This window comes from Vigna unguiculata, chromosome 4 (assembly GCF_037176805.1).
Source record: "Vigna unguiculata cultivar grain cowpea cultivar isolate G323 ecotype 2 chromosome 4, ASM3717680v1, whole genome shotgun sequence".
In the NCBI taxonomy this organism is placed as follows: Eukaryota; Viridiplantae; Streptophyta; class Magnoliopsida; order Fabales; family Fabaceae; genus Vigna; species Vigna unguiculata.
This window is the reverse complement of record NC_140795.1, coordinates 42,080,358-42,224,536: the sequence shown is the minus strand read 5'-3', so window position 1 is coordinate 42,224,536 and position 144,179 is coordinate 42,080,358. Positions and strand designations below refer to the sequence as shown.

The 144,179-nt window shown below is 30.0% G+C and overlaps 7 protein-coding genes, 1 long non-coding RNA gene and 3 pseudogenes across 13 annotated transcripts in view; 7 read left to right on the top strand and 4 right to left on the bottom strand.

Moving 5' to 3' along the window:
- Positions 1 to 6,799: 6,799 nt before the first annotated feature.
- On the top strand, positions 6,800 to 10,506 carry LOC114181766 (receptor-like protein EIX2). The gene is made up of 2 exons (XM_028068311.2): positions 6,800 to 10,183; positions 10,313 to 10,506. Exon 1 carries the CDS (start codon positions 6,888 to 6,890, stop codon positions 9,882 to 9,884), a length of 2,997 nt encoding a protein of 998 aa, XP_027924112.2. The 5' UTR covers positions 6,800 to 6,887; the 3' UTR covers positions 9,885 to 10,183; positions 10,313 to 10,506.
- Positions 10,507 to 17,337: 6,831 nt separating this feature from the next.
- LOC146887227 (receptor-like protein EIX2) lies at positions 17,338 to 20,078 on the bottom strand (annotated as a pseudogene).
- A 5,597-nt stretch (positions 20,079 to 25,675) lies between these two features.
- Positions 25,676 to 29,934, bottom strand: LOC146887226 (uncharacterized). Its single transcript, XM_085672323.1, has 2 exons — positions 28,941 to 29,934; positions 25,676 to 25,743 (listed from the first exon to the last, which is right to left on the bottom strand). The coding sequence occupies exons 1-2, from the start codon at positions 29,875 to 29,877 to the stop codon at positions 25,676 to 25,678; spliced, it is 1,005 nt and encodes a 334-aa protein (XP_085528449.1). The 5' UTR covers positions 29,878 to 29,934.
- Positions 29,935 to 39,925: 9,991 nt separating this feature from the next.
- Positions 39,926 to 45,410, top strand: LOC146887225 (receptor-like protein EIX2; annotated as a pseudogene). Its single transcript, XR_014994290.1, has 2 exons — positions 39,926 to 43,448; positions 45,271 to 45,410. The product of XR_014994290.1 is annotated as a receptor-like protein EIX2 (transcript).
- A 5,531-nt stretch (positions 45,411 to 50,941) lies between these two features.
- LOC146887224 (uncharacterized) lies at positions 50,942 to 54,436 on the top strand. The gene is made up of 4 exons (XM_085672382.1): positions 50,942 to 51,162; positions 51,953 to 52,020; positions 52,182 to 52,343; positions 53,730 to 54,436. Exons 2-4 carry the CDS (start codon positions 51,991 to 51,993, stop codon positions 53,922 to 53,924), a joined length of 387 nt encoding a protein of 128 aa, XP_085528508.1. The 5' UTR covers positions 50,942 to 51,162; positions 51,953 to 51,990; the 3' UTR covers positions 53,925 to 54,436.
- Positions 54,437 to 67,020: 12,584 nt separating this feature from the next.
- LOC114181086 (receptor-like protein EIX2) lies at positions 67,021 to 72,143 on the top strand. The gene is made up of 3 exons (XM_085672300.1): positions 67,021 to 67,500; positions 67,576 to 70,468; positions 71,824 to 72,143. Exons 1-2 carry the CDS (start codon positions 67,022 to 67,024, stop codon positions 70,463 to 70,465), a joined length of 3,369 nt encoding a protein of 1,122 aa, XP_085528426.1. The 5' UTR covers position 67,021; the 3' UTR covers positions 70,466 to 70,468; positions 71,824 to 72,143.
- Positions 72,144 to 80,519: 8,376 nt separating this feature from the next.
- Positions 80,520 to 84,802, bottom strand: LOC146887223 (receptor-like protein EIX2). Its single transcript, XM_085672310.1, has 2 exons — positions 84,578 to 84,802; positions 80,520 to 84,311 (listed from the first exon to the last, which is right to left on the bottom strand). The coding sequence occupies exons 1-2, from the start codon at positions 84,771 to 84,773 to the stop codon at positions 81,199 to 81,201; spliced, it is 3,309 nt and encodes a 1,102-aa protein (XP_085528436.1). The 5' UTR covers positions 84,774 to 84,802; the 3' UTR covers positions 80,520 to 81,198.
- A 12,584-nt stretch (positions 84,803 to 97,386) lies between these two features.
- Positions 97,387 to 101,720, top strand: LOC114181845 (uncharacterized). Of its 3 annotated transcripts, none has more exons than XR_014994406.1 (3): positions 97,387 to 97,511; positions 97,663 to 98,041; positions 101,345 to 101,720. It is a non-coding gene; the product is annotated as an uncharacterized LOC114181845 (long non-coding RNA). The 3 variants fall into 3 exon arrangements; XR_014994407.1 differs by having other exon boundaries at positions 97,409 to 97,526; XR_014994405.1 differs by lacking the exon at positions 97,387 to 97,511 and having other exon boundaries at positions 97,536 to 98,041.
- On the top strand, positions 98,048 to 101,336 carry LOC146887222 (receptor-like protein EIX2; annotated as a pseudogene).
- Positions 101,721 to 102,784: 1,064 nt separating the features above from the next.
- Positions 102,785 to 110,023, bottom strand: LOC114181850 (uncharacterized). 2 transcript variants are annotated; one of them, XM_028068457.2, is made up of 15 exons: positions 109,466 to 110,023; positions 107,708 to 107,829; positions 107,525 to 107,613; positions 107,405 to 107,440; positions 107,180 to 107,273; positions 106,764 to 106,883; positions 106,251 to 106,315; positions 105,600 to 106,093; positions 105,450 to 105,522; positions 105,217 to 105,312; positions 104,325 to 104,890; positions 104,009 to 104,144; positions 103,854 to 103,922; positions 103,631 to 103,759; positions 102,785 to 103,305 (listed from the first exon to the last, which is right to left on the bottom strand). In XM_028068457.2, the coding sequence occupies exons 1-15, from the start codon at positions 109,672 to 109,674 to the stop codon at positions 103,192 to 103,194; spliced, it is 2,412 nt and encodes an 803-aa protein (XP_027924258.2). In that variant the 5' UTR covers positions 109,675 to 110,023; the 3' UTR covers positions 102,785 to 103,191. The 2 variants fall into 2 exon arrangements, with proteins under 2 accessions (XP_027924258.2, XP_027924257.2); XM_028068456.2 differs by having other exon boundaries at positions 105,175 to 105,312; positions 109,466 to 110,017.
- Positions 110,024 to 141,770: 31,747 nt separating this feature from the next.
- LOC114181247 (S-type anion channel SLAH3) overlaps positions 141,771 to 144,179 on the top strand; it is a 3,765-nt gene continuing 1,356 nt past the window's right edge. The window contains exons 1-4 of one of the 2 annotated variants that reach the window (XM_028067650.2): positions 141,771 to 142,013; positions 142,889 to 143,030; positions 143,120 to 143,596; positions 143,729 to 144,179. The exon at positions 143,729 to 144,179 is cut by the window's right edge and continues 320 nt beyond it. In XM_028067650.2, the coding sequence (XP_027923451.2) occupies positions 142,896 to 143,030; positions 143,120 to 143,596; positions 143,729 to 144,179 (1,063 nt within the window). In that variant the 5' untranslated portion in view covers positions 141,771 to 142,013; positions 142,889 to 142,895. Of the gene's footprint in view, positions 142,014 to 142,540; positions 142,779 to 142,888; positions 143,031 to 143,119; positions 143,597 to 143,728 lie in introns of those variants that run through there. The other variant, XM_085672149.1, reaches the window with a different exon arrangement.

The window sequence follows — 144,179 nt, the reverse complement described above, 5'->3', positions numbered from 1 at the left end:
TGATAAATTCCATAAATGTAAGACCCACAAAATTTAAATAATTAAATAAATAATTATTAATAAATGCGGATTAGTATGACATGGAGAGGTATTAGCTTAAGTGGTTGAGAGTACTTAATTCATGAGAGGACTTGGGTTCAAGTCCTAGGTATGCCATTTGTGTAGTATTTAATTTTTATTGTTTTAATAATATGAATGTGCGTGTTAATTAAGAATATAATATTTGAATTATATTAGTTGGCATGAAATATGAATTGGAATGATGGTTTGGTATTGACTTGGCAATTGCATGGTTGTGGGTTCAAGCCTTGGGGAAACCTAACTTATACTTTATTTTTTGCTATGGTTAGATTTGGATGGAATGGGAAGGGTTAAAGGAAACCCTAACTGATCTAGCAGCCAAGGGTGGTTGTAAAACAGCCATAAAGGGACAATGAATGGCAATTAACCACCAATTAAGTTGTATTTTCGTTTTGCATTATTGACCTAATTTTAAAGCACCGTTTAAAAGGAAAAATTTGAGTATTAGGAAAGGTTTTGGCAAGGCTGAAATTATACCAGAAACAGAGCACGAAAGTGAGAGTTTTGGTGAGTGTTAGGTGAGGTTTTGGGTCTGAGTTGGTAGAAGAGCAAGAAGGATATTGGCGAACAAGGAGGAAATAACAAATTTATCAAATTGAGCAAGGAATCTAGGTTAGAGAAGTTCCCATTGGTTATTTTAATTTTTATTGCATGAATCGTGATGTATCAAGGGGTTGGGACTGTATTTGTCGTTGTATATCAAAGCTGAAATCGGGTTTCTGGAATTTTTCCAGAAACCGCCTGGCGGTCACACACGACCCGCCGGGCGACACAAGATACAAACCCAGTTTCTGGGTTTCTCACATGAACCGCCTGACGGCAGAGGATGACCCGCTAGGCGGCACAAACTCAGTTACTCTGCCTTTGGCTGTTTTGGATATTTTGGGGTTCTTGTGATGTGGTCATGATGTTTCTATGCTTTAATATGAATTTTTACGAATACGATAAACTGTGTATATTATGATTGTGTTGGGATGCATGAGCGGCACAATTTTGTTGAAAATGACGCTATTACGTGCAAAATGCATATGTGTTGCCATGTATGACCTTGTTGAAATATTGTGTATATGCTTACATAGAAAGATTATGCAAAATAAGTAAACCTAGACTTGTGTGAAGGAACCATTCGTAATTTTGGACTACAAAGGTGTGCTGGAATTGTTAAATGGATGCTTGTGGATCATATAAGAATTGCTAATACATGTGTAGGTTCTGTGTTGTGATGAGCATGATGTTTTAACGAAAGAAGGTTAAAACGGAGAAAATTATGGACTATGGGTGATGTGTGTAAGAGAACTATGGCATGTAATTATTTGGGTTGACTGTAAATAAAGTGTGGTATGTGAAAATAGGGATTTAGTATGGGCGATAATTTGAAAGGATTATGGGATCAATTGGTGTGAGATGGATGGTTTTGGAGTGCTGTCGTGTGTGTGTGTGTGTGTATATATATATATATATATATATATATATATATATATATATATATATATATATATATATATATATATATAATGGTTGTTGCAGTGAGATATTTGTTTCTTTAGAGTATTTAATATTAGTATGTGTGGTGGTATGAGATATCTTAGTATTCATCCGCTGAATTCTGTGACTTGTATCATTGAGCATGATAAAGCATATTTTAATTAGCACTTGAAAAAGAATGTGGTTGTGTCATGAAAGTATTGACTCATTGACTTGACAAAGATGTGTACATAATGATAAAGGATTTGATGGGATACTTAATTGGGTGTGATGTCATCTAATTATAGATTATGACTGGAAAACCATGTTGTGTTATAATTGTAGTCATTCCGTCTAACATCCCCAATGTATTCAAAGTATTTTTCATCAATATACCGAGTGTGGATAATCACCCGCTTGATAAGAGAAGCATACTAAACTTTTTGTTCTTCATTTTGGAAGACAATACCATGGTCATTGTCCGTAGAGGAAGAAGAATGCCTCCAATTTCTAGTGCCGGCAGACCTCCCCAACGTTTGAGAATACGCGGAAGTCGCACAACTTGGTGCAAGAGATGGTCAAGGTTCTGGAGAAGCTCAAGATTCTGGAGATACTCAAGGTTTCAGAGAGGCTCGAGATTCTGGGGTGGCCGATGGACGGGACGAAGGCGAATATGGTGGCTGGTGGACGGGACGAAGGCGAAGACGTGAGAGAGCATAGTGAAAATGTGGCCAGAGCAGGGGAAGACGATTTGGACGAGAAAAGTGGGGGCCCTTAGGGTTTTGGTGGGTAAAAAATAATTATCCTTCTTGCGCTGCTGTAATACCCTTCTTGGTCTCAACATTGCAGTCATTTCGTCTAACATCCCCAATGTATTCAAATTATTTTCATCAATATATCGAGTAGGGATAATCACCTGCTTGATAAGAGAAGCATACCTCAGTTTCTGTTCTTCATTTTGGAAGACAATACCAGTCATTGTCCGTAGAGGAAGAAGAATGTCTTTGTTTTCTTATGTCGATACACCTCCTTACCATCTGAGAATACACAGAAGTCGCACGACTTGGTGCAAGAGAGGGTCGAGGTTCGGGAGAGGCTTGAGAGTCTAGAGATACTCAAAGTTCTAGAGAGGCTCAAGATTCTAGAGAGGCACGAGATTCTTCTAGAGTGGGTCGAGGTGGCGAAGACTGAGATGAGCTCACGGTGACAGGCGCGAAGGCTTTAGTGGACTGGGGCGATTTCCTGGTCTAAAGAAGGCCGCTAGAACGACGCATTGTTGGAGACAGATACGGTGGACGGTGGACGGGACGAAGACGTTAGTGAGCAGGGTAAAAATGTGAGCACTGATGGGCAGCAGAGTGAGGGCCCTTAAGGTTTTGGAGGGTGAAAAATAATTATTTTTCTTGCACGGTGTAATCCCCTTCTTTTCCCCTTTTTTTCTCATTTTTTTTTTGTTTTTATTTTAAACAGATGTCGCAACCGGCATCGCGACGGGACGGCAAATCGAAAAAGAAAACGGGTTTTAAAAAGAGATTTGGAGTCGCCACCATAGTTATTCTGGAAAACTATGGAAAACTATAAAGATAAGACAAGTCTGCAAAAAAAACCAGTTTTTGGATCCAGGAGTCGGTTACGTGTAGGGAAGGTGTTACCACCCTACAGCTCCCGCCTGAGGGCGGTACCTTTAATTAAAAATGCAAAGTCGATGTAGTTTTCAAAAATGTTAATTTTCTCCAAAAATAACAAGACAAAAGCATTAAAAAGAAAAAAAAATATTTTTTTGTATTTTTTTTTGGGTCCGACAAAGATTGAACTTGGTCCTACATATTCTCATGAAAATGAGAAATCAGGATTACGTAGTTCTTTAAAAGGACTTTGTTTGAAAAAGTTTATATTTTTATATTTTTTTAAAATTTTATAACTTTTATATTTTTTTGAATTACTTGAAAATATGTGTCACACGACGCGGTCGGTCGGACAGACACTAAAAGAGAAAGAAAACCTTTTTTGGTATTTTTGAAAATGAGTGTCACACGGTGCAGACGACCGGACAGACACAATGAAAGAGAACTTTTTTTGATTTGTGTGATTGTGTCGTGTGAGCTGGCGATCTTGTGGTTAACACCATATTACCCCAAAAGTGTTGCAAATTTCTTGTTATGGAAATGTGAACATCCACCACTAATGATTGCTCTAGGCACCCTAAATCTAAAAAATATGTGTTTCTTAATGAAAGAAATTATCACTTTAGCATCATTCGATGGCAATGCCCTAGCCTCCACCCACTTTGACACATAATCCACTGCAACTAAAATGTATTGGTTTGAAAAAGAGGACGGAAATGGCCCCATAAAATCAATATCCCACACATCAAAAATTTCCACTTCCAGAATGTTGTTTAGAGACATCTCATTTCTCTTTGAAATATTTCCTACCTTTGACATCTGTCACATTTCTCAATAAAGCCACAAACATCTTTCTAATGGGCCTTGTAGAAATGGGCCTAGTATCAAGCACCCTTTCATTTCTTCTGATCCAGTATTTGTCACCTCAGGTATTTCAAAATAATTGTAAGTGAAAAAAAGAAAGTTCACCTCAGTTGCTACCATGTAAGGAGGTAAAAAATGGTTTAAAAATACAAGGTTAAAGTATCGTTACTCTTGAGACTAGTCACTTTTTGCTAACTGTTTCCTTTTGTGACCCTATAGCAGGCTAGGCAATAACTTGTTGTGAGAGGTCTTATCCCTATAAAATCAAATCAATTTCGTTCTAATTTTTTGTTCAATTTAAGTTGAAGATCATTAGAACACCAATCCTTAAACTACTTTTAAAAGTGATAAAGTTTAGTGATTTGTGTGCAGGCCAAGTCTAAAAGTGGGACAAATGAATCAATTTTAGTACAAGTCCTAGAATAATTTTCAACTTTTAGCATCTGTTAAAGGATATCTGTAATTGGAGTAGACTAATGAATAATAGTTGAAAACGGCATGCAATGTGGACTAAAGTTTAGTGGACCATGTCTTTGAGTTGTACATAATTGGTCTTTTTATTGGTGCTTCTATTTGCTTTTCTTAGTATAGTTAGATTATGGTTGGTGATATCACTAACCACTATCTCTGATTAATTATTTCATAGGTATCTTATATTGTGCAGAGGTTAAACTTTAGGGTATAAGAATTATACTTTTTAATTTACTTTTGAATCACTTCCTCTATTGTTTTGTTGATATTTTGAATTTGATTTATATTAGACATATGCACCGCGACAACCTTGGCAACCGCAAGAGACTTTTGGACTAAAGAAATACAACATTGGAAGATGGAAGCCTGTGGTACCGAAATGAGAATAAGATTCGAATATGTTGTGGAAGATATTTGAACCATTTTGTGCTTTGAGAGATTTGTAGCATTTCATATAGTGTACTTGAATTTGAATTTTTATGTGTATACTTGTTATATTTTGGTGTAAATTTAAATTTAGTTATCAATTTGATGAGTTTTTTTTTATCTATTTATATATAATTTCATTGAATATTGATAAACAAATAGAATAAATATAAAGAATTGTGGTTGAAAAAGCATAAACTAATACATAAATGATAAATAAGTAAAATAAGATAATATTAATATTTTAAAATTTATGGTATTTAGAGATGTTTTGCAACTAATCATGGTAGTTTAGGAAAGTTTTAAAAGTAATTATTTAACATATGATTTGAAATCCATGGAGGTTTTGAAACTTATGGTGTTTTACTGAGGTTTTGAAATTCATTGTATTTTATAGAGGTTTTGAAACTCATGGTATTTTACAAAGATTCTGAAATCCGTGACATTTTACGAAGGTTTTGAAATCCATGGTATTCTGAAAGTTTTGAAACTTCCTGTGATTCGAAACAACCTTGGTTAACACATTCCCTAGAAACGATTTGGCAAGGAAACTTATAACCTTGAGTAAATGATTTAACAAAGTTTTAATCTTTGACTAATGTAAGACTTCTAACCATAAATATCTTTATTCTAGATATTGGATAAAACAAAAATTTAATAATAAATATAAAAATAAAGACGAGAATGAAAATAAATGGGATGAGATATCGAAACCGCCTCCACCCCACTGAAACTAATTTAGACATGTGTTAAAAGACTTTAAACCGATAAGAAAAGATGCGATCAACTTAACATCTTTTAATCTTTTTGCAGTATTTGTATGATAGACGGATACCTAATAATGACTACATTCATTCAAGTTTCTTCTTTTATTTTTTATTTGCAATGTTTTTTTATAATTTTTTTAATTTACACCAAAATAATTTACAAAAAATTAACCATCTTGGCACTCACACATACTGCAAATAGTACAAACAAATCAATAATTGTGGAATTCATTTTCAGAGCACTTTCTTAACGTTTTATCTTTGAAATATTAACTTTCAATTCTTTAATTATTTGTAAGGATGAATTTGATTGTTTATTTTTTTTTCACATAACATTGTCGTTTAAAATGAAAATTCAGAAGTCTTCCAAGTCAATGAATATTGCAATAGAATTAGTGCCCTAAAAAGAGGTCCGATGATTCATTTATCCCACAACTATCAAATTTGTTTTCATACTATAAAAGCAACAACATTTCTTTTGGTAGCAACTTCATCTACGGATGCTATGCAATTTATAGTATATTATATTCATCAGATAAATTAAGTTATATTACTTTATGTAAATTGAATAAAATAATGTGATTAACAAATTTAATCTATGGAAATGTATAGTTATTAGAAAATTGAATTGAAATGTCATTATTATTTTTTATTATTTGAAAAGAAAAAAAAAATTCAAAAGTAATCGTGTAGTACATTTCATGTGTGCGTTTAACTTTATATTTATTGTCTTTTGTTTAGAAAACTTTATGTATGGATAATGTTATTTTGATATTTCTTTTTATATCACATTATCTTTCGTCACTTTTTCATTTATTTCTTTTTAAAATAAAAAATATATATAAAAGTTAACTTTTCATAACTTAAAACTATTTTACTTTTATAAAAAATAATTAAAAGTCAAATTATCTTAAATAATTTTTTTTTCTTTATGTATTGTATCAATCATTCTTGTAATAAGTAGAAAAATGACCAAAATAACTTCCTTTAGTGCATTATTTATATGGACCACAACTTTAGTTTATACAATGAAAAAAACGATGGGAAATGCAAACACGACGACCGAGAAGACTTAGAATGAAAGTAAGAATAGAGAAGGAGTTGGTGTGTGTATATATATAGGTGGGTATTGAGTGTGCTAAATTCATCAGCTAGCCTATCACTGTATTCTAATATTCACTGTGTGTGTATGATGATAATGAAGAATCTGAAAGTGACGATGTTTATGTTGTGTGTGGTGTTGCAGGTTGTTCATGGTGAACAAGAAATGAGATGCAATCCTAAGGAGAGGGAAGCACTCCTTCAATTCAAGGCTGCCATTGTTGATGACTACGCCATGCTCTCCTCTTGGACCACCTCCGACTGCTGCCGGTGGGAGGGGATTCGCTGCAGCAACCTCACCGCCCATATTCTAAGCATCGACCTTCACGGAGAGCTTCATTTTCAATATGATCATGAAGAATTCTCTGGACGTTATATAGGCGGAGAGATCCACAAGTCGTTGATGGAATTGCGACATTTGATGTATTTGAATCTCAGTTCCAATTTTCTGCGTGGATACATTCCAGAGTTTCTTGGTTCTCTCAGAAACTTGAGATACCTTGATCTCTCTTCATGTGATTTTACCGGAAGAATCCCAAGTCAGCTAGGTTCTCTCTCTCACTTGATAGTTTTAGATCTTTCTTGGAATTCTTTGGAGGATTCAATCCCCAGTGAGCTTGGAAATCTCTCCCAATTGCAGCATCTTGATCTTAGCTGCAATTCTTTTGAAGGAAATATACCGCCCCAACTTGGAAATCTCTCTGAGTTGCATGAGCTCTATCTCGGAGGATATGATATCAACTTTGCCCATGGAGGTCAGTGGCTCTTAAATCTTCGTTCTTTAACCCATCTTTACTTGGAGTCTGTACCAAATCTTAATCATTCTCATAGTTGGTTGCAAGTGATTGTGAACCTACCAAAACTAAGGGAACTAAGTTTAGTTGATTGTGGCCTTTCCGATCATTTCATTCTGTCATCCATGCCTTTTAACTTCAATTTTTCTACCACCCTCTCTGCCCTTCATCTTACGTTGAACCTCTTGACGTCACCGGTGGTATTTCAATGGGTCTCAAACATCACTTCCAACCTTGTTGAGCTTAAGGTTGATGGTAACCTCTTGGAGGGTTCCACATCGAGTCATTTTGGTACGGTCATGACTTCGCTTAAACACCTTGACCTCTCCTATAATTATTTCAAGGCCAGGGATTTGAATCCCTTCGTGAATATATGCACCTTGCATTCTTTATCTGTGGCTGGAAACAATTTGACCGAAGACCTTCCATCCATTTTCAGTGATTTGTCCAGTGGTTGCGTTAGACACTCGTTACAAACATTGGATCTTGCATATAACTTCATTATTGGCACTTTTCCTGATGTTTCAATATTCTCTTCTTTGAAAACATTGCTTCTTGGTACAAATCTTTTAAGTGGAATGATACATGAAGGTGTCAAGTTACCATCTACTTTGGAAGGTTTATCAATTGCCTCAAATTTCTTAGAAGGTGGAATTCCAAAATCATTTGGAAATGCATGTTTGCTTTCACTGGACATGTCTGATAATAGCTTGAGTGATGAGCTTCCAGTGGTAATCTCTCACTTGTCAGGATGTGCTACACATTCATTGGAAGAATTAAGTCTAAGCATGAATCAAATCAATGGCACACTACCTGACTTATCAACATTCACATCTTTAAAAAGATTAAATCTTTTTAAAAATAAGCTAAATGGAGAGGTTCCTACATATTTTCGATTTCCACCTCACTTGGAGGAACTCTACATGCAGTCAAATTCTTTAAAAGGTGTGCTCACTAACTACCATTTCACCAATATGTCTAAGTTACATGAATTGGATTTATCTGACAACTCATTGACTTTGGCATTTACCCAAAATTGGGTCCCACCTTTTCAATTGTCCATGATAGAATTGAGATCTTGCAAGCTAGGTCCAACATTTCCCCAATGGTTGCGGACACAAAATAAATTTGTTGGTATTGACATTTCAAATGCTGGAATATCAGATATTGTTCCTGAATGGTTTTGGGCTAAATTGCCATTACAAGAAGTAATGACAATGAATGTTTCATTCAACTATCTACAAGGCATAATTCCAAATTTTCCACCAACATATATTTCTAATTCCATGTCCCTTGGATCAAATCAATTTGAAGGTTCCATTCCTCTATTTCTACGAAATTCTAGATTTCTTGATTTATCAAAAAATAAGTTCTCAGATTTTCTTTCATTTTTATGTGGGAATGATACAATTCAAATTTTATTTCATTTAGAACTTTCATATAATCAGTTATCCGGACATATCCCAAATTGTTGGAGACAATTGAATTCACTGGTTTATTTAGATTTGAGTCACAATAATTTTTTAGGAAAAATTCCTACTTCAATGGGATTGTTTCTTGATCTTCAAGTAATGTTGTTGAGAAATAACAATTTAGTAGAAGGAATCCCTTCATCCTTGAGGAATTGTCAAAAGTTGGTAATGCTAGATATATCAGAAAACAAATTATCAGGATATATCCCTCATTGGATTGGAACGAAAAAAGATTTGCAAATTTTAAGTTTGAAAAGTAATAAATTTTTTGGAAGTTTACCATTAGAAATTTGTTGTCTAAGAAAGATTCAACTTTTGGATCTCTCACTGAACAACTTATCTGGAAAAATTCCTAAATGCATACAAAACTTTACTTCAATGGCTCAAACATCTTCAATGGATTATGAAGGTCAATTGTATTCTTTCAATGACAATTTGAATGCACTATTAATGTGGAAATATCTTGAACAATCATTCCATTTGAAAGCATCCTTGATGTGGAAAGGTTTGGAACAAATGTTTATGAATAAAGGTTTGTCACTTTTAAAAAGCATCGATCTCTCAAGCAATCATTTCATAGGAGAAATTCCTATAGAAATAGAGAAATTATTTGGATTGGTTTCATTGAACTTATCAAGAAACAGTTTGTTTGGAGAAATTCCTTCAAACATTGGAAAATTGGCTTCACTTGATTATCTTGATTTGTCAAGAAATCAACTTGTTGGTTCAATTCCTCTTAGTCTTTCTCAAATTTATGGGCTAGGTGTATTGGATTTGTCTCATAACCATCTAAGTGGAGGAATTCCTACTGGTACATAATTGCAAAGTTTCACTACATCTACTTATGAAGATAATCTTGATCTTTGTGGACCACCACTTAAGAAACTATGTGATGGGGAAACAACACAAGAATCAAATGTTAAAGTTCATGAAGACGAATATTCATTTTTCAATGTTGATTTTTTCATAAGTATGACATTTGGATTTGTTTTAAGCTTTTGGATGATATTTGGGTTTTTGACAACATGCCTATTTCATCCTATTGAATAATTTAATAGATAATATTCTTCCGAAAGTAGTCATCTTCCCCTAAACTACAAGTGAACAAATTTTAATAGGTAAATATTTTGTTCTGTATTTAGTTTCATTTTTCTCCTTATTTTATATCAACATTATTATAAGAATTTTATTTATTTTAATGTACACATAGAACTAACATTTTTTGTATTTTATATTTCAATTTTCAGGCACTTGAAGACCCATCTTCTTGCATAATTCCCACATTTGAGTTCGTTAATGCTTTGACAAGGCAACGATTTCTTCAAATTTCGTTATTGTGAATAAAATATACACATCTCCATTATCAATTGCGAAATTAGTGTGCATGTTTTGGTTTTATTAAGTTTTACTTTTTATAAGTTATAAATATCATTAAACGTTGTATTTGTAATGAAATATAAATTATCATGCACTCACAATTCACTTATATTTTTTGTATAATCCAAACGTCGGTCTGCCATATCGTTTAGTTAAACATATTTATGTCAAGAAAGTTTCATTATGTGACGAGTGCCTTATCAAGTGTCTTATAATCATATGACAAAGTCACCAAAAGTCACCAACAATTAACACTTCCTGAAGCGTATGTATTTAATATTCTTAAAGACTTATTCTTAGTGTGTCACGCAATTCTCCAGAATATAATAGGGACTTTTCAAATTTTTTGAGAATCTCAAACCTAAAAAGATAACTCTTAAAAAGAGTCAATAACTAAACTCATGACAATCAAATAAAGAAAGGAGAATAGGAGGATGAAAGAACAAGAGAGAGAAGAGAGGAAGCGTGAGTTGTTGTGTGTTTAGGAGGTGAGCATGGCACCTATTTGAAGGAGAAGAAAATGAGTAGAAAAATGAAAAAACTTTCTCCTTAAGCTGAAATTAGCTTATGCAAGTTAAAAAGAAGATTTTGGAGAAGCTTATACAAGAGATGTTCTACAAATTAGCTTTTGGAGAAACTTATTTGATTTATTTTTCTTATTTTCTTTTCCTATGAAGTCTTTAAGACAAAATTTGTCAAGTGAATCACTAATTTATTGGGTTCACACTTATTTAATTAAGAAAAATAAAATAGTTATTTTTCTTTATGAACTCTTAGTCTATTATACAATTTAAATATGGAACCCTTGCATCAGTTTTGTTAAGAGAGAGGATAGAGTGAGAGACAGAGAGACAAAAGTTGTGAGTGTCTCTCATGGAAAAAGAAAGAAGTCATAGAGGGAGTGAATAAGAAGAAAAGAATAACCAATTTATCTTATGCAAGTTTGTGTAGAGAAACTACCTTGGAGAAATGTTTTATTTCTCAAAGTTGCTTATGTTGTTTATTTAAAGTACACATGGGATTTGTTATCCACCTTGTTGGTGGAGAGAATATTGCTCTGTTGATCCTTGAAATCTCTAAGAAAACTTGTGATTTACACATTAATTATTAGTGGAAAATTTTACTAGACTAGCTCCTCGTGAATTTTTTCTCCATGTTGAGATTTTCTCACGTTAAAAGTTGTGATGTATGTTGGTTCCTCTCTTATCTGTTTGGACAATGATATTTTTACTACTAAATTTTGACAACTTTCTCTCACAACATAATGTGTCATCTTCTAAGTGGTTTTGAAATATTGAGAATGAGAAAATGGAGAAATGGAGAACCATTTAGAACATGCCACCAAAGATTATAAAAGAAAATTGTCAAAATTTAGTAATCAAAAAATCATTTTCTTATCTGTTTTATGCATTTTATTATTTTACATATTATTTATTTAGAACATATTTTATCTGAGTTTTGTTTTCATTTATTTATCTATTTATCTGTAAATTTTGAGATCTTCCCAACAAAATTATTCAGCAAAGGACTTTAGTCGTAGTGTTGGCTGATAAAAAAAATTCATATGTAGTGTTCATTGGGACAACTGCAAAAATTATATTATTTTAGTAATCAATTATATGTATTATTGTGTTGGTTCTCAAGTGGGTATTCACCAAAGTCCCACATCGAGTAATATGAAGAAGAGAGTAGCAGAAAAATACTATAAAAGTAAAGAGTTGGTTTTAGAGTTGTTACCACAACTCAATAGGTCTCTTGGGCGTATGAGGGGCTTGGGTAGTTGTGTGTCATTAGAAAGTTTGCAGTTTTTGCCAGAAAAATTGCACTATGAAGGGTTTGCAATTTTGGTCCACAAAAAATTGCACTTGAGTGATAATGTTTTTGTTGAGTGTTTGTGGATGTAGGCCTTGAGGTGCCGAACCACGTTAAATTTTTTGTGTATTTTTATTTATATTTTTCTGCTCTTATTTGTGGGTGTGCTTCCGCTTGAAGAGATTATTTTTAGTACGTGATGTCCCAACAGTGGTATTTGCATGACTCATGCGATGCTTCGTCAACAGTGTTGCGTCGTTGTGTTGTGGTCGTGTCGTGGCTTGACCAAGGTGGCGTTATGATGGATTTCCTTTGAGTATCAGTGAATTGTTAGTGACAATGATGTAAAAGTTGCCGACAATGAGTCTGATGTGCAAAGCAGTGAGGGCCGTTGATGGGAAAGATTGTCATCGTCAGTGAGTCCGTGCAGATCACCAGTGACAAGAGTGGTTCAAGCATATCTGTTGGATCACTAGTAGCAAGAGTGGTTCAAGCATATCTGTTGGTGGTGTGTCAAATGTTTGTTCCATAGCATATGAGACTTTTGGTGAAGGGAGGATATGTTGGTTCTCAAGTGGGTATTCACCAAAGTCCCACATCGAGTAATATGAAGAAGAGAGTAGCAGAAAAATACTATAAAAGTAAAGAGTTGGTTTTAGAGTTGTTACCACAACTCAATAGGTCTCTTGGGTGTATGAGGGGCTTGGGTAGTTGTGTGTCATTAGAAGGTTTGCAGTTTTTGCCAGAAAAATTGCACTATGAAGGGTTTGCAATTTTGGTCCACAAAAAATTGCACTTTGAGTGATAATGTTTTAGTTGAGTGTTTGTGGATGTAGGCCTTGAGGTGCCGAACCACGTTAAATTTTTTGTGTACTTTTATTTATATTTTTCTGCTCTTATTTGTGGGTGTGCTTCCGCTTGAAGAGATTATTTTTAGTACGTGATTTCCCAACATATTAATTATAATCAGAAATGTTCTATGGATAAGTTTGTGGAGAAGTGATCGTAAGATAAATAAGTTTGTTTGGATTAGAAAAAATTGACATATAAAAAAGAGTGTATGATGCTGGAAAAATGAACTGTCCAAAAATGATCCTAAGTTTCAGATTTTCAAGTTAAAAGAACAACTTATTTCTGCAGATTTTATTTCAAATTTAAGTTATTTTCCTAAATACAGCTTATTTCACAGACATTTCATTTTTCTTTCCATATAGCCATGCATGACCTTTTCATGGAAAATCAACTAATATTTAGAACACTCTAATTTCTCTATGATAGAAGCCTAATATTTTATTAGAAATAGGGCTCGGCAAAAATATCTTAATTATAGTAAATTATAGTTAACTAAATTATATCAAACTAAAAATAATTGAACTATTAATAATAAAATTGAATTATACTAATAGTTTTAAAAAACTGTACTTGAAATGGTTAACTATTATACTGATAGTTAACTATTGTACACTATTCATGATTAAGTTTATTTTTCCTTAGTTAACAATAGAGATTTCTCAAGGGATTGAAGGATAAAGAATGGGGTGGTGTGAGATTTGCCTAGGTGAAATAAGATAAACTGGATGGCATCGATGACGGAGCGCAACCATTTGCAACCACAACATTGATTTCACTGTTTGGTAGACCAGAATTTTAAATAAATTTTTTGTTTTCTTAGTTTAATATAATTAAATTTTAATATTTCGAAAGAATGATACATTTATTTAAAAAATTGGTATTTGGAAATAATAATATTCTTTTACATGATTTTGGTTAATACATGGTTTAGCATATATTTAATTTACAAATAAAAATAATTGATGTTGTGAATAATTAATTAAGTTGTCAAAGAATGACATATAAAGTAATTATAGAAAAATATAAATATGAGTATACTCTAACTAAAAATAAATAAATGCAGCAATAATAATAATAAATAAGTAATATAGTACTATATTTTTAAAAGGCTTCTTATAAAAGAATTACAACGATTAATGAGAATTTAAATTTATTTACAAAATAAGTATAATAAAATCAGTTTTTATTTATACAATTAGTAATATACTTATAAATATTTAAAATCAAAGCAATTCGGTTAAAAAATGATTCAAAAATATTGTAGTTAAGTTAAAAAATAGTGTAGTTCAGAGTTCAAGAATAATGCACTTCGTAAAACAAATCTATTTATAATAGTTCAGTTCGGTTTATATTATAGTACACTGTAGTTCAGTGCAGTTCAGTTCAGTTTGTTAAAAATAAAAACAGTTCAGTTTGTTTGAACTGGTTTTTAGTTCGGTGCAGTTCAAGCAAACTATTTTTTAGTACAGTACAATTTTTAATGGTTCAGTGTAGTTCAGTACATTTTGTTCAACCCTAATTAGAAAGGCTAAGGGATTTTCTCTATGCATGTAAACCCCAATGCTTGTGGTTCCCCAGTTGAACACAAATCAACTCAAATGGATTTCACCGGTGCTTTTGAGGTATATAATTAATATTAGCTTTTACTTGCCTTTTGAAAATTATTTTAGCCACCGAAACTAAATGTAGCAAATTCAAAAATTGCTAAAAATAAATATATCTTACTTGACCAACTCAAACTTTTGGTGCTTCTATTTGCTTCTCTTAGTATAGCTAGATTATGGTTGGTGATATCATTAACCACTATCTCTAACACTACCCTATAATTATCAATAGACAACATTTTTTTTATTCATAGACAACACTTTTTAGACGTTCTCTACTGAAGCGATGTTTATTAATAGAGAGCACTTGCAGAAAAGCTAGGTTCAAAACTAAAGAAAAAACCTAGAAAAAATGGAGAAAAACTAGAAAAAGGTGACTTACTTGTTTAAAACAAATTAAAATAAAAATGATTAAAAAAATTTAAAAGTCATGGCATTTCATCGAGGTTTTGAAACTCATAACATTTTACAAAAATTTTGAAATCTATGATATTTTATGGAAGTTTTGAAACTCATGATATTTTATTCTGGTTTTGAAGTCCACACTAGTTAACCAGAGTTTTTAAACCCGGGTAACGTCTCCTGAGATTCAAAAAAAACTTTGACTAATACATTATCCAAGAACAATTTAGCAAGGAAAAATTGTAACCTCAGTTAAATGACTTAATGAATATTTTAAACTGGTAAAAAAATTAAACCTTCGTTGAAACCATTTTTTCTTATAATATACCAAATATGTCATTTCCAGTGTTAGGAAGATTCATCAAATCATTAAGTAACAACTTCACACGAAACAATAAGCTTAGATTTAAATTTAAAGGCTAAGTTATGAACACAGTATTAGAAAAATGAAAATCAACACCATAATCACAAGCCCAAAAGGAGTTCAACAACTCATTACAAAATAAAAATAGACAAGAAAAAATAGTTTTAAAGAAAATAAATATGTTGAAACCTTCCTGAATTCTCTTTCTCCAAATCCAAGTCACTCTTTGCTCTGTTCTTTGATGTTCTTTCAGCGTGCTACTCTCACAACCCTTTCAATCGTCAACAACAATTCCATTTTCCAACATACACTACTCCAAAACTAATCCATCCAGATTTTCACTGCAAAAAAATTAAACTAATCCTTAATTTGAAAAAAAAAAATAGAAATAGTAAGAATAATGAAAAAAAAAATCCAAATGAAACTGCGAAGTTTCACAGCAAGATGAGCCAAAAATGAGATAAAAAAATATACCTCAAACTATATTTAACAATTAATAACTTACAAGAGAGAAAATATATATCAAATAAGGAGATAAAAAAACAGTCAATTACCTTGTTATTAGTGTGCCATCTGAGAAGAGGTAAAACATGTTTTATTTATTTAATTGAATATAAAATTTAGTTTATGAACTTAAATTGTTATAATTATAATTGATTTCATTTATTCTAACTAGCAGAATACGACATAATGATAAATTGGTATGTTAACATTAATGGATCTCAATGTTATTCAAGTGAATACTAATTAATTTCTTTCGATTTATTACATAATTTTTTTAAACAATTATTGACCCAACAATAATTATCTTATATGATTAGCAATACTAACAAAATTATTTGTAGAAAACAAACAATTAACAGTAGAATTTATCAAGATTTATATCGGAAATCTTTCCTTGAATTTATATGTACAACTCATTTACTATAAAAATATATCTTTGTAACCATCACACAAATATTACAAGTTTAAGCATAAAAAAGGGAAAAAAAAAAACTTACTATGGGAAGAGCAATTCTGAAAACACGAGCGGAAACGAGAGACAATAAAAAAGAGAGAGATTAAAAAGATGTTTTATAGAAAGATGATAATAAATAATGAATAAGATTTTAAAAATTGATATTATTTATTTATTTAGTTTAATTAAATAATATATTTGTAATCAGTGACTATCATTGTAATATATTAATATTAAACATTATTTGCATGTGCAATATTTACGTTCACTCGAATTTTGACTTCAATTGTTTTTTTCTTTTTTTCTTTTTTATCTTAAATGTGTTCTGATTTTTATTTGGTCTACTCTAAAAAATTACTTTTCTTTTATAATTTTTTTATTTAAATTTTTGTAAAATATTTTTTCGTTCTCTTCAGTTCTTTCTGAAATATTTATGAATTTTTTCTTAAAATATTTTAAAAAATTATTTTTATTTATGAAATTTTTGAATCACATATATAGAACATGTTTCCACTTAGATGTTGACATGCAAAAGTCAATAAAGCAAATCAAACACCAAGGTGAACTACAAAATAAAAAACAAAAGTAGAAATATAATTAAAGAAAATTTATTAAGTATTAAAAGAAAAGTCTGAATATACTTTGAGAAAAAAAAAACAAATTAAATCTAAAATCTTTTAGTTACTCCAATATTTTGAAATTTTTATTTACGATGATAATTTGATTGATAAATTTGACTACATTATAATAGTTTAAAAAATAAAAAATTATCATAACGATGTTTGTAACATTTATTTTACTAGAAATTATTTATTATCATTATTATTATTTCTTATTATTATTATTATTATTATTATTATTATTATTATTATTTGAACAAAAATTAGCTATACACCAAAAGACTTACAATATGATTACCTCTTGTGTTGTGGGCCACCACTTGAAAGCTTGCACTCCTATTATGACAAAAAGAGTGTTTGATAAATTACTCAAGAACTTGAAATATGCATGTCGCCAAGAACGTATTATTATGATTGAGTCGAACACTCCCCAAAAGCTTATAAAAAATCCAATTGTCATACTTAAATAAAAGTCACGATCGAAAATCAAATTGTTATCTTCATGAAGTTTAACGAGTGGTTCTTGTCTTGACACTCTATCAAAACACAATTTCTTTAATGGTGGTCCACAAAGATCAAAATTATCTTCATATTTTGATGCATCAAAACTATGTAATTGTGTGCTAGTTGGAATCTTTCAAGACAAATAATTATGTGACAAATCTAACATAGTAAGTCGATCAATTTGAACAAGACTTGAAGGAATTGAATCAACAAGTTGATTTCTCAACAAATCAAGAAATTCAAGTGATGTTAACTTTCCAATATTAAAAGGAATTTCCCCTGTCAAATGATTTCTTGATAAATTTAGTGAAATCAAATCAAATAAATCCTCCACTTCTTTTGGAATTTCTCCTAAGAATTGATTGCTCGAGATATCAATGCTTTTTAAAAGTGATAATCCATCATTTGTGAACATTTGTTTTAAACCTTTCCACATCAAAAATGCATTCAAATTGTATGAGGTGGTACCTATGGAATAACTTGTGTTAACAAAGTACCAATGACCTTGATCTCTCATAGAAGCTTTCTGAGCCATTGAAGAGAAGTTTTTTATGCATTTAGGAATTTGTCCAGATAGATTGTTTAGTGAGAGAACCAATATATGAATACTTTTTAGATAACAAATTTGCAATGGTAAACATCCATAGAAGTAATTGTTTCCCATGCTTAAAACTTGCAATTGTGGCCATTTACTCCCAATCCAATTTGGAATAGAACCTGATAATCTATTTTCTGCTATATCTAACATCACTAACTTTGTGCAATTTCTCAAGGAGGAAGAGATCTCACCTGTTAATTTATTGTTTCTCAACAACAATACTTGAAGTTCAAGGAGTGATCCCATTGAAGTAGGAATTTATCCTGAAAATTTGTTTTGACTCATATTTAAAAAAATCAATGATTTGAAATGGGTCCAACAATCTGAAATTTTTCCAAAAAACTTATTATTTGAAAGGTCTAATTGGTATAAAGTTTCAGCTACACCATCAGAACATAAAAACCAACGAGAATCTGTAAATTTATTGTTTGATAGATCAAGATACTCGTAAAAATGGTGGAAGAGGACCTTCAAATTGATTTGATGCAAGACTAAGGGAATAATAATGATTCTTTAGTGGTAAATTTGGAATAATACCTTGTAAATTGTTGCATGACATATTGATCCGAATCCATTCATGCAATGTTAATTTAGTCTAAAACCATTTTGGAACAATATATCATATTTCACTGTTTGAAATGTCAATGTTGTTAAATAGGTTTTGTGTTTGTAACCATTTGGGAAACAATGGACCTAGCTTGCAAGAGCTCAGTTCAATATTTTCCAATTGAAAAGTCGGAGCCCAATTTTGACTAAATTCTAAAGTAAGTGAGTTACCTGATAACACCAATATCTTTAACATTGACATATTATGAAAATGAGAGTCATCTATCACACCTTTCAAAGAATTTGACATCAAATATAGCTCTTCAAGCTCAGTTGGAAATTGAAGATATTTAGAAATTGTCCCATTTAACTTGTTACCGTAAAGGTATAATCCTTTTAATGATGGGAACATTGAAAGGGTATTGGGCAAAGTGCCACTAATTTGATTTATGCTGAGATCTAAATGTTGTAATGAGTATCTAGAACAAATAGACAAATGATTAAATATGACCGTCAGATCTTCACTTAACTTGTTGTCGGACAAATCCAATGACTTCAATGTACATATGCTCCCAATTGATTTTGGAACACCACCTTCTATAGAGTTAGATCCAATTGATTTGAATCCATTCTTGCAATCCTAATTTAGTCGAAAACCATTTTGGAACAATATCTTATATTCCAATGTTTGAAATGTCAAGGTTGTTAAATAGGTTTTGTTTTTGTAACCATTTGGGAAACAATTGACCTAACTTGGAAGAGCTCAATTCAATATTTTCCAATTGAAAAGCCGGAGCCCAATTTTGACTAAATTCTAAAGTAAGTGAGTTACCTGATAACACTAATATCTTTAACATTGTCATATTATGAAAATGAGAGTCATCTATCACACCTTTTAAAGAATTTGACATCAGATATAGCTCCTCAAACTTAGTTGGAAATTCAAGATCTTTAGACAAATGATTAAATATGACCGTCAAATCTTCACTTAACTTGTTGTCGGACAAATCCAATGACTTCAACGTACATATGCTCCCAATTGATTTTGGAACACCACCTTCTATAGAGTTAGATCCAATTGATAATTGCTCCAACTGAGATGACAATATGATGCCTTCGGGTATCTTTCCACTCAATTGATTACTAGAAAGATCCAATGATTTTAAAAATGGGAATACTGAAAGGTCAGTTATGGAACCCATGATTTGATTGGATGACAAGCGCAACTCTTGTAGTGAGTATCTAGCACAACCACTGGACAAATTATGAATAATTGACGGAAGGTCTTCAACTTACATAATATTTTATTCAACTTACATAAAGTGATATAACTTAGTTTATATGATGAATAAAATAAGATAGAAATTACACAGCATCCACAATGAAATTGAATTGCCATCAAATGAAATATGAAATGTTGTTGCTTTTATGGTATGAACACGAATTTGGTAGTTGTGGAATAGATCTATTATCGGACCATAATTCTTTTCCAATATCAATTGACTAAGAAGACTCGTGAATTTTCGGAATGTTATATGAAAAAATAAACTATCAAATTCGTCCGTACAGATAATATTTGACGGATAAAAAATTAAGAAAATGTTCTGAAAATGCAATTCAAATTGCAAGTGTCTTGAACAAATTGTACTATTTGCAATATCTTAATTTGTCACTACCAAGATGAAAGAGTACAAATTATTAAAATCAATAGTTTACATGAATAATAATAAAAAAATTAAATGATTTTTTAAAATTTTGTAAGTCCCACAAAATACTAAGAAAATATCCATAATGTATTTTAGTAGTGAAAGCTCTGTCACCACTTCTATCTGGTTTCTTATGATATTGTCATTTCATATTATTAGCAGATGACTTTGTTACAGTAAATTATTTTGGTGTACATGTACAAAATAGAATAGATATTGCCAAATAAAAAAGGAAACTTAATGAATCTAGTTATTATTAGAAAATTAGACATCGGTCTTTCATACATATGTTACAAAGGATTAAATAGATGTTAATAGATAAAAAAAGTTGTAGATAGGGTGATCATGATTGGATTTTTAAAGATCCAATTCAAATCTATTTTAAATCTAAATAATTGTAGTAGATTTTCAATTCAAAACTTTTTCCTTTTAAATTAGTTTGAATTTTTTTTAAATCCACATACAAATATTTGAATTAAAATTTAAATTTATATTCAAATATCTGGATCAAGTTCAAAATTCATAATCTATATTTTATAAAAGAAATTTAAATTGAAATTTCTAAAATTTGTATCATTAATACCAACACGATCGAATGTAGCATAATTTTAGCTAGAGCTCGGTCGAATTTCGACCTAAGTTGACTTGGCTGAATTTCGGCTGAGGTTGTCTCGAATGTATTTAGAACAAGATCATCTCGACTGAAGTCCAATTAAGATTGATCGGTTCGACCTTTAGTCTGAATCAACCTATCTCGATCTTTAGTTTAGTCTAGTCCATATGAACCTTCGGCTCAATCCAACTAAAAGTTTAGATTAAAAATTTGGATTGGATTTTTCATATTTGAATATTGAGATTCAAAGAATGGATATCCAATCTAAAATATATATATAAAATGTAGATAAAATTGAAATCAAAATTCAATAAAATTGATGTTAAATTGATTGAAATGAGGCCAAAGTGAATCGGATAAAAAAAAAGTGGATTTTTTTTCCATCACTAATTGTTGGAACTAATTTATTCTTTAAAAATTGTTTAGAAAGTTTGAAAATGTTTTTATAATTCTTTCAAAAAAGGTGTTTGTTTATAATATTCTAGCAAATGTAAAGTTTGAATTAGAATTTACAAACGTATCATATGAAGTGTTAATCGATTACTAGGGAGTATTAATTAAATTTGTGGGTAACTAAATTTTATGGAAAAACTAAACTTTAATGAGACTTTTCTCTTTTTATCATATTTTTCATTCACGTTATTGGAACTTCGAATAGTATTACTATTTTTTCTATACATGGAAAGATATAATTTGTCATGTGTACTGTATTCAGGGTTGACAAATGACCTATTCTTTTCACCCTGCTGCACTGCTTTCCCTTACTATATTCTCAGTCATCGGTCGTCGTGTTTCGCTTTTCCATTTTTTTGTATTTTTTTGGTCCGTAATTACTGCACCAAAAGCAAGCGTTTTGGTCCTTTTTTGTTTTTTGCTTATTAATTATAAAGTTGTCAATAAAGTAAATAGAAGCCAACAAATATAAAGGAAAAAACGAACGCGTAAAATGCACTACATGCTTACTTTTGAAATTCAGTTTAATTATTTTTCTCTTAAATGATAAAAAAAATCTAAATGACATCTCATTTCAATTTTATATTTATTACACTTTTCAATAATGCATGCATTATTTGTAGATTAATTTTTTTAATCATAATATTTTATTCAACTTACCGGGAAACGAATATTTTAATCATAATATACTATTTAAATTAAAGTTATTTTTAATCATATATGACATTGTATTTTAATTTAATTATACCTGTTAACTTATTTTATTAAAAAATTAATCATCCAAATTCTTTTTTAAATTAAATTCAACTAATAAAATTTTATTTTATAATAATTAAGAGTATAGGGACAAAATTGTAACTTCATATTTTAATCTTTTAAAATATTTTTTTATATTTATCATATTCATCAAATCATTTACAAACTTTCATCATACTTTATTTTCAAATCTTTTCATCTCTCTATTAAAACAAACAACACCGTAATCCCTCCTCCCATCTCCTCAAATTCATCCACTCACTCTCTCTTAAATTTTCTCCTCAATCCAAACACACCCTTACCTTGAGTTTGGATAAAACATTTCAACAATTTTAAGAAACTGAAATACATTGCATTTGAATTTCTTGGAATTGAATTCTTTTCATTTTCTAAATAATTTGTTTGGATGGAGTAATTCAAATATCTCACATTTCAATTTCTTGTTTGGATAAAATAATTGAAGTTTTCTTGTGAGATAAAGTTTCATTGTAACATTTTTTTAATATATAAAAGTTTGAAATTAAATTTAAAAGATATATTAGTCAACTGAAAATATTTAAATTCGATCAATTTTGAATCATATTGACTCAACCGAATTCATCCACATTTATGTTGGCATAAATTTAGTCAAATTTGGCCAAATGTAGGTCGGGATCGACTTGGTTGAATTTGGCTGGGGTTGACTCGGCCAAATGCAATCCAATTTGGACAAGGCTGACTCGACTGAATTTCGTTCGGGGTCAACTTGGCCAAATGTGACGGAATTCGATAGAGCCAACTCAATTGAATTTCGGCTAAGTCGACCCCAACCAAAATTTGGCAGTACTCGACCAAGACAACACTGACTAAATTTTGCCGAGTCAGTCCCAATCAAATTTTGATCAAGTTAGCTCCCATCAAATTCGATCGAGTTGGCTCTAGATAAAGATTTGGTTGAAGTCGACAAAGTTGGTCCTAACCGAAATTTGGCTGAATTCGGCAGAGTCAATTCGGATCGAATTTCGGCCAAGTCTTCATCGACCGAAATTTGACCAAACTCGACCGAGTTAGTCCTGGTCGATTGTCGGTTGAGTCAGCCCCGACCATCTTTTATATCTTAACCAACGAGGAATTTAACAACTTGTGAAATTTCAAATTTCTTTTCTTTTTTAGGAAATTTGAAATTATATTATTTTAGTTATTTGAAATACCTTCTTAAAATTTCTTAATTTCAATTTTCTTTTAATATCCTCATCCAAAACACATGTTATCTATTGTTTTTTATGACGAAAAAAATAATAATTCTATTTACTTATTTATTACAGTATACTTATAAATATTTAGAGGCAAAAATTTATACACTAATATATAATTATATTTAAAATATTCACATTTATATATATATATATATATATTTACAATACTATATACTTCCTATATCCACATTTTTTAGTACATTTTATATTTCCTATACTGGAAGAGGAAGAAGGGTTATTTATTTACAGTTTCCCCCTCATATGCGGTTTATCAAACAGGTGGAGGGAAAAGGTTATGGATAGGATTCACTTGGACTGTTGGGGGTAAATAAAAGGTAACTCCGATTTGTCCTTCGATGACAATCGGTGCATTCGGAGCAGAGAGAAAAGTAATGGTAGAGTTTCACGTTCCCTGAAATGTTACAGAATTATTCACTACATTGGTTTGCCATGCATTTCCCGGAAAAACAGCCACAATGTCAGCGAAGAAGGGATCAGGCGTGTTCGGAGCAGCCATCTATGATAATGTTATAAAATTTTGTTTTTCGCACACAATCAAAAGAAATAGGGAAGTGAGACAAATATCACAAAAAAAAACATATCACAATAAAATAAAATGAAATGAAAATTCTTCCAATTCCATAAAACGGAATCTTTATTATACTTTTATAAAGATATTGATTAATTTTGTAGTGACTAGTCAGGATAAATGAGTTCATGGCCAACAAAGTAACTCAAGAACATCTCATCTTGAGTGATACTAACTCGTTTAAATCCCCAAGGTCATACCTCCAACTACATTAATCAAATCTTTATTTATCATAATTTTTATTTCAATATTAAGCCATATAATTATATAAATAAATAAATAGATAGGATCAATGAATAATTAAAATAGATATAAATGAATAAAAAGGGTCAATATGTAACTAGAGATAAATATAAATAAGTAAATGAGAATAAATATAAATTAAATAAATAGGACCAGTGCATAACTGGAAATAAATAAATAAGATTGGGAACTAAATATAAATTAGAATGAGGTTAGGGACACCTCACTTAGGGTAGATATCGAGATAAAAATTACTAATAGATAAAAACAAATAATCGAAGTAAAAAGATAAAGTGATGGATGTCTCCTTCCCTTACCTTAATTACTATGAAAAACACACCAAGGTTGTACGAAGACTGTGATAAAAATTCTTTCTTCGTTGTCGTAACTTCTCTCTCTTTCACACAAAGTTTTTCTCTTATTTCTTTTGTCCAGCTTCTCTTTTGCTTTCTATTTCTCTTACCCCACCCCTATTTATACTATATTAAGTAATCATTACTTCTAGTTTGATTTTAATTAACTTGGTTCCTATACTATTCTAGTTCCATTAGTTCTTAACATTCCATCCGAGATATTTTTTTTTTCACAATGAACGGATAAAGGATAGAAACATATCTGTTAACATTAAATGCTTCTGATTACTTCCATATATATACTCTTTTCTTTTAATATGATATTAACGTTCTCATCCATTTGTTTATTCAGTATACTGTCACTTTGCTTTCCAAGGTTTCATATATATACTCTTTTCTTTTAATCTTTTATTAAATATGATATTAATGTTCTCATCCATTTGTTATTCAGTATACTGCCACTTTGCTTTCCACTTATTCAAACTTTTGCATATAATTCATATATATATATATATATATATATATATATATATATATATATATATATATATATATATATATATATATATATATATATATATATATATATATACGTATATTCATAATTTATTTTATTATTAGTTTCAATAATATATATATATATATATATATAATTTATAGAATATTGGACTATCGTATAATTTGTTGGTAATGAATTATTACCCATCAGTACAATTTATTTTGTAAATTTACAGCTAGCATATATTATAAGTACTATTGACATTTTTTATATATATATATATATATATATATATCATATGTTCAAAATTTATTATACTAGTCACAATACCTAAAAAATAATGTATCATAAAATTTTAGGTATTGATATACTGAAAACACCGGGGTACAAATTTTGAGATGTTACAATTCTCCCCTACTAAAAGAAATTTCGTCCTCGAAATTATTTATTTATTTATTTTTGAAATAAATAAGGGTAAAGGTTTGTTATTTTTTCTTCTAATTCCCATGTAATATCTCCATTAGCTTCATTCCACATGACCTTCACTAGAGGGATTTGTCTGCCTCTCAATTCTTTGACCTTCTTGTCCATAATCTGTACGGGTATTGCGTCAAATGTAAGGTTATTCTTTAATTGTACTGTATCAGGTCTTATCACATGAGTTGGATCAGAAATATATTTTCTTAATTGAGACACATGAAAGACATTATGAAGGTTGGAAAGGAACGTAGGTAAGCAAATTTGATAAGCAACAGGACCTATTTTTCTAAGAATTTGGTAAGGGCCAATAAACCGGGGAGTGAGTTTCTTTGATTTCATCACTCTACCAATTCCAGTGGTTGGTGTTACTTTCAAGAATACATGATCACCTTCTTGAAATTCAAGAGGTCGTCTTTTCTTGTCAGCATAACTTTTCTGTCTACTTTGAGTTGCTCTCAATTTGTCCCTGATCATTATGATTTTCTCCGTTGTCTGTTGAATCATGTCAGGACCTAATACTAAATTCTCACTAGTCTCAAACCAACACAAAGGTGTTCTACATTTCCTCCCATATAATGCTTCATAAGGTGCCATACCTATGCTGGAATGGAAACTGTTGTTATAGGTAAACTCAATCAAAGGCAGGTATCGATCCCAACTATCAAAATTTTCTAACACACAAGCTCTCAGCAAATCTTCCAAAGATTGAATGGTTCGTTCAGATTGTCCATCAGTTTGGGGATGATAAGCTGAGCTAAGGTGAAGCTTAGTACCTAAGGCTTGATGTAAACTTCCCCAAAATTTTGAAGTGAATCTAGGGTCCCTATCAGATATAATACTTATTGGAACTCCATGTAACCTGACAATTTCTTTTATGTACAATTCAGTCAATTTTTCCAATGAATATCTAATGTTAATGGGTAAGAAATGAGCAGACTTTGTTAATCTATCCACGATAACCCATATGGAATCAAATTTTTGAATGGTTCGTGGGAGACCAACTACAAAATTCATTGCTATACTATCCCATTTCCATTCAGGTATATCTAAGGATTGTAGCATTCCTGCTGGCTTTTGGTGTTCTATTTTAGCTTTTTGACAAACTAGACATTTTGCTACATATTGTGCCGCTTCCTTTTTCATTTTGGGCCACCAAAACATTTTCTTGAGATCTTGATACATTTTTGTTGTGCCCGGGTGTATGCTTAATGTGCTTTTATGTGCTTCTTCTAGAATCATTTCCTTAATTTCCTCATTATTGGGTACACACATCCTGTCCTTAAATCTCAAAGTTTCGGTTTTATCTATGCCAAAATTCTCCTCATCCTTTTGTCCCATCAATTTCTTTTTCTTTTGAATGAATTCATCACTTTCCTGTGCCTCATGGATTTGTTTTTGTAAATTGTTAGTGATCTGAATGGAGTTTAATTGCATTGTATCATGGCTTAGGATGACTGACAAATTCATGTCTCTAAATTTTTCTAACAAATTTATTTCATGAATCATTAGTGAGGAGATATGTAAAGATTTTCTACTTAACGCATCTGCCACTACATTTGCCTTACCTGGGTGGTACTGTAATTCAAAATCATAATCTTTCAGAAATTCCATCCATCTTCTTTGTCTCATATTTAATTCCTTTTGATCAAACAAGTATTTGAGACTCTTATGATCACTAAAAACTTCAAACTTTCCACCATAAACATAATGTCTCCATATCTTAAGTGCAAAAACAATGGCAGCTAGTTCTAGATCATGGGTTGGGTAATTTTTCTCGTGTGTTCTTAATTGCCTAAAAGCATATGCCACTACCCTTCTATCTTGCATGAGAACACAACCTAATCCCATTTTGGAAGCATCACAAAATATAACAAAGTGTCCATTAGGATTGGGTAATGCTAAAACAGGAGAAGTGGTTAATCTTTTCTTAAGTTCTTGAAAACTATTTTCACATTTTTCTGTCCACACAAAAGCTTGGCCCTTTTTGGTGAGTTGGGTTAAAGGTAAAGCTATTTTAGAAAATCCCTCAATGAATCTCCTATAATATCCTGCCAAACCGAGAAAACTGCGAATCTCAGTCACTGTTTTTGGTGGTTCCCATTGTAAAACTGCTTCTACTTTGGTCGGATCCACTGACACTCCGTTATTGGAAATCACATGTCCTAAGAATTTTACTTCCTCTAACCAAAATTCACACTTAGACAATTTAGCATACAATTTCTTTTCTTTCAAGATTTGCAAGACAATCCGAAGGTGTTCCTCATGTTCCTCAAGAGTCTTAGAGTAAATAAGAATGTCATCTATAAAAACAACCACAAATTGATCTAAAAATGTATGAAAGATCCTATTCATGTAATCCATGAATATTGCAGGAGCATTGGTCACACCAAAAGGCATCACTTGATATTCATAATGACCATACCTAGTTCTGAAAGCATTTTTTTGTATGTCTTCTGCTTTTACTCTAATCTGATGATATCCGGACCTTAAATCTATCTTAGAAAATACAGAGGCTCCTCTCAATTGGTCCATCAAGTCATCTATTCTAGGAAGAGGGTATTTATTCTTTATGGTGAATTTATTTAATTGACGGTAATCTACGCACAACCTAAAACTTCCATCTTTCTTTTTAACTAACAAAACAGGGGCTCCCCAAGGTGACACACTAGGACGAATGAACTGTTTTTCAAGTAAATCTTCTAATTGTTTCTTCAATTCTGCTAATTCAGAGGGTGACATCCTATATGGTGCCATAGAGATTGGTCCAACTCCAGGCATCAGATCTATGGAAAATTCAATTTCTCTGTTAGGTGGTAAACCAGGAATATCATTGGGAAAGACTTCAGGAAAATTTTGAACAACTGCTATATTTTTCAACTCAACTTCCTCTTTTATTTCCATAGAAGATAATAACAAGTACCCTTGAATTTCATTCCTTAAAGGCTCACTTTTTGAATTGGTAGATGATTTTAGAAGATTCTCAGAGTTTGGAAATATCACTGATTTCTTAGCACAATCCAAAAGGACTTGATTGGAAGATAACCAGTCCATACCTAAGATTACATCTAATTGAGATAAAGGTAGACATATTAAATTTACAAGGAATTTTGTATTCTCAATGAACAGTGAACAATCTAAACAAACTCTATTGGTTATTACTGAGTCATTTGTGGGAGTTGAAACAACCAAACTAGTTTTTAGAAAAGAGGTCGACATATTAAGATGTTGAACACAATGATTGGAAATGAATGAGTGAGTTGCACCTGAGTCATACAGTACATTTAAAGTTTTTCCTTTAATAAAACACATACCTTGAATTAGATCATGGTTTTTAGCAGCTTCAGCTCCAGTCATGGTGTACACTCTTCCTGTTGTGGTAGGTCTTGTCTTGGTTGCAATTGGATTGAAATGTGGCTTCTGTTGTCCACACTTAGAGAATATATGACCAGGTTTCCCACACTTGAAACAGACTGGTCCTTTAAGGTGACAATCTTTAGCATGATGACCTTGTCCGCATTTAAAGCATCTGATATGATCATATACAGGTCTACTAGAATTTCCTGATGAAGATTGGTTGGATTGGGTCCTCCATTGTGGGCGATTGTAAGGTTTTCCCTCATTGCGTTTATTTTTATTTGTTTGGGGTCCAAAATACTTTGGTTTGATATTTTGGTTGTTCTCAAAATCTTCCAAAAATCTACACTTGTGAATAAGCATAGGAAAATCAGCAATTTCTAGTATCCCTACTGCTTTTCTCAATTCATCTCTAAGTCCATTTTCAAATTTTATACATTTCATCCTTTCCTCTGGGTGATAAAAGAAAGTAGAGTATTTTCCTAATTCTTCAAATTTGGAAGCATATTCCCCTACAGTCATACTTCCTTGTTTCAACTGCATGAACTCTATTTCTTTTGCTCTCCTCACATCATTAGGGAAATATTTTTCTAAAAACCTTGTTCTAAATACATCCCAGGTAATAATTATTCTTCCTCCTTCAAGTAATCTCCCGGTACCATCCCACCAATATTCGGCTTCTCCTAATAACATAAATACAGCATAATTCACCTTTTGGTTGTCAGCACAGTTCATAACTCGAAATATTTTCTCCATTTCTTTAATCCATAATTCAGCCTTTTCTGGATCATATCCTCCAGAAAATTGTGGGGGTTTGTTTCTCCTAAATTCAGCTAAACCTTGTGATTCAGGGTTTCCTTCAGGTCTTTGATTCCTCATTAGAGCAGCAGCCATGTCTCAGATAGCTTGCATTGCTTCAGTTAATTCATTGTTCCTCCTAATGTTTGCCATCTGGATTTATATGAGTTAGAAAAAAAAATAATAATGAGCACATTTCACAGATCTCGCATGAAACGTCGCTCTGATACCATCTAATGTGACAAAAAAATAATAATTCTATTTACTTATTTATTACAGTATACTTATAAATATTTAGAGGCAAAAATTTATACACTAATATATAATTATTTAAAATATTCACATTTATATATATATTTACAATACTATATACTTCCTATATCCACATTGTTTAGTACATTTTATATTTCCTATACTGGAAGAGGAAGAAGGGTTATTTATTTACAGTTTCCCCCTCATATGCGGTTTATCAAACAGGTGGAGGGAAAATGTTATGGATAGGATTCACTTGGACTATTGGGGGTAAATAAAAGGTAACTCCGATTTGTCCTTCGATGACAATCGGTGCATTCGGAGCAGAGAGAAAAGTAATGGTAGAGTTTCACGTTCCCTGAAATGTTACAGAATTATTCACTACATTGGTTTGCCATGCATTTCCCGGAAAAACAGCCACAATGTCAGCGAAGAAGGAATCAGGCGTGTTCGGAGCAGCCATCTATGATAATGTTATAAAATTTTGTTTTTCGCACACAATCAAAAGAAATAGGGAAGTGAGACAAATATCACAAAAAAAACATATCATAATAAAATAAAATGAAATGAAAATTCTTCCAATTCCATAAAACGGAATCTTTATTATACTTTTATAAAGATATTGATTAATTTTGTAGTGACTAGTCAGGATAAATGAGTTCATGGCCAACAAAGTAACTCAAGAACATCTCATCTTGAGTGATACTAACTCGTTTAAATCCCCAAGGTCATACCTCCAACTACATTAATCAAATCTTTATTTATCATAATTTTTATTTCAATATTAAGCCATATAATTATATAAATAAATAAATAGATAGGATCAATGAATAATTAAAATAGATATAAATGAATAAAAAGGGTCAATATGTAACTAGAGATAAATATAAATAAGTAAATGAGAATAAATATAAATTAAATAAATAGGACCAGTGCATAACTAGAAATAAATAAATAAGATTGGGAACTAAATATAAATTAGAATGAGGTTAGGGACACCTCACTTAGGGTAGATATCGAGATAAAAATTACTAATAGATAAAAACAAATAATCGAAGTAAAAAGATAAAGTGATGGATGTCTCCTTCCCTTACCTTAATTACTATGAAAAACACACCAAGGTTGTACGAAGACTGTGATAAAAATTCTTTCTTCGTTGTCGTAACTTCTCTCTCTTTCACACAAAGCTTTTCTCTTATTTCTTTTGTCCAGCTTCTCTTTTGCTTTCTATTTCTCTTACCCCACCCCTATTTATACTATATTAAGTAATCATTACTTCTAGTTTGATTTTAATTAACTTGGTTCCTATACTATTCTAGTTCCATTAGTTCTTAACATTCCATCCGAGATATTTTTTTTTTCACAATGAACAGATAAAGGATAGAAACATATCTGTTAACATTAAATGCTTCTGATTACTTCCATATATATACTCTTTTCTTTTAATATGATATTAACGTTCTCATCCATTTGTTTATTCAGTATACTGTCACTTTGCTTTCCAAGGTTTCATATATATACTCTTTTCTTTTAATCTTTTATTAAATATGATATTAATGTTCTCATCCATTTATTATTCAGTATACTGCCACTTTGCTTTCCACTTATTCAAACTTTTACATATAATTCATATATATATACGTATATTCGTAATTTATTTTATTATTAGTTTCAATAATATATATATATATATATATATATATATATATATATATATATAATTTATAGAATATTGGACTATCGTATAATTTGTTGGTAATGAATTATTACCCATCAGTACAATTTATTTTGTAAATTTACAGCTAGCATATATTATAAGTACTATCGACATTTTTTTTTTATATATATATATCATATGTTCAAAATTTATTATACTAGTCACAATACCTAAAAAATAATGTATCATAAAATTTTAGGTATTGATATACTGAAAACACCGGGGTACAAATTTTGAGATGTTACATTTTTTATGAAAGAAAAATAAGTTACATACAAACTTATCATTGTCACTCTTATTTTTCACTTACTATTTCATTTAGAAAAAAAAAAACTCTTTTTTGTCGCACTTGATTATAAAATATTAGTTTCATATATATTTTTTATCTTTTTAACGTTTTGTATAGTGATTTTTTTATGAACATAAAAGAAAATTTTAATTATGTATTTTTTCATAATTGATTAAGTTTTAATTGTGTCTGTCAATATTTAGTTAGATTATCATAATTTATTTTTTAGTCTTGAATTCTTTCATTTATATGGATAAAAAATATATAATTAAATACGATAAGATTAAAAATATCTTAAACATCTAAAAAGAGTTGAGTCATTGAGATAAAGTTGTTTTAGCAAAAATAAGTTTTTCAAAATAATGGGGTTATGGATTGTAAATGTACATGGAAGGTTTTTTTTTTTTTTTTTTGTAGATTTTGTGGTTCTATTTCATTTTTATGGTTTATGCATACATTTGTTGTTTTTAGGTTTTAAGTTATATGTCAAGTTTGAATTTTTATTTTATGGTTATGGTGTTGGAAATAGTTGTTGTTTGTTTGCATGATATTGACTTACCATCGTCTTCTTTTGTTACTTCTTTTTATTTATGGCTTTACCAATTTCGTCTGTTTTTAACTCTTGAAACATGTTTCCAATTTCATAATTGAAACCAGGCTAGAAAAGTGTAAACAAGTCAGATATGCCGCAAAGGTGGAACTTTTTTTTTCTTTTCATTTTATGCTTTGAATGCTTTTTCTATTTTCCTTTTCTGATTATTGAATGTACATTTTGGATAAGTGTTATTTCTTTTTGTAACAGACAAAAAAATGGGAAATATTGTTATTAAGTTAGTTCTAAATTGTCCTGTGTACTGTATGTCCCATCGGTCTATCGACCAAGGCCAATCCTCAGGTCCATCGGATGAGACTAGGAAAGCTCGCGTATAAAACATAACCATCGGTCGAACGGTCAGACGAATGAACTATATAAGACCATCGGCCAGTTGGTGTATATATTATAAATCGCATCGTAAGAAACCATCGGTCGAACGGTCTAACGAATGAACTGCATAGGACCATCGGACAATCGGCATATACAAATAAGTCATTGCGTCGTCAGAAACAATCGGTCGACCGGTCTCACAATCAAACCATGTTCAGGGCCATCGGTCAAACGGTAACACAAACAAGTGACATTCTGATCCGCAATGGAACATCGGTCGATCGGCCCCGTACGAACAGCACCTTAACATAATAAAGGATAATCATTTGACCATATCATCAGGTCGATCGGTCGGTCAGTCTTAAGATTCGCGCAGCGCTTTATATGCGTCCATCAGTCGATCAGCCACACATTATTCACTTGTTAAAATCAGGATATAACAGGCCTGGTCAAGCGACCATCGGTCGCACAGTCAAACAACACAAGCCAATCAGATTAATTAATGTTAAACGAGATCATAATCTTGATTAGAGGGTCATTGGGTCGTGATTAAGGAACCCTAACCACAGGCCCACACCGAAAACTATAAATAGGGCCCAAAGGTAGGTTGGTGAGCATCTTTAATTCGCATTTATTACAGCAGATACACTGATACCCCGATCGGTCTCTTACTGACTTAAGCATCGGAGCCTTTTAGATAGGTATCCCGATCGTCATCCCAACCGATCGAGCGAAGGAGTGAATTTCTTGGAGAAGAAGTTATCGCAGTAGTGAGGAGAAGAGATTTGGAAAAGAGGAGTAAGATCGAAGAGGTTCTTTTAGTAGGCTCTTGGTCCCTGCACCCGAAACATCCTGCATATTAGATAAATGAATTTTACTTTTTATTTTCTTTCATTTATGTTTGTATTTGTTTTTTCGATTATCTATCAACAAATATAAGAGGTGAGATTTATGTCAAAACTTTAGGAGTAGGAAATATTTAAATGTTTTTGTACTTGTTTGGATTCTTTAAGATTTTAATTATTTTATCAGAACATTTGTTTTATTAGGACAAATTGGTATGATCCAAAATGTATTCACGCATTCCTCTCATTGTTAAGGATTTTCATGAATCTCCTGTTAGGAAGTGGATACTTTGGAACTTTCAAGCACGTGGTGTTTTGGGAAGGCATGAGAAAGGGCATTAAAAGCTTTGTCATGCAATGTGAGATATGTCAAAGGAATAAGGCAGAAACCTTGGCTCCTTTTACTTCAGCCACTACCAATTCCTACTCAAGTCTGGTCAGATATTTCCATGGACTTCATTGGGGGTTACCAAATGCCTAGGGGAAAGACATTATTTTTGTAGTAGTCGATAGATTAATGAAGTATGCTCATTTCTTTCCCTTAGCTCATTCTTACACAACAACATAGGTGGCTTAATTATTTCTTAAGGAGGTGGTCAAACTTCATGGTTTCCCTCTACCATTGTATCATACCGCTGGCTATCACCTTTTTTTGAGCAATTTCTAGTGGTTTCGTCAAGTAAGAACAAAGATGAAATTTAGTATCACTTACCATTCTCAAACGGATGACCAGACAGAGATAGTAAACCATTGCCTTGAAACTAATTACCTTAGTTGCATTATGCGTACAGAGTCTAAAAGATGGCCCCATTGGCTACCTTGGTTTAACACCAATTATAAAGCTTCATCAACTATGACTCCTTTCAAAGTTGTTAATGGTCGGAGACCTTCTTCTCCTTATTAAGGGAACTACTATTCCTTCTAAAGTGGATAGTGTCAATCAGTTACAATAAGAAAGGATGATATCCTTAAAGAGTTGAAGGTTAGTTTATCTAAAACTCGAGACCAGAATAGGCTACAAGAAAATAAGCATCTCATAAAGGTGGAATATCATGTGGGAGATTGGGAATATCTTAAGCTGCAACCATATAGGCTTAAATCCTTATCAAAACGCCCCAATGAGAAACAATGAGAAACCCTTCCTAAGTCTTAGTCTGTTTCTTGTCTTCCATATTTGAATGTCTGAGAGTAATTAATTTCTTGGTTCTCTTTATCTTTGTTGTTGAAGCATCTTCAGAGTTTTGGCCTTCAACCTCTCTTTTCTTTTCCTAAAATATGATGCAACTCATATTTAGCTAGATATCTTTATCTTGAATTGGATAGCTAGAGATTTGAATCTTAAAATAGAAGAAGTTGTTTAATAACTACAGTTTGATGTTCTCAGCATATCGAAGACCAATCACAATGGCAACGATAATTGAATTATTGGACGTTCTTTTCATCTTCTGAAAACCATTTTGATGAAAGATGGACAATGCGACCTTGATGATGTAACTTAGAGTGAAAAGAAGAATTCAGAATTAGTTAATGAAATTCAAACTATAACTTTGGATCCAAATCAACAGTGCGCCATATAAGAATTGGACAATAAAAAGGTAAAAGGTTGAACAATTAATAAGACCGACGGAATTTGTAATGAAATGTTGATTAGCAAGAGGTATAATAATAATAATAATAATAATAATAATAATAATAATAATAATAATAATAATAATAATAATAATAATAATAATAAATGGAGATGTGGACAAATTGACCTATACTAATATGACACCACATGTTTTAGAAGTCTCTGATACCTTCACACTTTACATACTTCTATACAACCATTTGTATTTACTTTTTATTTAATTATTAATTTATATGTGAAATAAATGGCAATATTACAGTTAGTTGTTAAATAGTTGTTTCCTTATAATTACATATCTCTTTTTTATCATTTTTGCTAGTGTTTTACTTTATTTCCTAAAATAAGGAAGCAATTCCCAATGGCATATTTGTTCTTGCTTAAGTTAATTAATGAGCTAACATAAACACTCAATTTGATCTCTATTTGTATTTATCGGTATATATAGAATAAGTAATGTCTCGACTCATATTAGACATGGGTCAGACTAAATCGACTCAACTCAAACTAACTCATATTGACTTAGGTTATTTGGTTTATGTTGCTCAGCTTGGGTTTGAGGCACCTCGCTTTAGTATTAGCCGAAACTAATTTGGGTAAACATGGTCAAACTCACTTCATTTTACATGGGCCCTTGTCGACTCAACTCTATTAGATTATGGAATGACTCGGTTCGACCTTCCGTGTGGATCAACTTCATTCGACCTAAACGTTCAACTCAGGTCAACTTGTCTTGATCTTCGACCTTTTAATTTTATTACCTTTCAAATATTGACTTATATTTGTCACTATTTTTTAAGAAAATATTTGATGGATTATTTTTTATACAAAATTATCGTTTAATCTAAAAATAGTTCATGTAAGTTACCTTTTTTTTCGCAAGTCTTCCAATAAGTCCATTGATTGGAATAAAATTATTGCCCTAAAACTTTTCTCACGATTTGATTTATTCTACAAATACCAAATTTGTGTTCATACTATAAAACTGATAACATTTCATTTGATAGTAATTTCATTGTGGATGCCATGTAATTTGTAGTTTATTTTATATATGCATCACATAAATTAAGTTATTAATTTATGTAAATTGACTAGATATTGTGATTTAAAAAAAGAACATTAATCCACAATAAATTTTATCCGAATTTTGCTGTTTACCAGTTTTAATTATAATAGATAAACATATTTATTTAACTAATTAAATATTATTTAGGAGTTGGGGTGACATTTACGGTTAGGACTTGGAAAATTGTAAAGTAAACCCATCGCATAAGTATGATATGACAAACAATGAAAAGTATTAGTGCATAATGACCCTCAAATTTAGATGACCACAAAAAATAAAAACACTGTGATTTGAACGGGAAATGCTTATAAACTAAAATAATTCAAATATAATGTTAAAATATTAAAATTAAAAATATACATCCCGTGTTTAATTAGTAATTTTCATGCAAGACAAAATGGTGAAAATAAAATAGAAAATGTCTAGAAAGGATCCAACTGATATATCTTCATATAACATAAAATATCACTTTTAAATCATTGTTACAGTACAAATTTAAGTTTTACAAATTTTCATATTTGAAAAAGTAACAAAGAATTTTTGTTGTTGTTTTCTTAAATATTAATTAATTTATATTTTGTTGTCTTCAGAAAAAAAAGGAAGTTTACTTTTTTATTTGTGTATATTTCTTTATAATTTGTAACTAAGACAATTTACTATAACGAACTTATTACCTATCTGGATTTTTATCATTAAAATATATATTTTTTGGTATAACTTAAAAGATTTATATAAAAAATAATTAAAAAATCACAAATTTTTATAAAAAATCACATAAAATATAAAATTTTCTAATGGTATTTATTTAATACAACTTATTATTTCTACATAGAAATAAATAAGGTTATTTTGTTACTCATATGTAAACTGTTACACTGTGTTTTAATTTGAGCTCTTTCTGGTAAAATTAACCATCTTTTATTCATAAAAGAAGCCATTGCAAATATTACAACTTGTTCAAAAACAATTGCCTTGCGAAATGCATTTTCAGAGTATTTTTTAAATTTTATTATCTTTCACTATTTTTTAAGGAAACATTTGATCGATTATTTGTTATATAAAATTGTTGTTTAATCTAAAAAATCGAAGTTGTGTTAGATACCTTTCTTTTCACAAGTCTTCGGATAAGTCAATTGATTAGAATAAATTATTGCCCCAAAACATTTCTCACCATTGATAATGAGGAAAGTGACAATGGTGGAAAAGTGGAGGGACTTATCGTAAGAATGCCTCCATTGACTTAGACTTTGACAAGCATGATCTTTTATTATTTGTGATTATTTATATTATATTTAATTATTGATGATTTAAACTTTATTGTGATGAATATGTTTATTGTGACTTAGCAAAAGATTACTCAATTAGTGATACTCACCAGTGCAGTAAGGGCTTTTTGCCCCGGTTATTTTCCGCATTTTGCCTCGGGTCTGGAACCGAGGCATATTGGGGCGAGGCCAAAAGGTAAACCTTTTGGCCTCGGTTATCACCCGAAGTCATAGACCCAGTTTTATGCCTCGGTTGTTTTGAAACCGGTGCCATATACACAGCTTTCTGCCTCGGGTCAGTTAGGACCGAGGCCATAAGTAATAAATATTTTTTTTTTTTTCGCAGGCCACCATGCCAGACTGAACTTCACCCTTTTGCTCGCTCATGGCTGCAGATAACCAAAGAAGCAAAAACCTTAAGCATTCTACAACATCAAGCTTCCCCTGTCCATTGGCCACCTGGTACTCTGCAAACCCACCTGGTTGGAAATCCCCTTCGATCCTCACAGTTCCGCACCGCGTCCACGATCCCCCGCACGCGCGCCATGCCAGCCCCACCCACTAGCCTGTTAGGGTTTTTCTCCCACACGCGAAATGCGAATTCCAACGACTTTGAGTCCACCTCGACGTCGTCATCGCAGATCAAAACGGCGTCGGTGGAGATGTGGCTACGACGGGGGAGAAAGCGGTTGTTGAGGCTGGCGGAGGGTTGGGGGAGAAGCGAGATGGGCGTGGAGGAAGGGGAGAGGGAGAGGTTGCGGGCAAGTTGGTTGAGAACAGTTGACGCTGTGGAGGGATTTCCCCAGAGGACAAGCACGGAGGAGACAATGGGGGAGAGGGAGTATGCCACAGCCAGGGAACAGAGGAGGGGGATGCGCGACTCCGAGAATTTGTGGAAGATTTTGGGGAAGATTTTGAGAGAGAGGCACTGGTGGTGCGGGGCGGAAGAATTTTGAACCCTAAATAAAGAGTATGGCTTCGGTTGTTAGAGGACCGAGGCCTATACCCCTGACTTCCAGCAACTTTTTGGCTTCGGGTCCTATTGGACCGAGGCCTATACCCCTCTTTGGCACCGGTTTTGAGCGAACCGGGGCCTATACCCCTCTTTGGCTTCGGTTTCAGGTCAACCGAGGCATATAAGGCGAGGTAAAATGGGAATTCTGCACTAGTGACTTGATATTCTGATGCTTTATCATAATACATGATTGACTTTACAGTACTTTTAGAATCAAATTATATATTAATTATATTGTAATTGAGCGTTTTGATTACTGTTTGCAAAGATGAAACTTTATTTACATTTATTTCTTCATGTGCAACTCGATTAATTGAAGTACAATTGATATTGACCTTATTTAGTTTACAATTGAACCTGGTTTGGTTGGAGTAATAGAGTTTGATTCAATTTTATTTGTTTTCCTTGTCATTTTATTTACATGAAAGACCAATGTCTAATTTTCCAATAATGACTAGATTCATTGAAGTTTCCTTTTTTATTTGGCAATATTTGTTACATTTTGTCCAATTACACCAAACTATATTTTATTGGACTCTTTCTATGTGGTTAGGAAAAACTAACCATCTTGGTAGCCACAAATAAAGATATCGCAAAGAGTACAATTTGTTGGACACAATTGCATTTTCAGAGCACTTTCTTAATTTTTTTTTTCAAATATTAAATTCCAATTCTTTAATTATTAGTAAGGAGGAGTCTGATGGTTTGTTTTTTTCATATAATATTGTGGTTTAAAATGAAAATTCACAAGTCTTCTCGGAAGTCAATTGATAATGCTGAAATTATTGAAATCTTGCATGCATTAATGAAATGCATAATAAATATTAAGTTGAAATGAAATGCCATTAGTTTCTTTTATTATTTGAAACATAAAACCATTTAGTGCGTTTTATGTTTTATATTTGTTGGCTTTTACTAAGTTATTGTACGAGTGATATATAATTGTAAATAAAAAAGGGTTGTTTTAGTACATTATTTATGATCACAAAAATTAATTGATATGATGAATAAAAAAAAGTGACTTAGAATAAAGTAAGGAAGCAGTGCAGCAGAGAGAGAGAAGAATATGTAATTTAGGAGTTGGTGTGTCTATAAAATGTGGATATTAGGAGTGGTAAATTCAGAAACCATATATCAGTCTCTTCTAATATTCATCTGTTTGAAAGTGATAATGAAGAATATGAAAGCGATGATGTTTGTGGTGTGTGTGGTGTTGCAGGTTGCGTACGGAGAACACCTTGTGAGATGCCTTCCGAAGGAGAGGGAAGCACTCCTCCAATTCAAGGCTGCCATTGTTGATCCTTACGGCATGCTCTCCTCTTGGACCTCTCCCGACTGCTGTCGGTGGGAAGGGATTCGCTGCAGCAACCTCACCGCCCATATTGTAAGCCTCGACCTTCACGGAGAAGTTCATTATACATCTCTTTCTCTTCGCTATTATGATGAAGTCTCTCGGCGTTACATCAGCGGACAGATCCACAAGTCATTAACGGAGTTGCGACAATTACAGTATTTGAACCTCAGTCTCAATTATTTTCCAGACATTAATATTCCAGGGTTTATTGGCTCCCTTACCAGCTTGAGATATCTTGATCTCTCTTCATCTCAGTTTAGAGGAAATATTCCAAGTGAGTTAGGCTCTCTTTCTCATTTAAAATACTTAAATCTTGCTCATAATTATTATTTGGAGGGTTCAATCCCTCATGAACTTGGAAATCTCTCTCGGTTGCAGCATCTTGATCTCAGATGGAATTCTTTTGAAGGATACATTCCTTCCCAACTAGGAAACCTTTCCAACTTGCATACACTCTATCTTGGAGGATCTCCTTCTGCTCTCAAAATTGTCACTACTCATCAATGGTTATCAAATCTTACTTCTTTAACCCATCTTTACTTGGCTTCCATATCTAATTTTAACACTTCTCTTAGCCGGCTTCAAACGATTGCCAAGCTACCAAAACTAAGAGAACTCAGTTTAATTGAATGTGGCCTTTCCGATCATTTCCTCCTTTCATTCAACCCTTCCAACTTCAATTTTTCTTCTTCCCTTTCTGTCCTTAGACTTTCTGAAAACTCCTTCATGCAACCGATGATATTCCCATGGCTGTCAAACACCACTTCCAACCTTGTTGAGCTTGACCTTAATGGTAACCTCTTGAAGGGTTCCACATCCAATCATTTTGGCTTGGCCATGAATTCACTTGAACGCCTTGACCTTTCCAATAATTTGTTCAAGGGTGAGGATTTGAAATCATTCATGAATATATGCACCCTACGTTCATTATACATGTCTGAAAACAATATCACCGAAGACCTTTGATCAATTCTTCGTTATTTCTCCGGTGGTTGTGTTAGATACTCACTACAAATGTTGAGTTTGGCACACAATCAAATCAGAGGTTCTGTACCTGACCTTTCAGCATTTTCAAATTTAAAGACGTTGGATCTTTCTCACAATCAATTGACTGAGAAGATACCTGAAGGCACTAGATTGCCATCTCATTTGGAGCAGTTGTCAATTAGATTTAACTCTTTAGAAGGTGGTGTTCCAAAATCATTTGGGACCACATGTACTTTGGAGTTATTGGATTTTTCTTTCAATAAGTTGAGTGAAGATCTGACAATGATATTTAATCATTTGTCCGGATGCTCTAGATACTCATTGCAAGAACTATATCTCGATCACAATAAATTCAACGGAATACTGCCTGATTTCTCTATATTTTCAAAGTTAGAAGCGTTGGATCTATCAGGAAATCAAATAAAGGACGGAGTTCCAAAATTACTTCACAATGATAGTGTTTTGCGTTCATTGAACCTATTCAATAACAGTCTGAGTGAAAACCTTTCAACAATAATACATCACTTATCCCCATCATTGCAACATTTAGATCTAGGCATAAATCAAATTAGTGGTACTTTGCCTAGCAACCTCGCAACAATGTTCCCATCATTAAAAGAATTGTACCTTGATGGTAACAAATTAAATGGGACAATTTCTGAAGATCTTCGATTTCCAACAGAACTTGAGGTATTATTCTTGATGTCAAACTCTTTGAAAGGTGTGCTAACTGACTCTCATTTTAATAATATGACAAAGTTAAAGACATTGATGTTGTCAGATAACTCACTAACTTTAGAAGTTAGTCAAAATTGGGCTCCGCCTTTTCAATTGGATGATATTGAATTGAGGTCTTGCAAGCTAGGCCCATTATTTCCCAAGTGGCTAGAGAAACAAAACAAATTTCGATACCTTGACATTTCAAATGGTGGAATATCAGGTACTGTTCCAAAATGGTTTTGGACCAAATTTGGATTGACAAATTGGATGAGTATTAATAGTTCATGCAATAATTTACAAGGTATGATTCCAAATTTGTCAATAGAAAATCATTATTATTCTCTTAGTCTGTCATCAAATCAATTTGAAGGTCATGTTCCATCATTTTTACGAGGCTCAATATTTCTTGATCTATCAAACAATAAATTCACAAATTCTTTTTCGTTTTTATGCTCTGGTGGTGTAGTTGAAACTTTGTACCAATTAGACCTTTCAAATAATAAGTTTTCTGGACAAATTCCGGACTGTTGGACCCATTTCAAGGCATTGACTTATTTAACTATGAGTCAAAACAAATTTTCTGGAAATATTCCTACTTCAATCGGATCACTCTTGCAACTTCAAGTATTATTATTGAGAAGTAATAACTTATCAGGCAATATCCCTTCCATCTTGAAGAATTGCACACAGTTAGTGATGGTAGACATAGCAGAAAATAGATTATCAGGATCTATCCCAAATTGGATTGGGAATGAATTATCACAGTTGCAATTTTTAAGCTTAAGAAGCAATTATTTCTATGGGAGCTTACCATTGCAAATTTGTTATCTAAAAAGAATTCAACTCTTAGATCTCTCTCTAAACAACTTATCTGGACATATTCCTACATGCATACAAAACTTTTCCTCAATGGCTCAAATGACTTCTTTGAGATATTATCAAAGTCATCATTATTTGATCAACACGAGTTATATGAAAGGTAACTACTCGTACAATTTGAATGCATTCTTGATGTGGAAAGGTTCTGAACAAATGTTCACAAACATAGGATTATCACTTTTAAAAAGCATTGATCTCTCAAACAATCAACTATCAGGAGAAATTCCAAAAGAAATAGAGGGTTTATTTGGATTGGTTTCATTGAATTTATCAAGAAACCAATTGACAGGGAAAATTCCTTCAAATGTTGGACAGTTAACATCACTTGAATTTCTTGATTTGTCACAAAACCAACTTGTTGGTTCTATTCCTTCAAGTCTTGCTCAAATTGACCGACTTACTGTGTTAGATTTGTCACATAATTATTTATCGGGAGAAATTCCAATTGGCACACAATTACAAAGTTTTGATGCATCAAAATATGAAGATAATGTTGATCTTTGTGGACCACCGTTAAAGAAATTGTATACTAATGGAGAGTCATGGCAAAAACAAATTACTAAATTTCAAGAGGATGCAATTTTCAATCATGAATATTATATAAGTATGACAATTGGATTTGCTATAAGTTTTGGAGGAGTGTTTGGCTCGACCTTAATAGTACATTCTTGGCGTGATGCATATTTCAAGATCTTAAATAATTTAGGAGACACTCTTTGGCAGCAGGTAACATTATTTTAAGCTTGTGTTAAAAAATTGATTGTTTTTTTTATATTTTATTATTATTATTATTTTAAATAAATAATTTTTATATTCGTTAGTTTTCTTTTTCAAAAGTTGTTGAACATATATTTTAGAATAGGAATTACTTTTTCTGTGATATTAAGATCAATATTGAACATTCTTAGGGTAAATTTTAATATTCGTTTACATTTTTCAATATAGAAATAATTCTTGTCAATGGAATCTCAAAAATAAAATAAAAAACTAAAGATTAGATTTAAAAATATTTTTTCTCTCCAAGTGTATTCATCCATATTGTTTTTTCCTTATCCTTTATTTTTCTTATTCTGTATTTCATGCTGGCTTAGTGATTTTCAAATTCAACGTATCACCATTTAATAGAGAAGACATGACAAAGAAAACAAAATTTTAGGAGCGTAAAGAAAAAAATTTAAATATTTTGCGAAAAAAAATTCATAAATATTTCAAAAACAACTTAACATACAAAGAAAATATGTTAAAAGATTTTGGAAACAAAATATATATTTTTTACTAGAGACCAAATAAAAATCAGAATATATTTCAAATTTAAATACACATTTAAAGCCAAAATTTGTATAAACATAAATGATTGTATATGCATATATTTTTGTATATTAATACATCGTAATTATCATTACATATTATCAAGATATTATTTAGTTAAAAAAATAACATCACATTTTAATTCGACATTCACTATTTATAATTTATCTTTGTAAAATTATTACAAGAAATCATTAAATAACTAATTTTAGAAACGAGTAATAATTAGTTATTATATTAACTAATTTAAATACTATTTTATAAACTAAAAATATTATTAGTATTAAAAAGAATTAAAGTGTAAATTGGTCTCTAGGTTTTAACCACTAAATTAATTTTTAATTTGAAATTAAAGATTAATTTAAAATCAATAATATTAAATATTTAAAACTTTTGTAGTTATAAGGACATATACTTAAAGTTTAATTCTCAAATCAGTTATAATTTTTTTTATTTATAAAAAAAAAATTATTTTAAATACTAATAATTTTTAGTTTATAAATTTGTATTTACTCAATTAATTAATATAGTGATTAATTATTTTGATTTTTAAATTTGATTTATATTTAATAATTTTCTTGTTATAAATGGTTCACATTTCCATATTTCCATCTAATAACAATTACAAAAATATTATGGTAAAATCGTTTTTTATTAGACAAAAAGAAACTTATTGAAAGATTAACGATGTAATTATAAATAAAAATATTGCTTAAAGATAATAACTAATGTATATAGAAACAATAAAATAAGTAAAAATCGTTGGCATAAGACATATTCTCAGTCTCTTTATTTCTATCTCTTTCAATCATGTCTCAAAATTGTTGTGTCATTCCCATAATAAGTTATTTTATTTTGTATGTTTAAACATTGCAATATTAGTTTCATGGATGATAGATATAAGTATTTCTGTAAATACATTTTTGTAGTAAATGATAAGCTCTAATTCAAGTAAAGATCTCCAATTTGAATTTGATGATTTCTATTCTTAATTTGGCTTGTACAAATACTTTTTTTTTATTTGCTTTGCTAATCATATAAGATAATTTGACACGTGATTTTTTTTTACAAAGTATAAAATAAATTGAAAGAATTTAATTAGTAGTCACTTCAATTATTGGAGTTTTCTATTCCTTTGCCCTTTAACATGAAATTCCTTTGGATTCGTCTCTTTTTTTTTCATTATCTTTTTATTGTTTCTATTTTTGGCCAAATTAATTATTTGTTTAACTTTTGGCAGAAGAAATGTGGATTGTAGGTATGAAGCAGTGCATGTGGAAAAATGGAATTGTTGTTGAAGATTATAAGAGTTGTGAGGGTACCATGCCGAAAAGACAAAAAAATAAAAATGAAAAAACAGAGGAAAAGGCACTTGGATTTGGAGATCGATAATTGAGGAAGGTTTCTACACATTTATTTTCTTTAAAACTTTTTTTCTTGTCCATTTTTATTGTGATTGTGATTGTGATGTTCATTTTCTTTTTTCTAAATACTTTGTTCATAGATTAGCCTTTCCTGTGAAGTTGTTAGTCATACAATAATTTGATGAATCTTCAAAACTTTGGAAATGACATGTTTGGTAATTACTTATGATTTTTGAGTCATGTTCTTTGATTGTGTAAAACTAATAGATGATGTTTTTTTGTTCCTTTCTGCCTTTATCTCTTGCATGTGATTAAGAGGGTTAATGTTTTAATTAGTTTTACGTGAATTACTTTACTAAAATTTTACCTTAAACTTAAGCAGAAGATGGTATGAATTACATGAAATTGAAATTAGATTGTAAGTTGAAGAATTTATAAAAGCACGACATGAATTTCTTTGGTCATTTGTGAAATAATCTAAATTAATTATTAAATTTATCGATAATTCATTTTAGTGTTAGAAAGTTAAATATAATTTTTAATTTCATAAGTCATCTTATAATTTAATTAGCATTTTATTAAGGTGTCAAATTTACTCTTTTTAAATAATATATTGTATACATTAAATTTATCTATTTCGTTCTGATTTTTCTACCATTGATAAACGAGACAAATTTTAATATATACAAATGAAGACCTAATAACAATCAACAGGTTTTTAATATAATAATATATTTGAAAAATTATCATTTAGAATTTTTTAATCACAAATAGCAAAAACAAGCAAAAACACATGTGTCATTTATTCTCAATTTCTTGAGCTACAATGAAATAATTCAATAATCAAAATTAAAAACATAATAACCTAAACTTAGTGTCATCATTCACTCACAAATTTAAATTCTTCTTACTCTCTTCCTCTCACTCGGCTGTCAACCACAAACCCAACATACCTTTCTCTTAGCTATAGAAGTTCTTAACTCGAACATCTTCTTCTTCATTCTAACGGTCCTTTTCCAGCGAAGTTTATTCTATACAGGTTTTTGTATTGTTTTTTTCTTTGATGAATGAAGATTTTTTTCGAAGTGCATGAACTCTGATGACTGAAGGTGTTCAGGCCCACAAACAACTACGGTATGTATTTTTCCATTTTTTTTTTAGATTTGTTGACAAAGTTTCGATTTTTAAATAACTTTCTTCTTTTTAACCTGTGTTTAAGACGTCTTCAACAATTACAATGGTATGTATTTTTTCATTTTTTTGTTTTCTTGACAAAATTACCATTTTTAAAGAACTTTCTTCTTTCTGACCGAACAAATTCACTTTTTTTAACAATCATTTTGTTTACATGAATGAACGATTGGACAAGATAAAAGATTTCAGACCTATTGAAGGCCATAAGCAAGCCCCTCCAACCACAAAACATGCAACATAAATTTGTCTTCAATATTGGTATGTATTCTTAAATGTTTATGGTTTTTTTGACAAAGTTTTAATTTTTAAAGAACTCTCTTCTTTTTGATAGAGATGGCAAATAAACCCGTCCCCGTGGGTATTGCCCGAACCCGTTCCCGTTTTGACGGGGAATCCCCGCATTGACTGGGTATGGGTATGGGTATGGGGAATCTCCGACTTTTTCAGTTGGGTATGGGGATGTACATATACCCGCCATAATACCCGTCCCCGCCATATCTCCATTATCGTTTAAATTATTAAAATATTCACAATTAATCAAGTAACCCCTATATATATATATATATATATATATACATATATATATATATATATATATATATATATATATATATATATATATATATATATTTTTCTATTTTTTTTTCTTTTAATTATTTTATTTGTCATGAAACTCATTCTCATCTCTAATATATTTTTTATCTTATCATAACCTTTATGTAATTATGTTAAAATGATGTATGTTAATTAAAAAAAAATTATGCCTCACATTTGAATATTTATATTATTTTTTAATATTTTTATTTATTATAAATTTTCCTTTCATATGAGAATGTTTATACTCTCAATTTAAGATAATATAAAAAAAAATCTTTACTTATTATTATTATTAATTTTTGTTTAATTTGAAGAACTCTTTTGTTTCATTAAAATAATTTTCGTTATTTTTCAACCATTAAGTATATATGTTGATATTTGAAAAGTTTTCTTAATTCTCTAAGATATTTTTCGTCTTATCATACCTTAGTTATACATTTGATTTTCTTTGTGTGATTTTTTTTTATAGTCTCTCAAATTATTTCCAAAACACACATTTGTTAGTTTTTTAATATTTTTATTTATTGTTTTTATTTTCATCATGTAGAATAATATTTCGATATATTCTATCTAATTATTTTTTATTTTATAACTCATTATTAATCATAATGTAATTTTTTCACTTTAAATTATGTTTGAAGTGGTTAAAATTTTATATATATATATATATATATATATATATATATATATATATATATATATATAATGATATTTAAGAATAGTATATGATAATTCACTACAAGAAAAACATGAAATGAAATGGTGACTGATTTAGTCAGTAACCCATATCAGTCACTATTTTTCGTCATTGGTGGTAGTAGTTGATTTATTGTCTGAATCAATGACTAAATTAGTGACCGATTGAATGATCGAATTTGTACTTGATTTAGTGACCAATTTAATTACTAATTTATTTGTAATTTAATGACAAATTTTTTGGTCACTAATGATATTTCTATTTAATTTTAACCACTTCAAACATAATTTAATAATTAGTTCTGTAAGGTATTTTTCATTTTATCATACCTTAATTATACATTTGATTTCCTTTGTGCGATTTCTTTCGATAGTCTCTCAAATTATTTCTAAAACACACATTTGTTAGTCTTTTAATATTTTTATTTATTGTTTATTTTCATCATGTAGAATAATATTTCGATATATTCTATCTAATTATTTGTTATTTTATAACTCACTATTAATCATACTGTAATTTTTTTCACTTTAATTGTATAAATAACTTTTATTTACTACAATATAAAAATTTAATGTAATTGCTATGAATATTTTTTTGTCACTATCCAAAATATATTGAAGTTCAAAAGATACAAAATCTATGTCAAAATTTTATTATTATGTTTATTATTTGTTCTTTGTGTCATTTTGATCAAGTGATGTATTATAACTTTTATTAGTGTATAAAAAAGAGATTCATTATAATTTAAAAAATTGAAGTAAACAAGCATTTAAAATATATTTTAATTTGAATATTTGTTTTCCTTTTATTATTATGTTTATTATTTATTCTTTGTGTCATTTTGATCAAGTGATATATTATAACTTTTATTAGTGGATAAAAAAGAGATTCATTAGAATTTAAAAAATTGAAGTAAACAAACATTTAAAATATATTCTAATTTGAATATTTGTTTTCCTTTTATATTTTTTTGAAATATTTTTTAATTTTATCAACTAAGTTCATCAATGTTGTAGTTTGCAAATTTAATAAATGTTTTGGTTCACATGAAATTTTATTTGGTATTCTAATATAAAATGTAAACAATTATAATTTATTTTAAGGTATTTGGCATTGAAGAAAATCCTCCTAATATTGAATATTTCATAATATTATGTTTTCTTTACCGTAATTTTTTTTCTTTTATAAAAATTAATATTGAAGTAGTTAGAACACGGGTACGGATATAGGTACAAGATTATACCCGTTACCCGGTGGGGATGGGGATGGGAAAAAAGTTTGATACCCGTTGGGTTTGGGTATGGGGATGGGGATGAATTTTTTATGCGGGGATGGGTATGGGATAGCGAAACCCGTCCCCGCCCCGCCCCGTTGCCATCCCTACTTTTTGAAAGATCAAACACATGTTCTTCTCCTTTTTGTGTTGAACTTTTGTTTTCTACAATCGAAGTTTTTTTTCTTCTAGAAGAGGTGTGTGTTTTTCTATGGTTTTTTCTCTAATGAAAGTTTTGATTTTTAATAAATGAACACACCCATTTCTTCTTCTTTTTTTTTTTTGCTTTTATCTGGGTAAAGTTTGTTTCGATTAACTTTCTCTAATATCAACGAACTCTTGGACAAGATAAAAGATTTAAGAGCTCTTTAAGGCCACAAACAAGTCTCTCAAACACAAAATTTTTTGTCCAAGAATTACGATGGTAGGTATTTCTCGATTTTTTTGTTTAGTGATAAAAGTTTCGATTTTTATTAAATTATTAGTTGTTTCCTTCTTTCTCACTAAACATGTTCATGTTCTCTGTTTTTTTTTTAACTTTGATTTTGTTTAGATGAATGAAATGGTGGACAAGATCAAAGACTTAAGAGCTCTTGAAGGCTACATACAAGTCTCTCAAGAACAAAACTTGCAACATGATCTCGTCTTCTCTGTTCAAGAATCACAATTATATGTATTTTTTCACTTTTTTTTTTATCAAAGTTTTGATTTTTACACAACTCTCAGGTGTTTTCTTCTTTTCGATTGAACAAATTCATGTTAATTTTTTTAACTTTGGTTTTGTTTATATGAATGAAATGGTGGACAAAAAAAAAGCTCTTGAAGGTTAGAGGTAAGTCTCTCAAGCGGTATGTATTTTTTTTTTGTTTTGTGATCAAAGTTTCGATTTTTACGCAATTATAAGTTGTTTAGTTCCTTCCTACCAACCAGTTTCATGTTTTTTTTTTCTTAAACTTTGGTTTTGTTTATATGAAAGAAATGGTGGACAAAATCGAAGATTTAAGAGCACTTGAAGGTCACAAGCAAGTTTCTTAAGCACAAAACTTGAACATAATTCCGTCTTTTCTAATCAAGAATCACAATGGTATTTATTTTACCAATTTTTTTTTGTTTTCTTATCAAAGTTTCATTTTTTAACCAACTCTCAGTTGTTTTCTTCTTTTTGACCGAACAGATTCATATCTCTCAAGCACAAAACTTGTAATTAAGGTTTCGTTTTATTTGTTCAACAATCTCAATGGTATGTATTTTTTTTTTGTTTACCTTACTCAATTCACGGTTCTTTTCTTCTTTCTGGTTGAACATTTTTTTTGTCATTCTTCAATGATCGTTCTTCTTTGTTTTTGTGTAACAAAGCTCAACTTTTTTTTACATTATATTTTTTTTATACCAAGTTGTGTTTTAAAAATTTTTATACTCTACATCTTTATTCATTACTAAAAAATTTAATTTTACTGGAGGTTATTTAACAGAGGTTATAATAACCTCAAGAAAATAAGATAGGTGCTTAAGGTTTTCTAAACCCCAAGTAAGTGTCGTGGGTTTTTTCTCAAACCCCAGTTAAGTTAAAATAAGTAGATACTATTTTTATTTTTTCCCTATTCTTTTAACCTTCCCTCTTTCTTTTTTTCTGAATTTTTTTACCCTTATTCATAGTTTTTCTTCTCTTCCTTTGTCCTACACAATTCTTCTTCCATTTTCACTTTTCATCTGTCGCTTATAGACGCCGACAAGCTTCATCCATCGACTGCGGGAACGATTAGGGTTCAACAACTAATTCATGAGCTCCTTCGTCGCCACTAACCTTGCCCCTGTCTAGATTCGCTATTTGCCTCCGTTACTGGCCATTCCTCCTCTGCACAAACCTTTGCGAGCACCTCCTTGTTGTGCCTCACCACAAGTTCCCTATTGTGTGCGTGCCCTTGTTTGGGTCGTCTTCCGCCACCGGACGCTCACGCACTTCAGGCCTTCAATCTCGCTCTCTCACCGCTACCAGCAACGATGAAGGTATGTTTTTCGTTTTATCCTTCTACAGAGGTTAGAGAATTTGATTCATGGTGGTTCGAATTCAATAGTATTGTACAAATATTCTAATTCGTTCCTATCATTTCATGGTGTCTATGATTTTATTGATGCATTTTTTGATTGGATTTAGCTTTGTGATTTTTTTTTTACTGAACATTTTGCTTGTATTTAGGAAATAACAATTTGGATTTTTTCCGAAAGTATGCTTTAATATTTTTAGACTATTCATCTAGTTGATAATTCTACTTTAGATAAGATAAAATTTGATGCTTATTTAAATCTGAATCTGAATATAAAGTTTACATGTTACCTTAACAGTTAATCTTAAGTTAAAATTGCAATAGTAGTGTTTTAACTAAATCAATCAAGAAAAGGACCCCCTTTGGTGGTGACAGATTAAGTTGACATGATTATTTCATCTCTATCTTGAATGTGTGATATTATGTACCGTGATGTGAAAATAGATTGAATATTGCCATTAAAACTACAACTGCATTAGTATTTCTTCATGACTCAAGTATCATTCACCATGATGTGAAATGGAGTAACATTTTGTTGCATGAAAATTTTACTGTTAAAGTTGCTGATTTTGGATTCTCACAGTCTCTTCCAATTCATGTTACTCATGTTACAACTTTTCCAGTAGGAACTCGTGCTTACATAGATCCTGACTACTATATATCTAGAAGGGTGAGTAACAAAAGTGATGTGTATAATTTTAGAGTGGTCTTGTTTGAACTCATATCCTCTATCCACCCAAGTTTGGTTGCAGGCACAGATAATGAGACTCTTGCACAGTTTGCAAAGATTATGATTATGATGCTCCAATTGATGAGTATGGTATGAAGTCTTTCAACCTTTATATCTCATATTAATTATCGATTCTACAGAATTATATAAACAAAATTGTAACTTGAAATCACACTCTAATTTTATATGTAATGACAAAACTCAAAATTTGATGTATATTCTTTTAAAAATATTTGAACTGCATGATGTAGGAACTGTTAGATAGACCAAGTGGGGCCACCTTAAAGATTTGCATAAGGCTATTAAACTTTGTGAAGAAGCACCGACAACTACTGATCCAAATATTGCATCTCTTGAACCTGGGAATCCCTGTTAGCGTGATAAAATTGTTTAGGGTTGTCACTGAAAAAACAGTAAGTTTCTCTTATTCCAATTTCTTCTTGTTTTTGTTTCATTTTATCTGATATGCATCTGATCACAAGCAAACTTGGACAATCTTTTAGAATGAATTGTTCAAGACTTGGTAGTCCTAAAAAGTTAGGTGTTTCTCTCAAGTACTTGCACTACTACATATTTATTCTTTAGTAACATTTAAAAAATGTTACTGTATTATAAAAAATGTTACAAATATAATTTAGTAACATTATACCACATGTTACCTATACTCTATGTTACTAATAAATATTAGTGACATTTTTACATATTAATTGAGACATTTATAAAAATGTTACTAGATACCTATAGTAACATTTATTTAATAAAAATGTAACATTATAAAAAATGTTACTAAATTCTTTTAGTTATAATTTTTTTATAAATGAGTGACATTATAAAAATGTTACTAAAAATCATTAGTAACATTTTTTTTTGAAATAAAGAGACATTTTAAAATTGTTACAAAAAAGATTTAGTGATATTTTGTAAGGTAACATTATAAAAATGTCACTAATATAAATAGTAACACCAACATTTCTTTTGACCAAGTGATCTCTTGTAGTCATAAAAAAATTTGATTTTAATTTTTGTAGATAAATTCTTTTTATAGTCACACCTATCTTTCAAACATTTATAACAAGGTCTTTCTATCGGTAAGATTAATTACGTTTTTAATTTGTAAAATTAAAATTTGTCCTTTTTCTAAATTAATTCCTATATGTATAAAAGGCAAATATCATGTTCTATAACGGAAAACATCTTTTACTATATTTCAACATAATAGATAAATAAGAATTAAGAGCAAGTGAAAGAAGTGTTCAAATTTTGTCCGAGTTTTAAGATTTCCAACATCATCATGTTCTGCATTAAAAATAAAAGTAAATACATCAAAGAATATACCAATTGAATTGAATTAAATTTTCTTTAACATCACACAAAAAGAGTACCAATTTTTGTTCACTTGGAGTTCCTATCATTCTTACTATTTACTAAAATGAAGGTGAAATATGTTTGTCACTATTAAGGCATGGCATGCAGAGAAAAAGAGAACACTAGATATATTCTAATATTAACTTAAATAACAATAAAATTCAAAGTTATAAAACCAAACTACTTCCATTAATTCCAAAATTTCCACACACAACCTGATATAAAAAATAAAAAAAAATTGAGAAACGAGTTTGGTTAACTAAAAGTACAACAAATTAAGTAGTAATGCTTATCCAAGATGAACAAGTAATTAAGAATTGACGAGAGTGCAATATGAGAAGCAGTGGCACAAATGGCCAAATAAAACCTGAAAAAGAATAATTATTGAGTTATCTCTCTTAAACTGAATAGAATTATATATGTGTATTCTATAGTGCACCAACATGGGAGAAGAACAGCTCACACCTGATGGAAGATGGCTATATATGGAGAAAGTATGGACAGAAAATCAACCCCATCTTGCTTCAACTGGATGCAGATATTCATGGGAAGAAGGCACATGTCAACAAAATCAGATAGTCGCAGTCAAATCTCATAGTTTCATAATCAATGTACATCAAAACCATTAACCTTAATTTTCCAAATTCAGACAGAAATACAAAAAAAATAAAAAATAAAAAATACTACACTCAAGTGATATCCCAGAATTTTTTGAAAACTAAAGAGGTGGTGTCAAGTGTTAATTTATTCGCCAAATCTATCAAGCAAATAGAATAGCATAATTCGGTGCGAGCTAAGATGCACAGTCTGTTAAACACAAATACCAAAGAAAGTTTTGAAAATAAAACGATTTGATTTCTTCGTTGAGCATAAGGCAGGAAATGCGAAAGCTAAGATCTCCGCAATTGAGAAATACCTAACTGATTTTCTAATTGAAAATGAGAAACTGTTTTACTTGCAATAGATCCAGAACTTGAACAAAAGGTAATCAGATCTAGAGCAAGCGAGAGGCAAAAACGAATCGGTCACAGTCCAAAAGAGAAGAATCTTACAGAGAGGACTTAGGAGTTGTAGAAGAAACAGACGGTGGTGGTGAGGGTAGATCCAAGAAGAAGCTCCTCAAAATCGAATCCAGTGGTGGTGAAGGGGAATGATGCTTCTTGCATTTAATATTATTGAGTTATTTTAGTACCTAAAATTATTATTTAATATAATAATAAAAGAGAAATGTTATTCTATTTTATATACTCTTTAATACACTAGTTAATTATACATGGTCGTATACCGAACAATTACATTATAATTATAATACATTTTAATTAAATTTATTTCTTGTAAATATAAATCTTAAAAATCATTCATCATATGTCAACAAAATATTTATACAATAAAGATAAAAAAATCAATTTTTTAATAATACAATAATTAAAAATTAAAAGTTAGTTTCTATTTTGATTATTTTTATTGATTAAAATTTAGTTTCTAAAATAAATTTAAAATGACTAGAAAATAATTTTTAATTACTTCTTAACTATGCATCCGATATTATTATTTTATATTTAATTAATTTCTGATAATACTTATATTTATTTATTTACAGTAACACTTTTAAAACATGTTGCAATATTAGGATGTATATAGTAACATTTTTAGTAAATGTGATTATGCAAATGTTAGTAAAAATAGAAAAAAGTGTAATATGTACAGTGACATCTTTAAAAAGTGTTACAATATTAGTATTAATATTCTTTATAGTAACAATTTTAAGAAAATGTAACTATACTATATCAATAGTAACATTTTTAATAAATGTATGCAGTAGCTACTAAATGCTGTAGTGTTGGAGTGACTAAGATTAAGGAATTTTAACCGCTCTAAAACTTATAAACGTAGTTTTTGACAAAATTTTAGAAAAGAAAATAGAAGAGGCACTAATTATATAACGTGTAATAGGAACAAAGTATTTTAGTTATCCTGTGAGTTTTATGAAGTACAAGTAGAACCAAAGTAGAGGGTTTGGTGGGGGAGTTCTCTGTGTTGTTTTGGTAGGAAGAGCATGGTCATATCAAAGCCAAAAAAGTCATCCAGAGAGGAAGTTCTCTCAATGTGTAAAAATATTTTAACTCTATTTTAGCTGCATAAAAAACTAATCACATTTACAAAATGCACAAACAGGTTCTATCAAGTTTTTCATTATTAATATTATCATTAATCTTATGCACATTATAGTTTGTAAATAAGACTTTGAGGGTTGCAAACATTATTGGTGGAATATTTAGAAGAGCAATGACAGATATAAACAATAAAGGTATCAACTACTACCTAATAATTACCAATTATATTTATAGGCAAATTAGATATTGTATCACAATTTAATTCTTCCCTTGTAATAAAAATAGGTTACACTATTCCAAAGGAATGGAGGGTCTTTGCTTCATTTCGTGTTGGACATCTAAACCCTAATCATTACAAAGATACTTGTCATTCAAGTATTGGATTTTTTGGTGGGTTAAAATGTGTAGTAGATTATAAAATAAAAAATCATTTCAAGTCATGGTCAACTGTCAAGTACACATTCATGGCGAAAATTCTTTACGAAATTTATGTGATAAGGAAATCTTGTACGAAGATAAATAATATAAGTGTTGGAAAGATATTGAAAGTAGAAACATGTAATTGTCTTTCGTTAATAAAGTTCTTTTAAACTTCTTTCGTAAATAAAACATGTTACTCGAGATTACTCATTCATGACAATTGTTGACTACAATTACTTATATTAAATGATATGAAACTACAATTACTCAAATTCCTGGTAATTGCTGACGACCATCATTACTGATTTTTTTGAATCCTTTAAGGCAGGACATATCCCTTCCTGTTTTGTAGTTTATTTGTCTATTTTTAACTAATAATTAAGGACCTGTTTAGAAGAAATTTCTTAATAAGCACTTTCGGGAGAGAGAATAAAGTTTAGCATCTTCAAAGATAAAATTATCTTATATATGAGTTATAAGTCAGATTTTGGAAAAGCTTATCTGAAATCACTTCTACAGATTAACTCATTATAAACTAATTTTAGTTTATGGAGAAACTAATCAGACTTTTCCTTTTTACTTTTCTCCCTAGAAGGGCTTATGGTGAAGTTTCTCCAAACAAGCCTTTAAAAGAAGTACCATGCTGCCTAACATGGAAAATTGAGCAGAAGTCCTTCATAACACTACGCCAAAATAGACAATAGATAGCGCTAGTTAGATAGCGTTTATTTAATTAAACGCTATAAATTAAAATAGGGATCAAAAGATAGCGCTTTATAAAATAAACGCTTTAAAAGTTCATATGCATAGATAGTACTTTATCCAAAAGACGCTATCTATATGTGATTTATATTTAAAAAATAAATAAAAATTATATGAGAGACCAATATAAAGTGCTTCTTATTTTTTAGTGCTATTTATTATTTATTAAAACAATTCTAGAACATTTGTTCGCGGTAGTTAACCTAATTTAGGAGGGTTAGAATAGAATGTATAAAGACTCTTGGGGTTTTAATATTTTTTTTAAGAGGTTTTAATTTTATTCTTTATTTTTTCGCCCTTCTCCTTCTTAACTGTTGATTTTTTCAGTCTCAAAATACAAAATCAAACCTATAAACCCTAAGTTCCTAAGGTGCATCCTCGTTCACGGCAAAGAACCCGTATGGGCATTTGACGTTCACCAATCACCACCATCAATGTCTTACTTGAAACTGCCATAGCCGCTGTCAACGACGTCGTTAACCATCAAAGAATTCACCCGTCGTGTGTGGTTGTCCATTTCATATCGGTATGGTTGTAGGTTGAAATTCAAATTTTAGAACAAGGAAGATTTTTCAAAAAAAAAATTATGAACCTTAGTGTTGTGCTCTGTGTAGGGAAAGAAGGCAAGAATGAAGAGGAAAAATCGTATTTGAGTGCGTCACGAAAGGTTCTGAAAGCTGACTGCGAAAAAACTCTGAAGGAATCAACCCGACGTGAACTTCAAGAGTTGGGAAACACGTTAGGTTTTGGTTCATTATTCAACATTTCCTTTCTTTTTTTTTACAATTTCATTTTTTTAGTTTTGCTTCTCTTTTTTTTTTTTTTTAATTTTATTTGTCGTTGTTCTATATGTGGTGAGGTATTGGATGCCAATTTTAGGACTAATTTTATTTTCGAAGAACTTTAATCGATTGTTTTTGGATCTGTTTGAAAAAATTCTTAGTTCTTCAAAGTTTCGAAATTTTTTAAATTAGTCTCGGTTTAAGGTGATTTTTGTTTTAAACGTATTTTTTTAACTTAAAATATATTAATTTGAAATTTTCAATTGTATTAAAATTAGTTTAAAGGAATGTTGATTGATAGTGATGGTGTGGACAAAAGGATACTGTTTGTCGTGGTAATGGTAACATGATAACATATCTAGTTTTATCTATTTTTATACAGATATATTTAGTATATATATATATATATATATATATATATATATATATATATATATATATATATATATATATATATATATATATATATATATATATATATATATATATATATCAGGTTTTTATGCCAATTTCAACATATATTACTATTTTGATGTAGCATTTATAACATAACATTATTGAGATATTTATGCTTGTTTGAACTCAATACAGATCTTGATAGACTCAAGAATGACAAGGTAACTATCCTTACTGAAACCGTCCATGTGCTAAAGAACTTAAATGCTGAAGTTAATGGCTTAAAACTGAACATAAAGCACTTTTTGAAGAGTCACACAAAGTAAGATTATTATTGGTTTAAATTTTTATCACAAGTTTATAACTTCAATCTTCAACTTATTTTCTCTATCAATTTTGTAATTTGCAGCTAATGCAAGAAAAAAATGAACTCAGAAGAGAAAACTGACTATAGTTGGAAACATATTGTAGAACCTGTGATGAAACTTTATACTGAAACAACTGATGTATCCAGCATTGAAGACAAGGAGATTGCACTTGTTTGCTGCTATAAGGATGCAGGTTCATACTTTGGATCATGCCAAGCTAAGGAACTTATTAATCACCTTGAGAGTGTGCTAGCAAATGAATCAGTAATAGTCAAGAGTGGCCAGAATACGTAGATGTTAAACCACAGGTGTGTACACCAATATTCTCTAGGAATGAGTTGTTTTTGTATATTCATTTTATTTATGGGATATTGATATCACTCGCAGGCAGCTTCATCACTTATATTTTTGCATAAATTAATTCCACATGAAAACCTGTTCTGCAAGTTAGCTAAACTTATCTTTCATCAAGGCATTTGAAAACCATTATTGTAGTTGAAGTGTCTAGTAAAGGCACCACGGTAGGATTGATGAGCAAATTCGCTTTGTGGTTCTTCTTTTGAGAAATTCCAAGTGTTTTGTATCATTTTACTATTTTACTTGTAGCCTCTAACAAGTACATATGGTGATGCATGTAGGGTGTGAGCAAGGGACCAATGGCCAAACGAATACTTTCTGCCATGCAAATTTAAAAGGGAATGTACCTTGATTTTATTCTGTGCATAGGAGATGATAGGTATAATGAAGACATGTTTGAGATGATCACCAGGTCATTGGGTTGGCCGATGATTTTGTTTTGTGCATGATAGGTTTGATGAAGACATGTTTAGGATCATTTAAGGAGTGTGCAGAACAATAATTATAGTTATATATTTTCAACATTATGTATTTTTTTTATTTACATTGTAATTTCTAATTGATGTACTTTATCTTAAATCATCAATAAAATTAATTATGGCTAATTTTTGTGTACTAATTTATATATTTTATTTATTTTATATTATAATTGTTTTTAATTAAATTAAGAAATTATATATGCATATGGGTAATTATAAAAAATTGTAAATAAAGGAGGTTTCAAACCTCCATAAAATAGGCAAGAATAAACGAAAAAATAAATAAATTATAAGAAATACATAAACAACGCTTGTTGAATCAAATGCTATCTATAAGAGCAATGATAGACAACACCTTCTTGAGGATACATAGACAACGCTTGTTGAGCCAAGTGCTGTCTATAAACTGTCATTAGATAGCGCTTTTTTATAAGCGCTGTCTATTAATAGACATCGCTCCAATAGACAGCGCCTGAAAAGCGCTATCTATTAGCAAAAAAAACGCTATCTATTGACAATTTTGGCGTAGTGTAATAAAGTTAACTCCATTGTAATTTGTGCTACCTGTTATCTGTTACTAATAGACTCTTACTCTTACCAAGCATGTTCTAGATTTTCCATCATGGTTTAATTCAATTTCTAGGAAAGGAGAAGTCACCACAGCTTGACGATGGAGGAATGGATTTCCACCTCGTGACGATGGAGGTAGCGGAGGTGGAGGCAACTGGTCTGTTGGATTCTTCTTTTTTGTGTTTCTTGTTGTTCTTGGTTTCTTAAAGGATAAGGAAACTGAAGACACAAACGGGTATGACCGAAGAAGGTGAAGAAGAATATGTCCACCACAAATGCATGCTTTCATCTGTCACATATGCATACCATAGATTGCATCGGTCAATTGAGGTTCGACGCTTGCATGAGATTATGTAATGCACAAAATTTTGTAATTGCACTTGAAACTTTAGTACGAGGAAATGTACTATAAGTAGTATCAAATTACATCAGTATCCGATTAGCCTTGACATTACTATAGTAGCTCCAGTTTTTAACCTAAATGGAGTTTTTCATCTCTTATCTTACACAACAATGGAATCATGGAACACAATAATATAAGTTATTGGACCCTTGGTAAGCATTTCATTGTATTAAATAGGTAGTACCATTTCAGAATATGCACGTATCACAATAAGCAACTATCACAATAGGCAGTATTGGGTAATACCAGGAGTTTTATTTAAAAAATCTCAAGTAGTAATATGTGTTTTCAAAAACTCCAAGCAGTAGCGGATGTCTTCAAAAACTCAGGTAGTCGAATGATTTCAAAAATCTCAAGCAGTAGCAAAAGTTTCAAAATCCTCTGCTAAATTGCTTTTTTCCAGAGATTATTAAAAACTCTCGTTAATTTGTTGGCTACGCTGACTCTTCTGAAAAAGTAAAAAATTGCGGAAAATGTCCTTACTAGGGGTTAAAACCTCCGAAAACATCAAATATAACCTTCATTAAAAATAATTATTTTTGTAATGATTCACCGTATATAAAGTTTGGTTTTACAAATATTGTTGTTTGAGTATACTTTTTTTTTTCTCTATCAAAACACTTTAATATTTTTTTTTATATTTTTGGTCTCTCTTCAATACCATTTATGGCTTTTTTTGTTTTAGTTTGAGTACACTTTTTTTTTTCTCTGTCAAAACATTTTAACCACTTTTTTATATATTTTTTTGTCTCTCTTCGCTACCATTTTTTTTTCCATTTCTTTGATTGTTTGTTTATTTCTTCTTCTTTGATTGCATTGATTGCATGTAAAATCATTTGTTTAGTAGACAAAAAAAGAAATATTGAAAGAGTAAGAATGTAATAGTAAATTACTTATCATATTCAATTGAGATGCCAATAAATAAGAATATTGCTTAAAGATAAATCATTAATGCATAAAGACACAACAAAATAAAATAAAATAAAAAATTTAGTTTAAAACACTATAAAAAATTACTGAATAGTAATCGATGTGCAGACTAGTATAAAAAAAATTAGAATAAAACACTATACAAGAATATTATTAGAAAAGGGAAAAAAACTAGGAAAAACTGTTTACGTGCAGTTGAATCAATGTTTTCTAGTCTTTTCCTCTCTTTTTTTCATGGTCTCCCATTTTAGCTCATGATCAAAATTATTGTGTCATTCTAATGATAATTTTTTGTTTATATTTGAAATTGCAATACTTGAACCATTGTTTTATAAATACATATTTTTGTAGTTAATGAGTTGTACAAAGATTCAAATATGCCCAATTTAAATCTTGATATTTTCTAATCTCAATTTGTCTTTTAAAAATAATTTTTATTTGTTTTGTTCATCATAATAGATTTTTTTTTGACAAATGATTTTTTTAAAGTGTATTATAAATTAAAAGAATTTAATTAGCATACTTGATGGGAATTTTCTATAATTAAGTTGTAACGTCCCATTTAATTTATAAACGCAATTAAAGGAAACGCCACACATAAGATAGTATAACAACGCAGTCCTGGGGTTCTCAACATCACCCCTACAACACTAGGCACACCACGATGCCAACAAAAGCAGAATAACTGTTTAACTAAAAGTTTACAATCTAATAACCACGAATACAAGGGCCATAGCCCTAAAGAAAACATGAAGGAAAAGTGTGAGATCCAGCCCAGATGGCTAATTAGCGGAATCGTCATTCCCTTGTTGACCATGAGAACCTCGCCCATCTGCTCCCATCAACCAGGTTGATGATCATCGCAAAGAAGAACGGCCACATACAACACAACCATGCACGAAACGGGTAAGCTAGAGCCAACAACATATTCATCATACAGTCAAACATATTTTCATCATCTCATATCCATATAACAATCAAACATGTTATGACTCTTCATTCAATACACTACGACTCGACTCGACTTATCCGGATACGTATAACTTGGTCGGATTCAGCGGATGCTTGCACTTGTGGTGGATACCTCTGCTCGAACCTGAGCTGCTCATCCCCGAGCTATGTGTTACAAGTGTCACGATGAATCAAATCTCCCTCACCACAAGGTTAGCCCTTAATGAATTTCAGGCCTCCTATTACTCTCACCACAGGAGTCAGTCCGCTCTAAGTGAGACTAACTGGCTCTTTAGAGTGTCAGGATGCAGTTCTTACCTTGAATCCTTACCTAGTTATACCGATGGGGCACCACCATGGACACCCACTAACAGGGGCCATGGAATTACGTCCCGACCACTGAAGCGCAGCCCTAGAGGTCTCACCTAGAGACCCCAAGGAATTTACACGCTGACACAGACCAACATTCATAACTCAGCAATAAGAGAACATTAATTCATATTTCCATTCCCATACCAACCCTTGAGGTAAATTCCTCATACGCCTCATATTTTGAATCCATACCTCTGATCATCACCACCCCATGAGTCTGGGGCCTCATCTCATATTAATACCATGTTCCTTTAGTTCCACACCACTCATTCATTTCACATGCCAATTTCATATCCAACCTGTCATACACAATTCATAACTCATGCCAAGTACACATAACATTCCATTATATACATGTTTCTCATCATACAATTCACACTGAAGCCAATATCAATCATCCAAGAATAAACAAGCACCCAAACAGCGTACTGTCTCGCTCAACCCCTCGCTCAGGCTGAAGGGTTTCGCTAAGGCGAGACGTGCTCGCTCAGGCGAGTCCCCCCCTTCGCCTAGGCGAGGGTTCGATGGGGCACTCAGGGAACATCACGGGATCTCGCTTAGGCGAGACCCCTCTCGCCTGGGCGAGGTGTTCACTCGCTCAAAGTTCAAGCAGGTCGCCTGGGCGACCTTTCGCGCAAAGGGGTTTAGGCGAGCCTTCGTCAGACTCGCCTAGGCGAATCCGACTCGCCTGGGCGAGATTATTAGTTCTCGCCCTGGTTTCACCTGCAACAGATTCATCATCTCGCCCAACCAAACACACAAAACAACCCACACATCCAGAACAATGATTTAATCCATGCAAACAGTTCGCAAACTCAAGGAACGACAGGAAACAAACAACCTAGCTCAAACCCTAACTTCCCGTACCTGGAAGAAGGCTAACGGAGCTTCGACACGGGCCCTCGGGGTGCACCAACTCAAGGATGGCTCGCAGAACTGGCAGGACAGCGAAAAAGAACTAGGGAAACTGAGTCAACGGAGCTTTTAACTGAAAATACGAAACAAGATAGCGAAAAGGGAATCAGTACGGCTGGGAGAGACACTTACATGGAGTAGAAGTCCCTTTAGCTTACGTGACAGTCGAACGAAACCCTAGCGGAGGGAGTGACGGCCGCAGCTCAAGGCAAGGGCAAAGTTTTTCTGAAAATGGTAAGGAACTTTAGGTTTAGGGCAGACCTAAGAACTTATATGTTGGGCCGGCCTCAGGCCCATTTACAAGGGCATCCCACTAACTTTAGGGCAGAAAATAAAAATGGGGGTCTTACATAAGTTATGCTTTTATTATTTGAGTTTTTTTTTTGAATTTCTGTTTTTTTCATTATTTTTTATTGTTTCTATTTTTTCTTTACCAAATTAAGGATTTGTTTAATTTTTGGCAGATGAAATCTGGATAATATAGGTGTGAAGTAGTGGATGTGAGAAAATGGAATTGATGTTGAAAATTGAAAGAGTGAAAGGACATCAAAGAACAAAGCAAAGAGTTGCCTATATTTGGAAAAAGAAAATCGAGAAAGGTTTCCATAGATTTATTTTCTTTAAAAGTTTCTTTCTTGTCTTTTTATTTTGTAATTAGTGGTTGAACTCCTTTGGGCTTTGAGAGCCAATTGTGAACAATATGTTGTTCATTTTCCTTTTTCTAAGCATTTTGTTCATAGCTTAGCGTTTAAATCTAAGTTTACTATGTTTCCTTGTGAAGTTGTTAGTCATACAGTGATTTGATGAATTTTCATAATGTTTCAAATGACATGTTTGGTAATTACTTATTGATTTTTGAGTCATGTTATTTCTTTTACCTTGATTGCGTGTAAGAGGGTTCATATTTTAATTAATTCAATGTCAATTACTTTAATAAAACTTTACCTTCACCATAGTAAAGTGGTTTGAATTACAAGAAAGTGAAAGTTAGATGGCAAGTTGAAAAGTTTCTGAAAACGTAACTTGAATTTCTTATATTATTTGTAAAGGAAAATTATACTGAATTTCATAGAGTCATCCTTTACTCTCTTGACGTGGTATAATATGGATTATTAATTTTTTTAAAGAAAAATATAAAAATATATTAATTAATGACTTACATTAAGTAACATGAAGAAGTAAATGACCAAAGTCAAAAAATTTGGAGTTACAGTGTTATTATCCATTTGTAAAATAAAGTGTTGAATTTCTTGATAATTCATTTAGTGTTTAACGAGGTGGTGTGATTGTTAATTAGAAGGTGTGACTATTAACAATTTGATGTGGCTTTATCTTACTTCATCAACTTAATTTTCACTATAATTTTATAATTTTTTAATGCACAGGCTTCTAATGCATGGAGGGAGACAAGATCAATAATTTTAAAATCTTGGAAGCAGGATTATGGTATAGTACTTCCTTTAGAACTATGGATGGTTGGCTTAGTGATAAGAACTTTAAAAAGGATGTCAGAGACTTAGAATTCATTTAGGGTGGAAAGTAGAAAGGGATAACATGGAGTCACATCCACACGTGAATGTTTTTATTTCAACATTCATGAATCCATGAATCACGTTTGCCCTAACATTGAGACAATTGTCATCTACGTTCATGAATCATGTTATACCCAACATTCACTCAATTACCCTCATCATTCATGAGTCATGTTAAACATTAATTGACTCAATTACCATATCATTCACGAATCATTGTACACTTGACATTAACTCAATTATCATGTAATAACAAAAATATATGTAGAAAAAATAACATTTTATAATTCTATCGAGTTTATGTGAATTTGTGGCAATCAAGGGAAGGGAAGCAAATTCAATGGAAATGATTGTCTTCCATTGTGCTTGCCTGTGTGTTATAGGAAACTTTGTTTATTAGTTCTTTTATATCCATGTTGAGAGCATTGCGAAATAGGAAGAAATTATTTGAAATATATCGAGAATTTATGTGGAGTTGAAAGTTAGTAGAGAGATATGTCTCGCACAATCAATCGATGAAAAGTCAAGTCTTATGAAAAGAATAAGAAACAAAAGGTCAAATCGCATAATATTTTACAAGGTTGGTGTCAATGAAGGATGCCATAAAACAGGCTTGTAATTTAGTAGAAGCTCATTGTTTATCCTCTGTTAGGTGACTAAAACGAATTATATACCCATGTTAGAAATGTCGACCGAAGAAAAGAAAAAATAATACAACTAACCATAATGAGACATAATGGATATTAATTGCTTAATATGCATCGACTCCAAAACCGTTAAGGGTAGTTTTTTGGACAATTATAGGAAGATTTAGCATGTAACATGTTTAAATTTCAAAATTCAAAATCTTGTAACTATTTAGGGAATGTTAGAAAATACAAATAGGTTTATTTTTTATTTTACATTGGTGATAAATTATGGAACAATACATAAATTCTGAAGGACATCACAAACAAAAAAAGATAATCTAGTGTTAGTTACAATTTGGGTCACCGCTCTCATTGATTTATGTTAAAAATTTCTTTACTTTCCTTAGTAGTTTATTTGCAATTTACTTTTGTCCTCTTTAGATTTCATTGCAATTTGTGTAATCATTGTATCACCACACATATTTTGGATTTTACCATCTTTAAATTACACTTCATCCATTGTCATAGTATTCCCATTTTCATTATAATTGAAAACCCAAAAAGATAGACTGTGTTAATGGGACATGCATAAAATTCTAATTGAAATTCAAATAAAAAAGAGAATGAGTTCGTTTGAGAATACTTCACCAAATAAGTTATTTTTCCATTAAAGTAATCTTCAATGTAAAAACTTAAAAGCAAAACATCCTAATTGGATTGGAAAACAAAGTTTTGTTAATCTTGTGAAAAAAGAAATATCAAATCGGTTTAATTTTACATGATAACAAGACAATGATTGATTGAAACTAAATTATTGAACTCTATTTGGTTGAAATAATAGAGTTTCATTCGATTTTATTACTATCCCTTGCCTTTTTATTGTCAAAAAATTGATATGACCGACTAAAAATAAATCTAGGTCCAAAACTAAAGAAAAAACCTAGAAAAAATGGAGAAAAACTAAAAAGGTGACTTACTTATTTAAAACATTAATTAAAATAAAATTGACTTAGAAAAAATTAAATTATCCTATTTTACCGTGTTTAAAACATAAACAATGTGGATCATGACTTGGTTTACAAAGTACACTTTTTTTATAACTTTTTCTTATAAATTACCGATTCGAACGTGAAACTTGCCTTTGTATTCCAAATTGAATTATACGAAAGATTTCTCTTGGAACTAGTAAAAAAGCAATATAAGTTTACCTAGTAAAAAAAGGAAAAAGACTCATTAAAAGTAGTAAACTAAGTATCTGTATGAAATTAGTTATCCACAATTTTAATTAATACTTCATAACAAAGGTCGGTAATGAATTAATCTATTCTACAATATAGTTGCTATATACTATATTAAGGACTGTGATGTTGTGATTTCTAATTCAAAAATTAAATTTCTTAGAAAAATATTATAAAATCCTCTTTAAATTATATTGGAATAGAATTATTATTGCCGTAAAAGAACGTCAGATGATTTATTATTCGACAACTACGTAAATTATGTTCATACTATAAAAGCAACCACATTTCATCTGGTAGCAGTTTCACTGTGGATGCCATGTAATGTATAGTTTAATTCACGCACAAGATAAATGAAAAAGCAAGACCCACGACTGAGAATAAAGTAAGGGAAAGCAGAGTGAAAAGAATAGGTAATATAGGAGTTGGTGTTCATATAAATGTGGGTATTGGGAGTGCTAGATTCACAACCCATCTCAATCTAGTTCTATAATATTCAGTGTGTGTGATGATAATGAAGAATTTGAAAGTGATGATGTTTGTGGTGAGTGTGGTGTTGCAGGTTTCTCATGGAGAACACCACATCAGATGCCTTCCAAAGGAGAGGGAAGCACTCCTTCAATTCAAGGCTGCCATTATCGATAACTACGGCATGCTCTCCTCTTGGACCACTCCCGACTGTTGCCGCTGGGAGGGGATTCGCTGCAGCAACCTCACCGCTCACGTTCTACGCCTCCACCTTCCTGGACAGTTTAATGATACCTATCATCGTTATCATATAAGCGGAGAGATCCACTCGTCGTTGATGGAGTTGCCACAGTTGCAGTATTTGAACCTCAGTTCCAACTCTTTTCGAGACACTCACATCCCCAACTTCCTTGCTTCTCTCAAACGCTTGAAATATCTTGATCTCTTTTCATCTGGTTTTGCCGGAGAAATTCCAAGTGAGTTTGGCTCTCTTTCTCATTTGAAATATTTAAATCTTGCAAGAAATTATGCCATGGAGGGTTCAATCCCTCCTCAACTTGGAAATCTCTCTCGCTTGCACCATCTTGATCTTAGTAGCAATTCTTTTGGTGGAAGTGTGCCTTCTCAGATTGAAAATCTCTCTCGCTTGCAGTATCTTGATCTCAGTGGGAATTCTTTTGAAGGAAGTTTCCCATCTCAGATTGGAAATCTCTCTCGGTTGCAGTATCTTGATCTCACTGGGAATTCTTTTGAAGGATACATTCCTTCCCAACTAGGAAACCTTTCCAATTTGCATACACTCTATCTTGGAGGATCTCATTCTGCTCTCAAAATTGTCACTACTCATCAATGGTTATCTAATCTTACTTCTTTAACCCATCTTTACTTGGATTCCATATCTAATTTTAACACTTCTCCTAGTTGGCTTCAAATGATTGCCAAGCTACCAAAACTAAGAGAACTCGGTTTAATTGATTGTGACCTTTCCGATCATTTTCTCCTTTCATTCAACCCTTCCAAATTCAATTTTACTACTTCCCTTTCTGTCCTTTTTCTTTTTGGAAACTCCTTCACACAACCAATGCTATTCCCATGGCTGTCAAACACCACTTCCAACCTTGTTGAGCTTTACCTTAATTGGAACCTCTTGGAGGGTTCCACATCAAATGGTTTTGGCTTGTTCATGAATTCACTTGAGCACCTTGACCTCTGCTATAATGTGCTCAAGGGTGAGGATTTAAAATCATTCACTAATATATGCACTCTACGTTCTTTAGACATCAGTGGAAACAATATGACGGAAGATCTTGTGTCAATTCTTCATAATTTATCTAGTGGTTGTGTTAAATACTCACTACAAGAGTTGAGTTTGACTTCTAATCAAATCACAGGCTCCCTACCTGACCTTTCAATGTTCTCCTCTTTAAAAACATTGGATCTTTCTAGAAATAAGTTGAGTGGAAAGATCCCAGAAGGTGTCATGTTGCCATTTCAAATGGAGCAGTTGTCACTTGTGTCTAACTCTTTAGAAGGTGGTGTTCCAAAATCATTTGGGAGTATATGTACTTTGCGCTCATTGGATTTGTCCTTTAATAAGTTGAGCGAAGATCTGACAATCATATTTAATCATTTGTCTGGATGTTCTAAATACTCATTACAACTTTTAGATTTGAGGAATAATCAAATTAGTGGCACTTTGCCCAATATCCTCCCAGAGTACCCATCATTAAAAGGATTATACCTTGGTAGTAACAAGTTAAATGGGACACTTTCGGAAGATATTCAATTTCCATCTGATCTTGAAGTTCTCTCTTTGATGTCAAATTCTTTAAAAGGTGTGATAACTCACTCTCATTTTTCTAATATGTTCAACTTAAAGGCATTGGACTTATCAGATAACTTTTTGGTGGTGGAATTTAGTCAAAATTGGGCTCCATATTTTCAATTGGTTGATATTGGATTGAGATCTTGCAAGTTAGGTCCATCATTTCCAAAATGGTTAGAGACACAAAAGGAATTTCAATTCCTTGACATTTCAAATAATGGAATATCGGATATGGTTCCAGAATGGTTTTGGACTAAATTTGCATTGCAAGAGTGGTTCATTATCAATATTTCATGCAATAACCTACAAGGTACGATTCCAAATTTGCCGCTACAAAATCGTTATTATTCTCTAAGTCTTGGATCAAATCAATTTGAAGGTAATGTTCCACCTTTTTTACGAGACTCAACACATCTTGATTTATCTAACAACAAATTTTCAGATTGTTTGTTGTTTTTATGTTCAAGTGGTGTAGCTAGAGCTTTATACCAATTAGACCTTTCAAACAATCAATTTTCTGGACAAATTCCAGATTGTTGGACCCATTTTAAGTCATTAACATTTTTAAATATTAGTCAGAACAAATTTTTTGGAAAGATTCCTACTTCAATAGGATCACTCCTTGATCTTCAAGTATTGTTATTGAGAAATAATACCTTAAGAGGAGAGATCCCTTTCTCCTTAAGGAATTGTACAAAGTTACTGATGCTAGATATGGCAGAAAATAGATTATCAGGATCTATCCCAGATTGGATCGGGAGCAAATTGCTTGAGTTGCAATTTTTAAGTTTGGGGAGCAATTTCTTATGTGGAAGTTTACCATTACAAATTTGCTATCTAAAAAACATTCATATATTGGATCTCTCTCTAAACAATCTATCTGGACAAATTCCTAAATGCATTAAAAATTACTCCTCAATGACTCAAATAACTTCTTTGATAGATCATCAAGATTATTGGTATTTGATCAACACCACCTTTGGGGTAGCTCATAATTCATATGATTTGAATACATTCTTGATGTGGAAAGGTTCAAAACAGATGTTCACAAATAATGGATTATCACTTTTAAAAAGCATTGATCTCTCAAGCAATCAACTCTCAGGAGAAATTCCAGAAGAAGTGGTGGATTTATTTGATTTGATTTCACTGAATTTATCAAGAAATAATTTGATGGGAAAAATTCCATCAAATATTGGAAAGTTAACATCACTTGAATTTCTTGATTTGTCAAGAAACCAATTTGTTGGTTCAATTCCTTTGAGTCTTGCTCAAATTGATCGACTCGCTTCATTAGATTTGTCACATAATTATTTATCTGGAAAAATTCCAACTGGCACACAGTTACAGAGTTTTGATGCATCAAGATATGAAGATAATGTGGATCTTTGTGGACTACCATTAGAGAAATTGTGTATTGATAGAGTGCCAAGACAAAAATCGATTGTTGAATTTCAAGAAGATGACAATTTGATTTTCAATCGTGGGTTTTACATAAGTATGACAATTGGATTTGTTATTAGCTTTTGGGGAGTATTTGGCTCAATCTTACTGATACGTTCTTGGCGTCATGCATATTTCAAGTTCTTAAGTAATTTAGCAAATACTCTTTATGTCATGGCAGTAGTAAAAGTATTCAAGAAGTTTTCTAGAGCATAGCAGGTAATATTATTTTAGCTTTGTTATTTTTCTTATATTATTTTTATTTTTATTATTATTATTTTAAACAAATAGTTTTCACAAACCTTAGTTTTTCTTTTTCAAAAGTTATATATTGAACATATATATATATATATATATATATATATATATATATATATATATATATATATTATATATATATATATATATATATATATATATTATATATACTAGAATAGGAATTTATTTTCCTGTGATGTTACAACCAACATTGAAGACTTGATATGGTAATTTTTATTTTTATTTTTTTACTTTTTCCAAATTATCAACCGAATATATTATTGCAAATAGAATGTCAAACATCACACAAGTAGCTAAGAGATTTTAGATTTAAACATGTTTTTCTCTCCGCTTGTATCCATAATATTGTTTTTTCTTCATCCTTTGTTTTTCTTATTTTGTATTTCATGATGGTTGCTAGTGAGTTTGCTAATTTGACGTATCACCTTTTAGTAGAAAATATAAGACAAAAAAAAACTTTCTTGAACGTAGAGAAACAAATATTTTGAGAGGAAAAATGCATAAATATTTCAGAAACAACTTATAACAGAACAAAATATATAAAAAGATTTAGGAAACAAAAGTATTTTTTTTTATTAAAGATCAAATAAAAATCAGAACTTTCAAATCGAAAATACCACATTTAAAGCCAAAATTTGTACAGACATAAACGATTGTACATACAACAATGTTTTTATATTAATACATCATAATTAATTATTGTTACTGATTATCAAGATATTATTTAGTTAAAAAAATTAATAACATCACATTTTATTTGTCATTCACTATTTATTCTTTATCTTTACGAAATCGATCTCATTTTTTCAGATAATAACAATCAAAGCTATTATGGTAAAACCATTTTTTCATTAGACAAAAAGAAACTGTTGAAAGATTAAGGATGTAATAATAAATACGAATATTGCTTAAAGATAATAATTAATGTCTATGGATTCAATAAAATAATAAAATATCCTAAGTATAAAACATATTTTAAGTCTCTTTATTTCTCCTCTTTCGATCATGTCCCAAAATTGTTGTGTCAATCTCATAAGAAGTTGTTTCTTCTTTTGTATGTTTAAAGATTGCAATATTTGTGCCATGGGTGATAGATATAATTATTTTTCGACAAATGATTTTTAAGAAGTATATAATAAATCGAAAAATTTAAAAAGTATTCACTTCAATTATTGGAGTTTTCTATTCATTTTCCTTTTAATATCTGAGTTTTCTTTGTTTTTCTCTTTTTCTTTTCATTATTTTTTGTTATTTTTATTTTTGGCCAAATTAATGATTTGTTTATTTTTTGGCAGAGGAAATCTGGATTATTATAGGTGTGAAGTAGTGTGAGTGAAGAAATGGAATTATTGTTGAAGATCGAAAGGACAAAAAAAAAAACAGAGAAAAGAGCTACTTCACTTGAATTTGAAGAAAGATAACTGAGGAAGGTTTTATTAGATTTATTTTCTTTAAAACTTTCTTTCTTGTCTATTTTTATTTTGTAATAAGTTTTTGAAAACAATTGGGCTTGGGGGAGCCATTGCAGTTGGGCTTAGCCTTTCAATCTGAGTTTATTACATGTGAAGTTGTTTATAATAAAATGACTTGATGAATGTTCAAAACGTTGGAAATGACATGTCATTGATTTTTGAATCATGTTCATTGATTATGTAAAACTAATAGATGATGTGTATTTGTTGCATATGATTAATTAATTTTACGGGAATTACTTTAGTAAAATTTTACCTTACACAGATTAAAATGGCATGATAACATGAAATTCAAAGTTAGATTGTAAGTTGAAGAATTTATAAAAGCACAACTTGAATTTCTTTTATCATTTATTAATTAATCTGTCTCAATTATTAAGTATCTTAATTTGTCTTTCACTTTTTATTATATATCTTTATAAATTATTTTAAACTTTTTAAGAGAATAACAATTACAAAAATATTATGGTAAAATAATTTTTTCATTCGACAAAAAAAATTATCGAAATATTAAATAAGAATATTACTTAAAGATAATAATTAATATCTTTGGATACAATAAAATAATAAAAGATCCTAAGTATAAACATATTTTCAATCTCTTTATTTATCCTCTTTCGATCATGTCTGAAAATTATTGTCTCATCATCATAAGAAGTTGTTTTTTTTTTCTTTCGTATGTTAAAAATTGCAATAATTGTGCCATGGATGATAGATATAATTATTTCTTTAAATACATTTATTTTACATGAGCCGTAATTAGAGGAATGATCTCCAATATAAATCTTCATATTTTGTAATCTTTGGATCTGGAACGTCCATCTAATAATTAAATTTAATTAAATGAAACATCACATAGAAAAATAATATAAATGCATTATCATGGAGTAGGAATGTCACTCCTTATAGTTATCCAAACAATTTGGAAAGAAAATTAAGGTACACCACGATGCCATTAATAAAACAGAGTACAAGTTTAACAGTACCCAAAATACATGCTTATAGAGCAAAATAGTACATAGGTCAGAGTGCCTTAAAAGTGTACTCAAAGTAAGAGGATCCAACCCAAGATTAACTATGAAGCGGAGTTTTCATTACCCTAATGACCATGAGGGGTTCCCATATCTGCTCACATCGCAAAAGGAGAAAATGACATACAAAACACATAAGCAAATAGAAAGGGTAAGTTAGAGTAAAATGTTTTATCATACAATTGAGCATGCAATTTAAAAGTCAATAATACATGAATCAACCAAGCATGTGATAGCAAACAAGCAAGATTCTAAGACTCAATTATCCAGATACATATAATCAATCGGATTCACTAGATGTTTGCACTTGTGGTGGCCTCTACTACTCTGTAGAGTCATTGCCAATGAGTTTCACTCTACCACGCACAAGGTTAGCCTTCAAACGTCTAAGGTCATTATCCTGCGAAAGACTAGGGCCTCCTACTACTCTCACCACTTGAGTCGGTACGCTCTACGTGAGACTAACTAACACTTTAGAGCTTCAGGATGCAATCCTTACTTGAATCCTTACTTAATTATATACTAAGGCACCACCACGAAACCTTACTAAGAGGTTCATGGAATTACTTCCATTACTTGAGGCACCACCATGAACTCTCACTAAGAGGGTCATGAAATTACGTCCATTTCATGAGGCACCACCATGAACTCTCACCAAGAGGTTCATGGAATTACGTCCTACCCATACCATAGTCATGTCTCACCAACCAATTATAGATTTATCATGCATACCAATTCTCATGTCAATATTCAACCAACCACCCAATCATGTTTCATACGTATATTCATACCAAACTCATCGATTCAGATCCCAATGTATCATATAGGGCATACATGGCATCATACTTGAGATTGTTTAAAGCACAAATCATCCAATTATGTGAACGTCCATGAATATAATCAACTCTGTTAGTCTCGCTCAGGCTAAAGAGCTCACGCTCAGGTGAGAGGAACCCCTCGCTCAAGCCACCAACTTTTTCCTGGGCGAGATTGCACACAGGGGGCACGTTGAGGTCTCGCTCAAGCTACCCATCTCGCTCAGGTGAGACTACTCTCGCTCAGGTAAGTGGCCTTCGCTTAGGCGAGCCCTCAAAACAGAGAGAAATATGGGTTGCAACTATTCTAGCTCAAGCAAGAGCTCCTCGCTTAAGCGAGAGCTTTACGTTTGAGCGACCACCCAGCTCGCCTGGGCGAGTTTAGCAGAACCCACCAACTCTCCCTTGTGCGAATGCTAGATTCGAATCACACCCACAACACAGGCAATGCATTCACATGACAAACAACATGAATCAAGCATCCATAATGTAAAACAAACCAAGCATGCAAAGATAACTTAAAAATAGCGAAACCCTAGCTTCCCTTACTTGAACAGAGGCTAGTAGACAACGACAAACACCAAACAGTGAGCACCACAACTCCGGGAACAACTTTGTGAGCTGAAAATACTAACACCACCAAAACAGGGTTACTACGATGAACCTAGTTGGAAACACAAACGTAAAGCTAGAGAAGAGAATATATGGGTTGAAGAATAACTTACATGGAATAGAAGTGGAGTTCAATTAGCTTGATGAGGAACAGGGTCAAACCCTAGCAGAGCTTTGAAAAGAGAGAAGAGTGAGTGAGGAAAAGGGGTTGTCTTGTGGAATGAGAGTAGAATGAGAAGGATTAGGGCTGGAAAAGAACTTTGGGATACCCTATGGGCTGGCCTTAAGCCTAATAGATAAGGCCAAACCCTTAAATATTAAGAGCAGAAAAAGTGGATCTTATGAGATTTCTCTCTCTTTTTCCTCATTATTTTCTGTTGTTTCTATTTTCGGCCAAATTAATTATTTGTTTAATTTTTTTGTAGAGGAAATCTGGATTATAGGTGTGAAGTAGTGTAAGTGAAGAAATGAAATTATTATTGAAGATGAAAGGGTTGTGAGGGTTGCATGCTGAAAGCACACGAAAAAACAGAGAAAAGAGCTACTTCACTTGGATTTGGAGAAAGATAATTGTGAAAGTTTTCTACACATTTATTTTCATTAAAACATTTTTATTTTGTAATACCATGATTTGATCAATCTTCAAAATATTGGAAATGACATGTTCTGCTATCTCATTTTCTCATCTCTCATTGTTACTCAATTACTAAATTAGTTCTTTTCCATTATTATTTCCACTATAACTTTTATGAGTTTTATATGTGTACCTTCAAATCTTTAAGAAGAAGGATAAATACTTCTTATTTAGTATGCGAAGCTTAACATTCACTAAGACAGTTAACATAAATAATTGAACCAAACTGTATGATCAATAGAATTACACAATCAATTTACAAACTCTAATGTTTGAAATTGTTTACTATATATAATAAACATACGTAAGATGTTTTGAGTAAAACATTCCTATTCATTAAAGCCATTTCATTTTCCAAAACTGTGCAAGACAAAATATAAATTCCCTAAAACAAGTGTTCCTTTGTTTTTAGAAAAACCCAAACAATAACCCAGAACCCTCTATATTAACATTACTAATTTAAAGGCCAATTATTTTGTTGGACAAAATATTAGTCACTAATGTTAGTAATTAATTTAGAGAACAAATCACCTTAATGATAAATTTAGAGACAAATTTAAAAATTATTTTAATTACCAAAGGAAAGTGTTGACTGGAAAAAGGAAAAGAAGTCCAAGGAAATACATGCTTATATAGCTTGGAAAGATAATGATGATTAAGTAGCTTATCACAAGATGAAAGTGAAGAAGCAAACTTATGTCTCATGGCTGGATATGAGTTATCATCATCAAGTCAAGTAAGTTCTCTGCCATCAAAAGACAAGAATGATTATACCTGAAGGCATCATATTTCCATCTCAAATGGAGCAATTGTCAAATGGATTTAGTTATTTGGAAGGTGGTATTCCAAAATTATTTGGGAGCACATGTACTTTGCAGTCATTGGATTTGTTTGACAATATGTTGAATGAAGATCTGAGGTCATATTTAATCATTTGTTTGGATGTTCTATATATTCATTGCGAGAATTATATCTCAATCAAAATAAATTCAGTGCAACACTAGCTGATTTCTCAATATTTTTGAAGTTGGAATGTTGATCTATCGAGAAATGAATTAAAGGATGTGGTTCCAAAATCAATTCACAATGCTATTGTTTTGCGTTCATTGGACCTATGGAATAATCATTTGAGTGAAAATCTTACAATAATAATACATCACTTATCCCAATATGCCAGATACTCATTGCAACATTTAGATCTGAGCATGAATCAAATTAGCGACATTTTGCCCAACACCCTCTCAATGCTCTCGTCATCAAAAAAGTTATACCTTGAGAATAATAAGCTAAATTGGATAATGTCTAAAGATTTTCAATTTCCAATTGAACTTGAGGAACCGCATTTGATGTCAAACTCTTTAAAAGATGTGATAACTGACTCTCACTTATATAATATGTTAAAGTTAAAAACATTGATGAGTTACTTTAGAATTTAGTCAAAATTGGACTCCATCTTTTTAGTTGAATAATATTCAATTGAGGTCATTAGTTGAATAATATTCAATTGAGGTCATGCAAGCTAGGACCGTTGTTTCCCATATGGCTAGAGAAACAAAATGAATTTAAAAACCTTGACATTTCAAATAATGGAATATCAGGTATTGTTCCAAAATGATTTTGGAATAAATTTGAATTGACAAATTGGATCAATATTAATATTTCATGCAACAATCTACAAGGTATGATTCCAAATTTGTTACTAAAAAATCATTATTATTCCATTATTCTTGCATCAAATCAATTTACATGAATTATACATTAGTAAAATTTTACCTTAACCAGATTAAAAATGCTATGATTACATGTAATTGAAAGCTTGTTAGCCGAAGAATTTGTAAAAGCACAACTTGAATTTCTTTATAATTTGTGAAATAATCTATATTAATTGTTAAATTTCTTGATAATTCATTTTAGTGTTAAAAAATTAAATACCATATTTAATTTCCTAAAGTCATCTTATAATTTAAGTAACATTTAACTAATAAGATGTGGAATTTACTCATTATTAAATAACATTTTACATTATTTCACTAAAACAAAGTATTTTTTTACTAGCAATTATTTTATGGTGGTAGTTTAATACATTATTTTTTCTTTCTGTTAATTTTATATAACCACTATAATAAAAATTGATTTTAGCAGGAATTTTAATCACGTTTCCGAAAATTTTAACCTAGTTAAATATGTTATCCGCGATTTAACTTTTTTCGGGTAAAATCAATGTCACTAACATATTATCAACGATTTTGAGTAACTCATGCTAAAACGAAACTTTCTTACCATTTCATAACTCCTTAAATTATTAGGGGTTTCAAACTTCTGTAAATTATGAGGAGTTTTACAACCCCGGTATTTTTCCAGGGGTTTCAAACCCTCAGCTCAAGGGTTTTAAACCTCCAATACTTCCTAGAGATTCCAAAGCCCTATTACGTGAGTCATCATTTGAATTAATTTCATCAGTTAATTGTTTTAATTACATAAATTGATTTTTTTAATGCACATAAATATTCGAGACAATTGAAAAGACAAAATACAAATATTTTAAAATGATAATATTATCTTGAATATAACGTTCATTAAAAGAAAGAAGTACATAACTTACAACTTGAAGGTAAAATTAGAAAACATTACAATATTTTTTTCACAATCATAAAATTAAATAACATTCTTTAATATGGATTTTTATGTTGATATTCTATGTATTAAAAATAATTCTTTGACCAAATAATTAACGTATAAAAAATAATCATAACTGATAACATTTAAATATTAATATAAAAAAGTAATTACATATTAAAATTTAAATATTACGGCGATGGGTGTCCATTGCTCTGTTGTTGTAAAGTAGAGCACAAAATTTTGTTTATAGCACTTAGGATTATCCATGCCATTGCAATTAGAGAGCAAACAATTCATAAGATGGATTTGGTTGAGTGTGGAAAAATAGATTTGTGTAGACTTGAGTGGATGAATATGTATGTTTTTTTTAATAGATTTAGAGGATAAAGTGAATAGATTTTGAGATAAATTTTATGAAAGTTAGTAAGTGATTTGAGTGAATTGATATATTAAAAAAAAATTTAATAGATATAATTTGAAGATTACCAAAATACCTTGATGATAAAAATAAAATAAAATAATTATTAAATGAGTTAAAAACATTAAAATTTTACAATATTTTAATTATTATACATATTTATATATTATTATTATTATTAATTATTATATAAATTAATAATTATTACATATATATATATATGCATATATTATTTTTTAACAATATTTCAGTTATTATATATTAATTATATAAACATATTAATTATTAATAATATTTATTTTACATGCATCGTTAATTATTATAATTTAATATATTATTTTTTATATTTTTAATAATATTTTAATTATTACAAATAGTTATACATATTTTAATTTTTATATATTATTAATATTATTATATATAAATAATAAATTATAATATTAAATTATATATATATATATATATATATATATATATATATATATAATCTATATATGAATATGTGCAACAAAATTTAAGGATAAAATGGTAAAAAGTGAATGAATCAACGCAAATATTTTTAGTTGAGGTGAGATCGAATTATCTGATTGTTTTGTAATCCGTCTGTGCTTTTCATCGTTAATCTTTTAAAACAAACATGATTTCATATAACTATCCGTGCCTTCAAATCTGTTTGAATAGTTGTATGAGCATAAACGAACACAGCATAAATCTCTTACAGTTGCAACTGCTGCACTTGACACGACAGCCAAAGCCAAATGCATCATTCCAATGACATGATTAGTGCATTAGAAACAAGGAAAGGCGGTGACATAGTCCTTTTTCATACGTGTTAAATGCTTTACAAAATTTGTATTTTATCTTTTACCATAATTTGTGTTATAATTTAAAGTATTATTAAAATAAAACAAGTAATTGAAGAGTGACAAATCAAGAGTACTAAAAAAAAGTTGATACTCTATGTTTTTAATCCATAAGAATAATAAATGTTAGTTCGAACGGTACATGATGGGTTGGACATGATGACGACCGATTCTCATTCCTGTCGAGTATCATAAAAACATCAAGTAGTTAAAACTATGGGGACTTAGGAACCCTCAGACAATTCAATCTCTCATCGATCTGGTGAAACTTGAAGATTTCGACATTATTTTCCTTATATAGACTCGAATTTGATCCCAAAAGGTAGATGACATTAGAAGAATAATGAAGTTTAAGAATAGTTTATGTGTTGACCCTTGTGGCAAGAAGGAGGACTATTTAGTAAGATGTTGAGAGGCTCCTGATATTTATTGTAAAGGATATATAACTGATATTCTATTAACCAGTTTTTAGAAAGATCAAGTGTCATTCTTTCATCTACATTATTTCTATAGGTTAATCTGCTTTCGCACTTCAACTTACTCTCATATTATCCGATCACATGTCAACCATGCAATTAAATTCTATTCACGTTAATTAATTGATTTCTCAACACACGATATTAAAGAGAAAAAAGAAAAATATTCATAAGATGCAACGAAAAACATTAACATTAACGCGACAAGGTTTTTTTTAATTACTTTTTTATGATAAATTGTGAGTTGACCACACGATTTCATGATGGTCAAAAGAGAAGTTGTGTGTATAGATATTTCCAATTTGTATCTTCAGAAATTAGAAATCGTATTCTAGGAAGAAAGTGAAGAAAGTGAATATAAAATATTTATCCAGAGAGATAAATATATGTTAAACTAAAAAATAATTAGTTTTCAGAAAAAAGAAGAAAGTGAAGTAAAAGAAAAAATAAAGAGAAGAATAATGACTCATGGAACCATGTATATTCTTTTCCACCCATTTTTTAAAGGGTGTTTGAATGCCATTTTTAAGTGTGTTGGAATGCAACAAAGTGTTTTTATTTTATTTTTCTTGTCATAGGCTGATTAGCTAACCTGACTTATCTATAAAAAAACAACTTTGGATTTAAAAACTAAAAGTAAAAACAAAGTTTATTAATATATAGCTGAATAGTGGGGGAGGAAAAAATGTTGCCTCTTCAAACCCAAGAACGTTTCTTGCAAAATTTTCTACACGTGGATTCAAAATAAGAACTCATATGTGAGTGATTTAAAATTAAAATATATTATATACTTTTTTCAAATATCACACTTTATCTCCTTTCTCAGGTCTCTCCCACGCATAATAGCATGCTCTTTGTCTTCTTTCTCTATTTTCTGTTTTCTCCCTTTTTCCGCGATGTCCTTTTGTATGATTGGATTTCTTTATGATACCTATCTTTGCATGTTTTAAATTTGATTTCCCATTTTTGCATTTCGCTTTTTGGATTTTTCGCTTTGGATTGCAGGCTTGCATTGGAGGTTGCATTCATTCAACACATTTTGCATCAGGAATTACAGATAAACTTTCTTTCCCTATTTCTTTCTCAGTTTTGGTAATCTCTGCTTTGTAATGCTCTGTGGATTTCTGTCAATCGTTTGTACCTGTGGTGTAATATTTATTTATTTTCGATTTTCGATTTCCTATTTCCTATTGCCATGCCATATGTGATTTTGAATTAGGGTTTTTGAATTTTTGCAACTCTAAATTAGGGATTTTGAATTTCAAATTTCGATTTTCTTGCATCTTTTGGCTTTTTGGCGCCTTATATCTTTACATGGTTATAGAGGTTTCTCGAATACCAATTTATTGTGTTTCCATTTTACGTTTTCAGTTATATGTTGTTTGTCTATTTTTATTTATTATTTATTTCTAATTGTCCTTCAATTCCATTCGTGTGTTTTAAGTCATTTTTTTATGTATATCTAAATTTTCTTTTCATTCCTTTTCAAATATGTTGCAGTTGTTCTTCACAGTGGCTTTGTCCACGGTTCCTCTAACCCTTTAATGGAATACACATTTGGTTCTAACTAATGCAATGAAATTAAATTCATTTTTAAGTGAATATATAGAAAATATACAAAATTAATACAACCCGTAATTATACATTATATATAAAGTCTATATATATTATAACTGCTATTGAAAGGAAAAAAACAAGTAAATATGGAATGACTAAGATAATATTACCAACTAGCCTTTAATCCACCTCTTGTATTTGGCGACTTTTATTATTATCATGCGACAGATATTGTCGATTAAGTTATTCAACAACCTAAAATATACTTGCTGCCAAGGACAACTGACCAGAATGGAGCCAAAGGTTCCACACAAGCCTGTAATGAATCCAAGTGTCATACTCACATAAAATGCACGATTGACAAGGAAATTCCCATCTTCATCCGATTCAACATTTTGTTCATGTGGTGGTTCCTCTGCAGCACACAACTTGTCAAGTGGTTTCCCACAAAGATTGGAATTATATTCATAACTTGAAGCGTCAAAACTTTGTAGCTGAGTGCCAATTGGGATTTGCCCTGATAAATTATTATGAGATAAATCCAACATGGTAAGTCGATCAATTTGGGTAAGGCTGGTAGGAATTGAACCGAATATTTGATTTCTTGACAAATCAAGAAATTCAAGTGAGGTTAGCCTTCCAATATTAGAGGGAATTTCTCCTGTCAAATTGTTTCTCGATAAATTTAATGAGATAAGCTCAAACAAATCCTCTATCTCCATTGGAATTTCTTCTGATAATTGGTTGCTTGAAAGATCAATACTTTTCAGAAGCAATAGCTCATTATTTAAGAATATATGATCTGCACCTTTCCATGTCAACAATGAATACAAATCATAGTAGTTCATGTACTGTCCAATCGATCTAAGGCTGACAAAATACCCCTGGTGTGTATAATCTATCAATGAAGTCTTTTGAGTCATTGAAGTAAAATTTTTGAAGCATTTGGGAATTCTTCCAGATAGACTGTTCAGTGAGAGATCCAAGAGCTGAATGCCTTGTAGATAACAGAGTTGAACTGGTAAACTTCCAGAGAAGTTATTCTTTCTCAAGCTTAATATTTGCAAATCTTGATATATTTCCCCAATCCAAGAAGGGATAGGTCCTGATAATCTATTTTCTCCCAAGTCAAGCATTACTATCTTTATGCAATTCCTTAGGGAGAAGGGGATCTCCTTGGTTAAGCTATTGTTTCTTAGTAATAATGCTTGAAGTTCAACAAGTGATCCCATTGAAGTAGGAATCATTCCTGAAAAATTGTTGTGACTCAAATCTAAATACGCCAATGATTTGAAATGGTTCCAACAATCTGGAATTTGTCCAGATAATTGGTTGTTTGAAAGGTCAAGTTGGCCTAAAGCTTCAACGGTCCCATTCGCACAAATAAATGAGGAAAAGTCTGAAAATTTATTTTGAGATAGATCAAGAAATGCTGATCCCCTAAGAAATGATGGAATAGGGCCTTCAAACTGATTGGATGCGAGAACTACAAAATGAGGAGTAACATCCAAGGGAAAATTTGGAATTGTACCTTTGAGGTTATTGAATGAAATATTCATTTTTGTCATTCCTTGTATTGCAACCTTAGCCCAAAACCATTCCGGAACAAAATCTGATATTCCACAGTTAGAAATGTCAAGAATTTCAATGTCATTTTGTGTGTGGAACCATTTAGGAAAAGTTGGACCTAACTTGCAAGATCTCAACCCTATGTAACCCAATTGAAATGTTGGGGTCCAGTTTTGGCTAAATTCCAAAGCCAATGAGTTGTCTGATAGATCCAACAACTTCAACTTTGACATGTTTGCAAAATGAGAGTCACTCATCACACCTCCCAAAGAGTTCAAGTTTATTTTGAGAGTCTCCAGCTGAGTAGGAAATTGAATATCTTTGGGAATCTTTCCATTTAGCTTGTTTTCATCTAGAGATAAAGTTTTTAAAGAAAAGAATGTTGAGAAATCAGGTAGTGTACCCTTGATTTGATTCATTCTCAGTTCTAACTCTTGCAGCGAGGATCTAGCACATCCTGACAAGTTTTGGATTATCAGTGGAAGCTCTTCATTGAAACTGTTATTGGATAGGTGTAACAAACGCAAAGTACATGTGCTCCCCAATGCTTTTGGAACACCACCTTCCAATGAGTTTGATTCAATTGATAAAGACTCCAACTGAGGTGGAAATTTGCTACTATCAGGTATCTTTCCACTCAACCGGTTCACAGAAATATCCAATATTTTCAAATTGGAGAATATTGAAAAGTCAGGTAAGGAGCCAGTTATTTGATTGTAACTTAGGTACAACTCTCGTAATGAGTGCCTCACACAACCACTAGATAAGTTATGAACAATTGATGAAAGATCTCTAGTCATATTGTTTCCGTATATGTTTAAATATTGTAAGGTGCACATATCCATGAAGGATTCTAACGCCTCACCCTTGAGTCTATTAGAGGAGAGATCGAGCCGTTCAAGAGAATGCATCATCAAACCAAAATGATTTGATGCAGGAGCCTCCAAGAGGTTATTACCATAAAGGTCAAGCTCAAAAAGATTGTAACTGATATTTGACACCAATTGGAATATCATGGATGATGTAAACTTGTTCCAGGAGAGGTCAAAGACAGAAAGGGAAGTAGAAGAATTGAGCTTTGAAGGGCTCCATGAATGGATGAAATTATCAGAAAGGCTACAATCAGACAAGCTTAATTCTCTGAGTTTTGGTAAATTTCCAATGATTTGCAGCCAACTATGAGAATTATTAAGATTAGCCATCAAACTTAAGTCAAGATGGGTTAACGAGGTGAGATTAGACAACCAAAGACCTCCATCATGAAGTTTGAGAGCTCCACCATATCCAAGATAAAGCTTATGCAAGTTTGACAGTTTCCCAAGTTGAGAAGGTACATTTCCTTCTAAAGAGTTATCCTTAAGATCTAGATGTTGCACCTTGGAGAGATTTCCAAGTTGACAAGGGATTGAACCCTCCAGGAAATTCCCTTCAAGATTTAAGTAATTCAAATGTGAAAGAAGACCAAACTGGTTTGGAATCCTTCCACCAAAACCAGAATTTGACAAATCAAGGTGTCTCAAATTTCTTAGAGAACCAATGAAATATGGTACTTGAATACCTTGAAATCGATTCCAACTGAGGTTTAAAACCTCTAAATGTTGCAACTCTAGCAGTGACTTGCTGATGATGCCACTGAGAAAAAACTCATCCATAGCAAACCAATCACCATGAAGATCAACTATTAGTATGTGGTGATTTAAATTGCTACAGATAATGCCTGTCAAAAATAATTTAAATAATTTAACTGTAAGTCAAAGTTTCATATTAAATAAAAATAATAAAATTAAATACCAAATAAGAAAAAGATTCGTAAAATTCATTATTTAAAATTTTAGATTAAAAATAGTGACATGTGAAATAAAACTAAATGTCTCATATATATATATATATATATATATATATATATATATATATATATATATATATATATATATATATATATTCCTAATAACCCCTCAAATAAAAATATAAATCCATCAATACCTTTCCATTGGCAACAATCAGGAGTGGTCCAAGATGAGAGCATGCCATATTTATCAACGAAGGCAGTCTTTAAGTGGAGAAGTGCCTGCCTCTCCCTCTGCATGCACCTCACCCCTTTTGCACAAACCTGGTCATCCTGAGATACCAAACACACGAAAGTTAAGATTAGAATGAATTTGGTATAAATTGACATCATTTTTTAAACTGTGGAATTCCCAAACGCATAAGCTCATACTGTGAAGAATAACAATGCCAATGGCCTTATATATAACATACTCTAAGTACTAGAAACTTCTTCAACAATAAAGACTAGAACTTCTTTCTAGAATAAGAACTATAACAGAGGAGAAAAAAGACAGAAGACTTAGAAATTTCTCGTCAACAAATAAGAAAAGGAAATAAAGAAGACTTGGGAACATAAGCAGTTAACTTTTTCTCCATGATGTATCAAATTCCCATTTTTTGTAAATTACATTTCCATTCCATTATTTGATGATAAAATGTTTAAATGATTTGAATGAGTTATTTGATCTTCAAATAATATTTTTTTTCCATACCTTACAAAAAGGCATTTAGTGTTAAAAACGTGTAATGCATCGTTCTAGAATTAATTTGGTTATTTTATAAAAAAAAACAAATTATTTTAATAGTTTCATCCCACTGCCAAATTTTTTTATCTTTCATCACACAATAATAATAATAATAATAATAATTTTTTTAATTCTTTTTTAATTTAAATTAAAGTTTAGTAAGTATTGATAATTATGGATATGGATATTATGGTATTTGTATCCTATCTGTCTTGGTAGTATACAGGTATAGAAAATATTATATGAGTATTCATCTATAATATTCATTTTTCACATATATTTATTTATATTTGTATGTATAAATTTATGTGGGACTTATATTTATATTTTTCTTTAGCTTTTTTTATACATTAATCATTATAAGGCAACACTTAGATGAAATCTTACATATAAAAAAATATTAAATTAATAATTAAAATTTAGATGAAAATATTTTATTTTTGTGATAATGATATTAAATTATTATATTATATTATGTTATGTGTTATATAATTGTAATGATAAAATTAAATTTATGATAATGAGTAAAAAAATAAATATAATAATATAAAAAAACATTAAAATAATATTTTATATGATAAGAAAATAATAAACAAAAGAAAACATAGCATCACACACAAACAAAATATAATATATATATATATATATATATATATATATATATATATATATATATATATATATATATATATTATCTTCGAGATCGAAAAACTTTTTAAATATTAAATTAGTTGAACTTTGGATGATTAATGAAATTGTTTAAATAAAAAAACTTTACAAATAAAATAAAATTAAAGATAAAAGAAAATAAAGATAATTTTTTAATTACTTAGTAAATATTAAATATTTGAAATTGAGAAAATCAAATATTTTTATATGAAAAAATTTAACAAATAAAATGTAAGATTTAAATAATATTAATAATTAAAAAATAGATACATATGTTTAAATATTTTAATAATTATAACATACTCCAGAAACTTCTTTCAAGCATAAGGACTAAAAGAGAGGAAGAGGAACAGAAGATTTAGAAATTTCTAGTCAAAATATAAGAAGAGAAAATAAAGAAGACTTGGAAAGATAAACATTAACCTTTTTTTCCATGATGTATGAAATTCCCATTTTTTATAAATTACATTTCCATTCTGTTATTTGACGATAAAATGCTTAAATAATATGAAAAAGTTATTTGAGATTCAAAACATCTCTATGAGTAGGTTTGTCAGCGTTGCATTTATGTTCCAACAACTAATAGTCGATCAAACTTCTAAAATAGTCCAAAGAGTCATTTAAGTCCGCATATTGTCTAACTGTCTAATTTTACATTTTAAAAAAAAATCTTGAATATATATATCCTATTTTTGTAATTTTTAAAAATTTTCAACATCCAAACTTTTTAAAATGTAATTATATGATATTTTATATTATAATTATATGATTTTAAAATTTTATAAATTCCTGTTTCAATTAAATTTATATCAAATTTTTTAGATGGACTTAAAAAATATTTAGTAAAAAATTATAAATTTTGTAGACACATATATGTATATACGACTATGTATCTTACGAAAACATGAGAATATTTATTTCTACAATTCAAACAAATTTATCTTTTTATATATTTTATTATTTGTTGCAAATATGTTCAAATAATTTTTACAAAAATATTTTCTAAAATATAAATTTAAATAGAAAAAATGTTTTAAGTTATAACTAAAATAACATTGTATTAAAAAAATAACAGTATGTGTAAAACTATACATTTTAAATAAAATTAATCTTTTTAAAAGTAATTTTAATTTCATAAATATAAATAAACAATTGTTTCACTTATTAATTTTTCTTTTGTTAATAACTTTAATCACTGAAAAAAATTATTTAAGTAAAAAAGTTATTAATAAGTAACATACTAGTCTGAGTAAATAAAATATTTATATTTATTATTAATATGTATCTGTTCAACATATCTACCTAGTATTATTTGAGGTTTATATGAAGGGGTGCCAATGATTTTTTTTAAAATTAAATTGTTTCATCGTAATTGGCATGACATATTTTTTCGATGGGATACGGATAATATTTATACCTCGTTTAAAAAAAAATTATAATTTAATAACATTTTGGTATATGTAGGATATCTGAAAAAAAAATGTATGTGAAATCTTTTATACCTTGGAATACTATAAATATTCATAAATATTTTTACATTTTATCTTTTAAAATTTTAAATAAAATTATTTTAAAAATAAAGTTCTGAAGTATAAATTTAAATAAAACTAATATTTTTTAAGTACAATTCAAATCAATTTATTTAATAAAATGTTGAAGCAAATAAATTTGATCTTTCTATAAAATAAATTTAAATAAATTGTACCAGAATATAAATTTGAAAAAATTAACTTTTTACAAATAAATGTAATTTTATAAATTTAAATAAAATAATAAAAATATAAGAAATGAAATTTTAAATCATTCTGTGAGTAATACTTTTTCATTAATAATTCTGTTTTGATCACTAGAATTTGAAAAAGAAATAGTTAACGGGTATTGATGTGCCAATACTATGATATTTGTACATATTTTATTAATAATTATTCTTGGATATTGATTAAAGATATTTGATTATTAAAGCTAAGCATGACATGATTACGATCTTTGAAAGATTTAATAACTAAGTTATTTTTTCACGTCCCCGCTCTTAAAACAATAAATGAAGCTTGACTATCTTTAAAAAAACTTGAATCCTTTTTTTTTCCTCTTACAAAATGTTATCCTAATTTTCTTCATTAACACAATTTTTTCATTTGTGTTGACCTTCACTGCAACATATTAAGGTGATTGTATTTTCTTTACTTGATCAAACATATATTTCAAAATGACAAATGCAATGCGAATTGTTTTTAACTTTTTGAATAGACTCAAACTCCAACCCGACACGTAGTTCAATAATAAATTCTTAGTCAATATTTGAAAAATGTAGAGGTATGATTTCTTCAAAAGTTGCTCTTTTAAAGAAACTGTTGCCTTCTTGCAATGAATAGGAGTTTCCAAATCAAGGATAACTTCTAAACCTTCAAAATAAGAAGAAAAAAAAACTACAAAAAAAAAAGCATATGTAGAGGCAAAAATACTTTAGATTCATGCATTAAATCTTTACTTCTCTTCTACCTTTGCACTTTTACTTTTATAATTTTTATAATATATATATATATATATATATATATATATATATAAATTCACATTAATAACTATTTATTAAAGACTAGAGATGATAACAATTTAATGAAAACGAGATTGTGAAGTAATTTCTGTTTTTTAAGGAGTATGACAGTCCCGTAAGATTTACTTTGGATAGTATCTAGAAGTAATAAAAATCCACAAAACAGACAAAAACAAATTGCTCAGTTAGATTTGACGTATTCAAACAACTTAAACTGTGTCGGTTTACTCTGTGCCCATGGATTTGATTCATCTTTAATTCAATTAGTAAATTGCATATAATATTTGAATGCATCACTCTCTGGTTTGATTAAAAATTTAAAATAATTTAAGGTTAAAATACTCCGTTGGTCCTCGTTTTTGTTGCAGAATCTCAATTTGGTCCTCGTATTTTTATTAGTCTCAATAAGGTCCTCATTTTTGTAAATTAGTATCAATTAGGTCCTTTCCGTTAGTAGAGAAGTAACACCGTTAAGTGGGTGCCACGTGTCAGCTTCTCGTTTTTTTGAATTTTTTTAATTTTTTTTTTAATTTTTTTTTAATTTTTATTTTTTTTAAAAAAATTTTTTAATATTTTTTTTAAAAAATATTTATGCCACGTGTCAAGTTTGTAGTGTGCCACGTGTCAATCTGATATGGTGACACGTGTCAAATTATTGTATGAATCTCAATTTGGTCCTCATATTTGTTAATTTGATTTGATTTCAGTCCCAAATTTTTTTAAAATAATTTTAATTTCATGTGCTCCAAATTTAGAACAAATTTAATTTTTTTATAAATATAATGATGATACTTTTATTACAAGTGATATTTCTATTACATATTTTAACAATATTTAATTTATTTAAATTTATATTTTACATTAAACTTTATTTAAATTTTATTTTAAAATTATAAATATATAGATTAATAAATTTATATTCGGAATATTTGTATAATATTCAATATCAACAATATTTTAGAGTTGGCTTAAAAATAACAATTTTATAAATTCAAATGTAAAATTTTAAAATAATTTTATAAAAAATTAAAATAAATATATTTAAAATTTTAATATTAAATATAATTAATATTATTAAAATATTTAATAAAAATATCAATTTTAATAAAAATAATCATCACATTATATAAAAGTAAAATTTGGTGTAAATTTGGAGTACCTAAAATTGAAATTTTTTAAAAAAAATTGGGACTTAAATCAAATCAATTTAACAAATATGAGGACCAAATTGAGATTCATACATTAATTTGACATGTGTCACCATATTAGATTGACACGTGGCACACTACAAAAGTGACACGTGGCATAAATATTTTAAAAAAAAATTTAAAAAAATTAAAAAAAAAATTAAAAAAAAAATTAAAAAAAAATTAAAAAAAAATTAAAAAAAAATTAAAAAAAAATTAAAAAAATTCAAAAAAACGAGGAGCTGACACGTGGCACCTACTTAACGGTGTTAGTTATCTACTAACGGAAAGGACCTAATTGATACTAATTTACAAAAATGAGGACCTTATTGAGACTAATAAAAATACGAGGACCAAATTGAGATTCTGCAACAAAAACGAGGACCAACGGAGTATTTTAACCATAATTTAATTACTTTGACTTGAATAATGGAATTGATTAGATAGATTATTCCAAACTGATAACCACATTTATTTTCTCTCACTAAAATATACGTAATCACTACTAAAAATTATTATATTATATAAACAATTTTCTTGTAAATTTATTAAAAAAAATTATAAAAATATTTTTTCTGTTATTTTTTTTAAAAATCATAATTGACAGATAATTTTTTTTGAATAATTATTTTCTATAAAATTATAAAATTTATAAGTATTTCTTACTAAATTTGTTGTAAAAAATATTTTAAAAAAAATTAACAACAATTTTCTTCAAAATTTTTTTCTTAAAAAAATTTATAAGTATTTTTCATGAAATAAATTTTAAAACAAAATTGATAAAAAATATAAAACTTTTTTAGTAGTGAATGTTACATATTTAGTATTTAATTTTAATCATTAGTTTTTCTTTTTAAACAAACTTTTTAATGTGAATTGTAAATTTACTTTACTCGACGGTTACCTTAAAAAACATATTTTATAAATTAATGATTATATATTAATTTAATATAATTACTCGAATAATTGATTTTTGATTTAATTTAGTGGGAGAGTTTTTTCTCCAAGAACAATTTTACGCGTATCTCAAGCTCTTTTTAAACATTTTTTTCATTTATAATTTTATTTTATATTTTTATTTTTTTAGTAAAACTTATTTGATTTTATCAATTTTCATCTTAGTCTTATTATTATTATTTTATTATGATTATTATTACGATGATGATTATTATAATTATTATTTATATTTGATTATTTTTCTAACATTTTATATTGTTATATTAAATTTACAGTTTCGTACATGAAAAATGATTATTATTAGTATTTTATGTGTTAATTGTAAATATGTCAAACCTTACAAATTTTGAATTTGTGACCCTTATGATATGAGAGATTAGATGCTAAAATACACTTAGATGCAATGCGTCTTGATGATGTCATTAATGAAAGAAATAAATCATCTTAACAACTAATTAACAATATCTTGACAATGGATTTCACGAATACTCTAAATTTACTTCATTTCTACTTGTGGTTGAAACAAATGAGTTTTTGATAAAAAGTCATGAGAGTCGTCCAACTGATTCTGCTCCATTCCATAAGTGAATGCAATAATATCTTTGATTTATATTTTCATGGTCATGGTCATGGCCTTGGTTGTGGTTATGGTCGTGCTAGGGATCATGGTTGTGGACATGGTCATAAAGTAAATTTCAAAGATTTTATAATCAGAAGTGGAACAATAATGTTAAAAAGGGAAAATAAAAAGGTGAAAATAATGGAAAGAAAGATGAAAATTGAAGTTATCATTAAAGGTCATTTGAGTTGTATTTGTTGTATACTAAAACATCTTAAACAATAAGGAAAAGAACATAAAAACACACTTTGCTTATGAAAATGATGATTTTGATTATGGCCTTATGGATTCCACTTAATATTGTTGTTTTCTTTGCTAAACCAAATGGAAACATTGATCACCTTATTAGTGATGAAAGTGTTAAGAAATAAGTTTTTTATTTTTATAAAATGGTAGAAGAAGTCTCTACGTGATGAAGTATTTAATTTATTTTTATTACAATTTAAGGTAAATTTTCTATGGTATTTTTACTATATTGATTTAAAATATGAATGTATAATGTTGGTACTATGTATAGGTATAAAAATCGATTTTTCTTTTGTATTACAAAATATATATATATATATATATATATATATATATATATATATGTGTGTGAACTGAGCGTATGATGAACATTGATTATTATATAGATCTTATATAGTAATTATTATAGAAGTGTGAATGAAGATATTCAACCAATATGATACACTGTACATGTAATACATATGAATATCTTTTAAGTTAATGATATATTAAAATATACATATTATATGTAAGAATGTGAAATAGAGGTTTTGATATGGATTTGTGATTTTTATTTTGTTATACTATACCTATATAAAGGTTCAAAGATTTTCAAAGATGATATTTTATACTTAGTTTTATTTAATATGACTTGCAAAGTTGATTAATTTTGGGTGGTACATACAACAAGTTGAGGTTATTAAGTACATTAAATTAATTATATATATGATCATTTGGAATGCAGTAGTGTTGTATAGACTAATACATGTATTTAGGGCTGGTCAAAATGAACCACACTGTACTGCCGTGTTAAAAACTGCACTGAACTTAAGAATAGTTCGCCTGAACTGAACTGAACAATAGTTCAGATGAACTGTACTGAACTGTTTTTTATTTTAAAAAACTGAACTGCATTGAACTTAATTGAATTACAATATGAACTGAATTGGACATTCTTTCCGAACTGCACTATTTTTTAATCGAACTGTACTATTTTTAAACTGAATTTCATTATTTTTAACTGAACTAGTTGTGTATTGTTTTTTAATTTTTTAACTAAATTATTCAGTTACAAGGAGATAAATCATCAATTCCATAAATATATTGTGTCAGAGTTTCTAGAATTTCTCACAATGTTCAAATAATATTTATTTTACCTAGACCTATAATATTATATTTTGTTTATATGTAATACATGTTGCACATTAAATAATTTGTTTTAACAACTTTAGTTTGATTTAATGTTATATTTTATTTATATGTAATACATGTTTCATATTAAGTAATTTATAAGATTAAGACTTGTATCACTTAACTATTTTTTTCTAAACAAACTTAATTTAATTATTATCTATTATTTATTTTTATTCGTGGATACTCAAAAAAAGTTACATGAAAACGTCTCAAGAATCTCTTAACTCGTTTTTTCTCTATATTTTTATTTTTTTTACTAATGATTTTAGAACAGTTTTCGTAAGTTTATATATATATATATATATATATATATATATATATATATATATATATATATATATATATATATATTTAGAAACATCATTTTCGGAAAAATATATGAAACCAAATTTCGATAATTATGAACTACTTTACTTTTTATATATATATATATATATATATATATATATATATATATATATATATATATATATATATATATATATAAAAGTATTTAATTTCTGACTCACGAAACTTTTGTTTTCACATAAATCTTGGAAATAATAAACATACAAATCAACATATGATTCATAGTAAACTTGAATCTTTAGTTTTTCTGCTATCTCAAAAGCTCAAGTAATCAAATGTCACACTTGTTTGGCATGATCGGTTGGGGCATCTGGATCTATTTTGATGCTAAAAATAGTTGAAAAAAATCATATAGACACCCACTTAAGAATCAAAAACTTCTCCAGTCTAATGATTTCTCACGTATTGCATGTTCACAAAGGAAAGTTAACAATGAGACCATCAACAGAAAAATTAGAAATGAGTCAATCTTCTTTTTAGACAAAAAAATACAGTGTGATATTTGTGGTCCAATACACCCATCATGTTGATCATTTAGATATTTCATGGTTTTAATTTATGCATCAACTAGATGGTCACATATTTTTTTATTATCAACTCGTAATCAAGCATTTACAAAATTATTAGCACAATTAATCAAGTTGAAAACTCACTACCCTGATTATCTGATTAAGAAAATCCATCTTGATAATGCTGGTGAATTTAAATCTCATGTTTTTCATGAGTATTGTATATCAATTGGAATTGAAGTTGAACATCTAGTAGCATATTTTGTTTGCACAGGTAACCTTAGTGCATGGATTTGATGCAACTAGCGCATGTGATCATGTAAGATTGATGAAGACTTAATGAAGAATTGAAGTGATTGGTAGTTGATCAAACTTGGGGCTTATTGAATTTGAAATTGACATGAAGATCACAAAGTGTGAAGATTGGACTCAATTCGTAGACTATATGATATAGTGTAAATGTCTTTTGTCTGTCTTTTCAATCTGTTAAAAAGGATTTTAATAGGTTAAAAGGTTTGTTGCATATAATTATAATATGAATGTATTCAATCAATTAAATTGTTATGCAATCTACTTATTTCACTTAAGTCAAGTGAAATCAATAAATTGTACAGACAAATCAACCTATTGAATTCACTTATGTGTAGACTATATAAGCTTGTTTTTCAGAGAGTGGGAAGAGCTCTGTGATTTTTGAGCGTGAAAATAATGAATCCAATTTGGAAAATTCTCTATCTTTGGATTACACAATGTGCAGCTCGTGATTGAAGATCTTTGAATGTTGGAGAAATTTTTGCTTGGTTTTGAAGCATTGAAGTACGTTTTAGTGGAAAACGGCAAGTGCACCGATCGCATGTAGCAAGTAATAAATATATTGTTCTCTCCATAGGGACTTGTGCAACACATGACAAATATCACAATTCACAACTCAAATAGACAACAAAACTAAAAAACACAAAGAAACGCTTTTTGGTATTTTATCAAACAGTTGATGTGCAACAAAAATTTAACATAGATTATATACAATTGTCAAGACTAGATTTCATTCACTTTATTCTCATGCATTCACAAACATCTCAATTTCAATTTCAAGCCAAAATCAACTAACAAGAATACTCAAATCCTATTCCTATTGACTTTGAATCTATGATAACTCATCAAGTTCCAATTCCTTGAATCCTCAATAAGTGAAATCATGCATTAAGTTCAAGAGTCTTAAGATTACTAATGAATCATGTGTTATCCCTAGATACAAGCTCCATTAGGCATTCAATTTAAGTTCTAGGTTTAAAAGACATTTTCCAACATCTCAAGAACCACAAATCATGCATGGGTGGCTAAACCAAAACAAGCATTAAGCATGAAAATCAAATACTAACATAGAAATGGAAAAGCATATGGATTAACATCACAAAATGCACAAAATTTAGTTTATTACATATAATCTCAACACATAGGTTTGCTCTCCATGGTGGGAACCTAGGTTTTATAAATTGAAGAGATAGGGAAGAAATGGAAACTAAAGAGAAGATGCAAGCCCTCTCCCAAGGTTCTTAGCAGCCACTCCATGCTCCAATTGCACCTCCCATTTGTGTCTCCATCTCCCAATCGCAATCCATCTTCCTCTCCAACCCCAAAAGGGGGAAAACCACCATGAATGGAGGAGAAGACCCAAGGAGGAGTGGGAGAGCTTCCCAACACCCCTAGGAACTTTTAATAGGCTCTCCAAGCACCCAAAAGTGTTTTTCTATTGTGCAAAATGAGGAATCGTCCAAACCCTCGCGAGAAACAAGATTAAAAACCCATTTTTTGACATGTCAACGACGCCACCGCTCAACCTTGTCTTCGCAGCTCTCAGCGCCAAGTTTTACGAATTGAATGACACTCAGTCCCACTTTCCACCGCTCAGCTTTGTGGCACTAAGCCCCAATTCGCCACCGCTCAGCCTTGTGGTGCTCAGCTCCACTTTTCCACCGCTCAACCTTGGGCAGTTTGGTAGCATTATGTATTTGAAGCACTAGGCGTGATTCCAATGGTGCCCGACACAGGTACCATTGGAATCAATATTTTCTTATCGAATCATGCTCCCTTAAGTTCTTGCTTGTTTTTTGCCACCATAAATGTTTTCTATTAACTTATTTAACACACTTAAAAGAGAGATTAAAGTCAAAATAAGCATAAAACAACTAAAACATAAATCAATACAAAATACACTAAACTTAAGGATATAACAAGATAAAAACTAGAAAAGAGTTGATTTATTCATAACAATAAACACACAAAAAAGGTAAAAATGGACATTATCAGTACGCGATTTGGTTGGCTATGGAGAGCCACCACCAAGGTTTGGTTGTTCCTTTGCTTCTGGGTACTTCCTGGTGTGATTCCAAGTCTACAAGTGGGATCAATTATAGTTTTAGTTTGTATTTGATTTTTTCTCTTATATTTTTGTGACTTCAATTAAAGTTACATACACATTAGAGTTAACCATATACAAGTAAATGATTCAACATGATATGATACTAGTGATGGTTGTAAGAGTTTGAGATGTCATCACTTGAGTCCCTATGTCTCTTAAGGAGGTTGAAACGACCGAACATGTCTTTGGGGATTTTGTCCTTTACTTTGATGGTAAAAAATGACTTAAAAATATGATTGAAAAGGCACATGCATGCAAGTTTTTCAAAATAACTTCAAAAAATTAATAGAAAATGAACTTACTCTATTGCATATTCTGATTAAACAGAAAGGTTGTGCTCTACACGTATACATCATAAAAATAAATAAAGAGGTTAAAAAATTAAAGAAAAGACAAAAGAAGAAGAAAACAAAATAGTTTCTAGATAAATGATTGTCTTTTATAAAATGATCTCCAAAATTTATATTTTTAACTATTTTCTAAGTTCATCCTTCATTTATCGATCATTTATAAGTTATTTCTTGAACTATTTTTTTATTTATTTTTAATTTGTACTCTTTCGTATGTTCAGTTAGAAAAAAGTTAAACATAAGGATATTGATATTCATCGGACGCGAGACATTGCAAATAATACAGATCGATGAAACTAATTATATTACGAAATGCATTTTTAAGAGAATTTTCAAATCTTAACTTTGTCTAATTAGTTTTAAGATGAATTTGATGTTTTTTTTTTCTTACAAAGTCGTGGTTTAACAAAAAATTTCAATTCCGTCTTAGTCACCTTCCTTTTCATATTGAATTATTTTCAATTTATGTTTGTTTTTTTTTTCTTATTTTATTTGATAATTTTGTGTGGAAACATTCATGAAGTTCAACTTACTCATTAATAAAGAGAGTATACACTTAAAGTCATAACACGTCATTTGAAGACATTATTATAATTAAATTATTTATCTAGATGTGTACTAATAGTCCTATCTTTGAAAAATTAATAATTTTTAAATCTATATTAAAAAAAAATAAGAGACTATTTTTAACAAATTTATCTTGCTATTATTTCGCAGAGTCTAATGGAAAATGGAACAATTGCCTTATATTCCAAGCATGACTAGGAATGTAGAGGTGTTTCTCTTCTTTCTCTCTCTAATTTCTTCATGTTTAACCAGAAATCATTTATGAAAATCAATTGAAAGAGAAAAAGAAAAGTGGAAGATTGGATAAAGAAAATTATGGAGAGTTATCAATGTTAAAATCGTTTTTGAAGAACCTAAATGGAGAGCGTGATAACTGCCACGAATACGTTTAGTGAGATTTATTTTAATATATATTGTTTAAAATTAATAAAAATCATAAAAGTATAAGTAAAATTGATTAAAAATATTCTTAGTGAATATTTAAAGAGTAGAACCTTCTCCAGATGTACATTGTTGGTAAGACAGGTAGTGTAGAGCTTATTAAATAAAATATGAGAAGAAAATTTTGTAATTTTGAATAAATGTGTACAAATAACATTAAATAATGCATCATTAATCTTGTTTTTGAATTTAAAATCGGTTCATCTGTCGAATAGTGTAGAAATGGTCCACAAAGTGAGTTGATCAGAGAAATATAAAACAGAATAAAGTAAGGAAGCAGAGTGCAGGAGAGTGAGAAAGAAGAACAGGTAATTTAGGAATTGGTGTGTCTATAAATGTAGGAATTGGGAGTGCTAAATTCAGAACCCATATCAATCTAGTTCTATACTATTCAGTGTGTGTGTGATGATAATGAAGAATTTGAAAGCGATGATGTTAGTGGTGTGTGTGGTGTTGCAGGTTGTTAATGGAGAACACCAAATGAGATGCGTTCCGAAGGAGAGGGAAGCACTCCTTCAATTCAAGGCGGCCATTGACGATCGTTACGGCATGCTCTCCTCTTGGACCACTCCCGACTGTTGCCGGTGGGAGGGGATTCGGTGCAGCAACCTCACCGGCCACATTCTAAGCCTCGATCTTCACGGCGAATATTGGAACTTCCCTCCACGTTATATGAGCGGAGAGATCCACAAGTCACTGATGGAGTTGCCACAATTACAGTATCTGAATCTCAGTTCCAATTATTTTCCACACACTCCCATTCCAGACTTTCTTGCTTCTCTCACAAACTTGAGATATCTTGATCTGTTCTCATCTCAATTTGCCGGAAAAATTCCAAGTGAGTTAGCCTCTCTTTCTCGTTTGAAATATTTGAATCTTTCCTCAAATTATTATTTGGAGGGTTCAATCCCTCATCAACTTGGAAATCTCTCTCAGTTACACTATCTTGATCTCAGTGGGAATTCTTTTGAGGGATACATACCTTCCCAATTTGGAAACCTTTCAAATTTGCGTAAGCTTTATCTTGGAGGATATGATAGCGCTCTCAAAATTGTCACCGCTGATCAGTGGCTATCTAATCTTGTTTCTTTAACTCATCTTTCCTTAGAATCCATATATAATTTGGACAGTTCTCCTAGCTCGCTTCGAATGATCGCTAAGTTACCAAAACTAAGAGAACTGAGTTTAATTAACTGTGGGCTTTCCGATCATTTTCTCATCTCATTCAACCCTTCCAACTTCAACTTTTCTATTTCCCTCTCTGTCCTTCATCTTTCTCAAAACTCTTTCACACAACCGATGATATTCCACTGGGTGTCAAACACTACTTCTAATCTTGTTGAGCTTGACCTTAGTTCGAACCTCTTGGAGGGTTCCACATATCGTTTTGGTTTCGCCATGACTTCGCTTGAACACCTTGATCTCTCCTATAATGTGTTGAAGGGTGAAGATTTGAAATCGTTCATGAATATATGCACCCTACATTCTTTAGACATGTCTGGAAACAATATAACCGAAGACCTTTCGTTAGTTCTTCGTGATTTGTCCAATGGTTGTGCTAAATACTCGCTACAAGAGTTGAATTTGGCAGTTAATCAGATCACAGGCTCTGTATATGACCTTTCAGCATTCTCATCTTTAAAAACATTAGATCTTTCTAGAAATCAATTGAGTGGGAAGATACCTGAAGGCATCAGATTGCCATCTCAGTTGCAACAATTGTCAATTGAGGCTAACTCTTTAGAAGGAGGTGTTCCGAAATCGTTTGGAAGCACATGTACTTTGGAATCATTGGATTTGTCTCATAATAAGTTGAGTGAAGATTTGACAGTCATATTTAATCATTTGTCTGGATGTTCTAGATATTCATTGAGAGAATTATATCTCCGTCAAAATAAATTCAATGGCACACTGCCTGATTTCTCAATGTTTTCAAAGTTGGAAATGTTGGATCTATCACATAATCAATTAAAGGATGGAGTTCCAAAATTACTTCACAATGCTACTATTTTGCATACATTGGACCTATCAAATAACAGTCTGAGTGAAAAGCTTCCAACAATAATCCATCACTTATCTGGATATGTTGGATACTCATTACAACATTTAGATCTCAGCATGAATCAAATAAGTGGCACTTTACCCAATACCCTCTCATTGTTCCCATCATTAAAAATATTATACCTTCAAAATAACAAGCTAAATGGGACAATTTCTAAAGATCTTCGATTTCCAACTAATCTTGAGGAGCTACATTTGATGTCAAACTCTTTAAAAGGTGTGATAACTGACTCTCATTTTTATAATATGTCAAAGTTACAGACGTTGAAGTTATCAGATAACTCACTAGCTTTAGAAGTTAGTCAAGATTGGCATCCACCTTTTCAACTGTATACTATTGAATTGAGATCTTGCAAGTTAGGTCCATCGTTTCCCAAATGGTTACAAACACAAAACCTATTTAACAATCTTGACATTTCAAATAGTGGAATATCAGATATTGTTCCAAAATGGTTCTGGACTAAATTAGCATTACAAGAATGGATTAGAGTCAATATTTCATGCAATAATTTACAAGGTATGATTCCAAATTTTCCACTAGAGAATCATTATTATTTCCTTAGTCTTGCATCAAATCAATTTGGAGGTCCTGTTTCACCATTTTTACTAGGCTCGTCGAATCTTGACCTATCGAACAATAAATTCACAGATTCTCTTTGGTTCTTATGTTCTGATGGTGTAGGTGAAACTTTATACCAGTTAGACCTTTCAAATAATAAGTTTTCTGGAGAAATTCCAAATTGTTGGACCCATTTGAAGTCATTGGCTTATTTAGATATGAGTCATAATAAATTTGTAGGAAAGATTCCTACTTCAATGGGATCACTCCTTGAAATTCAAGTATTGTTATTGAGAAACAATAACTTAACTGGTGAGATCCCTTCCTCCTTGAAGAATTGCACAAAGTTAGTAATGTTAGATGTGACAAAAAATAGATTAGTAGGATCTATCCCAACTTGGATTGGAAGCAAATTATCAGAGTTGCAATTTTTACTCATGGGAAGCAATCACTTCTATGGAAGTTTTCCATTGCAAATTTGTTATCTAAAAAGCATCCAACTCTTGGATTTCTCACTAAACAACCTATTTGGACAAATTCCTAGATGCATAAAAAACTTCTCTTCAATGTCTCAAATGACTTATTTGAGAGATTATCAAGGCCTTTGGTATTCTGTAAACAATAGTTATTCCAGAGGTATCCAATCATTCAATTTGAATGCATTCTTGATGTGGAAAGGTTTCGAGCAAGTGTTTACAAATGGTGGATTATCACTTTTAAAAAGCATTGATCTCTCCAACAATCAATTTTCAGGCGAAATTCCAAAAGAAATTGAGGATTTATTTGATTTGATTTCACTAAATTTATCAAGAAATAATTTGATAGGGGGAATTCCTTCAGATATGGGAAAGTTAGCATCATTGGAATTTCTTGATTTGTCAAGAAACCAACTTGTTGGATTAATTCCATCGAGTCTTGCTCAAATTGATCGATTGAGTGCATTGGATTTGTCACACAATCATTTATCTGGAAAAATTCTAACTGGCACACAATTACAGAGTTTTGATGCATCAAAATATGAAGATAATGCTGATCTTTGTGGATCACCATTAAAGAAATTGTGTATTGATAAAGTGTCAACACAAGAACCATTTGTTAAACTTCAAGGGTGACAATTTGGTTTTCAATTATGAATTTTATATAAGTATGACAATTGGATTTGCAATAGGCTTTTGGGGAATATTTGGCTCAATCTTAATGATACCTTCTTGGAGACATGCATATTTCAAGTTCTTGAGTAATTTAGGAGACACTCTTTATGTTATGACAATAAAGAGAAGTTTCAAGCACTGATAGAGAACATAACAGGTAATAATATTTAAATTTTTTTTGCATGTACTTGATTTTCCTTTATATTATAATAATAATAATAAACTGTAATAATACAATGAATATTTAAAATATTTTTATGATAAGTTTAGGACTTGTTTAATTTTATTAAAAATATTAATAATTTTCTGCTTTTTTTTATCATTTTTTCCTATTTTTGGCTAAGTTTAGGACTTGCCTAATTTTTGGCAGGGGAAATCTGGATTATGATTGTGAGGTGGTGCATGTGGAAAAATATAATTGTTGTTGAAGATTGAAAGGGTTGTGAGGGTAGTATGTTGTAAGGAAATCAAAGAACAGAGCAGAAAAAAGTGAGGAAGGTTTCTACATATTTATTTTCTTTTAAAAAAAAATAAGTTTCTTATAGTGTATTTTTATTTTGTAATGGGTTGTTAAACTCCTTTGGACATGAGGGAGCCAATTGTGAGTGTGATGTTCATTTTTCTTTTTCTAAGCATTTTGTTCATAGCTTAGTTTTTAAATGTAAACTTCATGTTTCTTCTAAAGTTGTTAATCATAAAATGATTTGGTTAATCTTGAGAACATTGGAAAAGGTCATGTTTGATAATTACTTATTGATTTTTGAGTCATGTTCTAAATAGTTTGAGTGTGATGGATTTGTTCCTTTCTACCTTAATCTCTTGTTTGTAATTAAGAGGGTTCATATCTTAACTAATTTAATGTGAATTATTTCAGAAATTTTTTTACCTCAAATAGAGTAAAGTGGTTTGAATTACATGAAAGTGAAAGTTAGATTATAAGTTGAAAAATTTATAAAAACTCCTTGAATTTATTTTATCATTTGTTAAATAATCAACATCAACTATTAAATTTCTTCATAATTCAGTTTAGTGTTAAATTTATATTTCAAATTTTAATTTCATAAAGTCATCTGCAATTTTAAATAGCATTCGACTGAGGTGTCACATTTTCTCCTCAGTAAATAAAATTTTATTGTAATCGCAATTTATTCGTCATCTCCTCACTAAAGTTTATAATTTGATAAACTGACAAAATTACTAACTTTACATGTTAAATTGTTTAATTAAAACTTAATATCTATGTATTTTTATTATATATTTATATCTTTCATATAATTCAATACAAAATTTCAACTTTTTCATTAATTTTCATTTTAATTTAATTATAAAAAAATTATAACAAATCAAGAATAAACCAAATATTAATTCTTTCTTACTACTTAGCATGATTCACTAACAAATTCATTTTAACATTACTCTTTTTATCTAAGTGTTACTCCACATTGTATACATATTAAGTATAATAAGAATAAATATTAATGAATGATCCCATAAAATAATATAATAAATTTAACAAATAATAAATATTAGCAAGATAAATTTTAAACGACCCTAACAACATCTTAAAAAATAATTTTAAATATAATTTAACTTTATAAAATTAATAAAAGAAGAGATTCACGATTATTTATATAATAGAAATTCGACTTATTAGTGAATGTGAGATTTACAACAAAAATAACTTTTATGAATTTTATCTTTATACATTCAAATCTTTAGGGAGAAAGGACAATAAGTTCTAATGTAGTGTATAGTAATAGTTTCTATCATTTTTGTGACTTCATCCGAGCACAACGTGAGACAATTCACGTAAATATGAAACATTCACTAAGATACAATTCACATAAATAATTGAACCAAACTGTATGAGCGATACAGTTACACAAGCAATTTACAAAATTCTAATGTCTTAAAATTCTGATCATATATAGTACAGCATACCTAAAAGGTTTGGTGTAAAATGTTCCTATACCTAAAACAGCTCTTCATTTGTTTGTAGAAAAATCCAAACGAAAACTGAGAATCCTTTCATCAACACATTCTTTAGACAATGCTTTTCTGGAAATCATAAGATGTGTCACATTTGGGGTATAGTCAGAAATTTGGCCATGCTTCATTTTGATTTCAACATCTCTTGTGAAGGACTCCTTCCTTTGTTGAAATGTATCACTGAAGATGAATGGCAACAAATGCAAAATATAAGTAGCATTCTCCAATCTAAAGGAAGTAAGTGAGTTGTTGCTTCTTCCTTGAACCTCCTTCTCCATATAAATCATTCCACTGCTTCAACTCATTCATTACGGATCCTTCTGATGCAAAACTTGCAGCAACCTGTGTTTAGTCAAATAATTGTAAGCTCATGTACATTGAACAAAACTATTCTACATGATATAGCACAGTTTTCTTCTTCCACTTCTGTGACCATGTTAGTATTCTATCCCTAGTTACATGTACAAGTTACCATTTTAAGTCTTAAAAATAGATTACATGACTATGTTGTGGGAGATATCTATAATCACAGCACAGTCAATTGAAACACTGTTTTGAATTCCTAGATTTTGACAAATGCAATTTTAAATACTGCACGTAGCATTGTATAGATTCCCAAATCTAGTACTCAAGTCATTTGAGTGAAAAAAAACTGAGTTCACCCTACCTGACTCTTAGCCTGCTTCATGTCTTCCATATTTAAAGGCCTGAGGGTAATTTCTTGGTCTTCCTTATTATCATTGTTGTTTGAAACATCTTCAGAGTTTTGGCCTTCAGTCTCTCTTTTCTTCTTTTCCTAAAATATGATGCAGTTGATATTTAGTTAAATCTTCGCCTTGAATTGGATAGAGACGTTAATCTTAAAATAGTAAAAGTTGCTTAATAACTACCATTTCTTTTACTCTCTCCCGCTGTATTAGCTCTCTAACAGGTCGATAAGCAGCAGTGATGCACAAATTCTGTTCACAGACATTAACATCAACAGATTTTATAACCAAAAAAAATAAAAAAATAAACCAAACCAGTAATCACTAGCAAAACTCACCTTAAGATCACTTCCAGTATATCCTTCTGTCATGGTTGCCAACTCTTTGAAGTCTAAGTTTTCATGTTTTTCTTTGGCCAGAAGAGTCTTCAAGATCTTCTCCCTGTTATCAGCAGATGGAAGACCAACCAGGACCCTGCTCAATGACAAAACGGTATATTGATATTGCATTCAAAAATTACAATGCCAACACTAGTTGAACTGAAAAGCAAAGAACATTGACATTGCACAGTTGAAAACAACACTGGATTTTATTGTCTCCTTTATAGCCATAAGGGATGATCATGCAAACAATAAGGCAAAAGGGGTGTCCTACCTGCGCTCAAACCGTCTTATGATAGCTTCATCAAGGTCAAATGGTCTGTTGGTTGCAGCAAGAACCAAAATCTGCTCATTAGGTCCTGTTAATAGCCCATCCCAGTGTGTCATGAACTCATTTTTTATCTTCCTCATGGCCTCATGCTCTCCTACTCTAGTCCTCTGTCCAAGCATGCTGTCAACTTCATCAACAAAGATGATTGTTGGAGCAACCTTAGCTGCCAGTGTGAATAGAGCTCGGACATTCTTTTCATCTTCTCCAAACCATTTTGATGTAATAGTGGACATTGAGACATTAATGAAACTTGCACCAGCTTCATTTGCAATGGCTTTTGCTAGCATTGTTTTCCCAGTACCAGGAGGCCCAAAAAGCAATATACCTCTACACGGCTTTAGCAGCCCCCCTTTGAAGAGATCAGGCCTTCTAAGGGGAAGCATTACTAGCTCTTGAAGTGATTCTTTGATCTCATCCAATGCACCAATATCTGCAAATGTAACCCCTATTTCATTTGCTGGGATAACCTCAGGTCTTATGCGCTTCTCAAACTCGTTGTCAGGAATTTCCTGCAAACAAGCAATTGGCATATAAGAACACAAAATGGGATAGGGAGTACAAGAAAATAGACTTGAAGAAGATACTATTTTTAGAAGTTAGATAACCAGCAATCATCTAGACAACTAGTAAATTGTTGATTATAGTGTATCAATTGTCCATGTTGAAACCATCAAATAAATAGGGTATGTATAAGGATCTATTCATTTCTTGTTCTTTTTTTCTATTACATGGGTAGGATTTGATAAGGTGAGAAGTTCTTTTTCCACTTAATGTGCTTAGAAATTTATCTTACTACTTTTGCAGGTGGAGGATTTTCGCCCTCTTTCTTTGTTACCGGGATGGATTTCTCTGTCTCATTCTTGTTTTCAGGTGCTTGATTGTCACTCTTAACTTCATTCTTTGCACCGGCGACATTTTCCCCAGCATTTTCCTAATGTTACAGAGAAATACAGCAATAAATAAAAACTGAATATATACAATGGTACTCACTATCTATCATTACTTTTTCCTTAGATTTTCCTGCTATTCCTGCAGTAATAATAAATAACTGTAAACAAACAACCATACCTTGTTAGATTCATTAGTCTTCAGATTCCCACTACTCTTGCCTTCCTGGAAAAGACTCAATCCATGGGACAAACTGCCACATCCAAGATAAGTTACTGCAAAAAAATTTCATGCAATCAATTGCTTACAATCATTGGACAAGATATTCACCTGTTGGCTGATATAACTAGCTTTCCGTTTCGATATTCTGGATCCTTGGTATTCATCAAATGGTAAGATATTGCAGATACTACAATTTCTTCAATATAATTGCTGAGTACGATAGTATCTGAATGGCAGACTGCGTTCAAGTCATCACATTCAATGTCATTTGCTGCTAGTACTGCAGCAATGTGGTTTCTGTTATCTTGGAACTGAATAGCTTTCATATCCTCTTCCAGTGATCCTTTCCAATTGCCAGATTGAGTTTCATCTTCAGGAGCTCTGATTTCAATGTTGTAGGGGAATAGCGCAGAGAGCCTTTCATCAACTTCTTTGCAATCGTCTTCTGAATCTAATATCTGGGACCCAAGTATCAACACTGAGCCTGATAGTTTCTTTATCATTTTTTGTAGTAAATTATATAATCTTGATTGGAGAACGAGCTTCTCAACATCCCTTATGTATAAAATGATGGAACTAGTTTCTGTGATAGAAACCAAAACCTGAGAAAATGAAAACGATCCTGTTATTAGAGTGAAAACTGTGTGATGATGAGCATGTGACAAAGTCATGATATATGATACTCGTCTTATATTAATGTTGCCTACAAAGGTTGTCATTACACACAGTTTTAATATGAACTTTCAGTAATTAAATCACCTTGTAGAGTGCCTGCACAAAGAGCTTCTCATCAAAACACAAGCTACTTGTGCGCTTCAAACGTGCTGAAATCATAATTCAATGGAGTGAGCAAAATGTGGGTGGAGAAAACTGATATTTCATGCATTAGTGACAACAATACAATGAATCAAGCATTTAGCTGCATGACATTTTCCATTGTTTAAAAGAAGAAATTTATAGACAAGACTATTTTCCTGCTAGAGTTTGCAGAAAAATCATGAATTCATAACATGGATATTCGTATGTCAGATTAGTTCTTGTTAGCACTAATTCAAAATTTCTATAAACATCCTTGTAAACAGTATCTGCACCCTTCATCTTCACAGATGAACAAACAGATTGACCGGTTAGTTTACTAAAAAGAGCAGTATGTTAAAAAGAAGCTTACAGAGTACACAACTGAATTCAAAGTAGATGTTCACATTAATCTTTTAGTTGGATTAGCATCTTCATTCTTGCTTAAAAAGGTAACCTATGGTTCTAAAGTATAACCTGGAAGTGTTGGACCACTCTGGGAAGAAGTACTACTTATATCAGATGCAGCAGAAGCATTCCTCCTAAGCTTTGGAGGATTGGAACTTTCAGCCGCATTGCTTTGTTGACGCAAAATTCCTTCAAAAAAAAGTACCAATCAAAGTCAATGATGTAATAGTTATATATATTAAGTCAGCAACAAAAATAATACGGCCAATACAGGCATCGATCAATACAAAATCTAAGAAAATGAGAAGAGATAATATGGAGTCTCCACAACCATTTGCAATGTCCGAACTATGATCACTGTCCATTATACTAATGCATTGTAAAATCTTTCATATCTTCAAGTCTTCAAATACCAAACTCTATAACAGGTAATTATAGAATAAAACAATTCATACTTTAAACATTGACTTTTATTTCTTTAGTACCTCTTGTTTCTCCTTGTGAAGAAAGCATCGAAAAGGAACCAAACAAACCAGACATTCGCTCCAAGGTTGCCTCAGATATTGACCTTTTCAAAGACTACGGAAACAGAAGCAAATAAATCAAGAAAATATCACTATGAACTAAAACTACATAAATATAAAATGAAGCTAGCAAGCTGCAATTTCATCATGCCAAGAATGACAGAGAACTGAGCAGGGTAAACTTACTGGTATTTTTCTGGAACATCCAAATTTGTTCTGCAACTGTTCAAGGGAAAAACACATAAGGTAAGAATATATGTACATGACCAGCTAAAGCAAATAAAATGAGAAGCAATGAAAAATTACCTTCAAAGAGAAGTCAGTAATATCTAACAACAGCAACTTTGATTCAAAGTAATGAGCTAAAGCTCTGGCAAGGGCTTGCTGGTAAGATTCTTCAAAATTTATAAATAAATAGCATTAGTCAAACCAAACTGAAATTAAAAAAGAAAATTCAGTAGAACAAGGTTAAATTCCACCATACTATACCTGCTGGACCAGATAGCAAAATAGACCTGCTTGCTGGTGAGAGGTTCCTGGTGTGCTTGGAAAAGTGAAGATGCTTTAAATGAATATATGCAGCACTTGTCAACAAAGCACGAATTCTTTCACTGCATTGTCACATTATATACATGCGTAAGATATGGTGCTATAAGGAAAAAGGGTATTATTACTATATCAAATTCCTCCATTGTTAGATCAAATCCACCTGGGACAAAAACAGGGCATGAACTTCACAATAAATATAGACAATATCTAGGGAATCAATGCTTTTACAAAACCCGTTTTGTCCTAGATGGGAAACTCGTTTAGAAACAAGAGGCATGATATGATAGGCTCATTTAACGTAGCATGTAATTGTTGGAATATAAAATCAGAAGGAAAAAAGCTAGAACATGAATGCAGTTAAGTCCAAGATGCATAATTAACAACAGAAGGAATTCAATTTCTATCTTGCAGTAGTCAACAAACAATACGAAATTCCCATATCTAAACTTTCCTTAATATTAGTTATATACCAACTTACTGACCTATGAACTAGAAAATAGAAAAACAGAAAAGGAATATAGAAGATCCCAGTTGCCGTTGTAAAGACTGTATGAGCATCTAGGTATCAGAAATTTCCGAAGACTATAAACTTACATAACATTTTTTTTTTTTTTAGCACATCAAGGTATTGTTAGATTGTGTCTTAGCATCATGGAGATCATAACTTGTAGTTGTAGAGGCAGAAAAACCTCTCAGACCACACTCTTTAGTTGTTTACAGCTGACCCTCCTAAGCCACACAATGGTCAGAGTCTTGTGCACTTGGTCACTCTTTCACATCAAGGGATTGTTACCACAGCTTGAATTAGAGTCTCAATCACTGTAGCTTTTCAGAGAACAGAAGTGTGACCTTTTGATGTTAATTGGTATTAATAATTTGAATTAGGGTGTGAAGATTTATTGTGATCACTATTTATATATTCTGAGGAGGAGTGGAACCACTAATGTTAAGTAGACAAAGAAAAATAGAGAAGTCTAAACGACAATTGCCCCATAATCAAAGAGGATGAAGCTCTAATCTGAAGTATACATGTTCAATCAGAAAAATAGTGACCTATAACAAATCCAATGAATGCAAGTACAAATAATAAGGACCAAGTACAATATTAAAATAAGCTATCCTTTGATTACAAAAAGTACAAGTTAAAAATATGCTATCAGATTCGTTCTTCAATCTATTTCAGTGAAACTGCGCACATTTATCAGGGGAAAAACACATCACAATATCAGCAGCTTCGCTGTTTCTGACCCAACATACACTCAAAATGCAACAATTTATTTTTAAAAATCACAGAAACCTATGGCAAGAGAATATCTATGGAAGTTTCAGTTTAACAAAGAAGCAGAGATGAACTCAACAACAAACAACCAACAAATCTCAAAGATAAGGAGATCAAACCCATCACAAAAGCCACATATTGAGTATCAAAATCATATCTACCAGAATATTCATAGCAGATTGCCATGAAATTTATAAGTCAAACTGAGAGAGATCCATGCCTAAAACACCTTTGACACCCAAGTCTAACACACAACTATATCATAAATTCAACCATACCCCTCAGAAAATGCTGTCAATGCTTAAATATCAATCTGAAGGGTTGAAGGGTCAAAATAGTAACAAAAACACAGAAATCAATAACACCAAGTTTGAGTCATAGTATGTCATTATTATATTCCAATGAAATCCCAGAATCACCTTAAGTAATATGGAAAGTCCTCAAATGTATGCTTTCCATCCCTTCCTTCAACCACCAGCTTCTTGAGCTCCTGCATAATCTGCTCCAGGGAAAGCTCATCAGAGTCACGATACCCGCCAACCCATTTCTGCCCTGAGCTCAACCCAAGTCCCACACCCAACCCAACCCCAACGCTCAATGCTGACAACAGAACGTGTTTCTGTTCCATCACGACCCTCAATCCAAGTTTGGTCCTTTAAGACCCCAGAAGCGATTTTTCACCAAAGGGTATCAAGATTGTGAAGCAAAGTATGATTCTGAGAAACGGGTACCCTGGATATTCTGGATGACAAAAAACAACAGCAACGACAACACAAATAACAAGTTAACAAACCATGTAAAATGAGGTTCCGAAGACAACGTTGGTCTAAAGGATTTTGACAAGGCAATGACTGCTCTCTGTGTGTCCCTCCTCAATGTCTATATATAGCATGCCACAACTAATGGACGTTAAAATACATTGCTTGCCATGAACCCAATTTTCAAAAAGGAAAAAAGAAAGTTGAGATTTTTACTTTTCCATGCCTTCTTTTTTAGCATAGTGGTGAGTGGTGATAACACAAAATCTGGGTTCTCTCTCTTACTTAGATTAGACTGTCATGTTTTATTTATCTTCATTTTTTATTATTTGTCCACTTGGAAACCTTTTTTTAAAAGCTTTTTTTAATATATCATGGCTTTGCCTAATAATTTCTTGTGGTTTATCATTGTTGCCCCTGCTTTGCTTGGTGCAGTGTCATTTTGGTTTTTTCTTCATAAATAAATGTAAAGGCAACGAAACGGTATGGTTGGTGGCTGGCTTATTTGTTTTCTATAAAAGCATGTTAAAGTTAGGACCATTCATGAAAATTTCGAGAAAGGAGAAAAGAAAAAAAATTAGTGTATACCTACCCTTTCATGGTACACATTCTAAATCTGCATATTTTACTGAGAAACGATCGTGATTTCTGCAAGAGTTAGATCAGATTCATCTTCCACATTTTCTGAGATTAGACACTGATCTTCAATCACATTTTAATCTTATAACTAATTAGAAAAGACAAAAGATATTTTATTTCAACAACACAATAATTTATTATAAAGTTCTTTCAGCATTTTTCGTAGGAGTAAATTCTATTTGAATAGTATAAGATTATTAGAAGTAAGAAATTGTCGTCTTAGCTGCATGTGCAGAATTCAAACTCTTAACATTAATTAATGTATAGTGATAACTGTGTTTGATATATTAGGTGTTTTTAAACTATTTCTTTAAAAATGTTTTTACAGTGTCAAAGTATTTTATACTATTATCAAATCATAGATGTCGGATGACTTTATTCTTATATAAAATAAATAATATATAACTTATATAATGTAAGAAGAGTTTACATTCTCTTTTAATTACAATGCGATCAAATAACATTGTTCATTCCTTATGAGTTGATTTTATAGTAATGTACAATATAAATACATCCAAAACAAATTATTTCTAAAATAGTTACTTCAAAAATTGTAGTTAAAAATATTTTAATTAATTCACAACCTAAAATTTTACTGGATTAAATTAATTTTCAATAACTTCATTTTCTTTTATTTATTTGTAAAAGCCTATTCACTTCACAAGAGGTCATATCATAATAAAACTTTGCGGCTTTGCCAATTTTACTACACCATTTTCTATATCTTTGGATGTCCTAAGGAACTCACTACATATATAAACTACTATGATAAATTTTATTTGTATTACCTTTTTTATCAACAAATAAATAAACATATTATAAATTGTACAAATATGTTCAGTCCTTTCAGAACAAAGAAGAAAGAAAATAAAATTATACATTAAGTGATTATGGTGTATTTATACAAGCAATGAATCATACACCCTAAAACATATCATATTGGTACATGATTTGACGTTGGTTGCATTGATCGCTTCTAAACTAGTGTTCTTTTATTTCTTGTTATGTATAATATTAGTGTTCATCGAGCATAAATTATCAAACTTAATTGATCCATCTCAAGATTGAATTTAGTTGAGATTTAAATTATGTGAAGATAATATTTTATGTGATATTTACACACACACATATATATATATATATATATATATATATATATATATATATATATATATTTTAAATATTTTGGTTATATAAATATTGCCTTTATTTATTATTATTTAGTATAGTAAATATAGATTAATTTAAAGTTAGATCAGACATGAAAATAGTCATGAAAATTATACTGAATAGTTAAAGTTAAGAAGAAGTCAAGTCATAACATTATAAAATTTTATTTATGGAAGAAAACTTTTAAATAAGGATTAATTTTAATGATCACAAACACGTTCAAAAATTAATTTAGAGATTAATTTTCTAACTAAAGAAAAGACCATTTTTTAGTAGTCAAAATTTTTATAACTAATATTATTTACCAATTTCAAGACTAGTTCTTAATAAAAATTATTTTAAGTACTGATATTTAAATAACAATTATAATTTTTTTAAACTGTTTTCATTATCAATAATTTTTAATCTATAAATTAATATCTAAACTAATTACTTAATGACTAATTTTTTTATCATTAAAATTAATTATTATTAAAAAAAATTTGTGGTGATTATACTAAAGTCAACAAATTAAAAATCCAATATAATATATTTTTCTCTTATTTAGGAAACTGAAACTTTACATGAATATCACTCATGATCACATTAGTTACATAATTTTTTTCGCGGCAACCCTAACAGATGTCTTGAATCAGTTAAAAAATAATTCAAAACACTAAACATTAAACTAAAATTTAAAGAATAAATATATAGTATAACTATATATATATATATATATACATATATAATAGCTTCAACTATATGTTAGTTTCTGAAAAATTAACATATGTAAATACGATGGTAGAAGATTAGATTTATGGTTATAGTTATTCATCATCATGCATGCACAATTCTTCCTTACATCAGACCAATCAAGAGTTGGGTGCTATGGATTTTTCGAAAAAATCAAAAGCATTCATTATCACTGGCGAATTTTCTTCAGTGCACGTTTCACAATGCTCCTTTAAATATTATTTTTAGGGGAAAGGATTTTTCTTCTATTTTATCAATCACAAATTGTCATAGGAAATTTTTATTTTATTTCATATAAATTTAAATATCGCTCTTTACACGTTTCCTTTTTTTCTAATAAATAAACAAAATTATCTGTGAAATTATTTTTAATTAAAATTAAAATTTCACCTCACTAAACTATACACGAAATATGATATAAAAACTGAGGAGTTACCGAAATAAATTTTAGTTTTAATTGAAATGATATGGTAAATATGTGTTTGATATATTAGTCAAAATGTATAAATTATCCGAAGTTATACTATAGAAGTTAAAATATATGTTTAAGTATTTTTTGGTTATTGTTTTAGTCCAATTTGTTTAGTTTAGTCTTTTTTGAATGTTCAATTTTATTTGTATTTTGATAAATTATGTTTAATTTTGTCCTGTTTTGGTAAGACAATTTAAATTGATAACAACATAGTGTATTGTTGGTATTATTCACATTACATGAATTTTTTTAATTATGATGATTTGTGTTTTGTTCAAATAAATCTATATTTTAGTTAAATTTGTTCAATTTAATTTCATCCTCCACTTCATTACCCTAACCTCTACTAAATTATGACACTCACCATAAACTTCTTCATCACATTTGTAACACCCCTCCTCACGAGAGCGTGTCAGGTCAGCAGCCCAATGCACCCCAACCCCTCTCCCCTCAGGCCTAAAGCCACCAGGCAGGTTGTTGCCAGCGGGACTCGAACCCCAGCCCTGACCTTTAACACTCTCCCACAAGGAGAAGTGTCGACACTTCTCCTTGTGGGAGAGTGTTAAAGGTCAGGGCTGGGGTTCGAGTCCCGCTGGCAACAACCTGCCTGGTGGCTTTAGGCCTGAGGGGAGAGGGGTTGGGGTGCATTGGGCTGCTGACCTGACACTGGTGACACTTCTCCTTGTGGGAGAGTGTTAAAGGTCAGGGCTGGGGTTCGAGTCCCGCTGGCAACAACCTGCCTGGTGGCTTTAGGCCTGAGGGGAGAGGGGTTGGAGTGCATTGGGCTGCTGACCTGACACGCTCTCGTGAGGAGGGGTGTTATCATCACCACTACTATCACCACCACCACCTTCATTTCACCACGATATTGTAAAAGAAATATTTTAACTTTAATATTAGTCCAAATCACATATAAGTTCAAATGATTAAAATATTATATATATATATATATATATATATATATATATATATATATATATATTATTGTACGTCCCAAATTAGTAGAATAATTCTAATAAATAGAATGCCACATGATTATAGTACAAACTAGAGCATCAACATAAAGTATATTAGAATTAACTTTTTTCAGTTATCCCAAATTATACTGGAGTACACAAGAAGACAGGCTCAACAATGAGCGATAAAGGATTCAAGAAGCTTAACTACATCGCACCCTCCTTGCCAACATCACGATTACCAAGAGTCTCCACATTTGCTCACACCAAGGATTTGGTGATCATCGCAAAAGGAAAAGCCAAAGAAGAGAACAAACACAAAGAGAAAGGGTAAGCTAGTGTAAAATAATTTTCAACATGTCATAGCAAGAAAATACTTAAAACAGATTATAAACATGCAACACAGTAGGCACTTAATCATGTGATAGCAAACAACAAGACTCTAAGACTCCATATCCAAATCATACTCTTATAGAATTCTAAAGGAAGTATGCACCTGTGCTAGTTTCTAAACTCTGCAGAGTCTAGACGCAAGGGGTTATCACCCAACCACACACAGGGTTAATCCTCTAATGTCTTGGGCCCTATATGTCCCAAGACTAGGACCTCCTACCACTCTCACCACATGCTCAGAGCGTGAACGATTATTAGAGTTCAAGATACCTTCCTTTATCTAGACATCTCCTATATCAAGGTATACACTAACCAACATCACCAAGAGTTCCCCTTGAAACTATTTTACCAACAATTTCCACATGCCATCTCAATCATTCAAGTCTCATGCCAATCCACCACCAACCAAACAAGTCATGTTTTCCATTTCATACTCAACATAACAAGATTTCATTTAATCTCATACTTTATAAATGCATACCATGACATACATATATCACAAAATAGTATTCATCCCAAATAAGTGAGTGCCAACATTTAAGTACATGCAATTCCATACAATCAAGCACAACACAACCATAATTCTTACACCAAAATTCCTAAGAAAATTTATTATCACAAAACCAAAATCACTACAACACATTTCTTAAGCTACGAACATCTAATCAACGATCCAATCGGTCAAACCACAAAATAGCATGTTATGAACCGAATGTCCAAATTTGAGCTCAATCCAACGATTAATGATTCGGGAAAGTCAATTTTACTAAAACTGCGCATATCAGAAAAATACGTAGTCGCCCAACGACTAAGGCACTCGCCCAACGACCACCTAACGCTTCCAGAATACGAAAAATAACGTCAAATATCACAGTTTCACAAATATTTGAACCCCTAACTCAGAGATACACCAAAAATTCATGTTTTCCCCAATCTTGTCTCATATTCCACAAAACACTTATCACATAAAATAAAAATAACGTGAAATCCTAGCTTCCCTTACCTTTTTGGGCTGAAAGCTACGAATAGATGTTTAGTAAATGAGCAACAATAACCAAATAGCTTAGGAAGCTGAAAATAGAAGTATAAAGGGACAAAAAAGTGAGACCAAGGTCAAGACTTAGCTGAAACCAAAGCTTATGAGCTAAAAGACGAAGTGAAACAGAGACTGAGGGGATTACTTACTTGGAAGGAACTCGTAACTTAGCCTGTAGAGAATGCTTGCTCAAAACCCTAGTAGAGCACTTTGGTGGAGAAAAGAGAGGGAGAGAGAGCTGATTTCTAGAAATAAGACAGAATGAAAGGGGTTAAGGGCCGGAAAGAAATATTGGGTTCTCCTAATAGACTAACCTTGGACCCACGAAAAGATCAGACTAAATTACTTATTAAACTAAAAAATGGAACTTTTATATATATATATATATATATATATATATATATATATATATATATATATATATATATATATATATATATATATATATATATATATGCATCAAAGATTACAAAGTGTATTTTATTTATAATGGAAATTATAAATCAACATGATCGATTTCCTTTTTTAAAGAAGGAAAAGCAAAATTTATTTTGTTAAAACTAAAATAAAAAATTATATATTTGATAAGAACTAGAAGTAAAAGAATTTAATTTTTAAGAGACTAAAAGTCAGAAAAAGTTATTAAGAATCAAAATAAAAAACACAGGTACAAATATATTTAATGTCGTAGTCTATTTGGATTCTTTGTTGGTGTAACATTCTTCAAAAGCAAAAACTTCAACCAAATTTATAATCTTCCTAAGTCAATGCCAATTGTTGTTTTAAATTGAGAAAGACTTAACCTTCACTCTCACCGTATCTCGCACGCTTTCATAGCAAATGTTTTTTGTTAACGCATAGAACGACATTTTTTATTTAAAAATATATTTATTTTTTCACGTCAACCTCATCTCGTATATTTGCTGCAATTGTTAGTTACGCCATGACAGGGTTTTATATGGTGGAATACTTATTATTATTATTATTATTATTATTATTATTATATAATAATTATATTAGTAGTAATAATTTAGATTGAGTCAACTTCTTCTGATAATTATATCAAATTGTTATAAATAACAATAATAAAATATTTGATAAATTAAATTACAATTTACAAGCTTTTGGTAGGTAGTAGTAGGATGGTCCATGCACTACATAGTGAATTAAATGAATGGTTAAAAAGTAGAGGCGAAGCTCAAATTCCCCAAATATATGATTTATAAAAGTGCTTTCGGTCATGCTGCTTTTATAATGCACATGGCAAGAGGCCAAACACAAAGTGTCTTTTTTTTTTCTTCCACGTTCTATGTATTTTAAACCTTGTGTTCCTGCTATCAATTTTATATTCCTATGCTAATTCTTGTTTATTAAAATCAAAACCTGATTATGACCTTTGTATTAAAAATTATGCGTAAAATTATTATTATTATTATTAAAGTATATAATTAAGAGAGGGAAATCTCACTCTATTCACTATTTTAGTTAGAAACCTTTTTCTTCTTTTTTCTAAAGATTGTATTTCACATGTTGCACTCACATCTACTTAAAAAAAATCTTTCTATTATATTACACAGGTTTTTTTATTTATTTTCATTTGTATGCATCTTCTTAACTATATTTTTTTAATCTACTTTATTGTCTCTAACCAAGTGTTGAATTCAATCTCTTTTTCTAATCAAGTTAAAACAATATTCTATATCAGAATTTTAATTGTCCATTCTAGATACAAACTAATATAATTTATCTATTATTAGTTTTAATTTTAATTTTAATAAACATTATATATTAAAAAGTTTTACTTATTGTGATTTATATTAATGTAAAATAACAAATATATATTACAGTGCGTAAAATAAAATGCTATAACTATGATTAAATTACAAGTAAAAGATGAAACATATTTGATTAAAAACCAGATAAATAATTGATTAAAAATATTTGAAATTCCTAAACACAAACCAAATTTAATCTGTATGTAATTTGCATATAATAAGTAATAAATTAATACATTGTAGAGTTTAATTTCATAACATTATTAATATATTTTATATCATCAATCACTCAAAATACCTTAAAAATTAATAATTACAAAATATTAACCTTCCATTTTAATAAAATTATAAAATCAATACCAAAAAAAAAAAACTTACATGGACTTGCTGCATAATTACATTACTTGACACAAAAATAGTATTATTTCCTACTAACTTATTTATCTACAGTGATATTAATTCTCCCAACACTATATATCAAAGGATAATAATGTTAGAAATTGTGATACATGTACATAACATGTCATAGAACAATTTAGACATGTTTATCTAATTTTATTATTGTGACATGCAATAGTAAATAACAAATAACAAAAATAATATAAGGTATGGATAGAAATTGTGATGTAAATGTTTTTATTAACTTAAAGACACGTGAAATGTGAAGGTTAAGCAATAATAGGAGGATAGGTGGATACAGCGAAGTGTGAGGTGCGGCAGTGCGTGCCACCACAAAAGCAACACATCAAAAGGCGGCGGCTACACAAGTTTGTTTTGGCATCATTAGGGTCAAATTGATCAGACCAAACCAAAGGACGGTTCGTGTCGTCCTGCAAACTCATTGGATCGCCTAATATCAAACCACCAAGGATTGTACATAAGTCAAACATAATGATATTTTGATATTTTTTTTTATTCATTTTTAACTTATTATTATAATTATTTTTTAATTATTTATTTTAATTTTTTTAGTAGTATGATGTAATAATTTAAGAGTGATTGAAATAATAAATTGAAAGTGGATAAAAAAATTAGTTAAAATATCATTATTTTTAGTCATATTAACATCCGACAAATGAAACAATTGCTAGGATCAATGTTTAGAAATCCCACAAATATTTAGCTATATGTATACATATTAAACTAATATGTCCCAAGATTTGTTGAGTCAATTGAATCATTTGACTATTCATCTCCAAACTTAAGAGATTCACATCAATGGCTTCCTCTTTCTAAGGAAGACAATTTAATTCAACTTCATTATGATACATATTTGTTTTCCTTTACTCCTCCTTTTTCCCACAACTTCCACTAACACAAAAATAAAATGTCACTGAATTTACATATGACGTGTAGGCAACATAAAAGAAAAATGGATGGCGACATTTTTGTAATTAAATGATCAATATTTACGTTTGACCAATAAGTGTCAGACTTAAAAATCTTTTTTTTACGTTTAATGCTTATAGGTCAAATGTAAATATGTTTAGGAAAACCTTGTGCGTTGCTTTTCTCCTCTACGCAAACTTCACTCTCGATGAAAGAAAGCACTTGAAGCATTTTAGGATTTTCATTGGTGACCAAAAGGTGCGTTTTTGGCCATTCTCATATGCGGTGTATTGGGAAACATCTTTTCTTTTGAATATTTTTTTACATTGAATTTCTCCTTTGGATCTATAAACATCCCTTGTGTCCACTTTAAGTTTCTTCATAGTTTCAATAGTCAAGTTAACTATATTTTTAGTCTCTTAACTTTCAATAAAAAATGGAATTAGTCCCTCTTCGTAACTTTGAACCAATGTAGTCTCTCATCTTTAGAAATGTATGAATTTAGTCGTTTAACCAAATTTTGTTAAGTTATTTGACATTTTAAATGAATTTATCAACTGATATTGAAGTAAAAATGCGTCAAACAATGTAAACAACTCAAATACTATCATGAATCACATTTGAAATGTCAAATAAACTTAATAAAATTTAGTTAAAGGACTAAATTTATATATTTATAAAGTTGTGGGGCTAAATTGAACCAAAATTTTGAAAGTGGACAATGAACTAATTCCGATTTTCACTGAAAGTTAAGGGAATAAAAATATACTTAACCCTAAGATAAAAGAACTCCATGAAAGTAAGCCCACCAAACATCTTTCACAACCATTATTTCTATCCACACATTTTAAAACTCTACATTACTTTTGTAGGTTATGTTGTCATAATCCCGCATGTCATTTTAATGGTCCTTTTCTCCATTCAACATGAGAGTTGTGCTTTCAATCATAGGTACACATAATATAATATAACTAATTTTATTAACAACTAGTAGGATTAATCTTCCTATGATATTGTCTTAAGAGTGGAGGCAATGTATGTTACTTTTGAACACTACAACATTTTGTAATTTAGATCACATTAGACAACGACTAAATAAATGTGATATAAATATATAATAAAAAACATTTTTATGAATGTTGTTTAAATATCATGAAAGGCCATGATTATATAACTTTTGTTTTAAACTATGTGGACAAAACCAGTAAAAATGTGGTCTAAAAATATTTGTGAGATATAAAATCAAGCTGAAAAAATATTGTCTATTGTGAGGGTTTTAAACAACGATTTTAAAAGTATTGTCGTACTAAAAACCGTTGTCTATTACTTATAGCTACACTCACCCCATGTCTAAAAAACTGCGGTCTAATCTTTAGACCACAATTTTTATAATTTTAATCACAGTTTTATGCCGTTGTCTAAAGTGAATTTTGTTGTAGTGAAATTATTTTTTTGGACTCTCTCAATAAAGGTAAATAGAGATTTGGGAGTATAGGTAAATGAATTAACATATCACATTACTAGTATATTCATTCCTGATTTTTACATACATGGGAGAGGCTATAATTCTCTCTAAATTTGGTGTATATTTGAGAAAAAAAATTTAAAAATTAACATTTATTGGCTTAATAACAAACTTCAATTTACATTAGGAATTTTTTTTGTAACAAACATAAATTGATGTGTTCAATAATTATGTCTGACTTGTAATAGATCTAAAAAGTTTAAAATAACATACATATAGAAAACCTTATGTTAGCATTCATTCGATATTGATAACATCATCTAAAAGATTTCTTCTCCTAAGGAACACTTTGAGTTTCATAAATTAGATAGAAATTTATGCATATATTCATCTATAAAAAGAATGAGTTTATATATTCATTCAAATCTTGAAGATTGTCCACTTTTGAAATCAAAATAATGAATGATGTATTACTTCCTCTACACCAATGATCATAACAATAAAAATAGCATTTCGTAGATGACATTATATTGTCTCTAAAGATTTCTCAAAAAGTATTTATGAAGCTAAAATTAAACCCATGATGTCCAAGATTTTTAGAACTCTCATAGTCCTAGACTGCCTCCTTTACCCCTTCTCTTGGAATGTAGTTATAAGCATTGCATTGGTGAAGGAAAATTGATACATTGATTTATTACCCTCCATTTCTACAAATCATGGTTGAAAGAAATCTTTAACAACCTTGTTTATCCTCGTTGGTTTCCTTAGTCCATGTTCCTTTTCCATTTTAACCTCCTCCAAGTCATGTATGTACGGAATTATTTTGAATTGGAAAGTTATCCACATCGCTTTGGGGTCTTGTTTGGCTTTCTGTCTGAGATTTACTTTGTTCAACTATGCAAAATCACTCTTCCTTTCTCTCACTCTCACCATCCAGGTACTCTTCTTTATCCAACCAACCAATACACTTATTTTCTCAATCAACTTTTGTTTTTAAAGTATCATGTTCCCCAAAACCTCTTTATCCCAAATCTTTAGATCCTCTTTTAAGTATCTTAATCTTTTTATTTAGAATGCATAAATTTCATGCCCCTTCACTTGTTATCCTTTTCAAAACTGCTTCATTATCTCCCTAAATCCAAAAACCATAAACCATGCATTTATAACCTAAAGGGTCTTGATAGTTCTAATTAATATGTTAACAAAAATTATTCCAAGCAAAGTTTTCATAGAAGTGAGTAATCATTTTAGTAATCAACCAAAATCTTAAGAAAACATTAACATATATATATATATATATATATATATATATATAAAGATATAGATAGATACACTGCTACAAATTTTAATATTATATGAGAATTTTCTTACAAATTTGTTAAAAAAATTTGCAAGAAAAGACTTTTTCCTGCTATTTTTTCTAAGAATTTTAATTGACAGGTAATTCTTTCGTGGGTATTTATTTCATGCAAAATTATAAAATTCGCAAGTATTTTCTATAAAATTTGTTGCGAAAAGTGTTTTATACAAAATATTTTGCAAAAAAATTGGCAGCAATTTCCTACAATTTTTTTTTTCATAACAAAATTTATAAGTATTTTTTACAAAAAAAAAATTCAAAACAAAATTGGCAGGAAATATGAATTTTTTTAGTAGTGATAGATATAGAAAAGAACATTTTATTTTTATGATAAATGTTAATCAAATTATACAAAATTTGATTTTATCGCGATAATAATGATGTTTTGATAGTGTAATAAGATGAAAGGATTTTCTTTTTTATCATTACACAATTGTTTATTTCATTTATAAGTATATACACAAGTTTGAATAATTACCGAAAAGCTAAGTTTTATGATCAAACCACAAGGAAATTAATAATATGATGAAAATATTTAAGGAAAATAAAATAAAATAGGAAACAAATAATTAAACAGAAAACAAGGCAGTACGATATTGATAACATGGTAGTATCCCAATACACTTAAAACAAATACGTATAAAAAGTACAATAGATCTGTATAAGACATTATTTATTATGAACTTTTTTAATTATCACTATTATTATTTTATAATCACTAGTATAATTACGGCATATTATATAACATTATGTTATGTTATTTATCGTATAATTTATCATATTATAATATTATGTGTAAATTAACAGGATAAATGTATAATTTGATAAGTTTTTCGTGACTTTTTTTTCTTTCTTCACGTAATTGAAAGAGAACAAAAAGTATACATGATCACATTTCTATCCTTACATTTTTTCCGTAAATAAATTAAAACAAACACACTTCTTTCTGCGTCTACTGAGTATTAAGGAGAGAGTTTTCATCTCTTTCAACTTTTTTTAATCGAGTTGAACCCATATTTTCTTCCATTTTAACTTTTAAATTCAGTAAATCATTCTTATGTCTTTCAAATGTTAATGTTTATCTTGTTATGTGTCTCAATGTGATTGGCTAAAGTGCAGCTAATAATGGTAGAATTACATAACATTGGTAATTTGGTATGTATTTACTCTTTTGAGATCATCACTTCCAGCATATGGAAAGTGCACATATTGGTTCACCTATCAAAATTGTTGCATTAAATTCTGAAACATTCTTTAATCTTTTTATCTTTATTAATCAGGTTTTCAATTCCACTTCTCCTTTTTGCTTTTCCACCCTCCCTTTTGACCATCAAAGCTTTACTTAGCGAAACAGCAAAGGACTGTGAAGTAAAACAGAAACAAAGTGATTATATATATATGAAATGCTTTTCGATTCATATGAGTCAAAAGGAAGATGAAATGACAAAAGTTAGGGAAAAATAAGTTACACAGAGACTTTGTTATCTAATAATCAGTAATTGTATCTTCCGGTTTATGTGTAAACCCTATTTAGTCTATATCATCCACAATCAATTTTCCCTTAAAGGAAAGGAAACTATCATCACTACACCAATCTCTCTCTTTGCATATAAAGTTTCATTCATGTGCACATTCCATCGGGAATCTCATTTATATACATAGGATAATTAAAAGATAACAGATACTTTTTTAAAATTTGAAGATCCTGCATATTCTTAATTATGTGCATGTCTACAGTGTCATGTAGTCATTAAGTTAATGACTATTTATGTATGATCTTCTTTTTGCATTTTTGTCATAAGATTGATATGCTTTCCACGTCATATATATATATATATATATATATATATATATATATATATTGTTTTTTTCCTTTAGTGTATAATTAATGGTCCCAGAAACTTGGTATATATAAGCTCCATGCTATTGCAAGTTGCATTAATTAATTTTATAATTCCTATTACAACCCACTAATAAAGATAGATTCATACAAGACCTAAGACTGAAGCACGATCGTGACTCCAAAGTGAAATCAGTAACATTGGTGTAACAATTATATGGGTCACTATGACAAGATCTTGATTAATGTGACAATTGTATAGCTTAATGATAATGTTATTTACATAAATATGTTCTCTCATATATCTTTTGAAAATTTAATCTTCATCCTTTCTTCTTTTATTTTCTCTAATTTTCCTCTTAAATTTGTCTTATTTTTATATGAATTAAATATATATAACAATATTTTCCATACGACGATAAACATACATTGTGATCAAACACCCATCTTCAAAGAAGCTTTCAATGTTTTATTTATTTATTTATTTAATTATGTACAATATATACAAGGCACTCCTTGTGCTTGAAGTGAAGTAATACTTTCATTGTCATGCAGAGAAAGAGAAAGAAAAAGGAAAATGTTTCTTAGCTTTTAATTTGCACAGATGCAAGAAAAACACTTAACATCGTATTTAATATTATTTTCTATATAGTGTGACATTTAGTATGAAAACACATATATAATGTAAGTTGTTATTTTCTATAGAAATTGTGATACTCTGTTAAAATTTAAGTAAGAGTTGAAAGTTCTAGGATGAGTAGAAATAAGAAAATTTAATGACATAAGAAAAAACCCCTTACAAAATATTGAGTTTTAAGTTTTTGAATTAAAGTCTCATATATGAATAGCATTTTTTATAGTATACCTCATTGGTGTGAATTTTTCATCTCAAATTTAGAATTTAGAGTTTAAGAGTTTCATACATATTAAGAATAACAACCACTGTGTTACTGATTTTAAACAATTTGCAAAGCGGATGGAACTAGTAAGAAACAGAATGAAAAATTGATAATATGTTTGACATTATAAAGCACAGCACCATGAAAATTAAATCCGACGAATGTCCGATGAAGAGGGCCTAATTAGAAAAAGGTGAGTGTCGTGGGTTTAGAATATACCATGGCTCTTGACTACAACCACTAATGTTGTCTTTGTGTTTCTACTTTCCCAACTTCTTTCATTTTTCTTTTCGAAAAGAAGCTTTTGGAGTGATGCGAGCTTTCCAGGGTAAAGAAAGTGTCTAGCATTCAATGAAAAACAGTAGTGGCATTGCGTGTAACCCACAAATCAAAACGTTAACAAAAAATATTGACACCAAAGCATGTGATGCTGAGTTGGAAAAAGGAACTAAAGGACAAAACAAGATGGCAAGGATACCCTAGGAATCTTCAAAAATATATTTAGGTTTAACCAACAAAAAATATGTCTAACATGATCGTAAGATTGAGTTAAGTTTATAGTTCAATTTTAAGATGATAACGATATCTATCGATCATAGTTTTATATTTAGTATTTAATTATTATACCACTGAATGAAAATATGCAAAGAAAAATAGGTGCAAACTTGTTTTAGTAGTAGTTAAGAAATGGAGCCTTGATGCAGGAGAGAGTTATTAGAAGAAAATCACAACATAGTAATGACTGATGACTAATTCTTTTGGTTGGGTTTTGGATTTTTGGAGCCTTGATGCTAAGATACTGCATCAATACGTAAAGTTATTTTCTTTTTTTATAAGGTTGGAACACTTCTTAAATGTTCTTTAATTTTATTTTATTTTATTTTTGATAAAAAATATTAAGAAATGAATTTTACGTTTAACTCAACTTTACAAAACTAAAATGTAAAGTAAGATTTGCATCCACTTATATATTCTAAATTAACTTTATTTTTAGTCGATGTGAGACTTTCAACACATCTCATCGTGTCGAAATAATGCATCTCGAAGGTAAAACTAGACATTAATGGGTAGTCTGATAATGGGTGGAACAATATACCCAAAAAACATCAAATTTCACTATAATAGACTCTAACTCATGACTTTGATACCATATTAAAAAGTAAACTTTAAATTTAACTTAACCCCGCAGAACCTGCTTGTAAGGGAAGTTTACTTCCATAAGTGAATTTTATGTTTGAAACCTAAATTCTATAAATAAGAGATCTAAATGGAAGTATTCCATGGCCTTTTGATAACTTGATAAGAGCTCTCACTGCTCACATTTGTAAGAACTTTCTTCATCATCTTGTACCTGTAGCATGTTTGAAGAAGTCCAAAAGTCACAACTTTAGAGCCATTTGCATGCCTTTACAATATGGACCCAACAGAATCCTCGATTGTAGCGTTAGGGCATGCATAGACCCCCACCACCCACCCATCCAAGAAAATATTTTAAAATATGAACAAAGAAAAAGTTTGAAGAAGAAAAAGAATTGAGAAGAATTATATATGCACGCACAAATGCTTCAATAAATTAACTGCATCATAACAAAGTAGTAATGGGGAAAGAATGTTTTGTTCCGTGATATCAAAGCAAAGAAGTTTGTTTGCCAACATTTGTTTGAACAATAGTGGATGAGAAACTTTTGAATCTTTAGGTCACGGTTGTGACAACAATAGGAACGAGCATTGTCCCACTTTATTCAGGCTTGTCCTAATTGTCAAATAGTTTATCATTATGTGTCATTGGTTTGTGCAAAAGATAATTCTCTTGTTTAATTATTTTTTTGTTATCGATAAAGAATATTTAAGTAGGTTTTATGTATACTTTCATGTATTTTTTTTTATCAACAAAAATTAAATTTAAATTAAAAAGAGAACATTACTGTCTATACATTGGGATTGACTCATACATTAACTGTTCACATTTTATCTAAACATATACATTGAAGTTGAGATTGCAATATTAACCTTTGTCATTATGAACCTTTGTTATAGAGATTTTTTTTTCAAACGCATTCCTTCTTATCTTCAACCAAGTGTGCATATAAGTTAGAATGTAACTCACGTCCTGAAGTTATGTTCCTCTTTAGATCACCATCTCTTTAAATATAGGGTGCCTAAAACATTACTGTATTTTCCTGCATTATAGGTTAAAGCCACCGACACCAACACCAACACCAACGTACTTAATATGTTTTTGCAAACATTGTTATCACAAGACTAGCTAAACAAAACATGAAATTCACATAGGTACTGTTGCTCCCATTATATGACATCCATTGTTCATCATTTGTTATATCTTTCCCAATTATATCCCAAAATTATCCCATTTTAGATGTTAAACAAGTTATTATTGGGTTAAGCCACTAATCCGAGTACGAGTTGGGCTCTTTATCCATCATCTATTCGCAAACCTTTAATTGTGTACATGAGAATATTTCCTCGATATCAACTCTTTCATTCCTAAAAATATTTTTATTCCTATGTCAAATATTTTCCATATAATGGCCATCCACATTCAACACAAAGCTTTGTTTCCTTCCCTATTAAGTATCAAGAGTCTAAACTTATTAAAGTGATTATTAGTGTTTTGATTGACCCCAAACCACTTAACACACACATGTTCTGCAATTGAAAAATAAATGACCGACGGACTTCTCTTTCGTTCCACATATCATACAAAATATACATGTTATCTCGATCCACTTGTACAAATTATCCTTCGTGAACACTCTATTTTGTACCATTCTCTCCATGCAAAAGTCCGAGCAAAAGGTAAAGTCTTAACTTTCCAAACATATCATGCATTTTTCTCTCTTTGTCAGTAACTTCATGCAAAAATTCGTCAGTAATTACCAACGAAATATCGGTAAATTCGTTGGTAAATATTGCAATCTAGTTAATTTTCTTCCTCCTCCCTCTTTCTTCTTGTTTTTAACTTTTCATTTTTTTTCTTCTTCTTACAATACCTCCTCCCCTCCACCTCTTTCTTTTTCGTCGATGTCGCCTTCGTCACCATCGTTTCTTTTCGTTGCTACCACCATTGCCATTAGCGACTCATTCTTCACATCCTCCTTCTTCTCTAGTTCCTTCTGTCATTTTTTCTTCTTTCTTCTTTCTTCTCTTTTCTCTTTCTACTATTCCACTATCGTCACATCAACACCGCAGTGCTGCCGTGCCACCACTGCGTTGCCACCACACTGATGTCGCACCACCACCATGTTGTCGTTGCGCCTCTGACATCTCTTCCTCTGCCTCCTACTCTTTCTGCTACTTCTCATATGTCTTCTTCTTCTTGTTCTTCTTCTTCGTCTCTTCTTTGTTCCACCACCAACTTAATTTATCATATATATCTCATCATATTTGGACGAGAATTTTTCCACTCTTTTTACCAACAAATTTATCAATGTACAAATCTGTCGATAATATGAATTTTCAATTACTAATGAATTTTAAGATGTGTAATTACTGATGAATTTAACTGACGAAAAAATTCGTTGGTCATGAAAATTTGTATTATTGACAAACTTACCGACAAATTTTATTGATAAAATTAAATTTGTCATTGATTAAAATTTAAAAATTCGTTGGTAAATTTGATGTACTAGCAGATTTATTTTCGTTGGTAAAATTTTGTCGGTAAAACCAATAATTTTTGTGGTGATGTCATCTCTGACTCAAATATCTAAAATATTTTGAAATAATAAACATCGCATAAAACTAAAAAATATTATGAAAACATCACCATCACATCCAAATCATTGATCCAAAGATTCTATATATAAAAAAAACATAAATAGATTCCCTTAACTATAATATTTTATCCCAAAAAAATTTCAGTCCAAAAAGGAGAACAACTCAAAATCTGGAGACTTAGAGAAAAGTATGCATACATAAATAAAATTCATTATTAACTTAACCTACCAAAATCGATGACAAAATCATAAAGAATGTAAGAGAATAATAATCTTTAAAATAAATAGAAACTTAATCCATTTGAAAATCTAATTGATTAGAAATAATTCTTAACTCTGGTTAGTATGAGGTGACCAAAATGGAGAAAAGAATTTGGAGGAAAGTCGATGAAAAATAATAGAGAAAAAAAGAAATGACAAAATAAAAATAAAGAAAGGAAGAAACATAAGAAAGAAAAAAAGTGAGAAAAATAAAGCGCTTTACTGATGAAAAACATCTTATGTATTAACTCAACATATTTATAAAACTATATTTTACGTAACATCTTAAATATTAACTCAACAGTTTATAATAATAGTATATTTTACGTTATTATTTAGAATATTTTTCACTATTTCTTATATGTTCTAATGACACTTTTTAAGCTTTTTAAAAGTATGTGTTTAATTTTAATGACTTGGATAACTTATTGAGTTTTAAATTCATCATATATAACTGAATCTACACATATAAGAATAACTACACTAAAGCAAGCACAAAACACAAAAATAATAAATATATTCAAATTTGTGATCTCATCAAGGTGAAGTTTAATACAAAAATAATAACTAGTATTAATTTATTTATAAAGTTATTTCAAATGTTATTGCTCTATAACAAATTAAACAAACTAGGTTGGAAAATTCTTTAATTGGTTAATTGAAACGTGATTCAAAATTTAATTTATAGACTTTTCACAATGAACGACATTCTATTTTTTTAACACTTTGTACTTCTCATATCTTTGAAGAATATAATTACGTGTTGATAAACTAGTTAATTTGAGTCTAAACAGTCTTCAACAGTTACATTAGTGGAATGCCATGGTTAATTATATATAAGCCATCTTCAATCTTTTCACAACACTTTTATGCTAAAATTTCTTTTGTATCATTTATTTTTATTAATATACACCGATAAACTTTTTGTTAGGAATCTAAGTATGAATCTAAGTCTCACATTGGTTAGAAATTAAAAAATAGAGCACTATATAAAAATAAAGACTCATAAGATTAAGAATGATGTCAATACCTTATGTCAATACTTTTCATTTCATACCTTTAAAAAAAATGTCCATCTTGATAAATAAACAATTTTCTTTTGAAGCATGTCTATCGAGATTGTTTATCAGCATATTTAAACAAAAAGAAGTACATAAATAAGTTATTATACATAAAGTAGATTTCATTAAATAAAATAATAAGTAGTGTTGGTACATAAAAATTGTGTGGACCTAAGTTTGCGAAAGTATTAACAGCAAGTGATTGATGAGTTCTTTTCCTTTTGTGTGTAAACTATATTTACATTTGTGCTGAAAATCTTACCCAACTCCTATGATGCATGAAACTACACAAAAGTAGAACCGACAAAGAGAGTGTAAACCTAACATACCTAATTGGCAGTAAGAAAAAATTGAGAAAAAAACAAATAAAGCCAGATTGGTCTCTTTATATGCAAGTGGGTGCCACTTTTTCATCTCAATTATTTTTTGTTTTTCTCATTTGCAACTTGCATTTGTGGCAACTGACATTATTGGAATAGTTTTTAGTAACGTTTCAGTCGCAATCATCTATATCTATATACAATATTATAACTTATGCACTCTCTTATTCAAACTATTGCTTTCATTTTCACTTCATCTATGTTTAGTAGAAAATGAAAATTTTATTGCCACGTATTTTAGACAAATTTATTGTGTAGCATATAGTTGACTCGAAATTAAAAAATTTTAAATACGGTTATTAGTTATTAGATGACATATGTATATAATCATCCTTGTAAAATTCAGATTTATTGTTTTAATCACTATAGTTTTTGTTGTCTATTTTTTAATTTCTTTCCTATGTCTCTATCAGTATGAGCTCTTGGGAGAACTAAAAATGACCAAGAAAATGGAACAAAGAATTTAGTTTCCTAGGAACTTTAATGTTAACTATAAAAAAATAAATGAGACTAGAAATGATTTTTTTTTTGTAAGAAATTATATATTTAACGTTATACTAAGCACATATTTATCTCAATATATTTTCACACTATATTGAGATAGTTTTGTATTTTTGTAGGGATTTGCTTTGTATTTTTTAAACATGAGTTTAGTTTGATTTCTCACAATTTTGTCCTTTTCTTTTTGCAAGATGTGGTTTATGTGATACCACATGAATTGGACGGTGTTAATCTAATTGAAATGTCATAATTCACGGTCATACTTAATTTTTTTAAAAACGAAAAATATTTACAGTTATAATCATTATTATAAAATTATAATTTTTAAATATAAGACCTTATATATTTTTTTCACCCCATTCACTTCTATAATTTTTATATTATATGAGATTTTTCTCTTTTTGCAAATTTATTAAAAAAAATTGCAAGACTTATTTTTATCATTTTTTCTAAAAAATTTAATTTGCAGTTAATTTCTTCCTAGATAATTATTTTCTACAAAATTATAAAATTTGCAAGTATTTTTTAAATTTTTTTTTTGTTAAAAATGTTTTATACGAAATATTTTGCAAAAAAATTGGTAATAATTTCTTGTAAGTTTTTCTTCATAACATAATTTGTAAGTATTTTCTAAAAAGAAATTAAAAACAAAAAATTGGTAAGATATGAATTTTTTTAGTAGTAATTATTCAATACCAAATATTATTAACTTTATTAATGACAGTTTTTTAAAAATTAAATGAGATATTCACAGTAAACACGACTTTTAGAATAAGATATTACATAAAGTTAACTAATATACATTAAGAAAAAGAGTTATGAATATACAAAAGTGTTTAGAGTCGAAGTGAGAATATGAGTAGGTCAGAAAGTGTGATATGGAGTGTACCATCTTCACACTTTGGCTATAATAAAAGCAATGACATATTTGTGGCCTAAAGTAGTTTATTACATGCTGCAAAAGTTATGAGCCTATCATTCTCCAATCAAATTTTGTTTTTCCTTTTCGCCATGGAAAAGACTTTGGTGCACAAAATTCACTCAAAAGTAATCTTCTGCCTTGTCTTTTTCATAAGACGCCATCACGGTGCATGAACTGAACATCCAAGAACCCTAATTTAAATTCTGGTTTTGATTTAGACTAAGTAACATTTAATATATGTCTTCTCCTTTTCTGATGGCTGTACTTTAAACCACTTTCTTTGTTTATTAAGGGTATCTTTGAATAGATTAATGAGAAAATACTTTTTGAAACATTATTTTTTTTCTTTTATATAAACTGAAGTTACTTCATGTATAAGTTAAAATGTTCCTTTTGTAAATTGTAAGAATAATCAAGTAACCCTAGTTCCAACCCTTTAAGTTATGATGGTTTGAAAAACTTTTTTAAAAGTACTTCTACAAAAATAAGATTTTTATAAATAAATTAAAATAAACTTATATAGGCCGATATAGTAATATATATAACTTTTTTTATATAAATATATAGAATTTTTATTTTCTTTCATTTGTAATATGTATAAGTTTAGAAATGTGCATTGCTTAATTGTGTACTCAATTACTTCAAATTTTTCACTAAATAGTCTGATCAATCTAATCAATCAATACAAATTTCTACATTTATGCTAATGAATATAAATTGTTAGGTGGACACATAAATCTTGTGTTTTCAAAAGTCTCTTTTGTAATTCCCATTGGTGTAGAATCTAATATTTTCTTCTTTTCTTCTAGTTATGGATAAAAAATTAGCATCATGTGGGCAAAGCTTAGTTAATTACATTGTTTAGAGAATTGTCAAGAATTTTCAACACTATATTTTGCAAATGCAACCATGTTTTATAAGTTTGAAGTAATTATAGAACATAACCTGGGAAAACACAAGTTTGTTTTCCTCTGACATTAAGTGTTCCACCAAAGTTTTTTGTTTTGGAATGAATAGATAAGGACAAACCGCCCAAAGCTGAAGAAAACTACCTTGGAATGGAAGTAAACAACCAAATCCCACAAAGTTAATTAATTATTGATATTCAGCCTCTTTTCTTTCTAACTTTTTATGTCCTTTTTGTTGGCCAGATACTCAATGTCCTTTTGCTTCAATTTTCATGAATTTTATGTCGGTATCAAATTCAAACACATCAACTAAAATTTAAAGTTCTTAATTGATGAATTTCTACCTAAAGAGACTTGAGATTCTCTGAATTAACACTTTCTTCAGAAACTAGACTCTTATTGTTTGAAGAAAGTATACCTTAAAGAAAAGATTTCATGAACTAAAATTTATTTATATACAAATTAAAAATATCATTTAGAGAAAGTATTTAGATAACTCTATAAATTATGCATACCAATCTTGTTTATACAAAAACAACAACAAAAAAATCATTAAATAACAACTAGTTTAAAGACAAAGAAATAATTAATAATTATATTAAATAAGTTAGACACTATGAACTAAAAATTATTAATATCTAAAATAATCTTCATTATTAATAAAATATTATGAAATAAATCTTACTAAAATTTTAATATTCATACCAAGGTTTAACTATTTACTATTAAAATTAGAATTTAATAATAGTAATTAGTTAAAGTCATAATTAATGTTAGAAACCAATTTAGATTCTAGACTATTTTAGATATCAGGAATTTTTAATTTATGAAATAGTATATAGCTTTAATTAATTTTTATTTTCAAATTAATTATTAATTAATGATTTTCTACAATTTTATAGTTTTAAGTTGTGCTGAATAATAGAGATATTATTAAGAAAATATATTAAAGAACTTAATGATAATATTCATTTTGAGAATAAAAGGTACAGAAAGAAAAGGAAAAAGGAATGTAACTGAATATATCACATCCTTCATATGTAAGAATAGTGATGATGAAGTGTGACAGTTGTGAGAAAAGTTGCAGAAACAGTGAAAAGGGTATGCTAAGTAGTGTGAGCTCAAATCATGATGCTCAATCTTTCTTTTCTCCCAAAATATAAATTTCAGTTGCAAATGTTGAATCTATGCATCTATGTGCCTTCCTTGTCACCAAGAATTAGGGATCAATGGATTCTAACATCACAAACATGACTCATACCCAATGCTTAAAACTCCAATATTAACCTAAAAATGGAAAACCATATGTGGTGTTTCACATTGTTTTAGGCACGCACACTTCTTTTAAATTGCACTTTACCTACAAACTTTTAGGGTTTTAGATACCTTAAACCTACTATATTAACTTAAGGTATTATAAAAAAATATTAATATAGGTAATTACAATATAACAAATAAATATAGATAATAAGTTAAAGATCAATCTAAAATTACAGATTTTTTAAAATAGAATACCAAATGTCTCCTTAAAACAGAAATACTAAAATTACATGTTCTTATTACCTGAACCTGAAGTAATATCTTTTAAGTAATTTTGAAATATAAAAAGTAAAAAAATGAAAAGCAACTTAAAAGATATTACATCACATTATAAAAGAAAATTGTCAAAATTTATTTGTTAAAAATTTATTTTCCAAATTATTTAGGAAAAACTCACCTTATCCATACACTACCATATAAAAAAATTCATAATCACTAAATAAAATCACACACACATAAAAACTGTTTGTGTCCCATTATGAGCTCGGCCCTACGTATGAACCTAGAGAAGCAGCTTCTTCCAGCACCTCCATATGTTTCTTTCTGCATCTCCTATAGAAATTTTCCATTTTATCCTTTTCAGATTATATAATTTGGAAGTTATTTTTTATAAAAAAAAAAAATGGATTGCACAATCCTCCAAAAGCTAGAAATGACTTTTAAACTATGTAATTGGAAAATCAAAAGTAAATTTTAGAAGTTGGAGAGGATCAATAAAAATTTAACTTTCAAAATAATACAATAATTATTTGATTTTCATATCGTATAATTAAAAAGTCAATTTTAAATTTCAGATTATGCAATTTATATTATGAAAAAAAGGACTTCTGGATAATTCAGGAATCATTTTTGGCTTCTAAATATCACAATCTAGAAGGACAAAATGGAAATTCTCTCTACATGGGGGTACGAGACAAAATATATGGAGCTGCAGGAAGAAGCTGCTACCCAAATATCACAATAAAGCTTATGGGCTTCGCTTACATACTCCTTTTCTATATACACTCCTTTGTATAGTATACCCTAAATACCATTATAGAAATGTTCTATAAACTCTCTCTGTTTTTTTTTTTCTTGTCTAAACGTATTAGAATTTTACTAGATTCTGATATTGAATTTTATTGTACAAGAAAAGCAATGAATCAAAAGATATTGGGTACATTGAGTTCTTTCTTTTCCTTTTAATTCCTGAACTACCGTCATAAATTAATGCAATACAATCGTTATTTCAAAATATTTGTAAAATATTTTCAAAACATTCTTTTGGTTTGGTATTTGGAAAGTAATTTTTTAAAACTAAAAAAATAGAAATATTAGTTTTAATGATGTTAAGAAAACAAAAGTATATTTCCGAAGTACATTTTGAAATGTGAAAAATAATTCGCAAGGTACTTTTCAAAACACCTTCGTTGTATTTCATAATATATATATATATATATATATATATATATATATATATATATATATATACACACACGGTTGAGTTCCAGTAGAACGATTAAGGAAGAATCTATAATATGACTTTTGGAGTTGAGCCATATTAAAATGGTGTTGATTACTTAAAGCGACGTATGATTGAATTATGAGAGAATGTGCTTAGCACTTAAGACGGTGCATGGCTAAGACACAAGAGAATGTGCTTACCATTTAAGGTGGTGCATGACTGAGTGCAAAAGTTGGGTTGAGTATCGCCCAAACAATTCTATAAATAAAAACCTTAGGTCCTCATTAGAAGCATTGAGTGGAGGCTAAAAAATGTAGCAGTAGTATAAAATAGGATCTGTGAGGCACGAGAGAGATACTCTTAGTGTAAATCTTATGTGTAGATGCTGCAGGAATTGCATTGTAATATTCTATGAGTAGTTGAATTCCTTCGTTTATAAGTTTGATGTAATCAATTCTGATTTTATATACTTCTACTTCTTCGGTATTTGTCTTTGTTTTCATTCAATTGTTTGTGATTTTATTTATGCTTAATGATGACTTGATCACTTATCTTATTTCACTGGTTTGATTTAAGTTGGAAGACTGTTCTCAAGTTGTGTGGACGACTCATCCTATTTCACTAGTTTGTAATTGGGTTGAAAGACTGATCTCAAGCTGAAGTTCAATCAATTATCATATTTGTACTAGATGCTCCATTGCATGCTAGAGGGGATATTGGAGAAAAGAGTCTTGCACATTAAAGCAATGATTCAGTCTATCAAGAGTTGAGGAATCACACTAAGTTTGAAGTCCTTAGATTCTAGTGATTCAGGGATAAACTTAGATCTATATAGAAAGAGACATTGAATGATTTGCATACTAAGTAAACAAGATGGTAGTAGTGTAGTAAAAGAAGAATGATTTGTAGTCTAATTACTATTATCTATTTTTACACGTACTTTTTATCACAAACCAAAAATACCCAAAAACTAACTATTAATATAATTGCTAAATCTCTGTGAATACGACACTTGTTGATACTATTACTTACCAGTGCATTTGTTGGAAAATGATTATTTTGAAACAGTCATCAACTACTGTAAAAATAAAGAGTTCATTTGATTGTTGTCACCATAATTCAGTATATCTTTGGAGTGCTTACCAAACTTAGGTAGTTGTGCGTCATGAGAAAGTTAATAATTTTATCTTGATGAAAGTTAAACAAGACGGTTTTACACCACTAAAAAAATCCTAAATAATGACTAGTTTTAATTGACCAAAAATAACTAGTCACTATAATAACCAATTTAAAAATCAATTTATAAACTAAAAATTATTGATAACTAAAATAATTTCAAAATTAAGTATTATAGTGAATTAGTCTCCAAATTAACTACTAAGATTTTAGCTACTATAAAAAATTTGGTCTCTAAATTCGTTTTCGAGAATTATCTAATTAAAATTATAAATTTGTCCTGTTAATATATGTTCATATTCTCTAAAATATTTTATAATATATTTCTCAAGAGATTGAAAAAAAAAATACAATCAATTCTTAAAAGAAAAATGAAACAAAAGAAAATTAAATAGTTGCAACCGTGCTGCTATTTATTGCAAAGAACACAACATCTTTTATTATCAACGGAGAGATGCTTGCCTTTCAAAATATAACGAGAGCTGACTACAAGGACTATTCCGATTTATTTAAATCATGTGCATTGGTAACTTTGTCATGTACTATGTATAATAATAGATATTATTTAAATAATTTTACTAAAGATATTTTATTTTCTTAATATTTTTGTCTATTATAAATACATTTATATAACTTATTTGAAAGTAAATGAAAATAACACTCTACTTTTACTTATTTAATAGTATTTAGTAGAACATACCTCAACTTTAATTAATGTGTCCTTTTCGTTACACCATCATCATCAGAAATTTTATTGTTTATGAGAAAGACATTTTAGAGAAAAGAATAACTAAAATCTAACAACTTTAATTAGTCGTCATGGGAAATTAAACTTTTTTTTTATCGTAAGTAAGAAGAAAGAAACTATAATTTAGATTTGGCATGTTCTAGGAACATTCTCAAAACTTAGATAGGTTTGTTTGAGAAGATCCCAGAAATTTAGATACATAATACATTGCATGTTTTGGTCACAACGCCAACGCATATGCACTTGATTACAGATGAGATGGCGTGTCACAAATTAAAACTACAACTTTTAGCCTATCATTCCTTCAAAATCTGTCACATCTCATTGTTTTATTTAGCAGTAGGTGATGCTGCAATGTACCTTCCTCCACCACCTTTGCTGCTATAGTTTACACCACTCTTCATCAAGTTTTCCATTTCACCTTTCTCAAAATCAAATTTTGTTATCTTTAAAATTGGTATTATTTCTATCAATAATTTCAAATTTTTGTTTCTATTATTGTTGGAATAAAGATAAAATTTATTTATAATATATAAAATAATTATAAATTTTATTTCATAATTGAGTTTTGTGGTTTGAGTTATGAACGGTAATCATTCGTATGAAAGAAAAAAAAATCATTCTAACCATTTTTCAAGAAAAAATACTATTTATAAATAAAAATTTAATCTTCTAGAAATTAAATTCTGATATATAAACAATAAAAATAATTATTTAGGAGAACGAAGTTGAAATTTTAGTTGTGTAGTTGTTTTTTTTGAGAAAAAAATGGTTTACTTAAAAAAGGTAATCTGTATTTGTAAAACTCAAATCCAATACTTAATTAAGAAATCTAAATCAGGTATATTCCGACCAAAGAGTATGAGACAATAATAACAAAGTATATTATATTCCTTGGTTGTAGGAAATGGACCCCACGTGATTATATAACGGGAAATATATAAATATACAAAAAAAAGTTATTGGTGTTGTCTATTTCATTTAAATATAAGGCGCCAAAGAGATTGCGTGTTATGGTGTTCAACTTTTAAAAAATAGTGCTCTATTATTTTAGTGTCTATGTATTCTAACATAATACACAATTTTCATAAGTATAAATATTTTTTGAATATAATAAAGAAATTTCATAAAAAATTTAATTCATTAATTTATTTGATAAAGAGAATAAAATATTTTTTTCAAATTGATAGAATAACATTAATTTTTTATTTAAAACACATGTTCTTAATTATTAGTTATTTTAACTATTAACAAATTTTAACTAAAATAAATAAATATAGAATTTATATGATTAAATTCTTGCTATTTCAGTTGTAAAAAAGTATAACAATATTTATTACTGAAACAGTATTTATCTTTTTACCTTCATTATTATAGTCGTTTCAAAGTTCTTATTATTACTTTTATTATAGTAGCTATTATTTCTAATTATGCACAGAAGAAAAAGTAGACTTTCGAGTCTGTTCTAGTATGTATTATTTGATTTATTGATTTTAGTATATTTTGGCGGCTTCACACATTTTGGCTATTCAATATTTTAATTGTATGAATACAGATAGTAAAAATAATTTAAAAATAGGTTGAAATTTGCATAATGTTTGAGTCAGGTTGAGTTAAATTTTTTTACAAATTTTAATATAGATTGATTTTTGACCGGCTCACCCAGGTTGAACCCATGGTGAGCCGAGTTGGCTCACCAATCCGTAAATAAAGGATCACATAAGTATTTTTTGCTAAGTTAGACTTTGTATATGAGTCATGTTAGGTGTTTTTTGTTAGCCAACACATAAATAATTTATATTTTTTGTGATTTTGGTTTATATTTGAATTGTATTAAAGTTTATTTAGATTTTAATTAGAATTATAATCTAGTTTTGACTCAAAAAATAAATTAAAAAGATTATATTTTTTTAATTAAGTAAGTCTGTGAGTCAACCCATTTAATCCACCAACCCGCGGTGGATCGGATGAAATTGAAATTCTTTTGACTCACTAATAAGTAAGCTGGGTTGAGTTGACTTTCTAATTGACCAATCCATAATAAATCAAATCATGTCGAATCAGATTACTTAGTCTATTAATTATTTAGCATTATCTATTTTCACCAAATAACAAAAAGTAAACAGCTTCTACTTTGTTTTTCAGCCTAAATAAAATAGAATCATACTTCTATTATATATATATATATATATATATATATATATATATATATATATATAACACTTTTAGAAGAGAAAAATAAAATTATATTAATGTTGAAAAATTCCTTGAATATATATAAGCTAATTTTAACCTAACCTAAAAAACTTACTTTTCATTATTCCATTATGAATATTTTTCTTTTTTTTAGAAGCTTCTACAAACAAGAACTTCAATTATAGATATATAACGAAATGGAAACATATTTTCCCACTAGTCCATGATATGTAAAAAAGAATAAGGCGTTAGCAGAAAAAACATGAAACACAACTAAGAATGATGTCTAGTGGTGTGAGAACGACCACAAACAAAATCAACATGGAACATATTTACCTTTTATTTATTTTTCATTCATTCGTTTTCTTCTCGTTGACTGTGATTTTTTAACTTTATCTCTTATAGAGATATTTCTTTGAAGTTATCTCACCTTAATTTCACGCGTACAGTTTTTGCATCGAAGGATTAGTTTCCATTGACTTGCATGTAATATAAAATATCCTGATTTTTTATTTACTTTTGATTAATTAGTTATTTGGTTTTAGTATATGTGCGGTCATCGATTTTTTAACTTCTGTTGTTTTCAATTCGGTTCCCATTTTATTTAAAAAATTTGTGTGTTTTTTAATGGATAATAGTATTAAAAAAAAATACTCAATTGAATAAAAAATAAATGTAAAAATATTAATTATTATATTAAATAGAAATCAAATTACTAATTAAATAATTTATTTATTTAGTCTTGTGATATTAAGAATTTGAGTAATGAGTTGGTGAAATCTACACTTCCGTGCTAAACATGTCTTCTCTTTAAGATAAAATTGTGAGGTTTGAAACCTAAACCTGTGTTCAAAACTTAGCAACAACAATTGCAAGCATGATATTCGCTGTATTGATAAAGACGAGCACAATGTGAAAATCGAAAACGCGATAATCCTTTGACTTTGGTTGCTGCTGCTGACTTCACTCTACTTTTTCATGCTTTGCAATAGCTATTGTACCATAAATTCTACACTTTCGTTATTTAAACATCAAATAGTTGGCATCTTAGGTATGTCATCATATATAAATATTTTAGCTTCTACTTTATGATATGCATGCATCTTTTATAATTAAAATTGTATAAATAGATTTATAGATCGACTAGAAAAGATAATTTTTTAAGCTCGTTTAGTCCACAACTTATATTTAAAAAATTAAAGATATCATTATTTTATTAAAATATATACACTTTATAATTTTATATGTTAAATTATGTAATCTAAAAACAAAAATTAATTTCATTAATGTGATTTAAAGTTTGAAAGTATATATTTGTTATCTTAAAATTTTTAATTTAAATATTTTATTTATTAAAGTGATCTAAAATAATCCGTCACTTCGAAATTGAAGATACAGTTCGTCTTAAATTTATATTTGAGTTACACTTTTTACACCTTCTGGAATTCGGTTGGACTATCTGGACAAACTACTTTTTCACTTCCCCTACAAGTATTTTCTATAACTCCTGTGAAAATCAACAATCTATTTTTTTTAATAGTGTATTTGATAGGAAATTTTAAGAAATAATTTATTTATATTGAAATTTGATATAATATATAAGGAAATATGTAGTTTGAATAATAAATTTGAAAAGAGATTACAATTTTATACTTTTGTAATTAGAGTAATTAAATTACTCAAAACAACGTTGTTTGATCGATATTTGATATTATGATCTCAATATTGCTTTTTGATATATTGCCGAGAAATATTTTATTTAAACTAAAGTCGACTGTAATTACTTTTTTATCAAAGGCAACAAAATTATTTCATTGTTGATATAGGTCAAATTTGTTTTTTTAAGCATTGCTACTTATAATTTTTTATTAATATTAATGATTTTTTGTTGTTGTTGATATCAAATAATTTTTCTTTTAGTTTTTGTCAAGTGAATTTATCTTCACTTGATAATAGTTAGGCTTTTTTTTTTTCTTTTTCCAACCCATATCAATTAGATTTTTTTAGCAACAATGAAGGTTGAGATTATTTGTCAATCAACGACAGCTAAATTTTTTCTTTCATTTGACATTTTTCATGGTCATACTTTTGTTGATGTCGACAATGATTATATATATTTTTAGATAATTGACAGTAATATTATTCTTTGTTAATAGTTATTTAGGTTTTGTTGATTGGGAAAACTCTCGTAGAATTGTTATTTAATGTTTCTAATAATCTCAGAATTTATACAAGCTAACTATCCCATTCAAAAATTTCATGTAAACCATATAACTCCAAGTAAATAGACCACTTATAACTAAAAGTTTTAAGATGAACTAAAAAAATATGGATCTAACTTCTATTTATAAACTTTCACTTCTATTCATTTCAAAATCTATTATTAAAATATTTCCAAGTCCTACAAAAATCCAATGTCAAAATATAAGTTAGAAGTTGTTAATAGATAATTTTGGATCCTTTATAATTTTGTTATTGTTTCAATTTAGTATTTTAATTAGTACAAAAAGTTTATTTTACTAATTTATGGGTTTTTGTGAAACTAAGTTTCACACTAGGACTAATTTTTGCACAATTAACCTTAGTAGATCTGACAGATCAACAACAAGAAACTTCGTTGACTATTTTTCTTCGAATTCACATATAAATTTGTTACATTTATACATACATGAATCCACTTATAATTGTATATGTACATTAGTTTTACCAACGATACTAGAAACTTTAGAATAGTTTTGGTTCTTATTTGAGTTCAAATGATAGCAACTTTTGTTCTAAGTGTGTAATGTAGCAGTATACATGACTCAAACCTGAGATTACTAATTAAACAAGAACAACTAACTAAAATTTATTGAAAACTCATGAAATGGTGTAACGTTCACTCATATTTATGAGTAATAACCATAATTTTGTAAGCTCAAGTTTTACCCAAATAGACACATTAAAGAAATTGTATTACACTGTTTGGGACAATCTCTTTTCATAATTTCATCATCATTCATCTTCCCGGAACGCACCGATGTATTCAATTGTAGACCAACTACGTACCTACTCAATAGTTTTTGTTTTCTTTTTATATATCTTGTCAAACACAGTTGTTCGTCACTTCATCCACAAAAAAGTTGGTATTTCAAAGTTTGTACCTTCTAACCTGTCCTACAATATTTTATGATGTTTTGTCCTCTTCCTCGGATGCGTCTCTTTCAAACAAATAAGTAGCTGTGATTATAAAAAATGAGGACCTTTCAAGATTACGGATGCAAATTACACTTGGCCAACCATGGCCTTGGACCATATATAATCATCTTTTCTCATTCTACGACTTCTTGCCACATCTTTTTCCATCGCCATTTTTTTAAGCTTATGGTGCATTTTCTCTGCTGAATTCCAATTTTCTTCATATTCAAAATCTATCTTTTTGATCATCAACACACTAGGAATTTGTCCCAGCTTTCCTAACATTAGTCCTGTGGCAGAGAAGAGAAAAGGGTAAATGTTATGATTCTTATTCCTTTTTCTTTTGATTCTTGTGTTTCCTTCCCTTGAATGAACTTCTCCATTATTCTGTTATGTATTATGTGAATATAGTTTCACTGGTCCAAATTTCAAGCCTGCCATGTGTTTGAGATTGCATTAGCCTTTGATTTCTTTTGTACAGAGATTGATGTGATTTTCATGTCACCATTATATGGGATATGGATCCATGGCCAATAGGGATTGAGTTAATAGTTAAGGGGTGCTGCATTTATGGCTTCAACCCAACAAAATCAATGTTAACAGTGTTTTGGAGAAGACGGAAGGGACTGAGATTTGACACTCTGCAGTCATTATCCAATAATGCTTATTGATCTTCATTCACTCACTTTGTTTTGTCTATTTTTTGTGGGCAGTGAAAAAGGACCTTTCCCTGTTGTATTAATTTAGCAGACAAGAACCATTCAAAAGAGGGAAGACTTTTAAATTAGAAAAAAAGATATACATATTCACTGATTCTGAATGCATACATACTTAGAAATTCCCTTTGGAGTTGCTGTGTTTTGCAGGAACGTAGTTTCTATGAAAAGAATAAGTAATCTGTAAACTAAGTGAATGAATGTGATCATCTTATTGAATGTAGAGGATTGTCTTTGTCTCTGTAGTGAGAGCAGAATATAAGTGATAATCAAATCCTAGTTCTTTGTTAACCAATACCATCTACTCATTTTGCTCATCTAATTTAGATCTGGATTTGACCTGCTCCACTTGTTTCAATATGTATGGTTCTATGCTCACCAATGAGATTCTCTTAATTTGTGGCAAAGTTTGTCTGATGTAACTTTTCATGAATTAGTACAAGGGGAGTCTAACATATATATCTTTCTCAGGTATAGAATGGAAAACACCATAAACATTGAAATTGTAGAACAAGGCTCCCCAGAAGTTCCATCTCTTATCAAGTATATATCATCAAGTGAAGTTGCTGGCTTTGATACTTCTGACTTTCAGTTTCCCAGCCCATCATCCAAAGTAAGACTCTTTTTCAGTATTTCACCAGCAAAATTGAATTGAAAACTATAAACCCAATTCCCAAATTTTTGTTTCCATGTTTGCAACAGGGAACTGAAGCAACCTCACAAGGAACACAACATGATGCACCTGTAGTCATCAATCATCAAAGGAAGTATTCTATCAGCATGCCACTTTCTTCTGAAGAAGTGGAGCTTCCACCACTGGATGCAAAAACAGATGGTATTCCTATTTCATCTTCTCAATCAGCAACTGCTACCTCTAACCATCCCCAGCAATCAAAATGTTACTCTCAACCAATGCCAAAAGGGTTCCATGTGCTCCCAGAAGCAGCCAATGGAGACAAGGTAAACAACAATCCTGGCATCAAAGCATTCAAGGACAAGAGGTTTGACTCTTTCAAAACATGGTCTGGAACACTTGAGAGACAATTATCAATTCTCCGAGGAAAGTCACCCAGAGCAACTGCACAAGATGGTAACAACACCCCCAGGAACATTGAGAGGCCTTTACCTGTTGATAGGTATTTCGATGCCTTGGAAGGTCCAGAGTTAGAAACTCTCAGGGTATGTGATCACTTTCTCCATCAATCTCATGTTGAATGGTATGAGATGTTCAATGAAGTTCTTGCATGGTTTCTTTTGCTTATTAGTTATTGTAGATTATAACATATTTTGTGTTCCTACTTCAACAAACAGGCTTCAGAAGAGACAGTGCTACCTCAGGACAAGAAATGGCCATTTCTTCTTCGGTTTCCTATTTCATGCTTTGGTGTCTGCCTTGGAGTTAGCAGCCAAGCAATTCTCTGGAAAGCACTTGCCACATCTCCATCAACTCAATTTCTTCACATAAGCCTCAAAGTCAACTTAGTCTTATGGATCATATCCATTGCTCTTGTTGCCATAATTTTCACCACCTATCTTCTCAAAATCATTCTCTACTTTGAAGCAGTTCGTCGTGAGTACTACCATCCAATCCGTGTCAACTTCTTCTTTGCACCGTGGATCGCTCTATTGTTCTTAGCTCTTGGGGTTCCCCCATCAGTGACCAAAAACTTGCACCATGCCCTTTGGTACATTCTAATGGTACCAATATTCTGTCTTGAAATTAAGATCTACGGACAGTGGATGTCAGGGGGTCAAAGGAGGC

Excerpts from the sequence above, each read along its gene's own strand:
- LOC114181766 (XM_028068311.2), top strand. The coding sequence starts at position 6,888 with ATGATGATAATGAAGAATCTGAAAGTGACGATGTTTATGTTGTGTGTG.
- LOC146887224 (XM_085672382.1), top strand. The coding sequence starts at position 51,991 with ATGATTATGATGCTCCAATTGATGAGTATG. Across the intron at positions 52,021-52,181 it reads TGCTCCAATTGATGAGTATG|GAACTGTTAGATAGACCAAG; the intron begins GTATGAAGTCTT and ends TGCATGATGTAG. Across the intron at positions 52,344-53,729 it reads GGGTTGTCACTGAAAAAACA|TGCACCAACATGGGAGAAGA; the intron begins GTAAGTTTCTCT and ends TGTATTCTATAG.
- LOC146887223 (XM_085672310.1), bottom strand. The coding sequence starts at position 84,773 with ATGATGTCAATTTATACCAAATTCATTCTAATCTTAACTTTCGTGTGT. Across the intron at positions 84,312-84,577 it reads TGATTGTTGCCAATGGAAAG|GCATTATCTGTAGCAATTTA; the intron begins GTATTGATGGAT and ends TATTTTTGACAG.
- LOC114181850 (XM_028068456.2), bottom strand. The coding sequence starts at position 109,674 with ATGGAACAGAAACACGTTCTGTTGTCAGCATTGAGCGTTGGGGTTGGG. Across the intron at positions 104,145-104,324 it reads ATAAGACGGTTTGAGCGCAG|GGTCCTGGTTGGTCTTCCAT; the intron begins GTAGGACACCCC and ends GTCATTGAGCAG. Across the intron at positions 103,306-103,630 it reads TGAAGCAGGCTAAGAGTCAG|GTTGCTGCAAGTTTTGCATC; the intron begins GTAGGGTGAACT and ends GACTAAACACAG.
- LOC146887226 (XM_085672323.1), bottom strand. The coding sequence starts at position 29,877 with ATGGCTGCTGCTCTAATGAGGAATCAAAGACCTGAAGGAAACCCTGAA. Across the intron at positions 25,744-28,940 it reads AAACCATGATCTAATTCAAG|ATTATGGACAAGAAGGTCAA; the intron begins GTATGTGTTTTA and ends ATACCCGTACAG.
- LOC114181086 (XM_085672300.1), top strand. The coding sequence starts at position 67,022 with ATGATAATGAAGAATTTGAAAGTGATGATGTTTGTGGTGAGTGTGGTG. Across the intron at positions 67,501-67,575 it reads TTGAAATATTTAAATCTTGC|TAGCAATTCTTTTGGTGGAA; the intron begins AAGAAATTATGC and ends TCTTGATCTTAG.